Consider the following 132,789-nt stretch of genomic DNA (forward strand, 5'->3'; position numbering starts at 1 on the left):
TGAAAAATTGTTTATTTGGGAATAAAAAGATAATCAAATAAGGAATTGTATCAATGCTCAAAGTTGATGAGACAAGTACAATGAATGATAAGGAAAGGCAGAAGTAATTAAGTTATATTTTGGTTCTATTTTCTGTGACTAAAAGAATGATTTTTGGATTGAGAAATAAACAACTATGTTTTATAGGAAATTGACATCAGATAATAAGCATTAGCACTTATATGTGCAAATGAAAGGGAAGAAGCATTTATATAGCATTTATTAGGTGCCATTAATTGTGTTAAGCAAGCCCTTTATTAATATTATCTCATTTGATTTTCACTACAACCTTATAATATATGTGTATTAATTATCCCCATTTTTGGCAAGGCTAGCGGGGTTAAGTGATTACACACAACTAGTAAATTATTCCCATTTTAAAGTTGAGGGAACTGAGGCAAACAGAGCTGACATGACTTGCTCAGGATTACATCATAAAAATCCAAAGCTAGATTGGAACTCAGGACTTACTGGCTCTAGTACTCTGTTCACTGTACCAGAGGTGTCTCTTCAAAGTTTACAAAGTCTTTAAATATATTTGATTATTTGGTTTCTACAGCAAGTTTCTGATGTACAAGATAAATAAGAAAACTAATTTGATTTTATATTATGTAAAGAGACACAGTATCTATGCATACAGTGATGGACCACTATATTCTATATTTGGAGCAACTTATTCAGTTGTTACTTATGCTCTTTAAGAAAGAAATAGATTAGAGGTTTTTCAGAGGAGTTTAGCTACAGTGGAGAAGGCCTTTGAAATCTTGCCATATTGATATTGGTGGAAGGAACTGAGGGTATTTGGCATAGAGAAAATAAAAGATGGGAGTCACAACTAGTGTTGGGATTAAAGTTATCTTTAAATATCTGAAAAACTGTCAGAAGGAGGAAGGATTTGACTTGTTTTATTTGTATCCAAAGAGAAGAACTAGGGCTAAGTGCAGAAGTTAAAAACAAATTTCAGTTTTATACAAAGAACACATTTCCAAAACATTGTTATTCAGAAGTGGAAGGGCTGCCTTCACATGTATTGAATTTACTCTTTTTTAAAAGACTTGATAGAAGTGCTAATTGACCACTTGTTAAATATATATCATGTGTGTATGTATGTGCGATATATACATATGTATATATGTACATAAAAGTGTGTGTTTATTTGTTATTTTAATGGCTAACACTGTTTCTACTACCTGTAATCTTTCATGAATCCCTTAAGATCTTTTATTCCTAGGATACTATGGACCAGTATTTCATCATCAATAAAGAAAAGATATTTAAACTAGGTTACTTTTGAGATCCTTTGCAGTTCTAATTAAATGATGCAATGATATTTTTGACCTATGTTATTTTTAAAGATTTTCATTAGTCTTCATGATACCACAATAAAAGAACGTTTTTTTCTAATGTAGTTTAGTTGGGATTTTTAGGTAAGGACAAATGAGTAATTAAAACTTTATATCATGGATTATTAGAGAAGTAGAAATAAAATCTATTTTTGCAACTAGCAACAATGAAGATTTTTCCTTTACTATAATAGGAGCTATACAAAATAGAATACAAAAAACTAACTTAGACTCAATTTTTATAGTAATATTCATCTCATATATGGTAGTCTCAAGCCATTTTGTTATCAAATATGTATAGACACAGTCTCACTGATATAATCAAGGTTGGTTCCTTTTAAGTGCCCACATCTAGAGAAAACTTTTTTTTGATAATCAGGGCAGAGAAAACACATTTTTTTCTGCTTAGAAATGTCTAGGTATTGAAAAATAGTATTATTTTCGAAAGAGCACTTGATTGAGACAATGAAGATTTGGATTTTTATGTTGCTTGGATTTGAACTAATTTTCTCTGTCTTTTCACAAAAGCAATCAATCCTTTGGAGTCCCTTTCTCCTCATTTGAAAAAAATTGGGATTAATAGTTTTTGGGCACAGTGATTACACATAGTGAATGTAAAGAAAATGTTTGCCAAGAATCAAGTGCTATAGACACAAGAACCACAGGTTATTGGCCTTGTACATGATCAGGGATGAGTGGTATTTTGGGAAACAAAGATTTATAAAAAAGAGGAAAGACATACTAAAATAATGCAAGGTAGTAATGAGAGAATGTGGTGTAGTTGAGAGAGCTTTGATCTGAGTCAAAAAGATGTGGATTTAAGTCCCACCTCAGATCCTTATTTATTGCATATGCCTAGATAAATCACTTCAGTCACTTAACCTCAAGTTGCTTACCTGCAAATGGAGAAACATAATGATGGAATATATGTCACAGAATTCTTGGGAAATTCAAATGAGGAAATTGACATAAAATTCTTTTAAAGAAGGTTTAGCCTTTTAAAAATGTGAGCAATTATCATTAAGTGCAAGGAACAAATTTCATCTATATTTTGTTTTCAACACCTTTTCTCAAGAATATAATGCACTACTATACACACATTAATCAACATCACTTAATGAAGTGATCATTAGAACTTTAAAGTTGGCCATCCTCAAACTGCTCCTTCAGTTACTGAATCAAGATGAGCAAGAAATGGTCCAAGCAGAAATTAATAACTAGTATTTATAGAACACTTGGATGTTTGACCTCAAAATCCCTACACAATCTTATTTGAGGTCCAAGATAATTCTGTGAGAAAAGCACAACAGTGTAATCATGCACATTAGACAGAAAGGAAAGGGAAGAAATTAAATGACTTACTCATGGGTAAAGAGTGAGTTAGTGTCTGACCAAGTTTTTATTCAAATCTTCTTGTCTCCAGGTCTAGTTATGTTTCCTTTATACCATTTTGCAGTCTACATAGGCTCTGTAGTCTTGAACTAGATATTCTATAATTTATGTGGCTTGATATGGAGAAAGATGGTTAGGACTCAAAAGGGAGAATTAGCTAAGAACTTTATATTCAAGGTTGGACCTTGAAATCCCAAGCCCAGGAAGCAAGAGATCTTATTGAAGAAATTCTTCAGGAACCAGTAAGACAAAGAGTTCAAAGGTTCCAGTGGCAGAGATGTCACTTCTGGCCATGGCTTCTGTGTCATGGAAGGCAGTGGAATTTGCAACGGGCACCCTATGTTCCATTCACCTCAGCTCTAAGAAATAGAAAAGGAATTCTATTAATAATTGGATGAGTTATAGAATTTGACTCACAAACTGATTCCTTAGCACTGAGTCTTGTAGTACTGGAAGGTTTCAGTATCAATAGCTGGAGACAGAAAAGAGACTGGGACTTTATGCAGTCCTGGGACCACTACTGTTCTTAGGAGATAGTGCTCCCTTTGGAGCTTCTGCAACCAACTCATGAACAAAACAAGTCATTAAATTTGCTCTGATTATGGGGAAATAACTATTTTCTCATGGGTAATTTGTCAGCCTTAGATTGTTGCTAGTAAAGTGAATGAAGGAAGGGACCTGAACCTGGCCATGGATAAAAGCTGGATGCTAGTCCTTCTATGTGACTACGTGACATTGTCAAAGTCACTGAACATCTCTAAGACTCGGTTGTTTATCGTTGAAATGGGTAGATAATTTTCATATCTAAAAACAATCAAAATATTTTGGCGAAGATCAAATGTGACACCAAACATGAAAGAGAGTTGTAGTGAAAATATTTTCACAAAACAGAGCAGTGGGAAAATCTCTTAGAAGATCTGGAATTGAATTGGATGTCACTATGAAACTCTAGTCAAATAACATATTGGATGAACTTTGATTTATTCATTTATAAAATGTAAATAAGCATATTTTCATTCTGTAAATCTCAAGACCATGGTGAGAATAGTAATTTGTAAAAAAATTGACATCTATTATGATTATTAATGCTATTCTTTTTTTCTAAAGCTTTTTATTTTCAAAACATATGCACAGATAATTTGACAGCATTGACTCTTGCAAAGCCTTGTGTTTCAGATTTTCTCCTCCTTCCCCACACTCCCTCCCCTAAGATGGCAAGCAATTCAGTATGCAATAAACATGTTAAAATATACATTAAACATTATATATATATATATATATATATATAAACATATTTATACAATTCTCTTGCTGCACAAGAGAAATCAGATCAAAAAAAGAAAGTAAATAAGTAAAAACAAAATGCAAGTGAACAACAAAGAGTGAGAATATTATGTTGTGATCCACATTCAGTTCCTTCAACACAAGATGGTGTAGATGGTCTCTTCATCACAAGATCATTGGAACTGGCATCAATCATTTCATTGTGGAAAGAATCATATTCATCAGAATTGATCGTCATATAATATTGATGTTATTGTGTACAATGATCTCATTCTGCTCATATCAATTAGCATCATTTAAGTCTCTCCAGGTCTTTCTAAAATCATCCTCCTGATCATTTCTTATAGAACAATAATATTCCATAGCATCCATATACCATAACTTATTCAGCCATTCTCCAACTGATGGTCATCCACTCAATTTCCAGTTTCTTGCTACTACGAAAAGGGCTGCCACAAACATTTTTGTATATGGGTCCTTTTCCTTCCTTTAAGATTTCTTTGAGATATAAGCCCAATAAAAACACTGCTGGGTGAAAGGGTATGCACAGTTTGACAGCTTTTTGAACATAGTTCCAAATTGTTCTCCAAAATGGCTGAATTCATTCACAGTTCCACCAACAATGTATCAGTATCCCACATCACCTCCAACATTCATCCTTGTCTTTTTCCTGTCATATTAGCCAATCTGAAAGGTGTGTAGTAATATCTCATAGTTGTCTTAATTTGCATTTTTCTGATCAATAGTAATTTAGAATACCTTCTCATATGATTAGAAATAGTTTTAATTTCTTCATCTGAAAATTGTCTGTTCATATCCTTTGACCATTTATCAATTGAAGGATGTCTTGGATTCTTATAAATTTGCTTCAATTCTCTATATATTTTAGAAATGATGCCTTTATCAGAAACCTTAAATGTAAAAATTATTTCCCAATTTATCACTTCTCTTCTGATGTTGTCTGCATTAGTTTTGTTTGTATAATCAATATATAATCAAATATAATCAAAATTATCTATCTGGTGTTCAGTTATGAGTTCCAGTTCTTCTTTGGACACAAATTGCTTCCTTCTTCATAAACCTGAGAGGTAAACTATCTTATGTTCCTTTAATTTACTTATAATATCACTCTTTATGTCTAAATCATGAACCCATTTACATCTTATCTTGGTATGTGGTGTTAGGTGTGGGTCGAGTCCTAATTTCTTCCATAACAGTTTCCAATTTTCCTAGCAGTTTTTGTCAAATAGTTCTTATCCCAAAAGCTGGGGTCTTTGGGTTTGTCAAACACTAGATTGGTATAGTTATTGCCTATTTTGTCCTATGATCCCAACCTATTCCACTTATAGACTACTCTATTTCTTAGCCAGTACCAAATAGTTTTGATGACCACTGTTTTATAATATAGTTTTAAATCTGGCATAGCTAGGCTACTATCATTACCATTTTTAAAAATTAATTCCCTTGAAAGTCCTTATCTTTTGTCTTCCAGGTGGACCTACTCCTGGTGTTTTTTTTTTTTTTTCTTACTTCACCTGATGCATAATATATTTTGATCCAACCTTTTATCTTTATTCTGTATGTATCATTTGGCTTTAAATGTGTTTCTTGTAAGCAACATATTGTAGGATTCTGGATTTTAATCCAGTCTGCTATCCACTTCTGTTTTATGGGAGAGTTCATCCCATTCACATTCACAGTTAAAATAATTAATTTCTCTTTCCTCCTCCTTACCTCCTCCCCATTGTTTTGCTTTTGATGATCATCTCCCTCAAACAGTTCTTCCTCTTTAGAGCCCTTCCTTGTTTCTACACCTTTCCCCTAATTCTTGTTTTCCCTTCTATTAGTCTTTCTTTCCCTTTCTTTCTCCCCTTTCCCTCCTACTTCCCTATAAGGTGGGACAAGTTTCTCTGTGAAACTAAATATGTCTGATATTCTCTCCTTGAGCCAAATCTGATGAGAGTAAGATTCACACAATGCCCATCCCCCCCTCCTTTTCCTCAGTTATAATAGGTTTTCTTTGCCTCTTTCCCTTATTTTAACTCGTTCCTCCCCCTTTTCCAGTATAATCCTCTTTCCAACTCTAGTTTCTTTTTCATAGTATCAAAATAAAATCAAATTATACCCACATTCCTTTAAGTATAGCCATAACAGAAATATAGTTCTCAAGAGTTTTCCTTTTTATCTTTTTTATGCTTCTCTTGAGTTCTGTAGAGATCAATTTTTTGTTCAGTTCTGGTCTTTTCATTAGAAATACGTGAAATTCACTCATATCATTGAATGCTCATCTTTTTCCCTGAAAGATAATGCTCATTTTAGTTGGATTGCTTATTCTTTCTTGGCTGTAATCCAAGTTCCTTTGCCTTTTGGAATATTAGGTTCCAGGCTTTTTGGTCCTTTAAGGTGGAAGCTGCTAGGTCCTGGGTAATCCTGATTGTGGCTCCTCGGTATTTAAATTGTTTCTTTTTGGCTGCTTGCAATATCTTTTCCTTGGTGTGATAGTTTTGAAATTTAGCTATGTTGTTCCTTGGGGATTTAATTTTGGGGTCTCTTTCAGGAGGTTATCAGTGAATTCTTTCAATGGCTATGCTACCTTCTGATTCTAAAATATTAGGGCAATTTTCTTTTATTATTTCCTGTAAGATAGTGTCTAGGTTTTATTTTTTTTTCATCATGGCTTTCAGGAAGACCAATAATCCTTAAATTGTCTCTCTTAGATCTATTTTCCAGGTCAGTTATTTTTTCCTAGAAGATATTTCATATTTTCTTCTATATTTTTCATTTTTTGTTTTTGTTTGACTGATTCTTGAAATCTTACTAAGTCATTCACTTCCATTTGTTCAATTCTTATTTTAGTGTATTATTTTCTTTAGTTACCTTTTTAGCTCCTTTTGTAATTGACCAATTGAATTTTTTTGCTCCTTGCATTCTTTTCCCACTTCACAAATTTTGTTTTTCATTGAATTGGTGTCTTTTTCATAAATCTTTGTAGGACATTATATGCTTTTCTCATTCCTTCTTGCAATGATCTCATTTTATTTCCCCATTTTTCTTCTAATTCTCTTTTTAGATTTTTTGTACAGTTTTCCAAGAAAGCCTGGTGAAATGGGGACCAGTTAATATCTCCCTTTGTGGCTTCTTCTGGAGTTGCTTTGCCTTTAGGAACCTCAGGATTTGAGGTCTGCTCTTCTCTCTCTTTATAAAAGCTGAATATGGTCAGAGTTCTTTTTGGTTTGTTATTTATTTATTTCCTTATTCATTCATTCATTTATTCATTCATTTATTAGTTTATTTATTCATTTTTTCATCTATCTATCTATCTATCTATCTATCTATCTATCTATCTATCTATCTATCTATCTATCTATCTATCTATCTATCTATCTATCTATCTATCTATCTATCTATTAAGGCTTGAGGTCTGTTCAATGCAAAGGAGCCACAGCTGCTTTAATTTGCTCTGGGGCAGTTCTGCTGATTGATTTCAGGAGCTGGTTTATGGCAGCTAGGGAGGTATTCTGGGGCTCTGTGGTTTACAATTTGCCTTTTACAAATGGCAAATTAGCCAAACCATCTGCTTACACCCAGGGCAAAGTGGCCTAAGAGACTCACAGAAGATTCCCAGGTGAGTGGAAGTTACAACGCTTGGACTCCAGGCCCCAGCTCCTTGCCTGGGCTTCTGGTGCTAGTCTGGGCTCAGCAGACTGTGCCCCTGCCCATTTGAAACAGACCTGTTCTGAAGTTCTTCCAAGGTAACTTCCTCTAGAAATGTGTTGTATTCCAAATATTTGTGGATTCTTTGACTCCATAATCAGTTTAGAGGTTTAATCTGCTGATGGTTTGAGAGAAAGTTATAGGAGGTCACAGAGAGTCAGGTTTGCTCTCTGCCATCTTGGCTCCACCCCCAACTCTATTAATGCTATTCTTAAAAAATTTTTTTTAAAAACTTCAATATCTTGAATTATCATTATGAATTCCCAAAGAGTTTGTGAGCAAGTAAATGAGAGACATTACCCTAAATCATTCTACATCTTATCTTCGGAACTAAATCTAAACTAAACTTGGCTTCTAGTCCAGTCTCTCTCAATGTAAGTGTTTAGTAGATACTTGTTGGATTTCGAAATAAGTGCAATTTTGACACAAATATACCATATGTAGGGTAGGTGTAATGATGTCTACCAGATATATATTATTTAAAACCTTCAGATTCTTTCCTGATAATAATGACTATGTTTTTCTGTTAGGTAAAGCACATTTCATTTATGGAAAGGAACCCTACCAATACCCTGTTATCATGTACTGACAACCACAAAATAGTAACACAATACATGAATGATGAAAAAACATCAATTACTTATTAAAATAGTGTGTCAGGTGAAGGGGGTATATATTGAAAAACAAAACAGCCCCTGCTCTCAAGGCTCATAGTCTAATCCAGGAGATGACACATATAGGTCATTTCAGATGCAAGTATCATATGAAGAAACAGTCTACATTGATAGAACATTTTCCCATTTCGGAAGACATTTTCTCCATAGAGATTATGTTTCTGAATTATGATTATAGAACTTTTTTGTAATTATTATTTTTATTAATTATTTCTTAAGTTAAAAATAGCAGGCATGGAAATAATCTGGAGTAGAAACCTTATACAGACACATACTCAAAACTTCCAGCTGTATGTCAGGAGTGAGCTAACTTGCTCCATTGTGAACTCCCAGGGATAGGCATCCTCATCTATAACACTGCTATTTTCTGCCCTACTCCTCCATCTACTGCTGCTATTGCACCGACTACACACACACACACACACACACACACACACACACACACACACACACACGAAAGAGAGAGAGAGAGAGAGAGTCTTCTTTCAATCTTATCCGTTCTTCACTACTATTATCTCTGAAAAGGAAATGGATAGTCCATTTCTTCTACTCATTATATGTATGACTTCTAGAACAAATCGTTATTCCCTCTCAAAGTGCTATCTTTAACCTAAAATTAAACTTACACAACACTTTTAGACTTCTGAAATCCTTTTCATATGCCCTCATTAAATCTTAATAAAAGCCACCTAAGAGAGATGCTATTATCATTCTCATTTTACAAATGAGGAAACTGAGGCTGAGAGAGATAAAGTGACTCAGCTGGGGTCACATAGCTACTTAATGACCACTGAGGCATTCAAACTCAGGTTGCCTGAAGTTCAAATCCAGATGTCTATTTTCTACATGATTGAACTGCTTATTGAATCATAAACTCTCTGTAATTAGATACCGTCTTGCTTTTGTATTTGTTTTCCTGTTGCTAAGTATAGTGCTTGACATTTAAGAAATAATTAATGTGTCTTTTTTATTTATCTTCTCTGAAGTCTAGGAAATCAAAGGCCAAAATTCACACATTGAGATTATAAAGAGTAAGCATTAAAAAATAAATTGGGCTCATTAGATTAATGTAGAACAATATTAATATAGTTAGATATACCTAAATACTTATCATTTCATGTTACATTTCTTTTTTTTTTTTTTTTTTTCCCTGAGGCTGGGGTTAAGTGACTTGCCCAGGGTCATACAGCTAGGAAGTGTTAAGTGTCTGAGACCAGATTTGAACTCGGATCCTCCTGAATTCAGGGTTGTTGCTCTATCCACTGCGCCTCCTAGCTGCCACCTCATCTTACATTTCAAACTTGTTGAGGAAATGATGGAGTGCTTAATTTGTTCATATTTTGTGATGCCCATTCATGATGGCATGTGAAGATTTAGACAGACAAAGCAGAAGGTACATATTTGCTATGTCCCAATGGGGTCCCAGCTATCTAGATGCAATGATATTATATGAGCACCAGGTCAGACATCAAAGATCCAGGGGGAATTAGTGAATTTATAATAGAGCAGAATTAGAGAATCACAGAATCTTAGAGTAAGAGGGCTTTCAAAGAGTGATCAAAACTAATCGAAAAAAGGAACATTCTTTGTAATACACTTAATAATGTATATCACATTTGCAGACCTACGTAAGTGAAAATTCTTCAAGGTATATTGCCAATTTTGTTAGGGAAACTTTCTTCTATTGAGCCAAAATTTATCTCTGAATATTACATCTATTGACCCTTGTTCTATCTTATGGCTAAGCAGAGTATGTTGAATCATTCTTTCACAAGGTACGTCTTCGATACTCTTACCATGTTTAAATTTTTATTCTCCAAGATAAATATACTCAGTTCTTTAACTGTTCCTCATATGGAATAGTGTCCAATATAGCTGCTTTGTGCATGCTCCAGGTGTCAAGCCCTTCCTCAAATGTGACTTCCAGGACTGAATAAAATATTCGCATGTACTTTGAGAAGGGCAAAGGAAAGCAGCAACATCCCTCCATTACCTGAGACAAAAAAATTTCTCAAGGTGGTGAGATGCAGCATTAGCATTTTTGCTTCCAAGTCTTCCTATTGATTGGTATTAGACAAATGGACCACTAATACCCACTAAACTTTTTCAGATTAACCATGTCTTCTTTATATTGAACTAGTGATAATTGATTTGATTCCAAAATAATTCAAATCCCAAAGGGAGAAGGAGTGAAGTCAGAGTAGGGGAAGAAATGCCGTATATTTATCAAATAATACTTCTGGACCATGGACTGTGTTTATTCCTTGAAAATAACATTTTTTTACTCTCTTGTTAACTCATTTATTGTCACAAAATATCTGTGATAAAGAAATTGAGGCAGAAAGAATTGAGAATAATCAATTTATTAACAAGGCTAACAATTGTCAATTAAAGATACCCGAGGATTTTCATTAGCCAAGGATGCATCTGACCATCAAAGTAATTATTTTATATACTTGGTTACCAGAAGGTATCAAAAGCTGTCCAGTGATGCAAATTGGTGTGTGATTAGTTACACAAAAATAAAGGACAGACTTTGGTTGACTCAGAGTTGAAATTTCCATAACACATGGTGACAGAGAGAACATAGAGTTGACTAACATCTCCTAGCAAGTCTCATAGTAGCAAACATCTTGGGATCAGAGGAACTCATCTTCACACATAGTCAGCAAACACTCAGAGAAATGAATCTTTGTTGTTTGACTTTGGCCCATAGCAATAGGAATGTTAAACTCTTACACATTTTGCCAATGAAGTCTACACAATTACGCCTACACTTGACATATATATATATATATATATATGTGTGTGTGTGTGTGTGTGTGTGTGTATAAATATATGTATATGTATATATATATATATACATATATATGCATGCATGTATATATTTTCCCCCCAGGGATGAAATGTAATTCTCAATCAATAATTAATAAACATTACAAAATAAAATGATACATCAATTTTCAATATCACATCACCCTCTGAATAGAAGTATTCTTGGAAAATCAACTTAGATATGGATAGTATAACAGGTTCCTAAGTTTTACCCCCTAGATCTGGTCAATATGGGCCTCCAGCTCATATAAAATAATTCAAGCTACCAAATACTGGGCAGTTTTTATTTCATCCCACAGGAAAATCAAAATATATTTTTCAAAATTAGAACAACCTCTATTCAGACACAGAAACACATAAAACACCTTAAGATGCTATTAGATAGAACAGACTTGATATTGAGGTAGGTATCAGGATACCACAGTGACAATTCAGCCGAAGACATCTGTTCCACAGGATCATTCAAAGTTCTTTCTAGGTCCTTAGGCCAACTTGTGGTTTATATTCCTACCTTAAGGGAGCTATGCTGCAGGGATATGCTAAAGGCAGCTCCAAATGGGCCACAAAGAGATTGATGAATTTTGAATGTGAATATTTAGACCACAGAAATCAGTAAATGCTACTAATCAGGACTTTATTTCTTGTGTTGTTGGTGAGCAAGAATTAAAAAAAGTGATGGAGAAAATAAAAATGATATTAAAATTTAAAGTCTTTCATACATATTTCCCCCCCAAAAGCCGATTCTTGTGCCTTTAGCAGCTTACAGATTGCTGAAAAAGAAATTCCAATAATATTAAAGCTATATATTTCTAAGTAACTCAGGATCTTTGCTTTCCAAGAAAATGTACAGAAATGATCCAAATAAACTTTCACTTCCTAACAGGATAATAGTTTGATTTGCTATACAGCACTTGTATGTGTACATACACATCATTTCCCCACACAACAATCTCATAAGACATGAAATATAATTAAGCATCTTTCAATGTGAGGAAACTGTGATTTCAATGTGAGGCCATTGTGATTTTCCAAAGGTAACAAACCATGAAGATCTCTGATATAGAACTTAAATTCAGTTTTCTCATTTTGTCTTTTCTACTATATGTTATTTCTGAAAAAAGTTTGGATTCCAGTTCTGAGTGTATAAGAAAATAGCTTTAATTAGAGGATACAGCACAGAAAGAAGAAGAAACAGATTGGATTTTCTAAGAAAAATGATTCATATCAAGTTTTTGTCTCCTCACAGCTTTCTTAAAAGCATTCTTGACATCTTTATTCCTAAGACTATAGACTATAGGGTTCAACATGGGGATGACCATGGTGTAGAACACTGATGCAATTTTATCTGAGTCCATTGAGTGGTTTGAATTAGGCTGAAAGTACATGAACATGATTGTCCCATAAAATATAGACACTGCCATGAGATGGGAAGCACAAGTGGAGAAGGCTTTCTGGCGGCCTTCGGCAGAACGGATCTTCAAGATGGTGATAAAGATTATCGAATAAGAAGTAAAGATGACAAGAAATGGGAAAAAGATAGTGAATGACCCTAAGATATATAATAGTAACTCAATGATGTGAGTATCAGAGCAAGAGAGAGCTAGGAGAGGGGGAACATCACAGAAAAAGTGATGGACTATGTTGGAACTACAAAAGGTAAGGCTAAATACGTTTCCTGTGAGTATAGAAGAGGCCAAAAAGCTACAGATGTGGACACCACTGGCCAAAGATGCACATACTGTTGAAGTCATGGTAGTAGTGTAATGTAAGGGCTTACACACAGCTGCATGGCGATCATAGGACATGGCAGCCAAGAGGAAACTTTCAGCTGAAGCAAAGGTTCCAAAGAAGAACCATTGTGCAACACATCCATAATAGGAGATGACCTTGTCACCTGTGAGAAGCCCAGCCATCACCTTGGGAGTAACAGCTGAGGAATACCCAAAGTCCACCAGAGAGAGATTAGTGAGGAAAAAGTACATGGGAGTGTGGAGTTGGGAATCCCAAGTAATCAGAGCTACTATCCCCAGGTTTCCTACTAGTGTGATGAGATAAATAAGGGTGAACATGATGAAGAGAGGAAGCTGAAGGTCTGGATTATCTGTTAATCCTATGAGGATGAATTCATTCACTTCAGATATATTCTCCATGCATGTCATGTGAATATGCTGTCATTCACCTGCAACAAAAGAGTAATCATCAGAAAAACTAATTCTTCATGATGAATGACTTTTAAATAACTTCTAAGTAGTTTTCAAAGCAATTACACTCGTTTTTCAAAATTCTATGATCCGATTACTCAGAGCATCTCTCAAATATTAATTTTCACTTTTTTTCAGTCTACTAAAAATGTCTGGATCAACAAAGTGACATTTATTTCCCACTTCAAGAAAGGAAAGCACCTGATTCTCCAATAAAAATCAGCATAAGAAGGGGAATTACTATTGGTCTGGTTGGAGAACTAGATATTTTTATTTTCTATAAATAGGCTTCATTCTGATGAAGAATAGGGAAAAGGAGAAAAGAGAAAAACCAAATTAGCATGATTAAAGATGGAGAGAAGGAAAGGGAGGATCAAAGAAAGTTGGGTAAACTTTCACTGAGATTCAGCTTTGTTCTGCAATTGCTGAAGCAGTAAGGTCTATAGAATGGACTGAGGAACAGTTGCTAATGACTACCAGTTGCAGAGATGTGGGAGTTGTCTATCAAAGCAACTGTGCATCATATAAATGACTTCTAAATTAGTTTCCATCCCATATATTATACATTTTTCAATTGTCACTGTGGATGCAGAAGATAGCCACAACCAGGGACATTTTGTCCTTTCAATTCATTATATGGTTTTCTGGGTCCCAAAGATATCACTAATCATTGGCTTAGCTTCTTTGGTTTAGTTAAAATCCCATCTACACAAAACCTGTACTGATCTACATCAGTTCCAGTGCCTTCCCTCTTTTAATTACCTGCAGTTTATTCTGGATATTTCTTGTTTTTACAATTATTTGCACATTGTCTAAAGTCTGTGAATTTGTTGAGGACCAGGAATATATTTTGCCTTTCTTTGTATTCTCTATTTGTATATGTATGTATATTATATCTATTCAGCATAGTGCTGGCCACATAGTACACACTTAATAAATGTTTGCTGGCTCATTTTCTTAAGTGGTTATCTTTCCTTTGGGAACAAAACTAAGGTTGTCTTTAGGCAGCAGACAAGCCATAGTCTATTCCCTGAATTCACAATAAGTCTTTATAGCTTGAAAGGATGTGCCCATAGTTAATTTCAATAACTTAATTTCATCTCTATGATTAGGAGTCAGGAGAAGAAAATTTTCATAACAATTTCCATATTTTATCAAGATATATTTTGAAAAAAAATCACAACAAACAGAATCAAGGAATTTCAAGTCAGTATTGTTCCTTGGAGGTCACCTACCACAGCTCGCATCTGACCAGGAGGAACTCGCAACTGACCAGAAGATAAGTACAATTGGAAAAGTGAAGCTGGAAAAAATGTAGGGAAATGTAAGATAAGAGATATCCAGTTTTAATAGCTTATTGGGATCCCCAAAGGGTTAGAGATAGTAAGATGAACTAGAGTCTTTAACAACTGGAAACAAATTTCACCAACAAGATAATGTGAGAGAAGAACTCATAACTGGATTGTGGTTCTGGAAAAGTTTTTCCCTTATTTGAAGGAAATGAGATAACAATAATAATAATAAAATGATAAATAAAATACTTAAAATAAATATAATAATAAATACATAAGTTTCTTTTTTCCCTTTGGTAAACAGATTATATAAGCATATGAGGAAATCCAGGAATCAGAGTGGAGAAATGTGGTGGAAAACTTTTATACCAATATTCACATAAAAGTACAGTTACATTTACATAAAGTTACATTTATGTCGAAAGAGGAAATGGATCCAAAAATTGGCATGATGGAATAATCTATTAATTATGGGGGTCTTCAACTATCTGGGAATTTGATAGAATGCTTTTGAGATTTTGAAGAAAGAGGGAAAAATTGACAGACTGACTTTGATATGAAAAAGCATCTGAAGCAAGAAAAAAAAAAAACAACACCACAAAAAAAAACCCCAAAACCAAAACCAAAAACAGGTAACTAAGAATGAATGCAAAAGCAATCCTTTCTTGTAGGAACATTCAGAAGAGTGCTAAGACTTAGGATGACTGAAGTCCCAGAGATTAAATACTAGAAAAGGTGTTTTATTTGTTTAATTTGACCATTTAGGGAAACGAGGCATAATGAAATAAAGAATTGGGCTGATTCTTAATGTAGATGAGACAAGTACAATGAAGGTCAAGCAGCTCTGCTTTGTATTTTTTTCTCTGACAAAAAGAATGACCTTAATTGATATAATTTAATTGTTTTCATTAGCAATACACAGTTGCTCATATCTCAGACTGCTGCTTCAGTTACTAAAGGATGATGAGTTTGAAATCCTGCAAGTAAAATAATATTTGGTGTTAGAGATGTTTCCATGCATGATCTTATTTGAGTCCCAAGACAACCCTATGAGAGAAGAACCATAGGTATAATGATACACACTTTATGGATAAGATAAGAAAGTCAAGTTACTTACCCATGGAGAAACAATGAATTAATATCTGAGATAGAGAAGGTTTTATACAGGTTTTTCTCCCTCTAGGAAGTATGTACTATGTTACTACATGCATGAGCAGTACAGACATAAATTGGAAATGTTAGGACCTGGATACTTGGTTATGGAGAAAGGTAGGCAGGATTCTAGAGAGGATAATTAACCAAGAATTTTAACTTCAAGTTCTGACCTTGAAGTCCCAAGCCTAAGAGATATATAATCCTTTTGGAGAAACTCTTCACTAATCACTGGCATAAGGAGATCAGAGGTTCTTTGTGGCAGGGTGGTGACTCCTGGCCATTGTTCTGCCATAGATGGCAATGATTAGCAATGCCATCCCTTACTTTTCTGTTTCCTGAGACTGAGCTGAAGAGAGAGTAACTGGATGAATAAGCAAATGACTCAGGACATTTGGTACCCACAAACTAGTTCTATTAACTCTATAGTGGAATATTATAATGTAAATAACTAGAATCTGAAAAAAGACAGGGGCTTTATAAAGATCTGGAAGCCCCGTGACTCTTGGGAGATGGTGCTCTCTTGGAGATCCTGACAATTCTGCTGCCAACTTTTGAACAAAACAAGCCATTAAATTCGGCTCTGACCATGGGGAAAGAACCATTTTCTCATGAGTACTCTATTAATCTCAACTTCTTATTAGCAAAGTAAAAATAGAAAGGGACCTGGAAAAGACAACTGACAAAAGTTGGATGCTAGTCTTTCTTCTACCATTTCCTACAAAGTACTAGTATGGCATCAGATAACATTGGTCAAGTCACTGAACATCTCCAAGTCTCAATGTATTCATTTTTCAAATAGGCATAATAATCTGACCTAAATACAATCAGAAGATTTTTGTGGAGGTCAAATGTGATATTGTACCTGAGAGAGAGATGGAGTAGATCTACAAAATGGGGTAGTGAAAGATCCTCGAACTTGGTGTTAGAAAAATCCAAGATGGAATTAAAGGTGCATTTTTAGGCAAGTCCTTTATCCTAATTGAATACTGAGTTCCTTATTTATAGAGCACAAATAACTATATTTGTGTGTTCTAACAGCTATTGTCGAGATAGAAACTTGTACATTATAAATGGTCTTATCATGAATATTAAAACCCCCTTTTTAAAAAAAATTACTTAGAGATTTCAAATAACCAATTTTCTCAAACTACATCTGATCCTGTCCCACACTGCCTTGTTGTTTTTGTCCTTGGACTCACACCCTTAACATTGTAGTTCAATGATAACTGAGGCGAATATTATTGTAATTATTTTTCATTTAAGAGCATTTGGCAAGCTTCTTATTGCTATTCTTGAAGACAATAGAGAATAAAAATTAAAAGCACAGCATGGTTCTCTGCCTGCTCATATTCTACCCCACATCACAAAAGCAACATTTACTTATTTTTATATATTTGATCTTCACTTAAATGTATATATATATAATTTTATCTTCACTTAAATGTATATATTTATTTTCAGACCTTTGGTTCAGGCCTTTAAAGGGAGTTTACACCTTAGGAATTCTAAGGAGCAAGCTCATTGGTTGAAGTGGTTCCTCATTGGTATGCATTATATATATTATTTTTGTCTTGTCACTGTCCAGACAACCTGAGTTCTCACCTAGTAATCCTAACAGTTTAACCATAACCTACATGGGCCCTTACTCAAACTTGTAGACTAATAAATTAATTATTGTGAAATTAAGTTGATTTATTAGTTTCTTGGACAAACAAATATTGGCATCCCTGTCAAATTCCCAGGTGGAAAAAATCCAGAAGGAACAACTTTCACACTGAATCATCTTTTTAAGACTTAAAAATATCCCAGTAGGTCAAAAATTTTATTTAAATCTAACAAGATGAAATTTTGGAAGGAGAAATGCAAACTTTATACTTTTGTTCTCTGCAGCCCAATGAGTTCCCTCCCAGAAAATGCATCTCACCTTATAGATTCCTACAGACTACATTCAGGGTGTGTGTGTGTGTGTGTGTGTGTGTGTGTGTGTGTGTGTGTGTGTTTGTGTGTGTATGTGTGTGTACGTGCATGTGTCTGGGCATATAAGTGTGCTTTAAATAACTTAAATGATAATTTTGCCTCAAAGTAAATGCTATTAATGATTGAGCCTCTACTTGGACTCATGAAGATGATTCTTAGTTCAGAGCTACTATCCCCCGGTTTCCTGCTAAGGTCATGAAGTAGATGAGGATGAAGATGATGAAGAGAAGACCTGAAGCTCTGGAACTTCTGTTAAACCTAGGAGGATAAACTCACTCACTTCAGATCTGTTCTCCATTGATGTTATTTGGAAGTGATATCATTCACCTGCAACAAAAGAGCAAACATCTGAAAAAGCCACTTTATAGGATGAACAACTTAAGACAAAACAAGGTCAAAGACCTATCTGATGTGGGGACAGAAATAAGGAACGAAGTCACTGAAAGCATAAAGATAATTGTCAGTTGTCATTATAGTTACTTTAGGTTTCATGCCATTGATCCAGTTTCTCAAAGAAAGAGTCCCTCATGTGTTAATCCATGTTTTATTAACATTAAAAATGTTACTTAACATTTTTCAGACTGACATTTCCCACTTCAAGAAAAAATATAAAGAAAAACAAAACAGTTTTCTTACCTGATAAAAATCATATAAGATGGAGTGAAGGGTGGGGTGGGGCTATTGTTATTTGGGCTTGGAAACCTAGATCTTTTCCTAGGAATATCCTTCAGTGATAGAGGAAAAGAAGAAAAAAGAAGGATATATAGATTTCATATAAGGAAAAAGACCCAAAGTCTTTAGATTCTGAGATAGCTGTGAACTATTCAGAAGTGAGGATATATCTGAACAGACTGGGCTTAAGTTTCTAGAGAAGGGATAAATGCAATGCTAAGAATACTTTTGCAAGCGTGAGCTTATGGTGTTTTAAGGTACATGAAATACTTTTACAGATCTTATTTGATCCTTTCAATAATCTATTGAGGTAGATGATACCTATTTTACTTATGAGCAATCAAAAGTAAAAAAAAAAAAGTGACTTATTCAGCTTCACGCATCTACTAAGTACTTAAAATTGGAATTAAACTTAGGTCTTCCTGAACCCAAGCCTGTTGTTGAATCCACTGTGATGCCTCTGTTGTCTAGATCTAGGACCTCTGAGTATTATTATCAAATTCTGTAGAGGAAAAATCTGTCCAACCCAAAGAGAATAATAAGGTCTAATGTATTTGTTATCTCCATTAGAAGCAGCTTGTCCAATTGATAGAGCACAGGGGAAATATGGCAATAATCCTAATGTCCCTTGATCTTACAGTGCTATTGTTCTAAGAATATGTCAATAATTATAAATTAAAATTATATAACTTTTTCCTAGCATGATTAATATATAACCCATAGTCAAGAAAAAATAAATCATTAGACTTTTATTTAAAAAAATATTGGAGGAGGGGAAATCTCCATTTTTACATCTAATTCTGTATTTAATGCACTTTCCTTTATTATTAGAAAAAAAAAACTACTGCAAAGAGAACACAGGCGACTTGTAATCAAGATTTAAATTATATTGTCCATGATATTCTTGAAGCATCTTGATAACAAGGACAAATGAAACAATTGTATGTAGACAAAGCCTATGGCATTCTGCTTGAGTTCTCCAAACTGGATAGTCTCAGGTCCAAATATAAAGTATTTTTAGGTCAGCAAGGCAGACTAGGGAATTTTCTTTCTATTCAGAAATAAACAAGGGTTTGAGAGTATATTTGGAAAAGGATACTTGAGTAGGAATCAGAAGACTTGAGTTTTAATATTGATTGGATTGGCCACTAATTTGTGTCTGATGTCAGACAAGTACATTTATCATGCCAGGCCTCTGTCTTCTCATTTGGGAAATGGGAATAATACATCTTAAAGTATGGAAGTTACAGGGCAACTGAGGGCAAAGTGTTTTCCAAACACAAAGTGTGAGAGACATGATTGAGTTTGGTTAGCAAAAACTAATTCATGAAAGAAAACAAATGTTGGGAGAAGCACAACAAGGTGGAACACAGATGGCAGAGGTCACATTAGACCATCAATAACTTGAGGAAATGTGGTATAAGTAGAAAAGGCTGAAGTCAGAGAGATCTAGAGTTAAAATTTCTCTTTAGAAACTTAATAATGTGTATAATTGGACAAGTCACTTAACTCTCAGCTTCAACTTACATATTGGTATCATAATATTAAGAGTTCTTTTTTCTTTGTTAGTTTTTTTATTGAACTAAATATCAAAAAAGAAAAAAAACATAAAAAGAAAGAAAAAGAAAATAAATAAAACAAAACATTGTCATGTGCCCAACAGAACATCAAGGAAGATTCAAAATAGATAACAATGAATTATAAGAAAGCTTTTAGAATAATAGAAGATATTATATTCATGAATGTTCCTCTCTTTTGCTCTTTGCTGTGCATTTTTTATTTTATTCTTTTTTCCCCTTTTATGTCCCCAATTTCCCCAAACAGCACTGATATTATATATATATATGTATGTATATACATATATAGCTATATACTACATATGTGTATATGCAAACATGTGTGTATATATAGTCACACCACCCCCCACACATATCTATGAACACACAACGCACACACACACACAACACGCACACAGCACACATATATAAATCTATCTATGAACACACACACATACACACACACACACACACACACACACACACACACACACACATATATATATATTTATACATCTCCTTACATGGATATACATCTACATATACTCAGATACATCACATTATATATAGATATCTCTCGCTACATAGATATAGATATACACATATGCATTTACTCATAGGAAACTTTCATCTGAAACAATTATAATATACTGCAGATTTCTCTTTTTTGAATCTTTGTCTTTGTCTAAAATTAATGATTACTAGCCCTACTTTTTTCCTAATAAATTCTATTCCTGATCCTTCTTGTAATTTTTGTCTATATCTTTTATTACCCATCTCCATTAACTGTTAAACTTTAATTCTGCTCCTTAACTTGCCTTGTAATCTCCTCCCACCCACACATCCCTCCCATAACTTTTTCCCCCAATCATATCCTTTCATCTTTGTCTCATTCTCACTCATTTGCCCAACTTGATCCCGCTCCTGTTAAATCTAATCCCCCTTCTCTACACACATCATCCTTTTTCCCTTGCTCATTAATCTATACACTTTATCCCACTGCCATGAATCCACCCATCTTTCTGTAGCCCACCTTATCTTATTCCCTCCTCTTCCTAATTCTGTATAGATTTTGAAGGGTGCTATACCCTTTGGTGTATATATGTCTTTCCATTTTTTTCTAAAATAATTAAGCTCATTGTTTCTAATAGCCACAATAGTATTTCATCACAATCATGTACTACAACTTGTTCAGGCAAGTTTTTTTTTATGTAGACCTTTTTGACTCCAGATACATGATTTTTTCTCATATACCATGCCGCTCTCTACATGAGCACCTTAGTCTTACATTATATTTCCCAGATCCTAACTAGCATGTAGATGTAGATGGATGGGACTGCAAAGGGGAGAGCTGGCCAAGCACCCTCATATGAGTAATTTGGGTCTGATATCCCTATATTTCTGTATAATTGACACTTGTCAAGAAAGTCTTCCCTAATCCCTGTGCAAAAAGGTATTCCTTTAAATTAGGAGACGTCATTGCTGCTACAAAGATGGAGGCAGAGACTTAGCCGTCTTCCTTCCTGCTCAGTCTCAGAAGGAACAATGGAAAGCAGATGCATGAATGGCTCTAGGGACTGTTGTCTCCAGGTTGGTCCCATATCAGTGAGACCTAGTAGTCAAATAATGGGAAGTCCATAGTTGAAGTCCAATATAAAGCAGGATCTTGAGATCCTTGGAGCACAATAACTCTTAAGAGACTATCCCTTAAAGACAACTGGCTGCTTTTCAACTACCCTATACATAAGATGCCATTAAATTGTGCTCTGACCATAGGGATCAAACTTGAAACCTGTAAGAGACCATTTTCTTGTCTGTTTTTTTTTTTTTTGGTTAATCTACCTCATTGTTTAGGGAAACAGAAAGAACCCCTAACTTGGCAGTCAAGGCCTAATTTCTAGTCATTTTATTTTCTCCTTGAGAAGTCTGAAGAAGACAGTGACCTTTTCAAAGCTTTAATCTTTTCACTTGTAAAATAAAGATAAAAATCACTCTATCATTGTATATGAAACATGTGGTGTAGAGAACAGAGCATTGCACTTCAGATAGATATGGAATCCTTGTTTTGCCTCTTTTTAGTAAGTACCATATCCCTATGGAACAAATTGATTTGAATCAAACCACCAATGACATGGATAAATGTAGAGGTGTCAGGCTTCTTACAATTTCAGATGACTCGTATCTTTTAGATATTATTATTTTTTTCACGCGTTACAATTCCTATTCATAATGATATGTGAGGATTTAAACAGATAAAGCAGAAAGAACATGTTTGATATGTCCCTAAAGGGCCACCCCAAGCCAGATACCATAAATTCAAAGGAAAATCCTTTTAGGAAGGTGGAGGAGGGGGAAGCAAGCAGAATTAAGTGTCTTATCTATGGATATAAAACTAGTGAATGTCTAAGACTGGATTATAATTTCTGTCTTTATGAGTTCAGGACTGGTGGTATGTCCACTGGGCAACTTTTCCAGGAGCATTCTGAGATCAAAAGAGAAAGGGAATCACAGAATCTCAGAGGCAGAGGGTTTCCAGTAACCATCAAATCTGTCTTTGTGTATATGTCTGTGTGTGTGTGTGTGTGTGTGTGTGTGTGTGTGTGTGTGTGTGTGTGTGTGTTTGTCTGTCTTGTTGCCTCATTATGACTGAATAGAGTTGTTCCTAAACAAATCATCTTAAATGTTCTTAGTAGAACTTATTCCTTAGTTTCTCCCACTGTGATCAAAATGAACCTCCCACTCTTATAAAATAATTCAAATTGCTATATCTTGGCCAACCTTTATTCCACCTCAATCAAAAGAAATTAAATCAAAGGCTCAAAAGTTGTTAAAAAATAAAAACCAAAAAACCTCAAAGTACTCACAAGAACCACTGTTGTTTTTTAAAAGTTGCCATACAGTAGCAGTGATTTAATCTCCAATGCCAAATGGCATCAAAAAGATAATTATATTTTGAATGTCAGCACCTTCATTAGAATCATCAAAAATGCTTTAACTCATGACTTTATTTATTGTTTTGTTCATGGTATTCATTTGAGAAAGTGATAAAAAATAACAGATTAATAAATTATTTAAAACCTAACAGATTAAATTTTAAAGTGTGTCATGTGTATGTATAAATAGAGAGATATTAACGTCTATCTATCTATATATCTACTTACACACACACATATGCATTTTTGAAGCCCTGATTCTTAAAAGTTTTTTCATCTCCCTCTCCATGGGGTGCCACCTTTCATATTTCCTCACAGGGAAACAACTTAAGCTTGCACCACAAGTCACCCTGGTTCCATTTATTCTCTCTCTCTTTTTTTTTTGGTTTGGGGTTTTCTTGGTTATACTTCACACCGATCTCTCTGATTGTTGATAGAATTGTATTTTGGATTTTTTACATGAAAGAAGTTTCTATTTTTATTCCCCCATCTAAAAAAGTTACACACATACACATAGACACTGTATAAATAATAAATATACAAAGTACTATATATATATTCATACAAACACAGACACACATGTATACATATATACCTATTTATATGCATATATACATATACATACGTATCTATTCATAAATATGAAGATAGACAGATCTATAAACAGATTAGCTATTAAAAAATGAAAAAGAAAAAGGAAAAGGTTGCCTTCCACTTCTCAGAACATTCAGGTCTGGATCCCAGAGTGTGGAAGATACAGAATGGCTTTTCTCTCTATGAAAAAAGATGATCTAATTGAACTTGTTGTCCCAGGCTTTTCTGAAAGCGATTTTGACTTCTTTGTTTCTAACACTATAGACCAGAGGGTTCAACATAGGGATGACCATGGTGTAGAATACTGATAGAATTTTGTCTGAGTCTAGTGAATGGTTTGCACTAGGCTGGAAATACATGAAGATGATTGTTCCATAAAATATAGACACTGCTGTGAGATGGGAAGCACAGGTAGAGAAGGCTTTCTGGTGGCCTTCAGTGGAATGGATCTTTAGGATGGTGATGAAGATTAACAAGTAAGAAGTAAAGATGACAAGAAATGGGACAAAGACAGTGAACAACCCTAAGATATACAATTCTAATTCAGTGATGTGAGTATCAGAACAAGAGAGAACTAGGAGAGGGGAAACATCACAAAAAAAGTGATGGACAATGTTGGAGCCACAAAAGGAGAGGCTAAATATGACTCCTATGACTATGGAAGAGGCCAAAAAGCTACAGATATGGACACCACTGGCCAGAAATGCACATACTGCTGAAGTCATGGTAGTGGTATAATGTAAGGGCTTACACACAGCTGCGTGGCGATCATAGGCCATGCAGGCTAAGAAGAAACTTTCAGCACTTGCAAAAGCCCCAAAGAAGAACAGTTGTGCTACACATCCATTATAGGAGATGACCTTGTCCCCTGTGAGGAGCCCAGCCATCACCTTGGCGGTAACAGCAGAGGAGTAGCCAAAATCCACCAGAGAGAGGTTACTGAGGAAGAAGTACATGGGGGTGTGGAGGCGAGGATCCCAGGAGATCAGAGCTATCATTCCCAGGTTCCCTACCAGGGTGATGAGGTAGATGAAGGTGAACATGATGAAGAGAGGAACCTGAAGTTCCGGAACTTCTGTTAATCCTAAGAGGATGAACTCACTCACTTCAGATCTGTTCCCCATTGATGTCCTTTGGGAGTGATGTCATTCACCTGCAACAAAAGAGCAATCGTCAGAGAAAGCCACTCTACAGCATGAAAGACTCCAGACAAAACATGGTCAGAGACCTATCTTATGTATGAAGTAAGGAACTAAGGGACTGAACGTATAAAGGTAGTGGTCATTTGTCATTGCATTTACTTCAGGTTTTTGAAAGTCCTTAATCCAGTTTCTCAAAGAGTGAAAGAGTCCCTCATGTATTAATTCCTCCCATTTTCTAAATGTGAAATTCTTCAAAGCGACATTTCTCATTCCAAGAAAACACAAACAGAACAGCCTTCTTATTTGGCAGAAATTATTATGAGATAGAGTGGAAGTGTGGGGCTGTTGTTGCTTTAGCTTGGAAAGCTAGATCTTTTCACAGGAATACCCTTCAGTGGTTAAGAGAGGAAAGGAAGAAAGAAGAGGGAGATGTAGATTTCATCTAGGAAAAAAGATCCCAAATCTTTAGGTTCTGAGCTACCTGTGAACTCTTCAAATCTGGAGTATCTGGAGCTACTGGATTTTACCCACTTTGAGGTTTCTGCAGAAGGATTGGTTGGGCAATTACTGGCTATGCAGTACCAAAAATTCTTTTGCAAGTGTGGGTTTAATGATAATACCTCAATAGCATTTACATGGCGTCAAGGGATATGCAACACTTTTATATAGATCTTATTTGAGCCTTTCAATAATTCATTGAGTTACATTATCCCCATTTTACCTATGGGGAACATGAGGCAAAAGAAAAAAAAAGTTTAATTACTTATTCCGGGGTCGCATGGCTAATAAGTATCTAAAATTGGAATTAAACAGGTCTTCTTGAATGCAAGTCTCTTGTTCAATCCATTTTGCTGTCTTTGCTGTCTAGGTCTAGGACTTCTGGATGCTAGTATCAAATATTTATAGACAATTGATTGGAAAGTCTGCACAACCCAAAATGATAATAAAATGTAATACATTTGTTATTCCCATTAGAGGTATACAATATGCAGCCCGGAGGCAGCTGGTCTAATCAGATCACCATATAATTGGACAATATTTAATGAAATAAATATAAATATAGTATGTTATATTTTTATGTAGGTAATAAGGTAATATATCAAGGGTGTCAATTTTCAGTTGCTCTTGAGACAACTCATCTACCCTAATGGAAAGAGCAGCCAGACCAACAAGAGAATGAAAACAAAAATACTGGAATGTTTAAAAACAGTTCTTTCTCATTTCATGGGAATAGATGAATCTTGGCCATGCTCCTTTCTTGTATGTCTATGGAGAAGCCCCTTCTGTAATATTCTTCTCTAAAATGTAATGTTCTCTTGTTGGGGTTTTCTTGGGGTCTCTGGAAGCAGTCTTGTTTCAGTTCAGTAATCACCCTAAATGAAGCCAAGTGTTAAGGACCAAATCCTTTATTGTCTCTTTCCAAGTTTTGTCTCCTTTCCTGCAGCTCAGTTCGCTTTCTTGTAGAGCAGATCCTATATTATCTCTTTCCTGGAGATGAGCAGCTTTCTGGAGATTCTTTTAGTCTGGGCTTGGTTCCCAGAGCTCCCGCCTGCCTTCTCTGGCTTCTGAATCTCCCCGACTAAATCCTGGCTGAGGCTCCGAGAGCTTCTAGTGGGCTGTACACTGTATATGCTGTACACTGAGTATACACCAATCCTTATGTCACTAGGAAACCATTATTTGTTGTAGGATTAAATCAATGCTAAACTAGATTTAACCATTATATGAAGACAGATATACCTATAGATATACATAAATATTTTTGTTCATACACATATATTTGTATGTATATATATATATATGTTTATGTGTATAAATGTATGTGATATATTTATGTAAAGACATCACACATATACACTGTAAAATGTATATACATATATGTGCATATATATGGCAACTTTTTTGTAATGACAAATATACAGTACATAGGCAAGGATAAAATAATTCTTTAAAACTTTTATTTGAGAAAATATTGGAGGAGGGAAAAACTTCATTTTTACATCTAATTCTGCATTTAATCAAGTTTTTTCTTTTAATAGTAAAAATCTAGTGTAAAGCAAACCCACAAAACTTGTAATAAAGATTTAAATATTGGTCATGTACATGGTATTCTTGAGCCATCTTGATAACTGGTACTAATGAAACAATTACATGTACACAAATCCAATGGCATTGTGCTTGAGGTTCTCCAGACTGGAAGGCTTCAGGTCTCCATATCTAAAGTCTTTTTAGGTCAACAGAGCAGACAAAGTATTTTAATTTCTACTCATGAATTCACAAGGGTCTGAGAGTATATTTAGAAAAGAATACTTGAGTAGGAATCAGAAGAGTTTTAATATTGACTGGATTGGTCACTAATTTGTGTCTGATTTCTGAGAAGTACATTTATAATGCTGAGTCTGCATCTTCTCATTTGGAAAATGAGAATATCACATCTTAAGGTACAGAAGTTACAGGGCAACTGTGGGGAAAGTGTTTGCCAAACACAAAGGGTGACAGACATGACCAAGTTTGGTTAGCAAAAACTAATGCATTAATACATGATAATTTATGAAAGAAAACAAACAACATGGAATACAGAAGCTAGAGGTCACATTAGACCATTTGCACCTTGAGAGAATGTGGTATAGTACAAAAGATCTTAGAGTCAGGAATATCTAGATTTAAATTTTTCCTCAGACATATAATAATTGTGCATTACTGGACAACTCCCTTAACTCTCTCAGCCTCAATTTACTTATCAATATCATAAAATAGCATTTCTTTACTTTTTTTATTATTTTTATTGAACTAAATATAAACTAAGAAGAAAGAAAAAAAGAAAATAAAAAAATAAAAAACTAAACATTGTCATGTGCTCAATAGAACATTAGGGAGGATTCAAAATATATAATGATAAATTTCCATTACAAGAAAGCATACAGAATAATAGAAGAGATTATATTCATGAATGTTCCTCTCTTTTGTTTACTGTGCTCTTTTTACTTTATTCTCTTTTCCCCTTTTATTCCACACTATATCCCCAAAGAGGCTACAGTTAAGAACAGATATACATATATACCTATATACATACCTCTACATACATACATGTATATGCATATATGTCACCCCACATATACATATTCATACATGGATATAAATCCGCATATAATCAGAAATATATATATATATATATATATATATATATACATACGTATGTATGTACACACACATACATACATACGTATGTATATATATATTCAGATGTAAACACGCATCTGAAAAAATATTAATATGGGTGACATAATGTAGATTTCTCTTTCTTTGCATTTTTAAGTTTGACTTCCTCTAAAATTAATTATTACTAACCCTATTTTTCTAATACATTTGATTCCCAATCCTTATTATAGTATTTGTGTATATCTCTTATTACCTATATCTGATAATTTTTCTATTTTAATTTTGCTCCTTAACTTGTCTTGCCTTACTTACTACCACCATGAATACCTCCCTTAACTTCCCCACCCTGATTTCCAACCTTCTTTGTCCCATTTCCATTAATTAATCCAATTTTATCCCACTCCTGTTAAACTAAACACCCTTCTCTATCCTAGCTTATCTTTTATCCCTAGCCCATTAATCTATATATCTTGTTCAACTGCCATAGATTTGCACATCCTTCTTCACTTTATAGATTTTAAAGGGTGTTATAGCCATACCTATATATATATATATATATATATATATATATATATATATATATATATATATATATATATATATATATATAAAAGAAAAAATATGGAAAAATATATATATATTTTTTTCTTTTTTCCCCCTATGTTTTTCTAAGACTATTGGGCTCACTGTTTTTTATAGGCAAAATAGTATTCCACCATAATCATATAACATGACTTGTTCAGGCAAATTTTTTATCTAGATCTTTCTGACTCCAGATCAGTCACTTTTCCCAGTTTGCCACGCTGCTTTCTACATGAACATCTTAACCTAATATTTCTCAGAACCTACCTAGCATGAGGATGTAGGTGGATGGGACTCCAAAGGTTGAGAGTTGGCCAAGCACCTTCACATGAATATCATTGGTTTGAAGTCCCAACCTTCCCATATACTTGATGCTTTTAAAGAAACTCTTCACTAGTCCTTATTGTTATGGATTTCTTCAAAAAGGAGAGGTATTGCAAGGATGGAAGCAGAGTTAGTGACCTTGCTTCCTGCTCTGTCTCAGAAGGAACAAAGGAAAGCAGATGTATGAATGACTCTAGGGATTGCTGTCTCCAGGTTGGTTCCATGTCAGTGAGACCTAGTAGTCAAATAATGGGAAGTCAATGGCTGAAAGCCTAAACTGAGAGGATCCTTAGATCATTGGAACACAATAACTCTTAAGAGACTATTTTTCCTTAGAGACAACTGGCTGTTTTATAGTCACCATATACAGATGGTGCCATTAACGTTCCTCTGACCATAGGGATCAAACTTGAATCCTACAGGAGACCATTTTCTTGTCTGTGTTCCTTTATTAATCTATCTCATTGTTAGGGGAAAAACAAAGAACCCGAGTTGGAAGTCAAGTCTTAATTTCTAATCATTTTATTTTCTCCTTGGGAAGCCTGAGGAAAGACATTGAACTTTTCAAAGTTTTAGTCTATTCACCTGTAAAATAAGGATAAAAGTTGCAGTTCTGTATATCTTGAGGGAATGTTGTAAGGATCACTGTGTCATTGTATATGAAACACATATGTAGTGTGGTGTAGGGAATTTTTGGGAGAGTGAATCCAGCATTATTGCCTCTGCTTCTGGCACCATGGGTAGGCCATCTCCTTTTTTATCTCTAGGTCCCCCTTAAAGAAGTAATTTGGTATAGCCTGCCTCAAGAAATATGAGCTTAGTGAGCAGCTAGGAACTATAGACTCCAACTTGGACAACCTATAGACTATGCTAATCACTCATGGCTTCAATGGAAATAGAACAGTCCTATTAGACTTCTTTAGGTCCTTAATGTCTGTCACTGATATTAGCCTTTCTCACCTGGCCGGTATCCAGGACTTCCTCTCCTCCCAGGAGTCACCCAGGAGATGTTGCAGACTCTTGGAATCAACTGGTATAGTATAACCAAGTCCTTGATCCTGATAGATTCCAGGACATTGGCTACCATGGGGATTGACCTGCCCATCGTTTTCTGAAAAAGGGGCTTTGTTCTCATAGGGGAATGACTATAGTGATGACTCCACCATCACCCTGCAGTCTGGCTCTGAGCCCAGCAAGGTCAAGAATCCTGCCATTTTCCAAGGGCTTCTCCCTCTGAGAAGAGGAGAGGAATGATCCAATCATCAGGATATGCTTCTCTTCCTTGGCAACCTTCCTGAAAATGGAAGAGGGGCACTGTCCCTTTGTGTTTATGCTCAAAGAAGTTTCCAGAAATCTCATTTGGGAAATCCCTCTTGTGGAGGGAAAGTGGCAAAAGTTGAGATCCAGGATATAATGAGGTGGCCATTCATCTGAGCAAGGACAGGATATGCCCAAGGAAATTTTCCAGACAGAGCTTGGTATAATGCAAGAGCCCCAGGTGAGCAGAGGTCAACAGCAGAAAGGAACCCACTCTTAACACCAGGAATGCCATGGGATGGGAGCCTGCCTGCCACCATTCCCATTTTTCTAGATTTCCACAGGGCTGCATATTAAGCTTGCACCACCACCCATGCTAATTCCATATGTTTTCCTATTGGTTGGTTTTGATCCCTCTGATTATTCATAGAATTATATTTTGGAATTTTTACATGAAAGAAGTTTTTACTTCTCTTTCCCCATAAAGAGAAGGTACATGTATATACACACACACACACAGAGTACATAAATATATAGAATTATATATTTATATTATATTCACAGATACACAGACTAACCTGCACACATATATACATACAATTGTATATATATATATATATATATATATATATATATATATATATATATATGCCTACACACATACATACATTAAAATATATGAAAATAGATCTATAAAGAGATCAAATAAAAAAGAAAAAGTAAAAGTTTGGATTCTACTCTGTATATAAGAAAAATTACTCAGTTTTGTGTCTGGCAAAATAGGAAGGTATTGATTGTATTTTCTAAGAAAAAAGATGATCTAATTGAAGTTTCTGTCCTCTCATTATTTTTCTGAAAGCATTTTTAACATCCTTATTCCTAAGACTGTAGACCAGAGGGTTCAACATAGGGATGACCATGGTGTAGAATATTGACACTATTTTGTCTGAGTCCATTGAATGGTTTGAACTGGGCTGGAAATACATGAAAATGACTGTCCCATAAAATATGCTTACTGCTGTGAGATGGGAAGCACAGGTGGAGAAGGCTTTCTGGCGGCCTTCTGCAGAACGAATCTTCAAGATGGTGATGAAGATTAGTAAGTAAGAGGTAAAGATGACAAGAAATGGGAGGAAAGCATTGAATGACCCCAAAATAAAGATTATTAACTCAGTACTTTGAATATCAGAGCAAGACAGAACTAGAAGAGGGGGGACATCACAGAAAAAGTGATGCACTATATTTGACCTACAAAAGGAAAGGCTAAAAATGTTTCCTATGACTATGGAGGATGTCAGAAAGCCACAGATGTGAGCACCAGAGACCAGAGATGCACATACAGTTGAAGTCATGGTAGTGGTATAATGTAGGGGCTTACACACAGCTGCATGGCGATCATAGGCCATTGAGGCTAGGAGGAAACTTTCAACAGTAACAAAGTCCCCAAAGAAGAACAATTGTGCTGCACATTCATTATAAGAAATAATTTTGTTTCCCGTGAGGAGCCCAGCCATTACCTTAGGAGCAATAGTTGAAGAATAGACAAAATCTACCAGAGAGAGGTTACTGAGAAAAAAATACATGGGGGTGTGGAGGTGGGAATCCCAGGAGATCAGAGCTACCATCCCCAGGTTCCCCACCAGAGTGGTGAGGTAGATGAAGGTGAACATTATGAAGAGAGGAACCTGAAGCTCTGGGTCATCTGTTATTCCTTTAAGGATGAACTCATTCACTTCAGATCTGTTCTCCATAGATTCCATTTAAGAGTGATGTCATTCAACCTGCAAAAAAAATAACTTTTAGAAAAATCAACTCCTTGACATCAAAATGTTTAGAAACCCGTCTTATGTGAGGACTAGAAACAAGGATTTAAATGACCAATGACACCTGGATATTTGTTATAGCAGTTATTGTAGATCCCCAAAATTCACTCATTTGTTTTCTCAAAAACAGTTGCTCTGCATCTTGCTTTTAAAAATCTACCACAAATTTAACCGTCCCCACAATGGCTTTTCCCACTTCAGGAAATGGAAGTACCTTGTCTGTGGCAAAAATTAACATTAGAAGAGGGATTGCTGTAGGTCAGGGTTGAAGAGTTAGATCTCTTGATATGAATGTGTTTCACTTCCTTGAAGAAGGAAGAAAATAGAAATAAAGGAACAAAATAAAAGGAAACTCAACAACTGAGAGCAGGGAGGAGAGTGTAGAGGGCCTGAACTTTGGAGAAGTATACTTGAAAGAAGGATACTTACAACAAGTTAACTCAGTGGAATTGATGAGATAATTCTTCTTTAGTTCACATATATACTTAGTACTTAGAATGATGATGTAATGGCTCTCTAGTTCATACATATTCAGTATTCTGTAATGCTGTAATTGTACTAAGATATACAAGGGCTGAAAGGACTGGGAACTAGAGATTCCATCTTTGACCAACCTCTTGGTGGCTCTTCTGTCTTCTTCACTTCTCCACTAAAATCAAGGACTCGGGCTGATCCGGAGGACCTCCAGAAAGCTAGACCGTATATTACAGGAAAGGATCAAAGAATACTGGCCAAGAGTTTATAGGAATCCTGTTTGTCCTGGATTCATTATTGCTTTAAAGTTTATGCAATTGACTAAAGTCACCAGACCCTGAGTGGGAACAGTTGTTAATGGACATTAGGAGTATAGTTGTAGAAATCATCTTTCCAAAAGACCACTGGTGGATCACTTAACAATATATGAGTTCTAATTTTGTTTCCCCTACACAACCTGTCCCTATTTCAATTCAAAAGGCAGCCACAAGTTGTGAAAGAATCCAACCATTCTGGAGAGCAATCTGGAATTATGCCCAAAAAGTTATCAAAATGTGCATACCCTTTGACGCAGCCATACTATTACTGGGCTTATACCCCAAGGAACTACTAGAGAAGGGAAAGGGACCTGTATGTGCCAAAATGTTTGTGGCAGCCCTTTTCATAGTGGCTAGAAGCTGGAAGATGAATGGATGTCCATCAATTGGAGAATGGTTGGGTAAACTATGGTATATGAATGTTATGGAATATTATTGTTCTATAAGAAATGACCAACAGGAGAAATACAGAGAGGCTTGGAGAGACTTACATCAACTGATGCTGAGTGAAATGAGCAGAACCAGAAGATCATTATACACTTCAACAATGATACTGTGACGAGGATGTATGCTGATGGAAGTGGATTTCTTCAACATAGAGAAGAGCTAATCCAATTCCAATTGATTAATGATGGACAGAACCAGCTACATCCAGAAAAGGAACACTGGGAAATGAATGTAAACTGTTATTTTTACCTTCTGAATCCAATTCTTCCTGTGCAACAAAAAATTCGGTTCTACACACATATATTGTATCTAAATTATACTGTAATATATTTAACATATATAAGACTGCTTGCCATCTGGGAGAGGGGGTTGGGGGAGGAAGGGAAAAAATCTGAATAGAAGTAAGTGCAAGGGATAATGTTATAAAAAATTACCCATGCATCTGTACTGTCAAAAAATGTTATAATTATAAAATAAAATAAAAATTTAAAAAAAAAGAACCATTTCACAAAGAATGAAAAAAATAAATAAATAAAAAATAAAAACTCCAAAAAAAAAAAAAAAAAGGCAGCCACAAACAAAGATATTTTGTTCTTTCCTTCACCATATATTTTTGGGGGAGGTCCCAGAGTAATTTTGGAGTCTGCATCCTTCAAGTCTGAGATGAAATTTCACCTATTAATCCATTGATCTCAGGCTAAATGCCTGTTTGTAAGCTGACATAAGCATGATATTTGCATAGAGATTATGAGACTCCTTGATAGCAGGGACTGTATTTTACTTTTCTTTGTATTTTCAGTGATTAGCATGGTGCTTGGTCAGTGATGATGTGCAATGTCTAGACTAAAGTAAATTGGCCTTTAAGCTTTAGACAATGACATTTTACATTCCCAGGCATCGTTTTAATGTTCCACAGCTTGGAAGGACTTGCCACTCCTTTAGTCTTATTTAATTAGTTTCACCTTTACCATCATGAAATATTTCAAGTACTCATAGAACTTATAAATAAGCTGCCACATGCTATCTGTTCCAAGTTGTGTCTTTAAATATATACATACACATGTATACATGTGTGTATATTTATACACATACATGCATATATATATATGTAGTAAGACAAACAATTTCAAGTTAGCATAACTCCTCAGAAATCATCTACTTCAACTCACATTTGACTAGTCACCTCTATCAAAGCCCACTAAAAGTCATTAGATACATAGATAGATATAGATATCTATATATCTAGATACCTATATTTATCTATCTATCTAGTACTATATTGGAGTTTCCAAGGAATTACACTACATAGTCAAGATGAATTAAATTCTCTAATACATAAAAAACAAATCTGGCAGCCAAAGTACCATTGAGAAAAGACAGATAGGATTGGGAAGTGCCTCTGGCCAGGTTTTTCCTTTATTTGAATTAAATAGGATAAATTACAGCAGACTATTATTATATTTTTAAACTGAGAAAATATACTGATATAAAGAATCCAGGAAGAATGTAGGAAAACATGGTAGAATCCATTTATAGTGTTTTCACTATATTACTGATGAAAATCTTCAATTATCAGGCCCAGAATGTTTTCTATTATTCTGAATATTTATTCTGTCTCCTTGCCTCTCAATGCTGTTCTTTATCTCTGTTTCTCTGTCTCTATCTCTGAATATTTGTATCTGTGTCTCCCTCTCTCTAATTTTGCATTTTATTTTATTTGCTTGTTTCTTCCAATGTGTCTCTTTTTATTTGTATGTATATTTATCTTTTTATCTATCCATCTATGTACCTGACTACATATTTGAGTTCTAATATTCCTTGGATTTTCATTTATTTCTTCTATGATTCCATGGAAGGTAATCAATCCTTCTGCTCCTTTGATCCCTCATTTAAAAAAAAAACTGGAATAATATTTTCGGATATGGGGGGTGTCATACAATGGTTGGGAGAAGAGTGTTTTTCAAGAATCAAATGCTATAGATTTGAAAGTTCCCAAAATCAGGTTATTGAGCTCATGTGTGACAATGGATGAGTATGGGCTCTGAAAAATAGAAATACATAGAGAAAAGAACATAGAGATGCTCATATACTACAAAAAACTTGTTTGGCAATCTGTTATATCGAGAGAGTTTTGATCTTTGGTTCGAGAGCATGTAGATTTAAATAGAACTTCAGACTTTTAATTATATATATCTGGACAAATCAGTTAAGTCAATGATTCCTCAGATTGCTTATCTCCAAAAAAGAGGAAAGATATAGGAATGGAATTTATCTTAAATAGTTGTTGGGAGATTTAAATGAGAAAATTGGTTATTAGACGATGATTTTTGAAGTTCTTTCCATTTCTGAATCAATGATCCCATCATACTTTTAATCTATATTAGTTTAAAAAATATCTATTCTTCATAATACTATATTGAAAGAACTTTCTTTTTCTAATGTGGTTAATGTGAAATTGATAGGTAAGGACAAAGTAAATGAATAAAAGTTTATTTCTTAGACTGTTAGAGAAGGTTTTGCAAATATTAAGAAAGAAGTATTTTCTACTAATATAATTGAAACTTATTAAGTGGAAAACAAAGTAACCCAGAATCAAGGTTTTGAGTAATGTTTGTCTCATATGTGGCAGTGTGCCATTTTTGCAATTTACACTACTGAATGAAATTTAAATAGATACATACATAGTCTGTGATAATCCTTTTCACTGATATATTCAAGATTTTGTTCTTCTTGAGTTCCCATATTTAGAGAGAGCTCTTCTTTGTTGGCAAGATTGGCAAGGTAATTTGTTTTCTACTCAGAAATAACTCAGGCATTGATCAATAATACTCTCTTGGAAAGGTTTTTGATTAGGAAGTTGAAGACTTGGTTTTAATTTTATATAGATATTTACTTAGTTTTTCTATGATTCTATGAATGCTATTTGATCTTTCCACACCTCTGCCTGCTCATTGGAAATATGCACATAATATTTTTTTTTATGTGGGTCACACTGATTGGAAGGAATTATTTTTCAAGAATAAATGCTATAGATATAAGTTATCAAGATCAGATTCTTAGGTTTGTGTGTGACCATGGATGAGCAGAGGCTCTGAGAAACACAAATAGAGAAAAAAGGATAGCAGTGTTCCTGTATTATAAAAAAGTAACATGACAATATGGTGTAGTAGAGAGAGCTTTGATTTTTGAGTCAAGAAGATGTGGATTAAAATCCCATTTCAAACCCTTATACTTGTTTATGCCTGGACAAATCACTTAAACTAACTGCTTTCAGATTATTTACTTGTAAAAGGAAGAAGAATCTCAGAGTAATGGTATTTATCCTAAATAGTTGGGAGATTAAAATGAGATTATTGAAGAGATTTCTAATATCGTATAAATGTAAGCTATTATTATTCAGGTAAAAAACTCTTATCTCCTCTAATTTTTTAATTGTCTCCCCTAAATATTTTTATGCAGTGCCTTACACACAGTATACAGTAAATGATATTAAATTATGTACTCATTGGTCTACAGAGTCACCTATTCCTTAAATGGCTCCTTTTATTACTAAAGGATGAAGAGTCTGAAAAGACACAAATAAGTAGCAAATAAATGTTTGAGCCCAATTTTCATACATGATCCCATTTGAGCATTTAGACAAACCTATGAAATAAGTACTAAAAGTGTACTACATGTGTAACTATGCACTCTTCATGGATAAGGAAAAAGAATTCAATAGACTTACCCTTGGAAAAAAATGAGGCAGGACCTTGAGATAGAAAATTTTTTTGTACAGGTCTTCCTGCCTCCATGTCCAGCAGTGTTTCCACTATTCCATTTGTATCTAAATAAACATTGTACCCTTGAATTTGGATATCCTAGAATCTTGGTGGCTTAAAGTAGAGAAAATTGGCCAAAATTCCAAAAAGGAGGGAGAGGCAAGATTTTTATATTTATTTTGACCTTGAAGTTCCAAGTCTAACAAACCTATGATCATATTGGGGAAAAAAACTCTTCACTAGACACTGGGGAAGGGGTCAAAGGTATCTAGTGGTATAGTATCTGGTCACTTCTGGTCATTGCTATGGCATGGATGACAGAAGAATTAGTGATTTCCATTCCTATCCTACATTTAGTTCAGCGTCAGGAAACAAAAAATAAACTAGATGAATGAGTGAATGACTCAGAGAACTTAACTCATCAGCTGGAACCTCAGAACTAAGCCCTTTCACTGAACAGTTTAATGTCAGTGACTGAAACAGGGACTTTATTCAGCCCTGGCAGCCGTGAGGCTCTTGGGAGATGGTGCTCCCTTGGACGTTCTGGTATGTCTGCTGCCAACTCCTGAACAAAACAATCAATTAAATTCTGTTCTGACGAGGAGAAAAGAACAATTTTCTTATGGATATTTTGTACTTCTTTGCTTGTTTTTAGCAAAGTGAGATAGCATGGGACCTGGGAAAGGCTTCTAGTCCCACTTCTACTATCTTCTAACTGAGTGACATTGGTCAAGTCATTGAACAGCATAAAATCTCAATTTAGTCTTCTTTGAAATGGGTATAATTGTGCAGCTTGGGTGGTGCAGTGGATAGGATATTGGTCCTTGAATCCAAAACACCTGAGTTCAAATATTACCTCAGACATTTCACATTAACTTGTTGTGTGACTCTGGGCAAGTCACTTTACCTTTTTACCTCAAAACAACAACAATAAAATAAAAACTTGTATTAGTCACAGTCCTGAATTAAATTCATACACAGACACTAGCTCCAAGTCATTGAATCTATGTTTGCCTCACTTTTATCTTAACTATAGAATAAGGATAATAATAGTATCTGCTCCCATGTTGATTGTGTAGATCTAAAGTGATAGTACTTGTAAAGCATTCAGTTGTTTATTTGATATATGAGAATGCTATAGAACTACTAACTACCATTATGATCATTATCATCATCACCATCCTAGTACTCATACACTGGCTGAAACTCTATTGAATTCATATGAGAATTTGTCAAGTTGAAAAACAATATCATCTGGAGAGGATGAGTTTAAAATGGAAATTCCAGCCTTAATATTACAATGAAAGGCAAGATAAAAAAGGTTTTTACAGTATACTTCTAATAATCTAAGACGGTTTCCAGAACATTTTTAGTGAGAATGATCTGTGAACCCCCTTTCCAAATCTTCTGATGAGTTGTTTTCAACAACACAGTTACCTAATAGTCCAAGATGGTTCAAGTAGGTTTTAAATGAGAACAATCTGTGAACCCCTTTTCCAAATCTTCTAATGATTTGCTTTCAACAAAACAAAGTTGCATATCATCTTTCTAACACAACATCATCAGATTTCTCAGCTCATTATTTAGATGGTAACAGAAGGAAACAAGGGAATCACTCTGGGATGATAAAATGAAAGAGAAGAAATGTATTTGCATGTGGCCATCCATTGAGAATCAATCTGCATTCAAATGTAGAACCTTTGTGATATTATGGAAATGATTTAAAGTGCTGAAGAATTGAAAGAATCCCTCAAACTTATCAGAAGTAGTCCATGAGTTGGATGTAAAATTTGCACACATCCGCAAATGAGTGTGTTCTTGATATTGAAAGTTTCAAATTGCTGCAGAAACTAGGCTAAAATAGTTCAAATATGCGCATTCTTGCTTTCACAAAAGGGAAAAGACACATAAAACATAATAGATTATTTGTTTGTAGCATCAAGAAAATTTGGTTAGCCCTAACTCCAATAAGTATCATTACAAACCTCCAAAGAGTTTGTGTACCATTAAAAGGGAATTTGCATTAAACCATTGTACCACTAACTTGAAGAACAATTCTGGCTCCTAGTCCAACCTTTCATAAAGTAAGTTCTTGCAAGATATTTGTTAAAATTTCCTAACAAAAAAAGGGAAATGAAGCTCAACTCTGACCCAAATATCCCATGTAACATAGTAATGATGAACTCAGAATAAAAATTCTTCAAAATACTGATATTCTGCCCTGACAATAATGACTGTGATTTTCTTGATTGATGAAAATCTATTGTGTTAATGGAAGGGAGTTATGTGGTTTACCTTTTATGCTTTGTTGTCAACCATAAAATGTAGAAATAAATAAATGAATGAGGGAAAACATTTATTCAGTGTCTATTTATGTACAAAGTACTGTTCCCAGTGCTGAAGATATACATAAAAAGTAGAACAACCCTTGCTCTTAGAGATCATTAATTTAATCATGGATTATACATGTGGGAATGTAGGAGAAGCTTACCCAAAATGACTATGCAGAGATCATTCAGTAGAAAGCAGGAATGTTGTTTATTAAAACCTTCAGAGCATGAGCTGCCTCATCACAAGATAAGAGAGAGAAAGCTTTTGGTAAGAGGGCTAAAGAAGAAATACACTCAACTTTTATACAAGAGATTATATCACAAGTAAGAGAGCATTGAGAAGGGGAGGGGGAGGCATCTAATTGGTTGTTGCTATTTGGAGAGATTGGAATGGAAGGTTTCTGTTTCCCCAAAATCACCTGATTTCTAGGAAACAGAAAATCAGGCCTTCAGATTTAATCAAGCAAATAGTAGTCAAGCTAATAGACTAAATATCGATAAATGTCAAATACTGAGAAATGTCATCAGCTCAGGTTAAGTAAATATGTTTATAGCTGGCCAAGGCTCAAGTAAATATGGGCTTGTACATATTATAGAGGTCATAGGAGAAACACAGAAATAATGAAAATAAAATACAAAAAAAGAATTCATATATTCCTGTAAGTTCTTCACCTTATCTCTCTATTCCACACATAAGTCATTCTAGCTGCAAATGCTACATAAAGACTATGGTCTATTAACTTAAAAAATAGGAACACATACTATTTCTATTGATATGATTATCCATTTTTCATGTTATTGATAAAAGCAGCGATGTTCAATGGTTAACCATTTGACACTGCCAGTATCTTTGTTGTCAAAAGTGTTTTCCTCATAAGTGTTTTGTTAGCATTGTCTGAATGGAGAGCAGCAGAATGTAGAAATTGGAAAAATAGCAGATTTCATCTTTAAAAAAAGCTATCATATTATAAAATGTAAAACATGTTATCTCTTTTCAATTTGTTGATTCCAAATTTTCACTGCCTTATATACTCTAATACATTTATATAACTATAGCACACTGCACATATGATAACTATATATTGTGCTTGCAGTACCACATAAACAACTTGCTATTATGTGCAGATGTCTCCTTGCCATTTTAGTATAAGTCTGCTTTAATTATAGCACAGGTTGTCAAGCCCCCTGACTTCTCAGGAAGGCCAAGACTCCCCCTAAAGCAGATGGAGAGTCAAACCACCATGTCAGCAGGGTTCCTTTTACTAGACGAAAGGACTATACCTCATCCAGAGTTCACCATTATCTGTGACCTTCTGCATATCCTGCTTTCTTTTGTTTTAATTGAAGCAAGTATATATCAGTAGTTAAAGCATAAACAAGTTTTAGCATAGGAGGAATCACATAGGCAAGTAGTAATATAACAATCAATATGAATAAATATGATATCATAAAAAAACTTCCATGAGTTTAATTCACAACCACACACATCCTCCATCAGCCAATCTATTGTTCATCACTTCATGCATCAGGGAATCCAATGATTTCTGCAGGTTTTGAAGTCCTGCATTAGCAATTATTTTTGTGGTCATGGTAATGTTTGTTGGTCAATTGCCCTACATATAGTGTAACAGTCATGTTCTTTCAATGGCAGATGTAGTCAGAGATGGAACCCCTTGATATTTCTTGGGTCTTCTCCTTTGTTTCACGGGTTTTCTCTTTTTCCATCTGTCTGATGGACAAGGCAGATAAGGAATGTTGGCACCTATTGGATTCCTTCTCCATCTATAGAAATACAAGCAAACATTTTCCCCCAAGCAGTTAAATTATCTGGTCCCTTCCATTCACTTCTCTCTGGATCTCTCCACATCACTGCCTTTCCAGTGGGTTATGAAACCTGTCTTCCAGAACCTCATCAAAAAAACTAAAAAATTAATAGTATAAAGAAGCAAGTTTAGAAGTTCTCTAGGATTACCTATGGCTCCCACTTTCTTTAATTTTTGTTTCTCCTTTCTACTATCTATTGCCTGTCTTTGGGCACTGAAGAATATGCCAATGCTGTGTGAAATCTGATACTGTACAAAAAGTGTGAGAAATATTTGGAAGTATATGCAGGTCCATTACCTGTTTTTATTGCTTGTGAAATGCCCAAAGCTGCAAAGGCCTGTGTAAGGAATTCAGTGACCACCCAGGCTGTCTCTTTTGCTGATGGTACTGCAAGAGTCAATCCTGAAAAGGTGTCCATGGCAACATGGATAAAAAACAGATGACCAAAAGATTTAAATTGGGTCACATCTATTTGCTAAATTTCACTGGGCTTCAAATCATGAGGGTTCTTCCCTGGAGGAAGTGTAGGCTTTACAGGCTTTTACTATGCTCCTAACTTCCTCTTTTATTATTCCAAACTGCAGATGCAAAGCTCAAGCTGCCTGATGATCTTCAGAATGAGATTCTTTGGCTGCCTGAAATAGGAAAGTATTTGCTAACATTGTGAAGAGGTGATTTACCTTTGTTTCCATAAAAAATTGGTCCTGGAAGAACAGTATAAGAAGGTACATGCAAAAGGGAATACTTACTTGGGCGGTTTTGCACCTGCATCTTAAGTTCCTTAAAAAGCTGAAATATGTTAAAAGTTACAAATTTATTTGGGCTATGGCAATTTTTTGTAACACCTTTGTAACCTACTGAATAAGTCAATTCAGATATTATATTTACATCTCCTGGGAAATAAGTAAGAGCTAATATATTTGCATACATCTCATTCTGCTGAGTAGACTGACTATTCTTTTTATAAATAAAATAGGAGAATATACAGCACAAATATTATGTTTGGACACATATGTAAAGATGGTCAATCCTTTAAGAGAGATTTTAGAAACCTTTTCTTCAAAAAGCCATGGCCAATTATTTAATATCCAGACTATCTTTAAGGGAGACTTGTGTGTAAAATTTGTAGCTGTGGCCAATAATGTTTACCACTCTGGGATGGTTTCACAGCATACATTAATTTGTATATTGGTATAAAAGGTGTATATCTTGTTATGTCCTATCCTAGCTAATTGCATTACTTTTTTAATGGCTTTTAACAAGATTCTATCCACAAGCACTGGATGAGAACTAAGCCTTTGGTCTGGTTATGGTGTTTTTGCTATGAATTTCTAGTCATTAGGGGTTAGGATTTCATAAATCAAATTCTCTAATAATATCCTAAGATAAGATGATGTAGATCGATAAAGAATGCAAGCCTTTTTCACAACTTTGATAACTTCCAGATTAAAAGGATTGTGTCTTCTCCAGATTTGATCTGGAGGCCCATTAGGATCACGTTCTTCATTCACAGGGTATGTTTTTCTTCTCAACCCAAATATATCCCATCCCTACTCCCTTGCTTAAACTACTTCTGTTTATAATTGGGACAAAGGAGGAGGGCAAAACTGTGTTGGTGGTGCCTATGGTGTCAGTACTCCTCCAGCTTCTTCTTTTACTCCCCCAAAGGTGGAATTGAGAGAGAAGGATCAGGAAGCAGAGGATACCCCAGGGGTTCCTATGTGGGCATTGGTGAAGGGGAATTGAGAAACTGAAATGAAGCTCAACTCTGACCCAAATGTCCTCCATAACATAGTAATGATGGATACAGAATAAAAATACTTCAAACTACTGATATTCTGCCCTGACAATAATGACTGTGATTTTCTTGGTTGATGAAAATCTATTGTGTTAATGGAAGGGAGTTATGTGGTTTACCTTTTATGCTTTGTTGTCAACAATAAAATGTAGAAATGAACAAATGAATGAGGGAAAACATTTATTCAGTGTCTATTTATATACAAAGTACTGTTCCCAGTGCTGAAGATATATATCAAAAAGTAGAACAACCCTTGCTCTTAGAGATCATTAATCTCATCATGGATTATACATGTGAGGGATGTAGGAGAAGCTTACCCAAAATGACTACACAGAAATCAATCAGTAGAAAGCAGGAATGTTGTTTATTAAAACCTCCAAAACATGAGCCGTCTCATCAGGAGATAATAAAGGGAAAGCTCTTGGTAGGAGGGCTAAAGAAGTAGTAAAGACACACAGCTTTTATACAAGAGATTACATCACAAGTAAGAGAGCATTGAGAAGGGGAGGGGGAGGCATTGAATTCATTGTTGCTATTTGGAGAGATTGGAATGGAAGGTTTCTGTTTCCCCAAAATCACCTGATTTCTAGGAAATAGAAAATCAGGCCTTCAGACTTAATTAAGCAAATAGTGGTCAAGCTAATAGACTAAATATCAATAAATGCCAAATACTGAGAACTGCCATCAGCTCAGGTTAATAGAATATTCTTGTGGAGGAAAAGGGGCAAAAGTTATGACCCAATATATAAGGAAGTAGCCATCCACCTGAGCAAGGAGAGTATGTGTCCAAGGGAGTTTTCCGGACAGAGCTTGGTATAATGCAAGATCCCTAGGTGAGCAGAGGCCAACAGCAGAAAGGAACCCATTCTTAACATGAGGCATGCCATGGGATGGGAGTCTGCCTGCCATCATTCACATTTTTCTGGATTGTAACACTACCCACATTAGTTTTCCTCTTGGTTGGTTTTGATCCCTCTGATTATTGATAGAAATACATTTTGGATTTTTTACATGAAAGAAATTCTTCTCCTTCCCTATATATCTATATCTATATCTATATCTATATCTATATCTATATCTATATCTATATCTAGATAGATAGATATACACACATACATATAAACACTGCATAAGTATATGGTATTATGTATACATGTTATATTCACACATACAAAGGCACACCTATCTACACATATACACACATATATTCAGTCAGATAGATGAAAACAGATCTATAAAGAGATCAAAGAAAAAAGAAAAAGAAAAAGTTTGGATTCTACTTCTCTGTGCATAAAAAAATTATTCAGTTTACTGTCTGGATCCCAAAGTGTGGAAGATACTGATTAGCTTTTCTCCCTAAGAAGAAAGATGATCTAATGGAAGTTTCTGTCCTCTCACAGCTTTTCTGAAAGCATTTTTAACATCTTTATTCCTAAGACTGTAGACTAGAGGGTTCAACATAGGGATGACCATGGTATAGAATATTGACACTATTTTGTCTGTGTCCATTGAATGGTTTGAACTAGGCTGGAAATACATGAAAATGACTGTCCCATATAATATGCTTACTGTAGTGAGATGTGAAGCACAGGTGGAGAAGGCTTTTTGGCGGCCTTCTGCAGAACGAATCTTCAAGATGGTGATGAAGATTAGCAAGTAAGAAGTAAAGATGACAAAAAATGGGAAGAAAGCATTGAATGATGCAAAAATAAAGATTAGTAACTCAGTACTGTAAATATCAGAGCAAGACAGAACTAGGAGAGGGGGGATATCACAGAAAAAGTGATGCACTATATTTGACTTACAAAAGGAAAGGCTAAATATCTTTCCTGTGACTATGGAGCATGTCAGAAAGCCACAGATGTAAGCACCAGAGACCAGAGATGCACATAGAGTTGATGTCATGGTGGTGGTATAATGTAGGGGCTTACACACAGCTGCATGGCGATCATAGGCCATGGAGGCTAGGAGGAAACTTTCTATAACAACAAAGGCTGCAAAGAAGAACAATTGTGCTGCACATTCATTATAGGAAATAATTTTGTTTCCCGTGAGGAGCCCAGACATTACCTTAGGAGTAATAGTTGAAGAATAGCCAAAATCCACCAGAGAGAGGTTACTGAGAAAAAAATACATGGGGGTGTGGAGGTGGGAATCCCAGGAGATCAGAGCTACCATCCCCAGGTTACCCACTACAGTGATGAGGTAAATGAAGGTGAACATTATGAAGAGAGGAACCTGAAGCTCTGGGTCATCTGTTATTCCTTTAAGGATGAACTCATTCACTTCAGATCTGTTCTCCATAGGTTCCATTTAAGAGTGATGTCATTCAACCTGCAACAAAAAATAACTTTTAGAAAAATCCACTTCATGACATCAAAATGTTTAGAAACCTGTCTTATGTGAGGAATAGAAACAAGGATTTAAATGACCAATAACATCTGGATACTTGTTATAGCAGTTATTGTAGATCCCCAAAATTCACTCATTCATTTTCTCATAAACAGTTGCTCTGCATCTTGCTTTTTAAAATCTACCACAAATTTAACTGTCCCCAAAATGGCTTTTCCCAATTCAGGAAAGAGAAGTATCTTAGTCTGTGGCAAAAATTAACATTAGAAGAGGGATTGCTATAAGTCAGGGTTAAAGAGCTAGATCTCTTCATATGAACATGCTTCACTTCCTTGAAGAAGGGAGGAAATAGAAATAAAAGAGAAGAGCAAGAGAACCAAATAAAAGCAACATCAACAACTAAAAGCAGGGAGGGAGAGGATCAAAGAATTCTGGACAAAAGTTTATTGGAATCCTGTTTAGTCCTGGATTCATTGTAGCTTTAAGGTTTATGCAGTTGACTAAAGTCACCCGTCCTTGAGTAGGAATAGTTCTAGATGGACATGAGGGGTATAGTTGTAGAAATCATCTTTCCAAAAGATCACTGATGGGCCATTTAACAATATATGAGTTCTAATTTTGTTTCCCTGTTTCCAGGAAGAATGTAGGAAAACATGGGAGAAACCATTTATAGTATTTTCACTCTATTACTGATGAAAATCTTTAATTATCAGGCCCAGAATATTTTCTATTATTCTGGGTCTTTTCTTCTGTCTCTTTGCCCCCAATGCTGTCCTTATCTCTGTTTCTCTGTCTCTATCTCTGTATATCTGCATATTTGTTTGTCTGTCTCCCTCTCTGATTTTCCATTTTGTTTTGTCTGCCTGCTTCTCCCTATGTGTGTCTTTCTATTTGTATGTATGTCTATTTATCTATCTTCCTATGTACCTAACTACATATTTGAATTCTGATGTTGCTTAGATTTTCATTTATTTCTTCTGTGATTCTATGGAAGGTAATTGATCCTTCTGCATCTTTGATTCCTCATACAAAAAACTGGAATAATATTTCTTCGAATATAGAGGGTCAAACTGTCATTGGGAGGAAAGTGTTTTTCAAGAATAAAATGCTATAGACTTGAAAGTCCCCAAATCAGGTTATTGAGCTCATGTGTGACAATGGATGAATATGGGCTCTGAAAAACAGAAGTACATAGAGAAAAGAGCATGGTGATGTTCATATAATAAAAAGTACTTAGTTTGGCAATGTACTATAAAGAGATATTTTTGATCTTTAATTCAAGAATAAAGATTAATAGAACTTCAGACCCTTTAAATTATCTATGTCTGGATAAATCAGTTAAGTCAATGATTTCTCACATTGCTCATCTGCAAAAAGGGGGAAAATATCAGAATGACATTTATCTTAAATAGTTCTTGGGAGATTCAAAGGAGAAAAGTTGGTTATTAGAATGAATGATTTCTGAAGTTCTTTCCATTTCTGAATTGATAATCCCATCCCACTTTTAATCTATATTATTTTTTTAAAATATCCATTATTCTTCATAATACTAGATTGAAAGAACTTTTTTTCCTAATGTGGTTAATGAGAAACTGATAGGTGAGGACAAAGTAAATGAATAAAAGTTTATCTCATGGGACTGTTAGAGGAGTTTTTGCAAGTATCTACAAAGAAGTATTTTCTACTCCTATAGTAGAAACTGTATAAAATGGAAAACAAACTAACTCAGAATCAGAGTTGAATAATGTTTGTTTCCTATGTGGCGGTGTGTCATTTTTGTAATTTACACTATTGCATCAAATATAGATAGATAGAGTTATAGATACGTACATACATACATAAATATATACATATAGTCTGTGATAATCCTCTTCACTGATATACTCAAGTTATTCTTGGTTGTCAAAGCTGACAAAGTGATTTGTTTTCCACCCAGAAATAACTAGGTGTTGGTCAATAGCTCTCTCTTGGAAAGGTTTTTGATTAGGAAGTTGAAGACTTGGCTTTTAATTTTACTTGGATATTTACTTATTTTTTTTTCTGTGATTCCATGGAGATTAGTTGATCCTTCCACACCTCTGCCTGCTCATTGGAAATATTGGCGTAATATTTCTTTTCGTATATGCGTCACATAGTGATTGGAAGGAAATCATTTGTCAAGAATATAATGTGATAGATTTAAGTTTCCAAGATCAAATTATTGGGTTTGTATTTGACAATGGATGAGCAGATGCTCTGAGAAACAGAAATACATATAAAAAATACATAGTAGTGCTCCTCCACTACCAAAAACTAGTAATGCAATATGATGTAGTAGAGAAAGCTTTGATTTTTGAGTCAAGAAGACTTGGATTTAAATTCCATTGGAAAACCTTATCAATTGTTTATATGTAGACAAGTCACTTAAGTCAGCTAGCTTCAGGTTATTTACTTGTAAAAGGAGGAAGAATCTCACAATAATGGTATTTATCTCAAACAGGTGGGAGATTACAATGAAAATATTGAAGATCTTTTTAATATATAAATGTGAGCTGTTATTATTCAGGTAAGAAACTCTATCTCCCCTAATTTTTTAAATTAAATATTCCCCTAAGACTTTTAATGCAGTGCCTTACCTACAGTATACAGTAAATAGTATTAAATTATATACTTATTGGTCTACAGAGTCACATATTCTTAAAATGGCTCCTTTGATTACTAAACAATGATGTTTGAAAAGCTACAAATAAATAGCAAATAAATGTTTGAGCCCAATTTTCACACATGATCCTATTTGAGTCCTTAGACAAACCTATGAAATAAGTACTAAAAGTGTACTACAAGTGTAACTATGCACTCTTCATGGATAAGGAAAAAGAATTCAATAGACTTACCCCTGAAAAAAAATGAGCCAGGACCTTGATATAAAAGAAATTTTTTACAGGTCTTCCTGCCTTCATTTCCAGAAGTGTTTCCACTATTCCATCTACATAAGTATTGTAGCATTGAATTTGGATATCCTAGAATCTGACTAGCTTAATGAAGAGAAAATTGGCCAAAACTCCAAAAAGGAGGGAGAGGCAAGATTTTTATATTTATTTTGACCTTGAAGTTCCAAGTCTAGCAAATCTATGATCATATTGGAAAAAAACTCTTCACTAGACACTGTGGAACAGGTCAAAGGTATCTAGTGGTATAATACCTTGTCACTTCTGGTCATTGCTATGGCATGGATAGCAGAAGAATTAGTGATTTCCATTCCTATCCCACATTTAGTTCAGCCTCAGGAAACAAAAAAATAAACTAGATGAATGAGTGAATGACTCAGAGTACTTAACTCACCAGCTGGATCCTCAGAACTAAGCCCTTTCATGGAATGGCTTAATGTCAGTGTCCAGGGACTTTATGCAGCCGTGGCAGCCCTGAGACCCTTGGGAGGTGGTGCTCCCTTGGAGCTTCTGGTATGTGTGCTGCCAACTCCTGAACAAAACAAACAATTAAATTCTGTTCTGACCATGGGAAGAGAAACAATTTTCTCATGGTTATTTTGTGATTCTTTGCTTGTTTTTAGCAAAGTGAGATATAATGGGACCTGAGAGAGGCTTCTAGTCCTGCTTTTTCCATCTCCTAACTGGGTGACATTGGCCAAGTCATTGAACAGCATAAAATCTCAATTTAGTCATTTTTATATGACTACAAATAGTTTCAATTTTTTCACCTGAAAATTGCCTCTTCATTTTCTTAACCATTTATCAATTGGAGAATGGCTGGATCTATTATAAATTTGATTTAATTCTCTATATTTTAGAAATGAGGCCTTTATCAGAATCTTTGAATGTAAAAGTGTTTTCCCAGTTTATTGCTTCCCTTCTAATCTTGTCTGCATTAGTTTTGTTTGTACAAAACTTTTAAACTTAATATAATCAAAATTATACATTTTGTGATCAATAATGACCTCTAGTTTTTCTTTGGTTGCCAATTCCTTCCTCCTCCACAAACATGAGACTGTGCTTCTCCCTTGTACTTCCCTCACTGCCCTTGCCCATCTGCCTCAGAACATGGCTGCTTGGGGACACATTCCTATCCTACCAGACGGCTACACCCCAGATCAGAGTTTCCCAGGGACCTCTGCATGGCAGGATCCAACAATGTCCCTGTCTCACTGACCAAGCTATGGACCTATGTAATGATTTGAAGATATATCTACTAATTTACTGGACCCCACTTGGGAATAGTGTCTTTGTTTTTGACAAAGGCTCATTTATCAAGAAGGTATTGCAATAGCACATAAGACTCCAATGACCCTTAACATTTGAGACAATCAGCTTGGAGACTGTTCCCATAAGACCCACAAATTCCTGCATTGTTGATCTCTGAACCTTCCATGAGAACTGCTATTCAAGGGCGAAGAATGATTGTGTCATGGTCTAGTCTAGTGGATTTCAAGAATATCAACCTTGCCTTTGCCTAGCATTTTTAACTCTCTTTCTCCAGGGGACCCCTTCTACTTACAAGCATTTCCCTTGCTCTGAGATTAGTTATACTTCTTTTCTCTTCTTATTAGCCTGTATCTAATTTCCTTTGTTTGGCTCCAGCCATTCACACAGATTAAAGCCTAGTTCTGCTCTCCATAGCTGCTCAACATAATCTACATCCAAGTACATCTGCCCGTACTCCTTAGAGCACATCCATGGCTCCTCTCCCCACATGGCTTTTCTACTTTAATCTACAGTGGTTCCAACATATATTTCTCAGATTTGACAAGCAATAGTAAACCCATCCTTTCAGATGTCACAGAACTGTCCAATCTAGCCCCTAACACCCACCAAGTTTCAGTGTGGATGAGAGGATAATTACAATGATAGAAATCAAGAAGGATCAGCCTTCTCCCTTCTCCCATTTCAAACCAACATCTCCCTTGGTGGTGGAGACACCCATGTCCTCTTATAACTTTAGTGATTCCATTTTTGGGGAGAGTGAGCCCAGCATTATTGCCTCTGCTTCTGGGCACTAAAGGTGGACCATCTCCTTTTTACATCTAGGACCTCAGCAGACTGCTCAGAAGTGCTTTGGTGTAGCCTGCCTGGAGAAAAATGAACTTAGCACCTAGGAACTATAGATTCCAATGTGGACAGCCTATAAACTATGCTAATCACTCATGGCTTTAATTGAGATGCAGTAATCCTATTAGGCTTCTTTAGGTCCTCAGTTAGGTAATTGATTTAACCTTTTTCACATGGATAGCAACTTGGCCAGTATCTATTTCTTCCTCTCCTCTCAGGAGTCACCAAAGCCTCTGGATCTTGAGACAGATATTGCAGACTTTTAGAATCAATTCTTACACTCTAATAAAGTCCTTGATCCTGGTAGATTCTAGCAAATTGGCTACCATGGAGAGTGACCTGCCTATCTTTTATTTTTTTTTTTAATTAATTTTTTTTTTTTTGTAAAAGGGCCTCTCTTCTCAGAAGGGAATGACTACATTGATAACCCCACAATCACCCTGTAGTCTGGCTCTGAGCTCAACAAGGTCAAGAATGCTGCCATTTTCCAAGAACCTCTCCCTCTGGAAAAGGGGAGGAATGATCCAATCATCAGGATACTCTTATCTTCCTTGGCAGCCTTCCTGAAAATAGAAGAGGGGCACTGTCAAGAGGGGCGCTGTCCCTTTGTGTTTATGCTCAGTTTCCAGAATTCTCATTTGGTAAATCCGTCTTGTAGAGGATAAGGGACAAAAGTTGGGACCCAGGATATAATGAAACAGTCACCCACCTGAGCAAGGACAGTATGTGCCCAAAGGAAATCCTCTGGACAGAGATTGATATAATGCAAGAGCCCCAGGTGAGCAGAGGCCAACAGCAGAAAGGAACCCACTCTTAACACCAGGAATGCCATGGGATGGGAGCCTGCCTGCCACCATTCCCATTTTTCTGGATCTCCACAAGGCAGCAACTTCCGCTTGCACCACTGCCCGCACTAGTTTTCCTCCTAGTTGGTTTTGATCCCTCTGATTATTGATATAATTACATTTTGGATTTTTTACATGAAAGAAGTTTCTTCTCTTTCCACATGTATATATATATATACACACACACATAAACACTGTATAAACATATGGTATAACATATATGTTATATTCACACATACATAGACACACATACATATGTATATAGTCAGATATATGAAAATAGACAATCTATAGAGAGATAAAATTAAAAAAAGAAAAAGAAAAAAGTAAAAGTTTAGATTCTACTTCTCAGCACATAAAATATTTTATTATGTTTCATGTCTGGATCCCAAAGTATGGAAGATACTGATTGGATTTTCTCTCTAAGAAGAAAGATGATCTAAAGGAAGATGCTATCCTCTCACAGCTTTTCTGAAAGCATTTTTAACATCTTTATTCCTGAGACTGTAGACTAGAGGGTTCAACATAGGGATGACCATGGTGTAGAATATTGACACTATTTTGTCTGAGTCCATTGAATGGTTTGAACTGGGCTGGAAATACATGAAAATGACTGTCCCATAAAATATGCTTACTGCTGTGAGATGGGAAGTACAGGTGGAGAAAGTTTTCTGGCGGCCTTCTGCAGAACTAATCTTCAAGATGGTGATGAAGATTAGTAAGTAAGAGGTAAAGATGACAAGAAATGGGAAAAACATAGTGAATGAGCCCAAAATAAAGATTGTTACCTCAGTGATGTGAGTATCAGAGCAAGACAGAACTAGGAGAGGGGGGACATCACAGAAAAAGTGATGCACTATATTTGACCTACAAAAGGAAAAGCTAAATATGTTTCCTGTGACTATGGAGGATATCAAAAAGCCACAGATGTGAGCACCAGAGACCAGAGATGCACATACAGTTGAAGTCATGGTAGTGGTATAATGTAGGGGCTTACACACAGCTGCATGGCGATCATAGGCCATGGAGGCTAGGAGGAAACTTTCAACAGTAACAAAGGCCCCAAAGAAGAACAATTGTGCTGCACATTCATTATAGGAAATAATTTTGTTTCCTGTGAGGAGCCCAGACATTACCTTAGGAGTAATAGTTGAAGAATAGACAAAATCTACCAGAGAGAGGTTACTAAGAAAAAAATACATGGGGGTGTGGAGGTGGGAATCCCAGGAGATCAGAGCTACCATCCCCAGGTTCCCCACCAGAGTGGTGAGGTAGATGAAGGTGAACATTATGAAGAGAGGAACCTGAAGCTCTGGGTCATCTGTTATTCCTTTAAGGATAAACTCATTCACTTCAGATCTATTCTCCATAGATTCCATTTAAGAATGATGTCATCCAACCTGCAACAAAAGAATAACTTTTAGAAAAATCCACTCCTTGACATCAAAATGTTTAGAAACCTGCCTTATGTGAGGACTAGAAACAGGGATTTAAATGACCAGTAACATCTGGGTACTTGTTATAGCAGTTATTGCAGATCCCCAAAATTCACTCATTCATTTTATCATAAACTGTTGCTCTGCATCTTGCTTTTTAAAATCTATCACAAATTTAACTGTCCCAAAATGGCTTTTCCCACTTCAGGAAACAGAAGTATCTTAGTCTGTGGCAAAAGTCAACATTAGCAGAGGGATTGCTGTTCGTCAGGGTTGAAGAGCTAGATCTCTTCATATGAATATGCTTCACTTCCTTGAAGAAGAGAGAAAAGAGAAATAAAAAAAGAAGAGGAACAGAACCAAATAAGAGGAAAGTCAACAACTGAGAGCAGGGAGGAGAGGATCAAGGAATGCTGGTAAAGAGTTTACTGGAATCCTGTTTAGTCCTGCATTCATTGTAGCTTTAAGGTTTATGCATTTGACTAAAGTCACCAGTCCTTGAGTGGGAACAGTTCTCAATGGACACCAGGGGTATAGTGGTAGAAATCATCTTTCCAAAAGACCAATGATGGGCCGTTTAACAATATATGAATTTTGTTTCCCCTACACAACCTGTCCCTATTTCAGTTTAAAAGGCAGCCACAAACAATGATATTTTGTCATTTCCTTCACCATATATTTTTTGCGGGAGGTCTCAGAGTAATCTCTAATTTTGGTTTCTGCATCCTTCAATTTGAGATGAAATTTCACCTAGAGAATCCTTTCTTAATCCATGGATCTCAATATAAGTGCCTTCCTTCTTTTGATTACCTCTAATTTATCCTGGATATAGTTTGTTTGTAAGCTGACATATGCATGTTATTTGCATCCATGGGTTCTGAAACTACGGCCCCTGGGCCAGATATGGTCAGCTGACGACATGTATGCAGCCCACAGGGTTATGGCAAATGGGCTAAGGGGCACAGACAGAGTGTGAGCTTTTGTTTTTACTATAGTCCCGCCTCCCACAGTCTGAGGGACAGGGAACTAGCCCCTCATTTAAAAAGTTTGAGGACCACTGGATAGAGATTATGGGAGTCCTTGATAGCAGGGACTGTATCTTACTTTTCTTTGTATTCTCAGTAATTAGTATGGCTCTGGACATAGGCCTTTTATAAATGTTTACTGACTCACTTCTTCATCAGTGATAATTTTCAATGTCTGGACTAAAGTAAATTCCCCTTTAGGTTTCAGACAATGACATTTTACATTCCCAGGCATCACTGTAGTGTTTCACAACTTGGAAGGATCTACCACTCCTTTAGTCTTATTATAATTAGTTTCACCTTTACCATCATGAATTATTTCAAATACTCCTAGAACTTATAAATAAGCTGCCACATGCTATATGTTAAAGTTGTATCTTTAAATATATAACTATACATGTTAATAGGTGTGTGTATATTTATATACACATATATGCATACATACATTTGTGTGTTGTTAAACAGAAAATCTCAAGTCAGCAAAGTTCCTCAGAAGTCATCCTCTTCAACCCATATCACCTCTATCAAAGCCCACCAAAAGTCATAGATAGATAGATATGGAAATCTAAATAGATACCCATATTTATCTATCTATCTAGTAGTATATTGGAGATTCCAAGGAATTACAGCAGATAGTCAAGATGAATGAAATTCTCTAATACATAAAACCAAATCTGGTTGCCAAGGTACCATTGAGATGTGACAGATAGGATTGGGATGTGGTTCTGGCCTGGTTTTTCCTTTATTTGAATGAAATAGGACAAATTACAACAGGCTATTATAATATTTTTAAACTGAGAAAATATACTAATATAAAAAATCCAGGAAGAATTTAGGAAAACATGGGAGAAACCATTTATAGTATTTTCACTCTATTACTGATGAAAATCTTCAATTATCAGGCCCAGAATATTTTCTATTATTCTGGATCTTTTATTCTGTCTCTTTGCTCCCAATGCTGTCCTTATCTCTATTTCTCTGTCTCTATCTCTGTATGTCTGCATATTTGTCTGTCTCCCTCTCTGATTTTCCATTTTGTTTTGTCTGCCTGCTTCTCCCTATGTGTCTCTTTCTATTTGTATGTATGTCTATTTATCTATCTTCCTATGTACCTAACTACATATTTGAATTCTGATGTTGCTTAGATTTTCATTTATTTCTTCTGTGATTCCATGGAAGGTAACTGGTCCTTCTGCATCTTTGATTCCTCATACAAAAAAACTGGAATAATATTTCTTCCGATATGGAGGGTCAAACTGTCATTGGGAGGAAAGTGTTTTTCAAGACTAAAATGCTATAGACTTGAAAGTCCCAAAATCAGGTTATTGAGCTCATGTGTGACAATGGATGAGTATAGGTTCTGAAAAACAGAAGTACACATAGAGAAAAGAGCATGGTGATTTTCATATACTACAAAGAACTTAGTTTGGCAATGTACTGTATAGAGAGACCTTTGATCTTTGATTCAAGAATAAAGATTTAAATAGAACTTCAGACTCTTTTAATTATCTATGTCTGGACAAATCAGTTAAGTCAATGATTACTCACATTGCTCATCTGCAAAAAGGGGGAAAATATCAGAATGACATGTATCTTAAATAGGAGATTCAAAGGAGAAAAGTTGGTTATTAGAATGAATGATTTCTGAAGTTCTTTCCATTTCTGAATTGATAATCCCATCCCACTTTTAATCTATATTAATTTTTTAAAATGTCCATTATTCTTCATAATACTAGATTGAAAGAACTTTTTTTTCCTAATGTGGTTAATGAGAAACTGATAGGTGAGGACAAAGTAATTGAATAAAAGTTTATCTCATGGGACTGTTAGAGGAGTTTTTGCAACTATCTACAAAGAAGTATTTTCTACTCATATAGTAGAAACTATATAAAATGGAAAACAAACTAACTCAGAATCAGTGTTAAGTAATGTTTGTTTCCTATGTGGCAGTGTGTCATTTTTGTAATTTACACTATTGCATCAAATATAGATAGATAGAGTTATAGATACGTACATACATAAATTTATACATATAGTCTGATAATCCTCTTCCCTGATATACTCAAGGTTTTGTGTATAGTTCCCATCTTTAGAGAGAATCGTTCTTGGTTGTCAAAGCTGACAAAGTGATTTGTTATCCACCCAGAAATAAGTAGGTGTTGGTCAATAGCACTCTCTTGGAAAGGTTTTTGATTAGGAAGTTGAAGACTTGGCTTTTAATTTTACTTGGTTATTTACTTAATTTTTTTTTCTGTGATTCCATGGAGAGTAGGTGATCCTTCCACACCTCTGCCTGCTCTTTGGAAATCTTGGCATAATATTTCTTTTTGTATGTGGGTCACATAGTGATTGGAAGGAAATCATTTGTCAAGAATATAATGCTGTAGATTTAAGTTACCAAGATCAAATTATTGGGTTTGTATTTGACAGTGGATGAGCAGATGCTCTGAGAAACACAAATACATACAAAAAATACAAAGGGATAGAAGTGCTCCTCCACTAGCAAAAAACTAGTAATGCAATATGATGTAATAGAGAAAGCTTTGATTTTTGAGTCAAGAAGACTTGGATTTAAATTCCATTTGAAAACCTTATCAATTGTTTATGTCTAGACAAATCACAAGTCAGTTGGCTTCAGGTTATTTACGTGTAAAAGGAGGAAGAATCTCACAATAATGGTATTTATCTCAAATAGTTGGGAGATTACAATGAGAATATTGAAGAACTTTTTAATATCATATAAATGTAAGCTGTTATTATTCAGGTAAGAAACTCTATCTCCCCTAATTTTTAAAAATTAAATATTCCCATAAGACTTTTAATGCAGTGCCTTACCTACAGTATACAGTAAAATAGTGTTAAATTATATACTTATTGGTCTACAGAGTCCTCTAGTCTTATAATGGCTCCTTTGATTACCAAACAATGATGTTTGAAAAGCTACAAATAAGTAGCAAACAAATGTTTGAGCCCAATTTTCATACATGATCCCATTTGAATCCTTCGACAAACCTATGAAATATGTACTAAAAGTGTACTACCAGTGTAACTATGCACTCTTCATAGAGAAGGAAAAAGAATTCAATAGACTTACCCCTGACAAAAATGAGCCAGTACCTTGATATAAAGGAAATTTTTTACAAGTCTTCCTGCCTTCATGTCCAGCAGTGTTTCCACTATTCCATTTTTATCTACATAAGCATTGTGGCCTTGAATTTGGATATCCTAGAATCTGACTAGCTTAATGAAGAGAAAATTGGCCAAAACTACAAAATAGAGGAAGAGGCAAGATTTTTATATTTATTTTGACATGAAGTTCCAAGTCTAGCAAACCTATGATCATATTGGAAACATTCACTAGACACTGTGAAAGAGGTCAAAGGTATCTAGTGGAATAAGTACCTTGTCACTTCTGGTCATTGCTATGGCATGGATGACAGAAGAATTAGGGATTTCCATTCCTATCCTACATTCAGTTCAGCCTCAGGAAACAAAAAATAAACTAGATGAATGAGTGAATGACTCAGAGTACTTAACTCACCAGCTGGATCCTCAGAACTAAGCCCTTTCATGGAATGGCTTAATGTCAGTGTCCAGGGACTTTATGCAGCCGTGGCAGCCCTGAGACCCTTGGGAGGTGGTGCTCCCTTGGAGCTTCTGGTATGTGTGCTGCCAACTCCTGAACAAAACAAACAATTAAATTCTGTTCTGACCATGGGAAAAGAAATAATTTTCTCATGGATATTTTGTGATTCTTTGCTTGTTTTTAGCAAAATGAGATATAATGGGACCTGGAAGAGTCTTCTAGTCCTGTTTCTACTATCTTGTAACTGGGTGGCGTTGGCCAAGTCATTGAATAGTATAAAATCTCAATTTTGTCTTCTTTGAAATGAGTATAATTGTTTAGCTTGGGTGATGCAGTGGATAGGATATTGGTCCTTGAATCTGTGAACCCCATTTCCAAATCTTCTGATGAGTTGTTTTCAACAACACAAAGATACCTAATAGTCCAAGATGGTTCAAAAAGGTTTTTAATGTGAATGATCTGAGAACTCCCAACAAAACAAAGTTGCATATCATCTTTCTAACATAACATCATTAGATTTCTCAGCTCATTATTTAAATGGTAACAGAAGGAAACAAGGGAACTACTCTGGGATGATAAAGTGAAAGGGAAGAAATGTACTTGCATGTGGTTATCCATTAAGAATCAATCTGCATTCAAATATAAAACCCTTGTGATATTGTGGAAATGATTTGAAGTGTTGAAGAATTGAAAGTATCCCTAAAACTTATCAGCAATAGTCCAAGAGTTGAATGTAACATTTGCACACATCCCCAAATGATTGTATCCATGATCTTGAAAGATATTTGTTGAAATTCACTAACAAAAAAGGGAAACGAAGCTCAACTTTAACCCACATATCTTTTGTATCAGTAATGGCATGCACAGAATGAAAATTCTTCAAAATACTGATATTCTGCCCTAACCATAATGACTGTGATTTTCTTGATTGATAAAATCTATTGTGTAAATTGAAGGGATATGGCTTATCTTTTATGCTTTGCAGTCAACCATAAAATATAGTAATGAATAAATAAATGGGGAAAACATTTATTCACTGTCTATGTACAAAGTAATGTTCCCACTGCTGAAGATATTCACCAAGAAGTAAAACAACCCTTGTTCTCAGAGATCATTAATCTAATCATGGATTATAAGTCATTCAAGATGCAAACATTACATAAAGACCATAGTTCATTAACTTAGAAAATAGGAACACATACCATTTCTGTTGATATTATTATCCATTTTTAATGTTATTGATAAAAGCAGCAATGTTCAATGGTTAACCATTTGACACTGTTAGTATCTTTGGTGGCAAAAGTGTTTTCCTCATAAGTGTTTTGTTAGCATTGGTTGCAGGGAGAGCAGAAAAATGTAGAAAATGGAAACCAGCAGATTTTATCTTTAAAAAAACTATCATATTGTAAAATGTAAAACATGTGTCTCTTTTCAATTTATTGATTCCAAATGTTTTCTGCCTTATATACTCTTAATACATTTTCATAACTATAGAACACTGCACATGTGATAACTATTTATTGTGCTTGCAGTATCACAAAAAACAACTTGCTATTGTGTGCAGACATCTCCTTGCCACTTTAGTATAAGTCTACTTTAATTATAGCACAGGTTATCAAGCCCCCTGACTTCTCAGGAAGATCAAGACTCCCCCTAAAGCAGATGGGGAGTCAAACTACCATGTCAGCAGGGTTCCTTTTACTAGACTAAATGAATATACCTCACCCAGAGTTCCCTATTATCTGTGACCTTCTACATATCCTGGTTTCTTTTGTTTTAATTGAAGCAAATATACATCCGTGGTTAAAGCCATAAACAAATTTTAGCATAGGAGGAATTACACAGGCAAGTACTAATATAATAAGCAATATGAATAAACAAGATACCATAAAAACCTTCCATGAGTCCCAGAAGGAAGGTATAGAAAATAACCATTAATGCACAACCACACATATCCTCCATCAGCCAAGAGGTAGTTTAAAGCCAATCTATTGTCCATCACTTCATGTGTCAGGGAATCCAATGATTTCTGCAGGTTTTGAAGTCCTGCATCACTCATTAGCAAGTATCTTTGAGATCATGGTAATGTTTGTTGGTCAATTGCCATACATGTAGCCTAACAGTCATGCTCTTTCACTGGAAGAACTAGTCAGAGATGGAACCACTGATGTTTCTTGGGTCTTCTCCTTTGTTTCAAGGGTTTTCTCTTTTTTCATCTCTCTGATGGACAAGGTGGATAAAAAATGTTGGCACCCATCAGATTCCTTGTCCTTCTGTAAAGATACAAGCAAACACTTTCCCCCAAGCAGTTAAATTATCTGGTCCCTTCTCTTCACTTCTCTCTGGCTCTCTCCACATCACCTAGAGATTATCTAAAGATACTGGAGCTGCTCACACTGGACACTGCCTTTCCAGTGGGTTATGAAACCTATCTTCCAGAATCTCATCAAAAAAACAAAAAAAGTATAGTATAAAGAGGCAAGTTTAGAAGTTCTCTAGGGTTACCTGTGGCTGTCTCTTTCTTTTGTTTTTGTTTCTCCTTTCTACTATCTATTGCCTGTCTTTGAGGACTGAAGAATATGCCAGTAGCGTGTGAAATCTGATACTGTATAAAAATGTGTGAGAAATATTTGGAAGTATATGCTGGTCTATTACTTGTTTTTATTGCTTGTGATATGCCCATAGCTGCAAAGGCCTGTGTAAGAAATCCCAGGCCCTCTCTTGCTGCTGGTACTGAAAAATAAATCCTGAAAAGGTGTCCATGGCAACATGGATAAAAGACAGATGACCAAAAGGTTTAAATTGGGTCACATCTATTTGCTAAATTTCATTGGGCTTCATATCATGAGGGTTCTTCCCTGGAGATAGTGTAGGAGTGTAGAAAGGGAAGCAAGCTGTACAGGCTTTTACTATGCTCAAGCTATTCCCTTTTGTTTTTCCAAACTGCAGATGTAAAGCTCAAGCTGCCTGATGATCTTTAGAATGAGATTCTTTGACTGCCTGAAATAGGAAAGTATTTGCTAACATTGTGATGAGGTGATTTATTTTTGTTTCCATTAAAATAATTGTCCTGGAAGAACAGTATGAGAGGGGACATGCAAGAGCGAATACTTAATTGAGCGGTTTTACACCTGCATCTTAAGTTCCTTAAAAAGCTGAAATATGTTAAAAGCTATAAATTTATTAGGGCTGTGGCAATTCTTTGTAACACACCTATTGAATAAGTCAATTCAGATATTATATTTATATCTCCTGGGAAATAAGTAAGAGCAGAATGATTGCATACATCTCATTCTGCTGAGTAGGCTAACTACTCTTTTTATAAGTAAGTTAGGAGAATATACAGCACAAATGTTATTTTTGGACACATCTGTAAAGATGGTCAATCCTTTAAGAGAGATCTTAGAAACTTTTTCTTCAAAAAACCCATGGCCAATTATTTAATAACCAAGCTATCTTTAAAGGAGACTTGTGTGTACAATTTGGAGCTGTGGCCAATAAAATTTACCACTCTGGGATGGTTTCACAGCATACATTAATTTGTACATTGGTATAAAAGGTATATATCTTGTTATGTCCTATAGCAGCTAATTACATTACTTCTTTAATGGCTTTTAACAAGATTCTATCCACAAGCACTGGATAAGAACTAAGCCTTTGGTCTGGTTATGGTGTTTTTGCTATGAATTTCTAGTCATTGGGGAATAGGATTTCATAAGTCAAATTCTCTAATAATATCCTAACATAAGATGATGCAGATCCAAAAAGAGTGCAAGCCTTTTTCACAACTTTGATAACTTCCAGATTAAAAGGAGTGTGTCTTCTCCAGATTTGATCTGGAGGCCCATTAGGATCACGTTCTTCATTCACAGGGTATGCTTTTCTTCTCAACCCAAATATATCCCATCCCTCCTCCCTTGCTTAAACTACTTCTGTTAATGATTGGGACAAAGGAGGAGGGCAAAACTGTGTTGGTGGGGCCTATAGTGTCACTGCCCCTCCAACTTCTCCTTTTGCTCCCCAAAGGTGGAATTGAGAGAGAAGGATAAGGAAGCAGAGTATACCCCAGGGGTTCCTCTGTGGGCATTGGTGAAGCTGAATTGAGAAACTAAAAAACACCATGCCCTTCAAACTTTCCAGTTCATTGCCTATTTCATCCCTTTCCCATGCATACCCTCTGGGGCTGTGGGTACCATCCCCATATTTGTTCTCCTCATACTTCCTTGTTTGACATCCTATGCTAAAATCATTCTTTTTCTTATATGTGGGATTTCTTTATTATTATTATTAATCCTTTTTATTTACTAAACATATGCATGGGTAATTTTTCAACATTTACCCTTGCAAAATCTTTTGTTTCAAATTTTCCCCTTCTCCCCAAACTCTCTCCTAGCTGGCAGTTAGTCTAGTACATATTAAATATGTTAAAATATGTGTTAAATTATATATATGCATATTTATACAGTTATATTGCTGCACAAGAAAGATTGGATCAAAAAGGAAGAAAAAACTAAGAAAGAAAACAAAATTCAAATAAACAGTAACCTCTGAAAATGCTGTGTTGTGGTCCACACTCAGTCACAGTCCTCTCTTTGGGTGTAGATGGCTCTCTTCATCACTCAAAAAGCAGCACAGGTTTGAATCATCTCATTATTGAAGAGAGCCATGTCCATCAGAATTGATCATTGTATAGTCTTGTTGTCATGTATAATGACCTCCTAGTTCTACTCATTTCACACAGTATCATTTCATGCAAGTCTCTCCAGGCCTCTGAAATCTTCCTGGGGTCATTTTTATAGAATAATAATAGTCCACAACATTCATATACCATAACTTATTCAGCCATTCTGCAATAGGCATCCACTCACTTTCCAGTTTCATGCCACTACAAAAAGGGCTGCCAAAAAACCTTTTTGCACATTTGAATTCCTTTCCCTCCTTTAAGATCTTTTTGGGATATAATCCTAGTAGAAATATTGCTGGATCAAAGGTTATGAACAGTTTGATAATTTTTCGAGCATAGTTCAGAATTGCTCTACACAAAGGTTGGATCCATTCACAGTTCCACTAACAATGTATCACTGTCCGTTTTCTCACATCCCCTCCAACATTCATCATTCTTGTTTCCTTTCATCTTATCCAATCTGAGAGGTGTGTAGTGGTATCTCAGAGTTTTCTGAATTTGTATTTCTCTGATCAATAGTGATTTGGAGCATTTTTCATATGACTACAAATAGTTTCAATTTTTTCATATAAAAGTTTTCATTTCATTTTCTTTAGGCATTGGTGAACGGAAATTGTTTTCCTTTTCTTTGGTTATTTTCTTTGACCATGTATCAATTGGAGAATGGTTAGAACTATTATAAATATGATTCAATTCTCTATATATTTTAGAAATGAGGCCTTTATCAGAACCTTTGAATGTAAAAATGTTTTCCCAGTTTATTGCTTCCCTTCTAATCTTGTCTGCATTAGTTTTGTTTGTACAAAACTTTTAAACTAAATATAATCAAAATTGTACATTTTGTGATCAATAATGACCTCTAGTTCTTCTTTGGTTGCCAATTCCTTCCTCTTCCAAAAATCTGAGATTGTATTTCCCCCCTGTACCTCCCTCACTGCCCTTGCCCACCTGCCTCAGAACATGGCTGCTTGGGGACACATTCCTGTCCTACCATACTGCTACACCCCAGATCAGAGTTTCCCAGGGACCTCTGCATGGCAGGATCCAGCAATGTCCCTGTCTCACTGACCAAGCTATGGACCTATGTAATGATTTGAAGATAGATCTGCTAATCTACTGGACCCTACTTGGGAATAGCATCTTTGTTTTTGACAAATTTACCAAGAAGGTATTTCAATAGCACTTAGGAGTCTGATGACTGTTAACATTTGAGACAATCAACTTGGAGACCGTTTCCATAAGACCCACAAATTCCTGCATTGTTGATCTCTGAAACTTCCATGAGAACTGCTATTCAAGGGCTAAGGATAATTGTGTCATGGTCCAGTCTAGTGGATTTCAAGAATATCAACCTTGCCTTTGCCTAGCATTTTTAACTCTCTTTCTCCAGGGGACCCCTTCTACTTACAAGCATTTCCCTTGCTCTGAGATGAATCAAATTCTTTTCTCCTCTTACTAGCCTGTCTCTAACTTTCTTTGTTTGGCTCCAGCCATTCACAGATTAAAGCCTGATTCTGCTCTCCATAGCTGCTCAACAAAATCTACTTCCAAGTACATCTACCCATACTCCTTAGACCACATCCATGGCTCCTCTCCCTACATGGCTTTTCTACTTTAATCTATAGTTGTCCCAACATATATTTCTCAGATTTGACAAGCAATAGTAAATCCATCCTTTCAGATGTCACAGAACTGTCCAATCTAGCCCCTAACACCCACCAAGTTTCAGTGTGGATGAGAGGATAATTACAATGATAGAAATCAAGAAGGATCATTCTTCTGTCTTGTCCCATTTCAAGCCAACATGTCCTTGGTGGTGGAGACACCTATGTCCTCTTATACCTGTAGTGATTCCATTTATTGGGAAAGTGAGCTCAGCATTATTGCCTCTGCTTCTGGGCACTATGGTTGGACCATCTCCTTTTTATATCTAGGACCCCTGCAAAACCCTAAGAAGTGCTTTGGTATAGCCTGCCTCAAGAAAAATGAACTTAGTGAGCACCTAGGGACTATAGACTTCAATAAAGTGGACAGCCTATAAACTATGCTAATCACTCATGGGTTCAATTGAGATTCAATAATCCTATTAGACTTCTTTAGGTCCTCAGTTAGGTAATTGATATTAACCTTTTTCACGTGGACAGCATCCATCACTTCCTCTCTTCCCAGGAGTCACCAAAGCCTCTGGATCTTGAGACAGATGTTGCAGACTTTTAGAATCAACTCCTACACTCTAGTCAAGTCCTTGATCCTGGTAGATCCCAGCATTTTGGGTACCAAGGGGACTGACATGCCTATCTTTTTTTTTTTTTTTTTTGAAAAAGGGACTTTGTTCTCAGAGGGGAATGACTACAATGATGACCCCAACATCACCCTACAGTCTGGCACTGAGCTCAGCAAGGTCAAGAATTCTGCCATTTTCCAAGAACCTCTCCCTCTGGGAAGAGGGGAGGAATGATCCAATCATCAGGATACTCTTATCTTCCTTGGCAGGCTTCCTGAAAATGGAAGTGGGGCACTGTCAAGAGGGGCACTGTCCCTTTGTGTTTATGCTCAGCAGTTTCCAGAAATCTCATGTGGAATAGTCTTATGGAAGAAAAGGGGCAAAAGTTGGTACCCAGGATATAATGAAACAGCCACCCACCTGAGCAAGGACAGTATGTGCCCAAAGGAAATCTTCTGAACAGGGCTTGGCATAATGCAAGAGCCCCAGGTGAGCAGAGGCCAACAGCAGAAAGGAACCCACTCTTAACACCAGGCATGCCTTGGGATGGGAGCCTGCCTGCCATTATTCCCATTTTTCTGGATCTCCACAAGGCAGCAACTTCCGCTTGCACCACTGCCCACACTAGTTTTCCTCCTAGTTGGTTTTGATCCCTCTGATTATTGATATAATTACATTTTGGATTTTTTACATGAAAGAAGTTTCTTCTCTTTTCCCATGTATATATATACACACACATAAACACTGTATAAATATATGGTATGACATATATATTATATTCACACATACATAGACAGACAGACATATGTATATACAGTCAGATATATGAAAATAGACAGATCTATAAAGAGATAAAATAAAAAAAGAGAAAAGAAAAGAAAAAAGTAAAAGTTTAGATTCTACTTCCCTGTGCATAAAATTTTTATTCAGTTTCATGTCTGGATCCCAAAGTATGGAAGATACTGATTGGATTTTCTCTCTAAGAAGAAAGATGATCTAAAGGAAGATGCTATCCTCAAACAGCTTTTCTGAAAGCATTTTTAACATCTTTATTCCTAAGACTGTAGACCAGAGGGTTCAACATAGGGATGACCATGGTGTAGAATATTGACACTATTTTGTCTGAGTCCATTGAATGGTTTGAACTGGGCTGGAAATACATGAAAATGACTGTCCCATAAAATATGCTTACTGCTGTGAGATGGGAAGCACAGGTGGAGAAGGCTTTCTGGCGGCCTTCTGCAGAACGAATCTTCAAGATGGTGATGAAGATTAGTAAGTAAGAGGTAAAGATGACAAGAAATGGGAAAAAGATAGTGAATGAGCCCAAAATAAAGATTGTTACCTCAGTGATGTGAGTATCAGAGCAAGACAGAACTAGGAGAGGGGGGACATCACAGAAAAAGTGATGCACTATGTTTGACCTACAAAAGGAAAGGCTAAATATCTTTCCTGTGACTATGGAGCATGTCAGAAAGCCACAGATGTAAGCACCAGAGACCAGAGATGCACATACAGTTGATGTCATGGTGGTGGTGTAATGTAGGGGCTTACACACAGCTGCATGGCGATCATAGGCCATGGAGGCTAGGAGGAAACTTTCAACAGCAACAAAGGCCCCAAAGAAGAACAATTGTGCTGCACATTCATTATAGGAAATAATTTTGTCCCCCATGAGGAGCCCAGCCATTACCTTAGGAGTAATGGTTGAAGAATAGCCAAAATCTACCAGAGAGAGGTTACTGAGAAAAAAAATACATGGGGGTGTGGAGGTGGGAATCCCAGGAGATCAGAGCTACCATCCCCAGGTTCCCCACCAGAGTGGTGAGGTAGATGAAGGTGAACATTATGAAGAGAGGAACCTGAAGCTCTGGGTCATCTGTTATTCCTTTAAGGATGAACTCATTTATTTCAGATCTGTTCTCCATAGATTCCAGTTAAGAGTGATGTCATCCAGCCTGCAACAAAAAAAATAACTTTTAGAAAAATCCACTCCTTGACATCAACATGTTTAGAAACCCGTCTTATGTGAGGACTAGAAACAAGGATTTGAATGACTAGTAACATCTGGGTACTTGTTATAGCAGTTATTACAGATCCACAAAATTCACTCATTCATTTTCTCATAAACAGTTGCTCTGCATCTTGCTTTTTAAAATCTACCACAAATTTACCTGTCCCCAAAATGGCTTTTCCCACTTCAGGAAACAGAAGTATCTTAGTCTGTGGCAAAAATTAACATTAGCAGAGGGATTGCTGTTGGTCAGGGTTGAAGAGCTAGATCTCTTCATATGAATATGCTTCACTTCCTTGAAGAAGAGAGAAAAGAGAAATAAAAGAGAAGAGCAACAGAACCAAAAAAGAGGAAAGTCAACAACTGAGAGCAGGGAGGAGAGGATCAAGGAATGCTGGTAAAGAGTTTATTGGAATCCTGTTTAGTCCTGCATTCATCATAGCTTATGCAGTTGACTAAAGTCACCAGTCCTTGAATGGGAACAGTTGTTGATAGACACCAGGGGTATAGTTGTAGAAATCATCTTTCCAAAAAATCACTGATGGGCCGTTACAAATATGAATTCTAATTTTGTTTCCCCTACACAACCTGTTCCTATTTCAGTTCAAACGGCAGCCACAAACAACGATATTTAGTTCTTTCCTTCCCCATATATTTTTGGGGGAGGTCCCAGAGTAATCGCCAACTTTGGAGTCTACATCCTTCAAGTCTGAGATGAAATTTTACCTCTAGCATCCATTCTTAATCCATTGATTTCAGTATAACTGACTTTCTTCTTTTGATTATCTCTAATTTATCCTGAATATAGCCTGTATGTAATCTGATATATGCATGTTGTTTGCATAGAGATTATGGGACTCCTTGATAGTAGGAACTGTATTTTACTTTTCTTTTTATTCTAAGTGATTAGTATGGTGCTGGACAGACATATAGTAAGGCCTTAATAACTGTGTATTGGCTCACTGTTTGGTCAGTGATAATCTTCAATATTTGGACTAAAGTAAATTCCCCTTTTGGTTTCAAACAATGACATTTAACATTCCCAGGCATCATTTTAATGTTTCACAGCTTTAGTTTAGTGGCTTTTTTGCCACTCCTTTAGTCTTATTATAATTAGTTTTACCTTTACCATCATGAATTATTTCAAGTACTCATAGAACTTATAAATAAGCTGCCACATGCTATCTGTTCCAAGTTGTGTCTTTAAATATACATACATGTGTATACATGTGTATGTATATTTATATATGTGTATATATATATATATATGAATATATATATGTGTGTGTGTGTGTGTGTGTGTGTGTGTGTAGCAAAGCAGACAATTTCAAGTCAGCATAACTCCTCAGAAGTCATCTACTTCAACTCACATCTAACTAGAAGTCACTTCTATCAAAGCCCACTAAAAGTCATATATAGCTAGATATCTCTATTTTTCTATCTAGTAATATATTGGTTTTTCCAAGGAATTACACCACATATTCAAGATGAATTAGATTCCCTAATACAAAGAAACAAATCTGGCTGCCAAGGTACCAATGAGATATGATAGATAAAACTGGGATGTGGCTCTGGCCTGGTTTTTCCTTTATTTGAGTGAAATAGCATAAGTTACAGCAGGATATCATAATATTTTTAAACTAAGAAAATATACTGATATAAAGAATCCAGGAAGAATGTAGGAAAACATGGTGGAACCATTTATAGTATTTTTACCATAGTACTGATGGAAATCTTCAATTATCAGGCCCAGAATATTTTCTATTATTCTGAATCTTTTATTCTGTCTCTTTGCCCCCAATGCTATTCTTTATTCTTTCTCTTTATCTCTGTATGTCTGCACTTTTGTCTGTCTCCCTCTCTGATTTTCCATTTTATTTTGTCTGCCTGCTTCTCCCTATGTGTCTCTTTCTATTTGTATATCTATCTACCTGATTAATGACTTCCTTGAGTACTAATATTGCTTGGATTTTAATTTCTCTTTTCTGTGATTCCATGGAACTGATCCTTCTGCATCTTTGATTCCTCATTTAAAAAATTGGAATAATAGTTCTTTGGATATGGGGAGTCATATAGTGGTTGGGAGAAAAGTGTTTTTCAAGAATCAAATGCTATAGATGTGAGACTTCCTATAATCAGGTTATTGAGCCCATGTGTGACAGTAGATGAGCATAGTGTCTGAAACACAGAAATATATAGACAAAAGAGCATAGAGATATTCATATATTAGAAAGTACTTGTTTGGCAATGTACTAGATAGAGAGAACTTTGATCTTTGGTTCAAGAACATGTAGTTTTAAATAGAACTTCCGACTCTTTTAACTATATATATCTGGACAAATCAGTTAAGTCAATGATTCCTCAGATAGCTTATCTGCAAAAAGAATAAAAAATATAGGAATGATATTTATCTAAAATAGATGTTGGGAGATTCGAATGAGAAAAATTGGTTATTAGACTCAATGATTTCTGAAGTTCTTTCCATTTCTGAATCAATAATCCTATCACACTTTTAATCTATATTAGTTTTTAAAAATATCCATTCTTCTTCTTAATATTATATCTAAAGAACTTTTTTTCTAATGTGATTAATGTGAAGGTGTTAGATAAGAACCAAGTAAAGGAAGAAAAGTTTATCTCATAGACTGGAGTTTTTGCAAGTATCAACAAAGAAGAATTTTCTACTAATATAATAGTATCTATAAAAAGTGGAAAACAAACTCAGAATCAAGGTTATGAATAATGCTTGTCTCATATATGGCAGGGTGCCATTTTTGTAATCTATACTATTGAATCAAATATAGATAGAGAGATAAATGCATACATACATACAGTCCGTGATGATCCTTTTCACTGACATACTCAATGTTTTGTCTTGAGTTCCTAGCTTTACAGAGAGTCCTTCTTGGTTGGCAAGGCTGACAAGGTGATTTGTTATCCACCCAGAAACTAGGTGTTGGTCAATAGCACTAGCTTGGAAAGGTTTTTGATTAGGAACTTGAAGACTTGACTTTTAATTTTACTTGAATATTTACTTAGTTTTTCTGTGATTCCATGAATGTTAGTTGATCTTTCCATACCTCTGCTTGCTCATTGGAAATATTGGCATAATATTTCTTTGTGTATGTGGATCACACTGTGATTGAAAGGAAATTATTTGTCAAGTATAAAATGCTGTAGATTTAAGCTACAAGATCAAATTATTGGGTTTGTATTTGACAATGGATGAGCAGATGCTCTGAGAAACATAAATACATAGAAAAAAAAGGGATAAAAGTGCTCCGCCACTACCAAAAACTAGCATGACAATATGGTATAGTAGAGAGAGCTTTGATTTTTGAGTCAAGAAGTTGTGGATTTAAATCCCATCTCAAATATTTATTACTTGTGTATGTCTAGACAAATCACTTAAACCAACTAGCTTCAGGTTATTTACCATAGTAATAGTATTTATCTCAAATAGTTGGGACATTAAAATGAGATTTTTGAAGAGATTTCTAATATTGTATAAATGTGAGCTATTATTATTCAGGTAAGAAATTCTATCTCCCCTAATTTTGTATTAAATCTTCCCCTAAAACTTTTTATGCAGTGCCTTACACACAGTATACAATAAATAGTATTAAATTATATATTCATTGGTCTACAGTGTCACCTATTCTTAAATGGTTCCTTTGATTACTAAAGGATGAAGAATTTGAAAAGCTACAAATAAGTAGCAAATAAATGTTTGAGCCCAATTTTCATACATGATCCCATTTGAGCCTTTAGACAAACCTATGAAATAAGTATTAGAAGTGTACTACCAGTGTAACTATGCACTCTTCATAGATAAGGAATAATAATTCAATAGACTTACCCCTGGAAAAAATGAGCCAGTACCTTGAGATAAAAGAAATTTTTGTACAGGTCTTCCTGCCTCCATGTCCAGCAGTGTTTCCACTATTCCATTTGTATCTAGATAAACATTGTAGCCTTGAATTTGGATATCCTAGAATCTGACTGGCTTAATGTAGAAAAAATTGGTCAAAACTCCAAAAAGGAGGGAGAGGCAAGATTTTTATATTTATTTTGACCTTGAAGTTCCAAGTCTAGCAAACCTATGATCATATTGGAAAAACCTCTTCACTAGACACTGGGGAAGGGGTCAAAGGTATCTAGTGGTATAGTATCTGGTCACTTCTGATCATTGCTATGGCATGGATGACAGAAGAGTTAGAAATTCTCATTCCTACCTTAAATTCAGTTCAGCCTCAAGAAACAAAAAAATAAACTAGATGTATGAGTGAATGACTTAGAGAATTTAACTCACCAGTTGAAACCTCAGAACTAAGCCCTTTCATGGAATGGTTTAATGTCAGTTTCCAAGGACTTTATGCAGCCCTGGCAGCCTGAGGCTCTTGGGGATGATGCTCCCTTGGATGTTCTGGTAGCTCTGCTCCAACTCCTGAACAAAACAAACAATTAAATTCTATTCTGACCATGGGAAAAGAAGTTTTCTCATGGATATTCTGTGATTCTTTGCTTGTTTTTAGCAAAGTGAGATATAATGGGACTTGAGAGAGGCTTCTAGTCCTGCTTTTTCCATCTCCTAACTGGGTGACATTGGCCAAGTCATTGAACAACATCAAATCTCATTTTATTCTTCTTTGAAATATGTATAATTGTGCAGCCTAGTTGTGCAGTGGACAGGATACTGGTCCTTGAATCAGGAACACCTGAGTTCAAATATGACTTCAGACACTTGATATTAACTTGCTGTGTGACTCTGGTCAAGTCACTTTACCTTGTTTATCTCAAAAAAAAAAAAACAACAATAAAAATAACAACAACAAGAAAACAAAAACTTGTATTAGTCACAGTCGGAAATTCAAATCCATCCACAGACAGTAGCTCCAAGTCATTGAACCTCTATTTGCTTTAGTTTTACCTCAACTATACAATGAGGATAATAATAATACCTGTTTGCAGATTGATTGTGCAGATCAAAAGTGATGGTACTTATAAAGCATTTAGTTCCCTATTTGATATATGAGGATGCTGTATAACTACTAACTACCATTACTGTCATCATCATCATCATCACCATTCTAGTACTCATACACTGGCTACAGAACCCCACAGAAGATCTATTGAATGCCTGGCCAGTGTTACTAACCCAGTCATTTGAGAATTTGTCAAATTGAAAAACAATAAAATCTGTAGATGAAGAGTTTAAATTGGAATCTCCAGCCTTAATATTGCAATGAGAGGTAACATAAGATAAACATCTATAATATACTTCTAATAGTCCAAGTTGGTTTCAAGAAGGTTTTTAATGAGAATGATCTGTAAACCCCCTTTCTAACTCTTCTGATGATTTTCTTTCAACAACACAAAGTTGCAGTTGATCTTTATAACATAATATCATTACATTTCTTTTTAATTTTATTTTTAAATTTTTTTAAAAATTTTATAATTATAAAGTTTTTATGACAGTATATATGCATGAGTAATTTTTTATTACATTATCTCTTGTATTCATTTTTCCAAATTATCCCCTCCCTCCCTCTATTCTCTCCCCTAGATGACAGGCAATCCCATACATTTTACATGTGTTACAATATAACCTAGATACAATATATGTGTGTAAATACCATTTTCTTGTTGCACATTAATTATTAGCTTCCGAAGGTATAAGTAACCTGGGTAGATAGACAGTAGTGCTAACAATTTACATTCACTTCCCAGTGTTCCTTCTCTGGGTGTAGTTGTTTCTGTCCATCATTGATCAACTGGAAGTGAGTTGGATCTTCTTTATGTTGAAGATTTCCACTTCCATCAGAATACATCTTCATACGGTATTGTTGTTGAAGTGTACAGTGATCTTCTGGTTCTGCTCATTTCATTCAGTATCAGTTCATGTAAGTCTCTCCAAACCTTTCTGTATTCCTCCTGCTGGTCATTTCTTACAGAGCAATAATATTCCATAGCCTTCCTATACCATAATTTACCCAACCATTCTCCAATTGATGGACATCCATTCATCTTCCAGTTTCTAGCTACTACAAAAAGAGCTGCCACAAACATTCTGGCACATACAGGTCCCTTTCCCCTCCTCAGTATTTCTTTGGGAAATAAGCCCAATAGCAGCAATGCTGGATCAAAGGGTATGCACAGTTTGATAACTTTTTGGTCATAGTTCCAAATTGCTCTCCAGAGTGGCTGGATTCTTTCACAACTCCACCAACAATGTGTCAGTGTCCCAGTTTTCCCACATCCCCTCCAACATTCATTATTATTTGTTCCTGTCATCTTAGCCAATCTGACAGGACATCATTACATTTCTCAGCTGATTATTTATATGGTAACAGAAAGGAATACTCTTGGATGATAGTGAAAAGGAAGAAATATGTAAAGGGCTAGAACTGAGCAATGCACTTGGATAATGAAGCACGTGAGACTAATTGCCAATTGGAAAATTCCCTATTAACTTGTTTGAAGGTTGACCCTCCCTAGTTGTTCTGTGCTGATTTGATTGGTGGGACAAAGAGGGGGAAGTGACTTGTGTGGGAGGAGTAGGATGAGGAAGAGGAATTGAGATGCAGAAGCTGACTCAGTCTCTCCTGGCTTTTGAGGGAGGAAGGTGTGTGTGTGAGGTAGCTAGGCATAACCCCCTGACCTTGACTGTAAAAGATCAAGAATAAAGACGTTTAGTGATCCTGACTCCAGGTGATTTCTGGGAAGACAGAGTTCCAGCAGAAATATACTTGTGTGTGTGGCCAGACATTGAGAACCATTCTGCATTCAAATATTGTGATATTGTGGAAATGATTTGAAGTGTTGGAGAATTGAGAGAATCCCTCAAACTTATCAGAAATAGTTCAAGAGTTGAATGTAAAATTTGCACACATCCCCAAATGAGTATGTCCATGATCTTGAAAGTTTAAAATTGCTTCAGAAACCAGGCTAAAATAGTTCAGATATGTACATGCTTGCTTTCAAAGAAGGGAAAAAACACATGAAACATAATTGAGTAATTATTAGTTTGTGGCATCAAGAAAATTTGGTTAGCTCTAACTCCATGAACTATCATTACAAACCTCGAAAGAGTTTGTGTACCATTAAAAGGGAATTTGCATTAAACCATTGTACCTCTAGCCTGAGGAACTATTCTGGCTCCTAGTCCAACCTTTCATAAAGTAAGTTCTTGCAAGGTATTTGTTGAAATTTACTAATAAAAAAGGGAAACAAAGCTCAATTCTGACCCAAATATCCTGTATAACATAGTAATGATGTGCACGGGATAAATATTCTTCAATATATTGACGTTCTGCTCTGACAATAATGACTGTGATTTTCTTGGTTGATAAAAATTTATTTTGTTAATTGAAGAGAGTTACGTGGTTTACCTTTTATACTTTTTTGTCAATCATAAAATGTAGAAATGAATAAATGAATGGGCGAAAACATTTATCCAGTGTCTATTTATGTACAAAGTATTGTTCCCAGTGCTGAAGATATATACTGAGAAGTAAAACAACCCTTGCTCTCAGAGATCATTAATCTAATCATGGATTATAAGTCATTTCAAATGTAAATGTTACATAAAGACTAGGGTTCATTAATTTAGAAAATGGGAACACATACCATTTCTGTTGATATTATTATCCATTTGGAATGTTGTTGATAAAAACTATAGTAATGTTCAATGGTTGACCATTTGACACTGTCAGTATCTTTGATGGCAAAAGTGTTTTACTCATTAAGTGTTTTGTTAGCATCGGCTGCAGGGAGAGCTGCACAATGTAGACATTGAAAAAACAGCACATTTCATCTTTATAAAAGCTGTTGTATTGTAAAAGGTAAAACATGTATCTCCTCCATTCAATTAACACAATAGATTTTACCAACCAAGAAAATCATAGAATCATATCTTCTAGACTTCTTCACACAGTTCATTCTCTGTATTACCTACTTATCTTTCCTCTTGTGTTACTTCCTTTTTCATTTAAAAGATAAATTAAAATAAAATTCTTTATATAGTTCCAGAGTCTACTCATGATAAAGTCTGGAATTTTTCCCCAGACATCTTCATTTAAATAATTTGTTGCCCTCTATGAGGTCTTTCTTAGAAGAATGATTAACTGATGCAGAAGTTTTCCCAGAGATTCATCTGCAATGATACTCAACTAAAGAAGAAAAAGACCCTTTCTGAGTTAAGGACAACTAAGGAAAGTTCAAGGGACTTTTAAGGGAGTAATATCCTATCATGTATGTAAGTGGAACTCACAGCTGATGGATGGAGATCTAGAGAATGGAATCTCATTCTCTGTTCCCAGTCTTATCAGAGACTTAACCCGTGTTTTAGAAAATCTCAGCATTGGAGATTGATGGTGATACCAGTTTATACACAAGTTTCTTGATAGTCTTGGGTTATAATGGAAAGAAAACTGGGATGAATGTACAAGGCCTAGGGTTTAGTCAGAGCTGCGCCATGGATAAATTGGGTGACCTAGAGAAAGCTACTCAGTTCTTTTGGTGGAATTGGCTTAGTTCTGTGTAGGAACACATTAGACCAGTGGTCCTCAAACTTTTTAAATAGGGGGCCAGTTCACTGTCCCTCAGACTGTTGGAGGGCTAGACTATAGTAAAAAAAAAACTCACACTTTGTCTCCACCCCTCAACCCATTTGCCATAACCCAGCGGGTCACATCTGGAATCGTGGGCCGCAGTTTGAGAACACCTGCATTACACTTTCTTCAGTATGTTAAGGGGAACCAAATTATTCCATTCTGAACTCCTCATGACATGCATCCTTATCTACATCTTTACCATTTTAAGCTGGGCTGGAAAAACATGAAGAAGTTTGTCCAATAAAATATAATCGTTGCTGTGAGATGGGAAACCCAAGTAGAGAAAACTTTCTGGTGATTTTCAGGATAGTGATGAAGATTAACAAGTAAGAAGTAAAGATGACAAGAAATGTCAAGAAAAAAATGATGAGTGACCCTAAAAAAATGACTATTGTGAATATTAGAATGAGAGCTCGAAGAGAAAGGGACCATTACAAAAAAAGTGGTGGATCACATTAGCCTTACAAAATGAAAGGTTAAATGTATTTTATTGTGGAGGTTATCAGAAAGACACAGATATGAGCACAACTAGCTAGAAATATTTACACTGTCATGGTTTGGTTGTAACATACAACCTTACACATAGCCACACTATGATCACAGGACATGGAGAAACCTTCTTCCATAGAAGAAACTTTCAGTAATAGCAGAGACCTCCTAAAAGAACAGCATTTTAGTCATTTTAGGAAATTACCTTGTCCCTGGGAGGAGCAAAGCCATCACTCTGAGAATAACAGTTGAGGAATAAGCAAAATCTACCAAAAAAAAGTGGTTATTGAGGGGAAAGTGTGGGTTGTGGAAGCAGAAATCCCACGAGATCAGAGCTACTATCCCAGGTTCCCTACCAGAGTGATGAGGTAGACATCAATGACCATTATGAAAAGAGGAATCTGATACTCTGGACCTTCTATTTAGTCCTATGAGGATGAACTCACTCCAGATCTGTTGTCCATATATTATAATAATGCCAGAGAAACTGAGACAATACAGAGATTAGGTTTTTAAAAAAATTTATTATTAAAGCTTTTTATTTACAGAACATATGTGTAGGTAATTTTTCAACATTGATCCTTGCAAAACCTTCTGTTCCAACTTTCTCCTGCCTTCCCCCCACCCTCTCCCCTAGATGGCATGTAGCCTAATACATGTTACATATGTTAAAGTATATGTTAAATCCAATATATGTATACATATTTATACAGCTGTCTTGCTGCACAAGAAAAATTAGGTCTAGAAAGAAAAAAAAACAGAACGAAAACAAAAATGAAAGCAAACAATAACAGAGAGAGTGGAAATGCTATGTTGTGGTCCACACTCATTTCCCAGTGTTCTTTCTCTGGGTGCAGCCAACTTTCTTCATTACTGACCAATTGGAACTGGTTTGAATCATCTCATTGTTGAAGAGAGCCACATCCATCAGAATTGATTATAATATTATCTTTTTATTACCATGTATAATGATCTCCTGGTTCTGCTCATTCTACTTAGCATCAGTTCATGTAGGTCTCTCCAAAACTCTCTGAAATCATCTTTCTGGTCATTTGTTACAGAACAGTAATATTCTATAACATTCATATACCACAATTTATTCACCTATTCTCCAATTGATGGGCATGTATTCAATTTCCAATTTCTAGGCATTACAAAAATGGTTACCACAAACATTTTTTGCACATGTGGGTCCTTTTCTCTTCTTTAAGATCTCTTTGGGATAGAAGCCTAATAGTAACATGTCTGGGTCAAAGGGTATACCTAGTTTCATAACTTTTTGAGTATAGTTCCAAATTGTTCTCCAGAATGGTTCAATTCATTCACAATTTTTCACTGTCCTGGTTTTCCCATATCCCCTCCAATATTTGTCATTATCTTTTCTTATCATCTTAGCCAATCTGAGAGGTGTGTAGTGGTATTTCAGAGTTGTCTTAATTTGCATTTCTCTGATCAATAATAGTTTGGAGCACCTTTTCATATGACTAGAAATAGTTTCAATTTCTTCATCTGAAAATTGTCTGTTCATATCCTTTGACCACTTATCAATTGGAGAATGGGCTTGATTTCTTATAAATTTGAGTCAATTCTCTATATATTTGGAGATGAAGCCTTTATCAGAACCTTTGACTATAAAATTTTCCCCAGTTTATTGCTTCCCTTTTAATCTTGTCTGTATTAGTTTTGTTTGTACAAAAAACTTTTTTAACTTAATATAATCAAAATTATAATCATATCAATAATGATCTCTAGTTCTTTAGTCACAAATTCCTCCCTCTTCCACAAGTCTGAGAGGAAAACTATCCTATGTTCTTCTAATTTATTTAGAAAGATTAGGTTTTTAATATATTAATAGTGGACAATTTGGGCTAGTAAAAACTAGCTGGCTGAATGAGACTTGTTTCAAAGCATCCAAGAGTGAGCAATTAATTCCAGAGACTTTTATAGGGCTCCAGCTATCAAGGAAACAAAGATAGGAGGGGACAGAACACTGGGTAAGTCATAATTTAAGAAAGGACCATAACTTTAATCCTAACAGGATGGGGGTCAGGATAAGAAAATTGAGTGTAGGAGTGAATGAGTCTTAGGCAAGAGATATTTAGGCATTTGAGATAAACCATCTGGAGTTTGTGACTCACTGGAATGTGAGAGTGACCAGAGCTTAAGGAAAGGAGGGTAGATATAATATTTTATTCAGGGTACTGCATAATAATTCAGGGAAACTGAGGCATTGCAAGATATCATTCAAGAGTAATGTCATTCACCTACAACAAAAGAGTAACCATCAGAAAAAGCCACTCTGCATGATAAACGATTCCAAGACAAACATGGTCAGAGACCTGTCTTATGTGAGGTACAGAAATAAGAAACTAAGGAACCAAAAACATAAAAATAGTTTTCAGTTGTTGTTGTAGTCACTCTAGGTCACAGAAATTCCTAGTTTCAATTTCTCATAGAGAGAAAGAATCCCTGAAGTATTCATTTATATATATATATATATATATATATATATATATATATATATATATACACGTATATACGCACATACATAATTATATGATAGGAGATGCAAAAAAGATCCTTTAAACATAAGGAAACTGAGACTAAAATTTACCTAGGGCGATATGATATATAAGTATCTAAGATAATATAAAATAAAGTCTCTCCCAATTCTAAATCTATGACAATTTCTACGATGTAATTTTGACTTTGAAAAAGTTTGGATTCTACTTAGAACCATCTCATTGAAAAATGGTAGCTGCTATGCTGGAACTCAGAGTTCTGTCTTTACGGTGGGCAGCAGGAATTGATTACAGTAGTGCCTGAAACTGAGGCATCCTTTATTCCTTTAATTCAAGTAACTACAAGCACTTAGGCTCAACTTTTCCTTCCCTCTTAATCTGGTCTATTCTAAGCAGCCCTTTACTTCCCTGCCCACCTACCTTGGGGTCTGTCTCCCTCAAGTCACATCATTGCTTTGCTTACTCTGCCAGCTTCCTAAATGGAGTTTCCCAGAGGCCCTAATATAGCAGGACCTACCAATGATCCTGACCACTCTGTGGGCCTACGTGAATGATCTGGGCCAAGTTGTAAACCCTAGTGACTGACCTGAAGACAGATTTGATGATTTGCTGGGCCCTGATTGGGAATTACATCCATGTTTTAACAAAGACCAGTTTGCAAGAAGGTACTGCCAAAGAGCTTCAAACACAACAACATGGCAAGATTCATCTAACAGATCAATATGTCTGGTTTTTGGAAGTTTGTCCACATTGAACAAGGTTGGATAAAGTTTTGGATTTTTACATGAAAATATTTTCTCTCTAAGAAAAAAGATGATCTGATTGAAGTTGCTGTCCCATCAAAGTTTTCCTGTAAGCATTTTTGACATCTTTGTTCCTGAGGCTGTAGACCAGAGGGTTCAACATAGGAATGACCATGGTGTAGAACACTGACACCACTTTATCTGAGTCCATTGAATGGTTTGAACTAGGCTGGAAATACATGAAAATGACTGTCCCATAAAATATGCTTACTGCTGTGAGATGGGAAGCACAGGTGGAGAAGGCTTTCTGGCGGCCCTCAGCTGAACGGATCTTTAAGATGGTGATGAAGATTAGCAAGTAAGAAGTAAAAATGACAAGAAATGGGAAAAAGATAGTGAATGAGCCTAAGATAAAGACTATTAACTCAGTGATATGAATATCAGAGCAAGACAGAACTAGGAGAGGAGGGATATCACAGAAAAAGTGATGCACTATGTTTGACCTACAAAAGGAAAATCTAAATATGTTTCCTGTGACTATGGAGGCGGTCAGAAAGCCACAAATGTGAGCACCAGAGACAAGAGATGCACATAGAGTTGATGTCATGGTAGTGGTATAATGTAGGGGCTTACACACAGCTGTGTGCCTATCATAAGCCATAGTAGCTAAAAGAAAACTTTCAGTAGTAGCAAAAGCTGCAAAAAAGAACAGCTGTGTAGCACATCCATTAAAGGAAATGGTCTTGTCCCCTCTTAGAAGCCCAGCCATCACCTTGGGAGTAACGGTTGAAGAGAAACCAAAATCTACCAGAGAGAGGTTACTGAGGAAAAAGTACATGGGAGTATGGAGATGGGAATCCCGGACGATCAAAGCTACTATCCCCAGGTTCCCTACCAGAGTGATGAGGTAAATGAGAGTGAACATGACGAAGAGAGGGACCTGAAGCTCTGGATCATCTGTTATTCCTTTAAGGATGAACTCATCCATTACAGATCTGTTTTCCATAGATGCCCTTTGGCAGTGATGTCATTCACCTGCAACAAAAGAGTAACCTTCAGAAAAATCCGTGGCAAGACATACAATATAGTTAGAAACTTATGTTATGTGAGGACCAATAACATCTAGATAGCTGTCATAGCACTTACTCTAGATCCCTAAAATTCACTCATCCATTTTCTCATAAAGAGAAAAAGTCCCTCTTCACATTACCTCATGCTTTTTTTTAAATTAAATTTATTTTTAAAATATTTAATATTTTATTTTCCCCAGTTAGATGCAAAATAATTTTTACATTTGTTTTTAAAAAACTTGAGTTCCAAATTTTCTCCCTTCCTTCCTACTACCACCCCAAGTAAGAAGGCACATGTGAAATTATGCAAAACATTTCCATAAAAGTCATGAAAGAAAATATAGATATCCTCTCCCCATCAAAAAAAAATCGAGAAAAATAAAGTAAAAAATAGTTTACTTAAATCTGTATTTAGTCACAATCAGTTCTTTCTTTGAGTTTGCATGCCATTTTTCATTTTCAGAGTAGTTATGGATCATTATATTGTGGAGAATAGTAAAGATATTGATAGCTGATCATTCCATAACATTGCTATTACTTTGTACACAGGACAGTTCACTTTGTTTTACATAGAGGACTGTCTAGGTTTTTCTGAGAGCATCCTGCTTATCATTCTCCATAAAGCAATACTATTTCATCATAATCACATACCACAATTTATTTAGCCACTGCACAAGTGATGGTCATCCCTTCAGGTTTTGATTCTTTGCCCTGAAAAGAGAGCTTCTATACATATTTTTGAACATATCATTTTTTTTTCCTTTTTTAAAAATCTCTTTTGGGATTAAGGCCTAGTAGTTGTATTATTGGGTCAAAGGACATATATATGTATATGTATATATATATATATATATATGTGTGTGTATGTATATACATATATATATACATACATATATATGTATATATATATGTGTATATATATAGATATAGATATAGATATAGATATAGATATAGATATAGATATATATATATATACATGTATTGTTATTAGCCTGTGACAAAACAAGCATTTGAAGAGGGATTACTATAGATCAAGATTGGAGAAGTGGATCTTTTCTGATGCATCTGTTTCCCTGTGATGAAGGAGGAAGAAAATAAATAAAGAAAATGAGCAAAAAACAGAGTAAGAGCAAAGTTTAAAACAGAGAAGGTAGATCTTGAAAGAAAGCTGGTCAAGAGTTTACTGGGATCCTGTTTAGGATTAATTGTGACCTTGAGGTTAATGCAATGGACTGAAGTCAGCAGTTCCTGAATAGGAACAGTAGTCCGTGGACACCAGTGGTGTAGTTATGTGAGTCATTCATCCAAAAGATCACTGGTGGATCACTTAACAATATTTGTATGATTTTAAAATATGTTTCCTTTGCCCAATCTGTCCCTTTTTAAATTCTCCAGCACTTCTACTGTGGAAATAGAAAGGAGCCACACACTTTGTCCTTTCATTGGTTATATAGTTTTTAGGGGTTCCAAAGAAATTTTCGATTTTGTAGTCTGCCTTGAAGTCTGAGCTAAAGAAGTGTTACCTAGAGGATGTCCTGTGATCTCAATTTAAGTGCCTTTCCTCTTTTGATTATGTCTAATTTATCCTGGATATAGTTTGTTTGTAAATTGATATTTGCATAGAGATTATGGGACTCCTTGATAGCAGGGCCTGTATTTTACCTTCCTTTGTTTTTTCAGTGCTTAGCTTGGTGCTGGACCCAAAAGAGGGTCCTTAAAAAATGCTTATTGACTCACCCAATGGCCACTGGTAACCTTCAATGTGTGAACTAAACTAAGTTGACCTTTAGGCATCAGACAACTATGTCCATTCCCAGGCACATTTTTAAGTTTTACAGCTTGAAAGAACCTTCCATAATTGTGTATCACTCTTTTAATCTTACAGTAATTAGTTTCATCCTGACAATCATGAGTCATTTCACGTTTTCTTAGAAGTTATAAGTAGATTGTCACATGCTATCTGTTACAGGCTGTATTGTTATATTTGTGTGTGTGTGTGTGTGTGTGTGTGTGGCTGGCAAGGAACCATTGAAACTCCATGAATATGACTCCTAACTGATCTTTTGGGCAGATTTTTCCTTTATTTGAAAAAAAAAAAAGAATGTATAATGTTCTGGAGGTTTTGGGACCAGCCTTTGTTTTAGCAGAGTAATCACCACTTGAATTGTCAGGAATAAAGTCCAAAATCTTTATTATCTCTCTCAAAGTCTATCTCCTTCACCTGGGGCCCAGGTTAGCTTTCTGGAGGCCCTTCAGAATGGGTCTTGGTTTCAGTGCAGGAGCCAGGAGAGCCACAAGGATTGTCTCTATCTTGAAATCTGTCTCTGGCTGAGTTTGTCCCAATTTATTACTTTATTACAATTATATCATTACAGTATACTGAATATAAACCAATCATTATATCAGTAGGGAACTATTATTTGTTTTTTTTTTTTTTAATTTTTTATTTTATTTTATAATTATAACATTTTTTGACAGTACATATGCATGGGTAATTTTTTACAACATTATCCCTTGCACTTACTTCTATTCAGATTTTTTCCCTTCCTCCCCCAACCCCCTCCCCCTGATGGCAAGCAGTCTTATATATGTTAAATATATTACAGTATAATTTAGATACAATATATGTGTGTAGAACCGAATTTTTTGTTGCACAGGAAGAATTGGATTCAGAAGGTAAAAATAACAGTTTACATTCATTTCCCATTCCTTTTCTGGATGTAGCTGGTTCTGTCCATCATTAATCAATTGGAATTGGTTTAGCTCTTCTCTATGTTGAAGAAATCCACTTCCATCAGCATACATCCTCGTACAGTATCATTGTTGAAGTGTATAATGATCTTCTGGTTCTGCTCGTTTCACTCAGCATCAGTTGATGTAAGTCTCTCCAGGCCTCTCTGTATTTCTCCTGTTGGTCATTTCTTATAGAACAGTAATATTCCATAACATTCATATACCATAGTTTACCCAACCATTCTCCAATTGATGGACATCCATTCTGCTGCCACAAACATTTTGGCACATACAGTACCCTTTCCCTTCTCTAGTAGTTCCTTGGGGTATAAGCCCAGTAGTAGTATGGCTGGGTCAAAGGGTATGCACATTTTGATAACTTTTTGGGCATAATTCCAGATTGCTCTCCAGAATGGTTGGATTCTTTCACAACTCCACCAACAATGCATCAGTGTCCCAGTTTTCCCACAGCCCCTCCAACATTCATCGTTATTTGTTCCTGTCATTTTAGCCAATCTGACAGGTGTGTAATGATACCTCAGAGTTGTCTTAATTTGCATTTCTCTGATCAATAGTGATTTGGAACACTCTTTCATATGAGTGGAAATAGTTTTAATTTCATCATCTGAAAATTGTCTGTTCATATCCTTTGACCATTTATCAATTGGAGAATGGCTTGATTTCTTATAAATTAAAGTCAATTCTCTGTATATTTTGGAGATGAGGCCTTTATCAGAACTTTTAACTGTAAAAATTTTTTCCCAATTTGTTACTTCCCTTCTAATCTTGTTTGCATTAGTTTTGTTTGTGCAGAAACTTTTTAATTTGGTGTAATCAAAATGTTCTATTTTGTGATCAATAATGGTCTCTAGTTCTCCCTTGGACACAAACTCCTTCCTCCTCCACAAGTCTGAGAGGTAAACCATCCCATGTTCCTCCAATTTATTTATGATTTCGTTCTTTATGCCTAAATCTTGGACCCATTTTGATGTAATCTTAGTATGTGGTGTTAAATGTGGGTCCATGCCTAGTTTCTGCCATACTAATTTCCAGTTTTCCCAGCAGTTTTTGTTAAATAATGAATTCTTATCCCAAAATTTGGGATCTTTGGGTTTGTCAAAGATTAGATTGCTATTTTTATTCACTATCTTGTCCTGTGAACCTAACCTATGCCACTGATCAACTAGTCTATTTCTTAGCCAATACCAAATGGTTTTGGTGACTGTTGCTTTATAATATAGCTTTAAATCAGGTACACTTAGACCACCTTCCTCTGACCTTTTTTTCATTAGTTCCCTTGCAATTCTCGACCTTTTATTCTTCCATATGAATTTTGTTGTTATTTTTTCTAGGTCATTAAAATAGTTTCTTGGGAGTCTGATTGGTATAGCACTAAATAAATAGATTAGTTTGGGGAGTATTGTCATCTTTATTATATTCGCTCGGCCTATCCAAGAACATTGAATGTCTTTCCAATTATTTAAATCTGACTTTATTTTTGTGGCAAGTGTTTTGTAATTTTGCTCATATAATTCCTGACTCTCCTTTGGTAGATATATTCCCAAATATTTGATACTATCGACTGTTATTTTGAATGGAATTTCTCTTTGTATCTCTTGCTGTTGGATTGTGTTGGTAATGTATAAAAATCCTGAGGATTTATGTGGATTTATTTTGTATCCTGCGACTTTGCTAAAATTCTGAATTATTTCTAATAGCTTTTTAGCAGAGTCTTTGGGGTTCTCTAAGTATACCATCATGTCATCTGCGAAAAGTGACAATTTGATTTCTTCATTTCCTACTCTAATTCCTTGGATCTCTTTCTCGGCTCTTATTGCCAAGGCTAGAGTTTCTAGTACTATATTGAATAGTAATGGTGATAGTGGGCAACCTTGTTTCACTCCTGATCTTACAGGGAAAGGTTCTAGTTTATCACCATTACATATGATGTTTACTGAAGGTTTTAAATATATGCTCCTTATTATTTTAAGGAATAGTCCATTTATTCCTATACTCTCAAGCGTTTTTAGTAGGAATGGATGTTGGATTTTATCAAATGCCTTTTCTGCATCTATTGAGATGATCATATGGTTTTTATTAATTTGATTATTAATATGGTCAATTATACTAATAGTTTTCCTAATATTAAACCATCCCTGCATTCCTGGTATAAATCCCACTTGGTCATAGTGTATTATCCTGGGGATGATTTTCTGAAGTCTATTTGCTAATATCTTATTTAAGATTTTAGCATCAATATTCATTAAGGAAATTGGTCTATAGTTTTCTTTCTCAGTTTTCGATCTACCTGGTTTAGGTATCAGTACCATGTCTGTGTCATAGAAGGAATTTGGTAGGACTCCTTCAATCCCTATTTTTTCAAATAGTTTACATAGCATTGGAGTTAGTTGTTCTTTAAATGTTTGGTAGAATTCACCTGTAAATCCATCTGGTCCTGGGGACTTTTTCTTAGGAAGTTGGTTAATAGCTTGGTCTATTTCTTTTTCTGAGATGGGACTATTTAAACTACTTAGTTCTTCCTCTGTTAATCTGGGCAAGCTATATTTTTGAAGGTATTCTTCCATTTCATTTAAGTTATCGAATTTATCGGCATAAAGTTGAGCAAAGTAGCTCCTAACTATTGTTCTAATTTCCTCTTCATTAGTGGTGAGTTCACCCTTTTCATTTTCAAGACTATCAATTTGCTTTTTCTCTTTCCTTTTTTTAATCAGGTTTACTAAGGGTTTGTCTATTTTGTTGGTTTTTTCATAAAACCAACTCTTGGAACTATTATTTGTTGTAAGATTAAATGAATCATACTAAATTAGAGAACTCACATGCTAAACTACATAACCATTGTCTTATCAATTCCACTGAGTTAACTCCTTGTTGTAGGATTAAATCAATCATACTGAGTTCCTGCCCTTTACAGAATAAAATAACATAGTTAACAGGTGGATGTTATATTTTAAAACTGAGAAAATATACTAATATAAAGGATCCTGCAGCTACATTGGCAAAGCGTAGTGGAAATCATTGATATTCTTAGTTGTATATTACTGATGGGAGTTTCCAAGTATCTGGACATCTGCCAAAATCTTTTCTCTTATTCTATATCTTTTATTCTGTCTCTTTGTTTCTCAATGCCCAATGTACTTTGTCCCTGTTTCTTTCTGATTCTATCTCTGTTCCTTTGCATATGTGTTTCTATCTTTGTCTCTCTGTCTTTGATTTTTTTTCCTTTTTCGTTGGCTACCTGTATCTTCTATTTCTCCTCTCTCTCTCTCTCTCTCTCTCTCTCTCTCTCTCTCTCTCTCTCTCTCTCTCTCTCTCTCTCTCTCTCTCTCTTCTCTCTCTCTCTCTCTCTCTCTTTCTCTTTCTCTCTCTTTCTCTCTCTCTCTCTTTTTTTTTCTCTCTCTCTCTTTTTTTTTCCTCTCTCTCTCTTTCTCTCTCTCTCTCTTTCTCTCTCTCTCTCTCTCTCTCTCTCTCTCTCTCTCTCTCTCTCTCTCTCTCTCTCTCTCTTTCTCTGTGTGTCTCTCTGTCTCTCTGTCTGTGTGTGTGTGTCTCTCTCTGTCTCTGTCTCTCTCTCATCTATCTCTGTCTCTTTCTTCAAATAACAGTTATTGATTAAAATGATATTTTTACCCACTAAAAGTGCAAAATGAAAGAACAGATATAAGAAAATCTTGTTCTAAATTTGATTCTCATAAAGGATGTGGAATCATAAAGTAGGATCAAAATGAATGGAGATGTCACAAGAACAAAGGAAAGTAAATCATCCTAAAATTTGAAAGGAGGAAAAGAAAATTATAAATTGTCAAAAATGCACATTATTTTGAACAATCAATTGCAAGCATTTTAGAGGAAGGATTAAGGAGGATTCTATGTTTAAACTTGAAAGGATAAGAAAGCTCAAGAATGAAAATTTTAAAATATAGGGAAAATGGCAAATAGACAAATATGAAAAAAATTATAGGAAAAAATAAAATAAAGGTAACCAAGGTTGAATGAAAGCTGATCCTATAAGTATAATAATAGAGCCAGAGTATCCCAGGGCTCTGTTTGAACTAAGAGAAGCCCAGAAAGCTAAATAATACAAATAGTTAAGTGTCTTTTAATTGAAAATTTGGCTATTTTGGGGAACAAAGATTAATCAAAGAATTGAATTGATGGGAATTGATGCTCAAGGCTGATAAGACAAGTACAATTAATGATAAGGAAAGGCTGACCTGCTCAATTTGTATTTTGTTTCTATTTTCTGTAGTAAAAAGAATGATTTTTGGACTTAGAAGAACAGAACAAATACCAGTTTATACCAAAGACAATAAAAACTAGCATCTATACTAGTGGAAAGAAGGGGGGAACCATTTCTATAAATTCCATTATGTGCAAAGCATTGTGTTGCACTTCATCAATATTATCTTATTTGATTCTTATAACAACTCTGTAATGTAGGTACTTTTATTATCTCCATTTTAAAGTTGGGAAAACTGAAGTAAACCTACCTACGGTTATATTTTAAATGTCTGCAACTGAAATTTGAGCTCTAAGACAATCCTATGAAATAAGTATTGCAAGTGTAATTCTGTATAGTTTGTGAATAAGGAAATTGAATTTAATGGACTTACCTATAGAGAAAATGAGACAACGTCTGAGATAGAAATGAGACAACGTCTGAGATAGAAGAGAGTTTTATACTGGTCTTCCTGACTCCACGTCCAGCAGTGTTTCTCCTATACCATTTTGGTATCTATGTAAGCCCTGCAGTCTTGAATTGGATATCCTCAAACATAGCCAGCTTACTATAGAGAAATATGACTAAGACCCCAAAAAGGAGAAAGAGACAAAAACTTTCTATTCAAGTTTTGGCCTTGAAGTTCCAAAATAGGAAACATATAATCATATTGGAAAAAAGCTTCACTAGTATCTGGGGGGGTGGGGTGAGTGCTGAATCCAGAGCACTAAACCCTATAGTGGAAGGTTTCCATGTCAGTGGCTGACCCAGGGACTTTATGCAGACCTGGGAGCCCTGAGGCTCTTGGGAGATTGTGCTTCCTTGGAGGTTTTGGCAGATCTGTTGCCAATTTCTGAACAAAACAAACGATTAAATTCAGCTTTGGTTATGGGAAAAGAACAATTTTCTCATGGATACTTTGCCATCCTAACTTGTTTTTAGAAAATTTAAATAGAATGGGACCTGTGAAGGCTTCTAGTCCTGCTTCTACCTACCATTTTCTAATTGGGTGACATTGGCTAAGTCACTAAACAGCTTTAATTCTCAATTTATTTTGCTTCTTTGAAATAGGTGTAAAGGTGTAGCTAGGTAGTACAGTGGAAGGACAGTGGTTTTGGAATCAGGAACAGCTGAATTCAATTGATGTCAGACACTTGACACTTACTTGCTGTGTAATCCTGGGCAAGTCATTTTACCCTGTTTGTCTCACCAAAAACACTAATCTAAGTTATTTCAAAGGCAAATGTTATGTAAAGACCTTGGTTCATTGATATAGAAAAAAGGAACATACATCATTTCTGTTAACATTATTATCCATTTATAATTTCATTGATTAAAAACTATAGCAGGCCTTAATAGTTAACCATTTGATAGTACCAGTGTCTTTGGTGGCAACAGTGTTTTCTTCATCAAATGTTTAATAGCATTGGCTATAGGGAGGGTAGCAAAATGTAGAATTTGGAGAAACAGTTGGCAGATTTAATCTTTACAAAAGCTAACATTGTAAAGTATAAATCAGGCGTCTCCCTTCAATTAACACAATAGATTTTTACCAACCAAGAAAATCACAGAATCATTTCTTTGAGACTTTTGGCCCAACAGTCCATTCTTTATACCACCTAGTTGTCTTCCCTCTTGTGTTAATTCTCCCTTGATTTTTTTTATGATTGGTTCCTTGTATTGGCTATCTTTATTTTTAATATAATTATAGCTTTTTTATTTTTCAAAATACATTCAAGTATAGTTTTCAGCATTCACTTTTGCAAAAGCTTGTGTTCCAAATTTTTCTCTCACTCCCTACCTCTACCTTCTCCTAGATAGCAATTAATCCAATATAGGTTAAACTTGTGCGATTCTTTTAAACACATTTCTACATTTATCATAGTACGCAAGAAAAATTAGATCAAAAGGGGAAAATGAGAAACAAACAAACAAAAACAACAACAAAGATAAAAATATTTTATTGTGATCTACATTTGGTCCTCACAATTCTCTCTCTGGATGCAGGTGGATTTCTTCATCACAAGTCCATTGGAACAGGCCTGAATCACTTCACTGTTCAAAAGAACCAAGTTCATCATAGTTGATCATTACATAATCTTGTTGTTGATGTGTACAATGTTCCCTTAGGTCTCCTCACTTCACTTAGCATCAGTTCATATAAATCTTTCCAGGCTTTTCTGAAATCATCCTGTTGATCCTTTAGAGAACAATAATATTCCATTATATTCATATACCATAACTTATCCAGCCATTCTTCAACTGATGGGCATCCACTCAATTTCCCGTTCCTTGCCACTACAAAAAGGGCTGCTAGAAATATTTTGAACATATGGATCCTTTTTCCTCTTCTATCATCTTTTTGTGATGAAGGTCTTTGGGCATAGTTCCAAACTGCTTCCTGGAGACAATAGGAAGGCACTGGAGTCCCTGGAGGACCAGGGGACATGACTATATGTACAATCCAGGAAAATCATTTTAGTGTGGAGATTTTGTCTATTACAAGTTTAACCATCTTCTATGTGGCATTTCCCACTTCAAGGGGGAAAAAAGACCTTACCTGACAAAAATCAGCATAAATGGGAGGGGGGGAAGGGTGATTATTGTTTCTTACGGTGTTGTAGAACTAGTTTTTTTTTTTTTTTTTTTTTTTTCTTATGAGAATCTAATTAAAGAGAGAAAAGAGAAATAAAGAAGAAAGAAGAGTAGATTTCATTTGAGGAAAAAGACCCCAAGTCTTGAGATCTTAAATTATCTATGATATCTCAGGATATTTCAGGATATCTCAGGAGGTACTGGGCTGCAGCCATATTGAGGTTTCTAGAGAAACCTTCTAAAGAAGGGCTGGTTGAGGTGTCATTGGATATAAAAATTAGTGGCCAATCCAGTCAGGATTAGAACTCAAGTATACCCATGTTTGCAAAGCACTTTATAAATAAATATTGTCTCAGGCGGTCCTGGAAAAATCTATAGGTATTATCAGGCATAGGTGTTATTTTCTGGAGGAGAACTCTGGGCCTCAGAGGAATGAGGCAACTTATCCTGGAGGAATCATCTAGTAAGCTTCTGAGGTAAAGAAGTTAGTCAACAAGCATTTCCTTATCACACTCTGTATCACAGGTATACTGCTAAGTGTTGGGGAAAGCAAAAAGACAAAAACAAGTCCCTGCCCTGCCGAAATCACATTTTAAATGGGAGATAAGCAAATAACTATGTACACACAAACTGAATAGGATATCCATAGCAAGTAATCTCAGAGGCAATGGTTTGTGTTTATTTATTTTTTTAATTTATGGAATAAAATAAGCCTTTTTGATAACATAGTTTAATAAAAAAGATGATTGAACATAAAAGTGCAAATTCCCTATGTAATACCTACTAGTCCTTTTAAATATACCACAGTTATCATGTAAATTTTTGTTTTTTTCTCTTGTTCTGTCCTCTGGAGATGGCCACCACTAAACACAAATACATATTTATATCTGTGCATACAAGAACATACACACACATATATAAATATATATGGAATTATTCTATACATAATTTTATTTATCAGCTCTATCTTGGGATACAGATAATACCAATCTTCTTATGTTCTTTATAGTTAATTTAGGTATTTATAATAGTCAAAGTAATTTATTCACTCAAAGTCATTCTTAAAACAATGTTGCTGTTGCTATATACAATGTTCTCCTGTTTCTGCTCTTGTTATTTTGTATGTGTTACAATATTTCTCAAGATTATTGAATTCATCATTTCTCATAACACAGTAATACACCATCAGAGTCATATACTACATCTTGTTCAGGCAAGATTTTTAGTCCAGAGCCTTCCAATTTCCAAAAAGATCTGCTACAAACATTTTTGGCCATATGGGTTCTTTTCCCTTTTTTATGATCTCTTTTTTGAGATACAAACTCAACAGAGATATTGCTGGATCAAAAGGGTTTGCACCGTTTGATAACCTTTTGGGTATAGTTCTAAAATGCTCTCCAGCATGATTGGAGCAATTCACAATTCCACCAACAATGCCTTAGTGTCCCAGTTTTCTAATCTCTTCTTCAACATTTGTCATTATCTTTCCCTATTATTTTTATCAAGCTGAGATGTGTGAGATAGTATCTTAGAGTTGTCTTAATTTTCTAAGTCTGATTCTTCAATATTTAGGGGCTGAATAAGCAATTCCATTAGCATTAATGCTGTATCTTCTGAACAACTCTGTGGCTTTGCTTTTGAAATAATAAACTCTTGGGGCAGCCAGGTAGTGCAGTGGATAGAGCACCAGCCCTGAAGTCCAGGAGGACCTGAGTTTAAATCTGGTCTCAGACACTTAACACTTCCTAGCTGTGTAACCCTGGATAAGTTACTTAACTTAACACTCTTAAGTTTATGATCATTTCCACTAGATAATTTAAACTTTGAAAAAAAATATATTTCATTTGGGGCAAGCCCTTTGCAAGACGGAGCTGGGCCACAGATTTCTGTCTTCACAGTGAATAGCAATACTAGAGCTGGCTTTATCCTGAGCCTGAGACAGCTGTTTTCTTTTAGCCTCAGCATTAAGCTATAACTTTCCTTCTGTCCTTTCTTGGTCTACTCTCAGCAGTCCAACCTTCTACTTTTCTCACTTTCTCTGCCCATTGTCCTCAGGGTTCCCCTCCCTCACAGTCACACTGCTGCCCTTCCCAGTCTGGGAACTCTTATTTCCCAGGAACTTGGGAGTCCTCCTTCACAACTCTTGACATGGTCACGTTCCTTATTTCATAATTTCTAAGTGAACCAAAACAGATACTTCCCACCTGTTCCTGCTACAGTCATTCTAATCCTGAACCCCCTGCTGATCAGTTTAATGATCTACAAGCCTTGAAACAATCAACTGAAAAACTTTTCCCCCAGTGTCCATAAATAACTTTATTGTTCACCCTGAGCCTGCCATGAGAAGTGCTACTCAAGCTCTAAGAATTATTGTGCTGTGGCCTAGTTGACTTGTAGTTTTGCATGAGTATAAGCTCTGCCTTTGCCCAACATGTTAAGCTCTCCTTCTCAGAATGGAGGATTCTGTTTACAAGCATTTCCCTTGCTTTGAAATTTTAAAATTCTGCATGATCCTTCACTTTCCTGCCTGTAGCCTGCTTTGTTTAGCTCCACACAATTACTGGGCTCCTCTAGTGTGAATGAGAGAATTAGCACGATGATATGCATCAAGAAAGAATGTACCCTTTAGCTTACTATGAACCCCCCAGATCAAGGAGACTGTTCCAGGCCAACATCCCCCTTGGTGGTGGAAATTCTTAAAACTTCATTGGCTCCTTTTTTCTGGAAAGTGAGTTCAGATAAGGAATAAGGAATGTTGGCACCCATTGAATTCCTTCTCCATCTATAGAGACACAAGCAAACCCTCTCTCTCAAGCAGTTAACCTCTCTGGTCCCTTCCATTCACCACTCTCTGGGTCTCTCCACATGACCTGATGATTGTCTAAAGACAGTGGAGCTGCTCACACTGGACTCTGACTTTCTTGTGGGTTATGAAACCTGTCTGCCAGAGCCAGTGTGTCTTCATCAAAAAAACCCCAAAATTAATAGTATAAAGAGGTAACTTTAGAAGTTCTCTAGGGTTACCTGTGGCTCCCCCTTTCTTTGCTTTTTGTTTCTCTTTTCCACTATCTATCACCTGCCCTTGAGGACTGAAGAATATGCCAATGATGTGTGAAAATATATACTGTGCAAAAAAGTGTGTGAAATGTTTGGAAGTATATGCAGGTCCATTATCTGTTTTTATTGTTTGTGACATGCCCATAACTGTAAAGGCCTGTGTAAGACATTCAGTGACATCTCTTTTGCTACTGGTACTGCAAAAGTAAATCCTGAGAAGGTGTCCATGGCAACATGGATAAAAGACAGATGACCAAAAGATTTCAATTGGGTCACATCTATTTGCTAAATTTCATTGGGCTTCAAATCATGAGGGTTCTTCCCTGTAGGAAGTGTAGGAGTGTGGAAAGGGAAGCAAGCTGTACAGGCTTTTACTATGCTCCTAGCTTCTCTTTTTTTATTCCAAACTACAGATATAAAGCTCAAGCTGCCTGATGATTTTAGAATTAAATTCTTGGGCTGCCTGAAATAGGGGAGTATTGTCTAACATTGTGAGGAGGTGATTTACCTTTGTTTCCATAAAAAATTGGATCTGGAAGAACAGTATGAGAGGGGACATGCAAGAGGCAATACTTACTTGGGCAGTTTTGAACCTGCATCTGAAATTCCTTAAAAAGCTGAAATATGTTAGAGGCTCCAAAATTATTTGGGCTGTGGCAATTTTTTAAAATCCAAATTTAATATCTGACATAATATAATAAATACTAATTAAAACACTGATGATATACATTTGAAGTAAATATAGACTATCAAAGACATAAACATAGACTGCAATTGATATCTTTGCTTAAAGTCTTTTTTATTATATAGCTTTTAATTTACAAGATATATGCATGGGTAATTTTTCAGCATTGACAGTTGCAAAACCTTTTGTTCCAACTTTTCCCCTCCTCCCCCCACCCCTCCCCCAGATGGCAGATAGATCAATACATGTTAAATGTGTTAAAGTATATTTTAAATGCAATATATGTAATATGTCCATACAGTTATTTTGTGGCAATTCTTTGTAACACACCTACTGAATAAGTCGATTCAGATATTATATTTACATCTCCTGGGAAATAAGTAAGGCTATATATGTTTCCCTATGACTTTGGTGGATATCAGGAATGCCAGAAATGTGAGCACCACTGACAGAATTGCACATAGAGTTGATGTCATGGTGGAGGTGTAATGTAGGGCCTTACTCACAGCTATATGGTGATCATAGGCCATGGAGGCTAAAAGAAAACTTTCAGTAGTAGCAAAAACTGTAAAAGCTTTTATGAACTTTTGTATTAGATAATTTATGCCATTATATGTCTTTTTTCTCCTTTTCTCAGCCCTTCCCTATTCCTTATCTCATAAATTTATTTAAAAAAAAAATCCCACCATACTCAACTCATACCTGTACCCTCTGTATGTTTCTCTAAAAATGAGAAAGATCTTAAGAGCTAAATGTATCATTTTGCCATAAACAAATAGAAACAGTTTTTCTTTGTCAAATCTCTTATAATTTCACTTTATTGTTCTATAGTTCCAAATTTTTCTTATTGTTTTGTTGATCATTTAATTTTCAGAATGTGAGGGAGAAAATGCTGATTAAATTTTAGTGGATTAGGTGGCTGTATTTTTACAATGAATGTCGAATTCTTAAGTATTTCCCAGTACACCTCTGGTTTAGGATCAAGTGAATAAGCAGTGGTATTACCATCAAAGCTGTGCTTTCTAAACCACTTAAGATTTTTGACTTATGCAATGTGAAAGTATCTGGGATGGAATTTAAATTCATGTCTCTTCTAACTCTGTCTATGACACTCTCTAATACATGATGTTGCTTCTAAAAAGATTGGCAAATCTTTTTGCCAATATACACAAATCTATGTGTATAAGAAAAAGAGCCTAATGTTGGTAATTGATCCCAGAAAAGAAGGTTTAGGTTACGTTTTCTCTCTAACAAAAAAGATGATCTAATTGAAGTTATTTTTTCAGTTTTCTAAAAGCATTCTTGATGTCTGATCCTAAGACTTATACTTACACCACAACTCACCCTGATTCTATATGTTCTCCTATTAGTTGGTTTGGGATTTTCCTAATTACACATTGTACTGATCCCTCTGATTGTTGATATAATAGTATTTTGGATTTTTACATGAGAGAATTTTCTACTTCTCCCCCTCTTATAAATGGATATAGATGTATACCTACTAACATACATACACATAGACAAATATACATTCATCCATATATGGGAAGTTAGAAAGATCTATAAACAGATGAGCTATAAAAAAATCTAAGATTTGCTATGTACTTCTCTGTGCATAAGAAAAAGAACCCAATTTCTTGATTGGATGCCAGAATGGGGATGGTATAGATTGGATTTTCTCTTTAAGAAAAATGTTGATTTAATTGATGTTGTTGTCCCCTCACAGCTTTCCTGAAAGTGTTCTTGACATCTTTGTTCCTAAGACTGTACACCAGAGGGTTCAACATAGGGATAACCATCGTATAGAATACTGACACTATTTTGTCTGAGCCCATTGAATGGTTTGAACTAGGTTGTGAGTACATGAACATGATTGTCCCATAAAATATAGACACTGCAGTGAGATGGGAAGCACAGGTGGAGAAAGCTTTCTCACGGCCTTCAACAGAGTGGATCTTCAGGATGGTGATGAAGATTAGTAAGTAAGAAGTAAAGATGATAAGAAGTGGAGAAAAGACAGTGAATATCCCTATTATAAAGACTAGTACTTCTGTGATGTGAATATCAGAGCAAGAGAGAAGTAGCAGAGGGGTAACATCACAGAAAAAGTGTTCAACTATGTTTGATCTACAAAAAGAAAGGCTAAATATATTTCCTGTGACTATGGAGATGGCTAGAAAGCTGAAGAAGTAAGCACCACTGACTAGATATACACATACAGTTGATGTCATGGTAGTGGTATAATGTAGGGGCTTGCACACAGCTGCATGGCGATCATAGGCCATTGATGCTAAGAGGAAACTTTCAATAGTACCAAAAGCTGCAAAAAAGAATAGCTGTATAGCACATCCGTAAAAGGAAATAACCTTGTCCCCTTGAAGGAGCCCAGCCATCACCTTGGGAGTTATAGTTGAAGAAAAGCCAAAATCCACCAAAGAGAGATTACTGAGAAAAAAGTACATGGGAGTATGGAGATGGGAATCCCAGGAGATCAAAGATACTATTCCTAGGTTCCCTACAAGGGTGATGAGGTAGATGAGGGTGAAAATGATGAAGAGAGGAACCTGAAGCTCTGGATCATCGGTTATTCCTTTGAGGATGAACTCATTCACTTCAGATCTGTTCTTCATAGATGTCATTTGGTAGTGATGTCATTCACCTGCAACAAAAGAGTAATCTTCAGAAAAATCCACTTCTAAACATAAAAATAGTCAGATATCTATTTTATATGAGGGCTAGAATTAAGCAATCAAGAGGCCAATAATATCTAGGTAGATGATGTTGATCTAAATCTTCAAAATTTACTCATCGATTTTCTCATAAGGTCTCATATATTACTTCTTACTTTTAAAAATCTCTCCCAAATTTAACCATCTTCAAAGCGATATTTTCCACTTCCAGAAAAGGAAATGCCTTAGCCTGTGAGGAAAAATTCGCATTTGAAGAGGGATTACTTTAGGTAAAGGTTAGAGAACTAGATCTTTTAATATAAATATGCTTCCCTCTGATGAATAAAGGGAGAAAAGGGAAATAAAGGAAAAGTAGAAGGAGCTAAGAGAAAAGTTTTTAAAAAATTGCAAGAAGGTTGAAGAGGATTAAAGTGTTGACCAACAGTTTTCTGGGAATTCTGATTAGGACTCACTATGGCTTTGAACGTTATTCAATGGACTGAAGTCAGCAGTTCCTGAGTAGAAAGAGTTGTCAATTGACATCAGTGATATAGTTGTGGGAATCCTTTGTCCAAAAGATCACTGTTAGATCACGTTATGTTGATATGTAGGATTTTTTCCCTTTTTTTTTCCTTCACCCAACCTGTCCCTTTTTCAATTCACCACGGCTACTATGGAAACAGAAGGCAGTCATAAACAGAGAGATTTTAAAATTCCTTTTACTATATTTTTGAAGTGCCAGAGAAATCTCCAATTTTGGGGTCTGCCTCCTTCAAGTCTGAACTAAAATTTCACTTAAAGAAAGAAGACTTTCTTAAACCATTGACCTCAATTCAGTACCTTCCCTATTTTGATTATCTCTAATTTATCCTGGTTATTGATTGTTTTTAAGCTAATTATTTGCGGAGAGATTATGAGACTCATTGTCAACAGGGGCTATATTTTACCTTTCTTTGTTCTCAGTGCTTAGCATGGTGCTGGACATATTGACTCACATATTAGTTGGTGGTAGCTATCAATGTCTGAAGTAAGCCAAGTTGACCTATAAGCTTCAGATAATATTATTTTCCATTGCCAAGCATCACAGCTTGAAAAGGAACTTCCCCAATTGTGCATCGCTCTGTTATTCAAAGAGGAATTACTTTCATCTTTATCATCATGAGTTATTTAAATTTTCATAGAAATTATAAATAGGCTGCCACATGGTTTTACAGGTTGTATCTTTAAATATTTATGTATAGTAAACAGAATCAGAGAATCTGAAGTCAGCATGGTTCCTCAGAGGTCAGCTATTTCAACCATATCTGACAAGGAATCACCTTTATCAAAATATTTCAAAATTAACAAAAGACTAGAAAAACAAGAGCTGGCTAAAGAAAAAGATGGAAAGAATTGAGTTATAGAGCTCTATAATAACTTCAGCATCCTCAAGGAATTACGCCTCCTATGCAAGAAGAATTAGAATCTATCAAACATGAAAACAAATCTGACTGCCAAGGTATCATTGAGACTTGTCATATGGGACTTGAAACTAGGATGTGGATCAATACAGGTTTTTACTTTATTTAAATGAAATAGGATAGTTTACTTCTAGCTACTATAATATTTTTAAACTGAGAAAATACAGTGATATAAAGAATTCAGGAATCACTTAAATCAATCAGCTTCATGTTATTTACCTGTTAAAGGAGGATGGACTTCATAGTAATAATATTTATTTCAAATAGTTGGGAGAGGAAATTAAAAAAAATGAAGAGCCTTGTAACAGCATACAAATATAAGGTATTATCATTCAAGACAAAGACTCTATCTCTCCTGAGTTTTCTTATTAAATCCCTTCCTAAAGCTTTTAATGTTGTGTTTTGTACATAATGTATAGGCAATTAACATGATTAAATTTTGTAATCATTTGGTTTACACAGTCACCTATTCCTCAAAAGAATTATTTGATTATTAAAGAATGAAGAGCTTGAAAAAAGTAATGGGTGTATGTTTGAACACAGTTTCCATACAAGATCTCATTTGAGCTCTAACACAATCTAGTGAAATTAGAATTGCATCAAGTGTAATTATACATAGTTTATGGATAAGAAAATTGAATTTAATAGACTTACCCATGGGGAAAATGAGTCAATGTCTGAGATAGAGGAGTGTTTTATATCGGTCTTCCTGCCTCCAAGTCCAGCAATGTTTCTACTATCCCATTTTGGTATCTATGTAAGCCCTACAATTTTGAATCGGATATCCTCATCCACAGCCAGATTAATATAAAGAAAAATAACCAAGAAGCCCAAAAGGAGAGAGAGACAGAAACTTGATATTCAAGTTTTGACCCTGAAGTTGCAAACTAGTCTCTGGGAAAAAGAGTTCCAAAGTACACTTCTGCCCATTGCTATGGCATTGATAGTAGAGTTAGCAATACCCACTTCTACCATTAGGAAACACAACAGGAACTAGATGAATGAGTGAATGACTCAGATAATTTGACCTACCAGCTGGATCCTCAGCACTTAGCCCTATAGTGAAATATTTCAGTGTCAGTGAGTAAACCCAGGACTTTATGCAGACCTGAGAACCCTGAGGCTCTTGGGAGATCATGCTCCCTTGGAGGTTCTGGAAGTATGCTGCCAATTCCTGAACAAAACAAACAATTAAATTATGCTTTGTGGGAAAAGAACAATTTTCTCATGGATACTTTGCCATACTAACTTATTTTTAGGAAAAAAATGAGGTGGAATGGTACATATTTCTACCATCTCCTAGCTGGATGATATTGGCCAAGTCACTGAATAGCTCTAGTTCTTCAGTTATTTTATTTCTTTGAAATAGGAGTAAAGGTTTAGCTAGATAGTGCAGTGGAAGATAAGTGGCCCTGGAATCAAGAATAGCTGAATTCAAATTTGATCTCAGACACTTAACACTTACTTGACATGTAATGCTAGGCAAGTCACTTTGCCCTATTTGTCTCACCAAAAAAAAAAAAAAAAAAAAAAAAAAAAGTCCTTGTAATAGTCACACTCCTGAGTTCAAATCCCAGCTGATTATTTATATGGAAATAGAAAGGAATTCTTTTGGATGATAAAATGAAAAAGAGGAAATGTACTTGCATGTGGCCATCCATTAAGAATCAATGTGAATTCAGATATAGAACCTTTGTGATATTTTGGAAATGATTTGAGGAATTGATGAATTGAAAGAATCCCTAACATTTATCAGAAACAATCCAAGAGTTGGATGTAAAATTTGCAGACATTCCCAAGTTATTGTATCCATGATCTTGAAAGTTTCAAATTATTGCAGAAACCAGCCTAAAATTATTCAGATATAGACATTCTTATTGTCACAGAGGGAAAAGGCACCTTTAACATAATTGTCATTATTCACTCTTTATGACATCAATAAAATGCCCTGAAGTATCATTGCAAACCCCCAAACAGTTTGTGAACCACTAACTGGGAAACCTTGCATTAAACCATTGTATCTCTAGCTTCTGGAACTATTCTGGCTTCTAGTCTAGCCTTTTACAATGTAAGTTCTTACCAAATATTTGTTAAAATTCACTGAAAAAGAGAAATGAAGCTGAACCCTGACCCAAATATCCTATGTATAATACAGTAAGTATATGCACAGAATAAAATTTCTTCAATTTCTAACAATAATGAGTGTGACTTTCTTGGTTGATAAAATCTGTCATTTAAATTGAAAGGAATCATGTGGTTTATCTTTTATGCTGTATTGGTAATAAAAAATATAGTAATGAATAAATGAATGGGTGGAAAACATTTATTCAGTACCTACTATGTACAAAGTAGCATTCCTAGTGCTGAGGGTGTACACTGAAAAGTAAAACAACCCTTGCTCTCAGAGATCACTAATCTATCAGGGATTATAAATTATTTCAAATCCAAGTGTTATGTAAAGACCATGGTTTATTGATGTAAAAAGTAGAGACACATTATTTGTGTTGATATTATTATCAAACTATGGCAATATTTAATGGTTAAGCTTTTTATATTGCCAGTATCTTTGGTGGCACTAGTATTTTCCCTATCAAGTATTTACTAGCATTGGCTTCAGGGAGAGTAGCTGAAGGTAGAACTTGCAGATACAGTTGGACTATTTTATCTTTATAAAAGTTAACAGTGTAAAATGTAAACCATGTTTTTCTCTTCAATTAACAACAGATTTTACCAACTATGAAAATCACAGAATCAGGTCTTCTTGACTTTTTGAGGAGTTGACTAATAACTTGTTCTATTTCTTTTTCTAAAATTGTAATGATTAAGTAATTTATTTCCTCTTCTGTTAACCTGGGCATTCTATATATCTGTAGGAATATCTACACTTAGATTATCAAATTTATTGACATATAGTTGGGTAAAACAACTCCTAGTTATTACTTTTCTTTCCTCTTCATTGGTGGAAAGTTCTCCCTTTTCATTTTTAGACTATTTTATTTTCTTCTTTCCTTTTTCTAATCAATTCAACTGAAAGTTTATCTTTTTGTTGTTTTTTTCATAAAACCAATTCTTAGTTTTATTTATTAATTCAATAATTTACTTACTTTTAATTTTATTAATCTCCCCTTTTATTTTCATAATCTCAAATTTGTTATTTAATTGGAGGTTTTTAATTTTTTCTTTTTCTAGCTTTTTCAATTGCAAACCCAATTGATTGTATCTTTCTCTATTTTATGCAAGTAAGCATTTAGGGACATAAAACTTCACCTAATACCTGCTTTGGCTGCATCCCACAAATTTTGGTATGTTGTCTCATTATTTTCATTCTCTTGGATGAAATTATTGATTTGTGTCTATGATTTTTGTTTCATCCATTCATTCTTTATGATTAGATTATTCAGGTTCCAATTAATTTTTGGTATATTTCCCCCTGACTTTTAATTGCATGTAATTTTTATTGCATCATAATAATGAACTTACTATTTCTGCCTTTCTTCATTTGATTTTGTGGTTTTTATGCCTTAATACATAGTCAGTTTTTGTATAGATCCCATGTATTGCCAAAAAATTTATATTCTATCTCCATTCAATTTTTTCCAAAGATATATCATCCCTAACTTTTCTAGGATTCTATTTACCTCCTTAACTTATTTTTTATTTATTTTGTGGTTTGATTTATATAGTTCTGAGAAAAAATGGTCAAGATCCCTCACTAGTGTAATTTTGCTTTCTAATTCTTCTTGCAGATCTCTTGACTTCTTTAGGAATCTACACACATATGTTTTATATTGATATTTCTTAATTATCTATGGTACCCTTTAGCAAGATATAATTTTCTTTCCTTCCTTGTCTCTTTTAATTAGATCTATTTTTGGTTTTTACTTTTACTTTAAAATAAATGCTTTAAATGAGTTTCTTGTAAACAATAAATTGTAGGATTCTGGCTTATAAGCCAGTCTGCTATCCATTTCCATTTTATGGGAGAGTTCATCCCATTCACATTAACAGACAAAATTACTAGCTCTGTATTTCCTGCCATCTTATTTATGCCAGTTATATTTTTCTCATCTCTTTCCCCCTTTCCCTTTTCCCCAATATTTTGACATTGATTAACCCTTCCTTTAAACAGCCCTCCGCTTTTGCAGTCCCTCCCCTTTCTTATACTTTTCCCTCTGCTTCTGTTCTCCATTCTATTAGCCTCACCCCTTCCTTTCTCCCTTCCCCTCCTACTTCCCTATATAGCTTCTCTATGAAGTTAAATGTTATATTCTCTTTCTGCCACATATGGTGAGAGTAAGATTTGCACAGTGCTCATCCCCCTCCCCTCTTTCCCTCAATTGTAATTGGTCTTTTTTGCCTCCTTATGAGATGTAATTTTTCACATTTTAACTCCATTTTCCTCTTCTTCCAGTAGAATTCTCCTCCTTTAATTTATTTTTTAAATCATCACAATAAAATCAAAATATACCTCCATTATCTAAATATACCTATAATAGAGATACAGATCTTAAAAGTTAAACACATCACTTCCCTCCATAAGGATATAAGCTATTTAGCTTTTTAAAGAGTTATTTTTTTCTTTTCTTTTTACCTTTTTATAGTTCTCTTGAGTTCTATATTTGAAGAACAAATTTTCTATTCATCTTTTGTTTTTTCATCAGAAATAGATGAAATTCACTTATTTTGTTGAATGTACATTTTTTCCTCTGAAAGATGATGCTCAATTTTGCTAGAGAGTTGATTTGTGGCTAAAATCCAAGTTCCTTTGCCTTTTGGAATATCAGATTTCATGTCCTTTGATCTTTTAAAGTGGAAGCTGCTAGATCCTAGTTAATCCAGATTGTGGCTCCTTGATATCTGAAATGTTTCTTTTTGGCTATTTGAAATATTTTCTCCTTGATTTGGTAATTTTGAAATTTAGCTATGATATTCCTTGAAGTTTTCATTTTGGGATTTCTTTCAGCAGGTGATTGGTATTCTTCCAATGGCTATTTTTGCCCTCTAATTCTATGATATCCAGGCAGTTTTCCTTGATTTCCTGAAAGATGTTGTCTAGGCTTTTGTTTTCATCATGGTTTTCCAGAAGTCCGATAATTCTTAGATTGTGTCTCTTAGATCTGTTTTCCAGATCATTTGTAGACAACTCCAAGGAAGCTAGAATCTTTAGTAACTGACATTCCTTCCCTTCTCCTAAGATTAATCAATAATTAATTTATGCTTGAAATCATGGGAAAACATAAGGTCCTGGCACAGTAATTACTGGGACATTGTGAATTTAAATAAGATTGAGTCCCTAGAAACTAACTACATGCTTCTGAGAGTTATATCATAGTAAACAGAAACCAGAGTTGATTGCCGAACAATGCTTTTCATAATAACATATGATTTTAAGCTATATAAGCAATATGATTTGTCTCATTAAACAGCTGTTGAATTATCAGCAACCCCATCTCCTTATTTTCAACCATCACTAGCCCACAACAGTTAGTTGTTTTTCCAATGAGGTATTTTACATGTTTTAGGTTTTGTTTGATTCTTGAAGTCTCATTAAGTCATTCACTTCCATTTGTTCAATTCTATTTTTTTTTTTTTTTTTTTTTTTTGTAAAGAGCAAAACTTTGGAGAAGTATACTTGAAACAAGGTGTCAACTCAGAGGAATTGATGAGATGATTGTTCTCTAGATCACATATATACTTAGTACTTAAGCATGGTGATGTAATGGTTCTCTAAGTTCACACATTATCAGTATGCTGTAAATTGTAATTACAATAAGGTTTATAAGAGCCAACAAGGACTGGAAGAGAGACATTCTATTTTTGGCCATCTTCATGGTGGCTGTCATGACTCCTAAATTAAGATTAAGACTAGGCCAGAATAATGAATTTAGATTCTATCTTTGACCATTTTCATGATGTCTATCCTGCTGAGAACAAGACCCTTCCAGAGGACCTCCAGAATGCTAGCCTGAACATTACAATTTTTAGTAAATTATTTGCTTCAGATAGCTTTTTATCTCCTTTCACATTCAGCCAATTGAGCTTTGTTCAATTCAACTTTGTTTGAGTTCAACTGTTTGAAGTTCAACGTTCAATTGAACTTTGTTCAGTTCAAAACCGAATGTTTTGTTCATTGCATTTTTCCATTTCCCAAATTCTGTTTTTCACCAAATTGGTTTCTTTTGCATATGTTGTAAGAAATTATATGGTTTTTTCATGACATCAAATCTATTTTGTAGGGAGTTATATGCTTTTCTCATTTTATCAAATTTATTTTTAAGGAGTTTTCTTCTATTTTTCCTTTTCCATACCCTCTTGAAAAGATCTCATTTCCTTTTTGAAATTCTTCCAAGAGATCTTTAAGAAATGGGGACCAACTCATATCACACTGTTATGCGATTTTAGAGAAAAGTTCGAATCCGCTCCTATAAATGACACTCTCGGACTCAATTAAAGTGAATGTAAAATTTAATTATACAATGCACGGAATAGAATGCTTACAATAACAACTAATACAGCAAATAATACATAAAAAACAAAGAATAATGAGAATTATGATTAAATAACAGAGAAGGGAAGAGAATACATCACCAATTCAGAAGAGCACCAACACTAGATTTCACTGGCTGGGGAGTCCCAACATCAACAGCCTCTAAGTTCCAATTGGGAAAAGATGGTCCCAGACAGATAATAATAATGTGGGAGAAGGCAGGGCTCCAATTGCTGAAACATCACCCTATATACTAACATCTTCATGGGTGAAACTCTGAATAGAGAATGCATTACCCACTTTTTAAAGGGGTCGGAACAAAGAAGGCATTGAGCCAAGTAAAGACATCATATAAGGCAAGGGCTCCAGATTGTTATAGTCAAGTGTTGTTTTGACAAGGGGGCCAGTCCTTATCAATGACAACTATTCCAAGGAGTGGCAAGTTCCCAGAATCACATATTTGGAGCCAAAACACAGGTGGTATGTTCCCATCTTATAGGCTAAAAAATGGTATGTTGTTATGGGTTAAGGAACGGTCAGGTGCTCATAGGAGAAGGAGCTAAAACATGCTGTTATGGGTTAAGGGACAGTCAGGTTCTCATAGGAAAGTCAAGTCTTACCTGATTAGGTTCACATGGCTTACAGGGAAATTAGGTTATTAGGCTCACATGGGGAAAGTCACGTTCTTGCAATGATTTGAAATGAACTTACTAATAATATAGGAATTTCTTATTCACACCCTTTGTGGCTTCATTTGGAGCTGATTTGTCTTTAGGCTCCTCAAGGTTTGAGATCTATCCTTCTCTTTCTCTATAAAAGCTGTCTGTAGTCCGAGTTATTTTTGGATTTTTGCTCATTTTATTTAAGGGTTGAGGTCTTCTTTTAAGGCAAAGGGGCAATAGCACTTTAGTTTGCTCTGGGCCCAATGTTGCTGACTGACTTCTGGTGCTTGATAGGCATGGCCAGGTCCCATGTTTCTGGGATTCAGTGGCTCACAATTTGCCATTTGTATTTGCTTTGTGTGTCTCACAGCAAATCTGCTGATACATTGGTTTGTAATCTGGACAAAGTAGCCTAAAAGCCTAGCCATAGATTCCCTGCTGCACAGACACTACAACACCTTGGCTTCCTGCCCCATTTTCTTGCCCCAAGCTCCCTGGGCTGTGATCTGGACTTGAAGCATCTCCTTCTGCCTGATTCAAACAGCTCTTTTCTGAAGTTCTTCCAAAGTATTTTCTTGAAATTTATTGTATTCCAAATATTTGTGGGTTCTGCACTCCAAAACTAGTTCTAGGGCTTAATCTGCTGTTGATCTGAGGGAAGCTCAGAGGAGCTCAGATAGAAATGTGTCAACTCTCTGCCATCTTGGTTCTGCCCCTTTATTTTTTTTAAATACATGCAAGGATAGTTGTCAGCATTCACTTTTGCAATTTTTTCTGATTAACTCCCTACCTCTTCCTTCTCCTAGATAGCAATTAATCCAACAAAAGTTAAACATTTGCAATACTTCTATACATTTCTATACAATTCTATTCTATTTATCATAGTGCACAAGAAAAATTAGATCAAAAGGAGAAAATGAGAAAGAAAAAACAAGCAAACAAGAAAACAACAAGAAAGTTAAAAATATTTTATTGTGATCTACATTTAGTCCTCACAGTTCCCTCTCTGGATAGAGATGATTTTCTTCATGACAAGTCTATTGGTATTGGCCTGAATCATCTCACTGCTGAAAAGAACCAAGTTTATCATAGTTGATCATCACATTATCTTGTTGATATGTACAATGTTCTCTTGGTTATATTTACTTAGTAGCAATTCATGTAAGATTCTACAGGCCTTTCTGAAATCAGCCTGCTGATCATTACTTATTAAACAATAATATTCCATTACACTCATATAACATAATTTATTCAGCCACTCCCCAATTAATGGGCATCCAGTCAGTTTCCAGTCCTTGCCACTACAAAGGACTGCCACAAACATTTTTGCATATGTGGGTTGTTTTTTTCCATTTTTAATGATCTCTTTGAAGTACAGAGCCAGTAGAGACACTGCTGCATCAAAAGGTATGCACATTTGATAGCCTTTTGGGCATAGTTCCAAATAGTTCTCCATGATGGTTAGATCAATTCATAACTCCATAAACAATACATCAGTGTCCCAGTTTTACCACATTCCCTCCAAGATTTATCATTATCTTTTCTATCATATTAGGCAATCTGAGAGTTGTGAAGTGGGACTTCAGAGAAATCTTAATTTGCATTTCTCTAAAAAATAATGATTTAGAGCATTTTTTCTATGACCAAAAATGGCTTTAATTTATCCAACTGAAAAGTGTCTGTTTATATCCTTTAACCACTTATCAATTGAGGAATGGCTCCTAGTCTTATAAAATTGAGCCAATTTGATATTTCAGAAATGAGGCCTTAGCAGAAATGCTGGATGTAAAAAAATCCAGCTTTTTCTTCCCTTCTAATTTTGTTTGATTGGTTTTGTTTGTATAAAACTTTTAAAATTTAATCAAAATTATCCATTTTTCATTTTATAATGTTCTCTAGTCCTTCACTGGCCACAAATTCCTTCCTTCTGCATAAATCTGAGAGGTAGACTATCCCTGGTGTTCCTAGTGTGCTTATGGTGTCACCCCTCATGTCTAAATCATGAACTCGTTTTGACTTTATCTTGGTATAGGATTTTAGATGTTGCTCAATTCCTAGTTTATGCCATACAATTTTCCAATTTTCCAGCAATTTTTGTCATTGGTTTATTTCTTCTGAAAAGTGAGTTCAGTATTACTATCTCTGTGTCTGTTATTAGGAATAGATCCATCTCATCTCCATCTCCAGTTCCCCTCAAGGCCTCTGAAAAGTATTTCAGAGTATCCTACCTCAACAAAAGTGAGCTTAGTGAGCATTAGACTCTATAGACTCCTCCCATGACCAATGAAAGCTTTTGGAGTCTGGAGCAGGTGATGCTGACCCTGGGAATCAATTGGAATATTCCAAGCTATCCCTTGTTTCTGGAACACTCAAACACTTTGCATACTATAGGGAATAACATGCCTATCTTTTCTGAACTAAGGTAGAAGCCTTTCTTCTTAGAGGAAAATAACTATGCTGATGACCCCACCATCACCTTGCAGTCTGTCTTTGAACCCACCAAGATCAAGAACCTTGCCATTTCCCAAGGTTTCTCTTTCTCTGGGAACAAGGGTAGAATGATCCAGACATCAGGATCTCCTTCTATTCCTTTCCACTCTTCCTGAGAGTGGTAGAGAGACAATGTCCCTTGTGTTTCTACTCAGAGAAGTTGCAGAAATCTTATTTGGGACCAGAAAACCCATTGGAGGGAAACTGACAACTAGAACCCAGGTCATAATTAAGAGCCTACCCTAATGAAGGGAAAAGTGTGTGCACAAGGAGTTACTCTGTACAGATATTGGTATAATGCAAGAGTATCAGGTAAAGAGAGGTCAATTAGAGAAAGGTACTCATTTCCAACAGTATGAATGTCCTGGGGTAGACCTGGTTGCCATCTTTTACAGTTTTCTGTGACTGCATCGGGCACCAACTTATGCTTGTACCACAACTCGCCCTGGTTCAATATGTACTCCTATTGTTTGGTTTGGGATTTTCCTTTTTACACTTTGTACTGATCCCTCTGGTTGTTGATAGAATTGTATTTTGGATTTACAAGAGAGAAGTTTCTACTTCTCTTCCTATTAAAAAAGTATGTACATATATACCTCTCTACCTAGAAATATTTATGCAAATATAAATTCAGTCACATATATAAAGACAGACAGACCTATAAACAGGTCAGCTACAAAAATGAAAAATAAATATTTGGATTACATTTCTCTATGCAGAAAAAGGAACCCAATTTCTGGACTGCATCTCAGATTGAGGATGATACAGATTGAATTTTCTCTCTTAGAAAAAAAATTGGTTTAATTAATATTGTCTCCTCCTCATAGCTTTCCTGAAAGTGTTCTTGACATCTTTGTTCCTAAGACTGTAGACCAGAGGGTTCAACATAGGGATAACCATCGTATAGAATATTGACACTATTTTGTCTGAGCCCATTGAATGGTTTGAACTAGGTTGTGAGTACATGAACATGATTGTCCCATAAAATATAGACACTGCAGTGAGATGGGAAGCACAGGTGGAGATAGCTTTCTCACGGCCTTCAACAGAGTGGATCTTCAGGATGGTGATGAAGATTAGTAAGTAAGAAGTAAAGATGATAAGAAGTGGAGAAAGGACACTGAATATCACTACTATAAAAACTAGTACCTCTGTGATGTGAATATCAGAGCAAGAGAGAAGTAGCAGAGGGCTAACATCACAGAAAAAGTGTTCAACTATGTTTGATCTACAAAAAGAAAGGCTAAATATATTTTCTGTGACTATGAAGATGGCTAGAAAGCTGAAGAAGTAAGCACTACTGACTAGAAATACACATACAGTTGATGTCATGGTAGTGGTATAATGTAGGGGCTTGCACACAGCTGCATGACGATCATAGGCCATGGTGGCTAGGAGGAGACTTTCAATAGTAGCAAAGGCCCCAACAAAGAACATTTGTGTAGCACATCCATTATAAGAGATGATTTTATCCCCTATGAGGAGCCCAGCCATGACTTTGGGAGTTATAGTTGAAGAAAAGCCAAAATCCACCAAAGAGAGATTACTGAGAAAAAAGTACATGGGAGTATGGAGATGGGAATCCCAGGAGATCAAAGACACTATTCCTAGGTTCCCTACCAGGGTGAGGAGGTAGATGAGGGTGAAAATGATGAAGAGAGGAACCTGAAGCTCTGGATCATCGGTTATTCCTTTGAGGATGAACTCATTCACTGTAGATCTGTTCTTCATAGATGTCATTTGGTAGTGATGTCATTCACCTGCAACAAAAGAGTAATCTTCAGAAAAATCCACTTCAAAACATAAAAATAGTCAGATATCTATTTTATGTGAGGGCTAGAATTAAGCAATGAAGAGGCCAATAACATCTAGGTAGATGATGTTGCAATTTCTCTAAGTCCTCAAAATTTACTCATCCATTTTCTCATAAGGTCCCATATATTACTTCTTACTTTTAAAAATCTCCCCCAAATTTAACCATCTTCAAAATGATATTTTCCACTTCCAGAAAAGGAAATGCCTTAGCCTGTGAGGAAAAATTCGCATTTGAAGAGGGATTACTTTAGGTAAAGGTTAGAGAACTAGATCTTTTAATATAAATATGCTTCCCTCTGATGAAGAAAGGGACAAAAGTGAAATAAAGGAAAAGTGGAAGGAACTAAGAGAAAAGTATAAAAAAAACTGCAAGAAGGTTGGAGAGGATTAAAGTGTTGACCAACAGTTTTCTGGGAATCCTGCTTAGGACTCACTATGGCTTTGAATTTTATTCAATGGAATGAAATCAGCAGTTCCTGAGTAGGAAGGGTTGTCAATTGACATCAGTAATACAGTTGTGGGAATTCTTTGTCCAAAAGATCACTGTTAGATCACGTTAACAATATATGTAGGGGTTTTTTCCCTTTTTTTTTTTCTTCACCCAACCTGTCCCTTTTTCAATTCACCACTGCTACTATGGAAACAGAAGGCAGTCACAAACAGAGAGATTTTATATTTCCTTTTATTATATTTTTGAAGTGCCAAAGAAATCTCCAATCTTGGGGTCTGCTCCTTCAAGTCTGAACTAAAATTTCACCTAAAGAAAGAAGTCTTTCTTAAACCATTGACCTCAATTCAGTACCTTCCCTCTTTTGATTATCTCTAATTTATCCTGGCTATTGATTGTAAGCTAATATTTACATGTTATTTGAAGAGAGACTATGACACTCATTGTGAACAGGGGCTGTATTTTACCTTTCTTTGTTCTCAGTGCTTAGCATGGTGCTGGACATATTGACTCACAGATTAGTTGGTGGTAGCTATCAATGTCTGAAATAAGCAAAATTGACCTATAAGCTTCAGATAATGTTATTTTCCATTCCCCAGCATCACAGCTTGGAAAGGAACTTCCCCAATTGTGCATTGCTCCGTTATTCAAAGAGGAATTACTTTCATCTTTATCATCATGAGTTATTTAAATTTTCATAGAAATTATAAGTAGTCTACCACATGGTTTTACAGGTTGTATCTTTAAATATTTATGTATAGTAAACAGAATCAGAGAATCTGAAGTCAGCATGGTTCCTCAGAGGCAGCTATTTCAACCATATCTGACAAGGAATCACCTTTATCAAAATATTTCAAAATTAACAAAAGACTAGAAAAACAAGAGCTGGCTAAAGAAAAAGATGGAAAGAATTGAGTTATAGAGCTCTATAATAACTTCAGCATCCTCAAGGAATTACGCCTCATATGCAAGAAGAATTAGAATCTGTCAAACATGAAAACAAATCTGGCTGCCAAGGTATCATTGAGACTTGTCATATGGGACTTGTAACTAGGATGTGGATCAATACAGGTTTTTACTTTATTTAAATGAAATAGGATAGTTTACTTCTAGCTACTATAATATTTTTAAACTGAGAAAATCCAGTGATATAATGAATTCAGGAACCTCAGTGAGAAGACATGATGGAAAGCATTTATACATTTATCAGAATATTAGTGATGGGAGATTTAAATTATCTGAGAATTGCTAGAATGCTTTTACTTATTCTGTATTTTTTTATTCTTTCTCTCAATGCTGTCTTCTGCCTCTTTCTCTATCTCTCTATATATCTTTGCATACTTGTTTCTACATGTGCTTCACTGTCTCTAATTTTTCATTTTTTCTTTTATAATCTTGCTTCTCCTTTTGTGTCTCTGTCTGTGTATCTATTTATTTATCTACCTATCATCTTTTACTCTATCTCTATCTATCTCTGTCTCTTTTTTCAAAGAACAGGTATTGAAAATTTGATGTAATTTTTATTTTTATCAATTAAAAGCTCAAAATGAAGGAACAACCATGAGAAAATTTATTCTTTATCTAATTCTCATAAAACATGGGGAATTATTAGCTGGATCAAAGTAAATGGGGTTGGTATGGGAACAGGGAAAAGTAATTAAATCATCCTAAACTTTGAGATAAAGAAATGAAAGATAGAAATTGTTACCAATGCACATTTTGCTTGGGCAACCAATTCCAGGCTTTTTAGAAGAAGAATAAAAATGGATTTAACGGATTAATTCTATAGATTTGTTCAAACTTGAAGGGATAGAAAGATCTCAAGAAAGAAATTTTGAAAATCTAAAATATAATGAAAAAAAAATATATATAATAAATTTACAATTAGGTAGAGTTTAATATGAAAAAAGAAGAAATAACCAAAGATGAATTCAAAAGCAGACCCTATCTTATACTTATAACCTGAGGAGTGCTAGGACTCAGTATAAACTGAAGAAAGCCCAGGAAGTTTAAAGAATACAAAGAGATGTATGTTTTTTAAAATTGAAAATTGGGTTATTTTGGAAAACAAAAATTAGTCAAATAAGGAACTAATTCTGGAGGCTGAGAATACAAGTACAATGAATGACAAGCAAAGGCAGATCTGTTCAGTTTGAATTTTGTACTTTCTCTGACAAAAATAATGAGTTTTTCATTTAGCAGAACAGAAAAGGTAAGAGTTGTTGCCAAAGAAATTGTTTTTCCAATGAGGTATTTTACATTTTCTTCTATTTTTCATGTTTTAGGTTTTGTTTGATTCTTGAAGTCTCATTAAGTCATTCACTTCCATTTGTTCAATTCTAATTTTTTTGTAAAGAGCTGAACTTTGGAGAAGTATACTTGAAACAAGGTGTTAACTCAGTGGAATTGATGAGATGATTGTTCTCTAGATCTCATATATACTTAGTACTTAGCATGGTGATGTAATGGTTCTCTAAGTTCACACATTATCAGTATGCTGTAAGTTGTAATTACAATAAGGTTTATGAGAGCCAACAAGGACTAGAAGAGAGACATTCTATTTTTGGCCATCTTCATGGTAGCTGTCATGACTCCTAAACTAAGATTAAGACTAGGCCAGAATAATGCATTTAGATTCTATTCTTGATCATTCTCATGGTATCTATCCTGCTGAGACCAAGGCCCTTCCAGAGGACCTCCAAAAAGCTAGCCTGAACATTACAATTTTTAGTGAATTATTCGCTTCAGGTAGCTTTTTTATCTCCTTTAACATTCAGCCAATTGAAATTTGTTCAATTCAACTTTGTTTGAGTTCAACTGTTTGAAGTTCAAAGTTCAATTGAACTTTGTTCAGTTCAAAACTGAATGTTTTGTTCATTGCATTTTTCCTTTTCCCAAATTCTGTTTTTCACCAAGTTCCACAAGGACTGACATAGAGAGGAAAGATTTGGTATAAAAGAAGAACTAGAAAGAAAGGATGGACATTTGATTTAACCTAAACCTAAAGCTAAATTTCAAATTCAGAGATAGAAGGTGCTATCTTAACATGTATTGGATTTCTCCCAACTTGAAAGTTAGTTGACCTTTTATTTGTTATATCACAGACATATATAGATTATATACATATATATGATATATGTACACAAATATATGCATATAACACATATACATATAATAATGTATGGAGAAAAAGTGAAAAAAAAAGTTAATTTTAATTTTATAGGAAAATTTCATTCCTACCTCTACTTAATAGCCCCGTTACCATGGATAAGCCACATCTCCTCAGAGTCTCCATTCAGTCATAATTTAAAAAAAAAAAGGAATGGCACCTTCATTATAGGACTATTCTGAGTATAGGAGATGGTTTTGTAAAATGCTTTGAAAACTTTAAAGCTCTATAAAAAGCATTATCTACTCTTATTTAATTAATACTACTGCTACTCTCCATCTTACCATTCACAAATGCCTTTGGGCATTGTAGAGCTAAGATATCATGATCCTAAACTTGATCATTGATAAAGAAAATTTTTGGACTCTATTGTTTCTGAAGTTCTTTCTATTTCTGAATTGATGATCCTGTCAAACTTTTAATGTGTCTTAGTTTTAAAAAATATATACATTATTCTTCATGACACTACATTGAAAGAACTTTTTTTCCTAATGTGGTTCATATGAGATTGATAGCTAAGGACAAAGTAAATGAATAAAAGCTTATCACACAAACTTAGAGAAATATAAAATAATCTATTTTTGTAAATATCAAGAAATAAATATTTTGTATTAACATAATAGGAACTATATTAATCAGAGAACAATCAAATCACAATCAGAATTTATGTTTATTGCATACATCCCAGAGTACCATTTTGTAATTGATAACATATCAGATATAGATATAGATATAGTCTGTGATAAACTTTTTTCATTGATATATTCAAGGTTTGGTGCTATTGAGTTCCCATGTTTAGAGAGAATCCTTTTAGGTTGGCAGGCTTGAAAATGTGATTTGTTTTCTATTCAGAAAATTCCCAGATATTAGTAAATACCATTCTCTTAGAAAAGATTTTGATTAGGGATGTGAACATTTGACTTCTGCTATTATTTGTATATTCATTTTTCTGTTATTCAATGGAAATCAGTTGATCCTATTGCACCTCTGGTCATTTGAACAATGGGAATAATATTTTTTCATGCATGTGGGTCACAGTATTTCAGATGAAATTATTTGTCAAGAGTTAAATGCTATAGATTCCAGAGTTACCACGATCAGGTTATTGGGATTGTACATGACAATGGTTGAGGAGATGCTCTGAGAAGCACTAATATGTTCATATAAAAGGATAGAGGAACTGCCACAAAACAAAGTATTAAAGTGACTATATGGCAGAATGGAGAGATTTGAATCAAGAAGACATGCATTTAAATTCCATCTCAGACCCTTATTAGTTATTTCTTTCTAGACAAATCATTTAAATCAATCAGCTTCATGTTATTTACCTGTTAAAGAAGGATTGACTTCATACTAATAATTTTTATTTCAAATAGTTGGGAGAGGAAATAAAAAAAAAAGAAGAGCCTTATAACAGCATACAAATATAAGGTATTATCATCAGGACAAAGACTCTATCTCTCCTGAGTTTTCTTATTAAATCCCTTCCTAAAGCTTTTAATATTGTGTTTTGTACACAATGTATAGGCAATTAACATGATTAAATTTTGTAATTATTTGGTTTACACAGTCACCTATTCCTCAAAAGAATTATTTGATTGTTAAAGAATGAGGAGCTTGAAAAGAAGTAATGGATGCATGTTTGAACACAGTTTCCATACAAGATCTCATTTGAGCTCTAACACAATCTAGTGAAATTAGTATTGCATTAAGTATTATTATACATTGTTTATGGATAAGAAAATTGAATTTAATAGACTTACCCATGGGGAAAATGAGTCAATGTCTGAGATAGAGGAGTGTTTTATATCGGTCTTCCTGCCTCCAAGTCCAGCAATGTTTCTACTATCCCATTTTGGTATCTATGTAAGCCCTACAATTTTGAATCGGATATCCTCATCCACAGCCAGATTAATATAAAGAAAAATAACCAAGAAGTCCAAAAGGAGAGAGAGACAGAAACTTGATATTCAAGTTTTGACCCTGAAGTTGCAAACTAGTCTCTGGGAAAAAGAGTTCCAAAGTACACTTCTGCCCATTGCTATGGCATTGAGAGCAGTAGAGTTAGCAATACCCACTTCTACCATTAGGAAACACAACAGGAACTAGATGAATGAGTGAATGACTCAGATAATTTGACCTACCAGCTGGATCCTCAGCACTTAGCCCTGTGTTGAAATATTTCAGTGTCAGTGAGTAAACCCAGGACTTTATGCAGACCTGAGAACCCTGAGGCTCTTGGGAGATCATGCTCCCTTGGAGGTTCTGGAAGTATGCTGCCAATTCCTGAACAAAACAAACAATTAAATTATGCTTTGTGGGAAAAGAACAATTTTTCATGCATACTTTGCCATCCTAACTTATTTTTAGAAAAAAATGAAGTGGAATGGGACCTATTTCTACCATCTCCTAGCTGGGTGATATTGGCCAAGTCACTGAATAGCTTTAATTCTCAAGTTATGTTATTTCTTTGAAATAGGAGTAAAGGTTTAGCTAGATAGTGCAGTGGAAGATAAGTGGCCCTGGAATCAGGAATAGCTGAATTCAAATTTGATCTCAGAAACTTGACACTTACTTGACATGTAATGCTAGGCAAGTCACTTTGCCCTATTTGTCTCACCAAAAAAAATTCCTTGTAGTAGTTACAATCCTGAGTTCAAATCCTGTAACGTGCTCTCCTGGCAGTTACAATTACTAGTCTGTCCTAGACCCACCAGAGTACCTTTGACCACTGTCCTTTGCAGTGTGAACTCTACCTGGCTCGCCTCCTCTGAGGCCTTCTAAGGTCTCTGGCCACAATCTCTTGAATCTATAGCTTAATAACCGGTAGCGCACTCAAGAACAGCCACGTGTAATCTTAAAAGCCTTTATTATACCTACTCACATAATGCCCTAACTGATGCCCTGACTTGTTGGTTCCCGAGTGAACACCTGGTCAGAAGACCCATGTGTTCACTACCAAAACCCTTACTTTTGGCTATCCATCTTGGCTTGGCCACCCAGGCTAGGGAGCCAGGGTGAAGGACGCCAGGTTAAAGAGGGCGATTGCTGCCTGCAGTGGGCTTACATAGGGCCTGTGAGGTCACACACACAGCCAATCAGCGAGAGAGTCACCCATTACGAAGCTATCTCATTATGGACAGGATCCCACCCAAGGGCAGTCCTAATATCCACAGAAATTACTTCCGGGCCTCAATCTCCTGATGCACTGTGTCCGCCCATTTAAAGGGCCCTTATAAAATCCCTTGGTGGACACTAGCTGCAAGTCATTGAATCTGTGTTTGCTTCACTTTTCTCTCAATGATATGGTGAGGATATTAATAACATCTGCTTTCAGGGGGATTGTGGATCAAATGGGATTGTATTTGTAAAGGATTTCATTTTGTGCCTGCCATTTGAAGGTGATAAGGTGATGTATAACCTTTAGGAGCCATCACCATAATTATCATCACCATCCTAGTGCTCATGTATTGGCTACATCTGATTTTTGCTTTCAAAAGCACAAAGTTGACATATCATCCCTATAACATAACATCATTAGATTTCTCAACTGATTATTTATATGGAAACAGAAAGGAATTCTTTTGGATGATAAAATGAAAAAGAGGAAATGTACTTGCATGTGGCCATCCAATAAGAATCAATGTGCATTCAGATATACCCGTGTTTCCCCGATAATAAGACACTGTCTTATTATTTTTTTGGGACTAAAAAACACCAGAGGGCTTATTTTCAGGGGAGGGCTTATTTTATCCTCCATCATGCCCCTTTTATCCTCCATCATGCCCATTTTAGCCTCCATCATGCCCCTTTTATCCTCCATCATGCCCATTTTAGCCTCCATCATGCCCCTTTTAGCCTCCATCATGCCCCCTGAGTGCTTATTTTATTCTCCATCGCTTACTGAACTTACCGAGTTTTTAGATGGTCCTGTCTCAGCTCTACTCCGCGGCGCTGCTCTCAGTAGCGCCAGCAAGCAAATCACCAGGGAAGAAGAGGATGACGCGCTCACTGCTGCAGCTCTGATTGGATGCAGCTCGGAGCGCGACGTGCGTTTCACCCGGGAGGGGAGGGCGGCGCTGCTTACTGAAGGTACCGCTACGCAGCATATAGCGCAGGGGATCACCATGATGACCGTTTTCATAGTAAGTTCGATAGGGCTTATTTTCGGGGGAGGGCTTATTTTAGTGGAATATTAAAGAGTATTTGGGTGTCTTATTTTCAGGATAGGTCTTATTATCGGGGAAACACGGTAGTACTTTTGTGCTATGTTGGGAATGATTTGAGGAGTTGATGAATTGAAAGAATCCCTAACATTTATCAGAAACAATCTAAGAGTTGGATGTAAAATTTGCAGACATTCCCAAAGTATTGCATCCATTATTTTGAAAGTTTCAAATTGCTACAGAAACCAGCCAAAAATTATTCAGATATAGGCATGCTTATTGTCATAGAGGGGAAAAGGCACCTTTAACATAATTAAGTCATTATTCACTCTTTATGGCATCAATAAAATGCCTTGAAATATCATTGCAAACCCCCAAAGAGTTTGTGAACCACTAACTGGGAAACCTTGCATTAAACCATTGTATCTCTAGCCTCTGGAACTATTCTGGCTTCTAGTCTAGCCTTTTACAAAGTAAGTTCTTACCAAATATTTGTTAAAATTCACTGAAAAAGAGAAATGAAGCTGAACCCTGACCCAAATATCCTATGTATAATACAGTAAGTATGTGCACAGAATAAAATGTCTTCAATTTCTGACAATAATGAGTGTGACTTTCTTGGTTGATAAAATCTGTCATTTAAATTGAAAGGAATCATGTGGTTTACCTTTTATGCTGTATTGGTAATGAAAAATATAGTATTGAATAAATGAATGGGTGGAAAACATTTATTCAGTACCTACTATGTACAAAGTAGCATTCCTAGTGCTGAGGGTGTACACTGAAAAGTAAAACAACCCCTGCTCTCAGAGATCACTAATCTAATAAGGGATTATAAATTATTTCAAATCCAAGTGTTAGGTAAAGACCATGGTTTATTGATGTAAAAAGTAGAGATACATTATTTGTGTTGATATTATTATCAAACTGTAGCAATATTTAATGGCTAAGCATTTCATATTGCCAGTATCTTTGGTGGCACTAGTATTTTCCCAGTCAAGTGTTTACTAAAATTGGCTTCAAGGAGAGTAGCTGAATATAGAACTTGGAGGTACAATTGGCATATTTTATCTTTATAAAAGTTGACATTATAAAATATAAATCATGTGTTTCTCTTCAATTAACAATAAATTTTATCAGCTATGAAAATCACAGAATCATGTCTTCTTGACTTCTTGAGGAGTTGACTAATAACTTGTTCTATTTCTTTTTCTAAAATAGTAATGATTAAGTAATTTATTTCCTCTTCTGTTAACCTGGGCATTCTATATACCTGTAGATATTCCTACATTTCACTTAGATTATCAAATTTGTTGACATATAGTTGGGCAAAACAACTAGTTATTACTTTTCTTTCCTATTCATTGGTGGAAAGTTCTCCCTTTTCATCTTTAGAATATTTCATTTTCTTCTTTCCTTTTTCTAATAAATTCAACAGGTTTATCTTTTTGTTGTTTTTTTCATAAAACCAATTCTTAGTTTTATTTATTAATTCAATAATTACTTTTAATTTTGTTAATCTTCCCTTTTATTTTCATAATCTAAAATTTGTTATTTAATTGGAGATTTTTAATTTGTTCTTTTTCTAGCTTTTTCAGTTGCAAATCCAATTGATTTTCTCTTTCTCTATCTTATGCAAGTAAGCATTTAGGGATATAAAACTTCACCTAATACCTGCTTTGGCTGCATCCCACAAATTTTGGTATGTTGTCTTATTATTGTCATTCTCTTTGATGAAATTATTGATTGTGTCTATGATTTTTGTTTCATCCATTCATTCTTTATGATTAGGTTATTCAGGTTCCAATTAATTTTTGATATATTTCCCCCTGACTTTTTATTGCATGTAATTTTTATTGCATCAAAAGCTGAAAATAATGAACTTACTATTTCTGCCTTTCTTCATTTAATTTTGTGGTTTTTATGCCTTAATACATAGTCAGTTTTTTTTATAAATTCCATGTCTTGCCAAAAAAATTTATATTCTATCTCCATTCAATTTTTTTCCAAAGATATATCATCCCAAACTTTTCGACATCCTTAACTTCTTTCTTACTTATTTTTTACTTTGATTTATATACTTCTGAGAAAGAAAGGTCAAGATTCCTCACTAGTATAATTTTGCTTTCTAATTCTTCTTGCCGATGTCTTGATTTCTTTAGGAATCTGGAAGCTATGCCTTTTTATGCACGTATGTTATGTATTGATATTGCTTAATTATCTATGGTATCCTTTAGCAAAATATAAATTCCGTTCCTTCCTTGTCTCTTTTAATTAGATATATTTTTGCTTTTTACCTTTAAGATAAATGCTTTAAGTGAGTTTCTTGTAAACAATAAATTGTAGGATTCTGGCTTATAAACCAGTATGCTATCCACTTCCATTTTATGGGAGAGTTCATCCCATTCACATTCACAGATAAAATTGCTAGCTCTGTATTTCCTGCCATCTTATTTAACCGAGTTATAATTTTCTCATCTCTTTTCCCCCTTTCCCTATTCCCCAATATTTTGACACTGATTAACCCTTCCTTTAAACAACCCTCCACTTTTGCAGTCCCTGCCCTTTCTTATAACTTTTCCTTCTACTTCTGTTCTCCATTCTATTAGCCTCACCCCTTTTTTCTCCCTTCCCCTCTTACTTCCCTATAGGGTAAAACAAGTTTCTCGGTGAAGTTAAATGTTTCTTATATTCTCTTTCTGCCAAATATGATGAGGGTAAGATTTGCACAGTGCTCATCCCCCTCCCCTCTTTCCCTCAATTGTAATAAGTCTTTTTTGCATCCTTATGAGATGCAATTTTTCACATTTTAACTCCATTTTCCCCTTCTTCCAGTAGAATTCAACTCCTTTAATTTCTTTTTTAAATCATCACAATAAAATCAAAATATACTTCCATCCTCTAAGTATACCTATAATAGAGATACAGATCTTAAAAGTTAAACATATCACTTCCCTCCATAATGATATAAGCTATTTAACTTATTAAAGAGTTATTTTTTCTTTCCTTTTTACCTTTTTATGGTTCTCTTGAGTTCTGTATTTGAAGATCAAATTTTCTATTCATCTCTTGTTTTTTCATCAGAAATAGATGAAATTCACTTATTTCATTGAATGTCCATCTTTTCCTCTGAAAGATGATGCTCAATTTTGCTAGAGAGTTGATTTGTGGCTAAAATCCAAGTTTCTTAGCCTTTTGGAATATCAGATTTCATGTCCTTTGATCTTTTAAAATGGAAGCTGCTAGGTCCTGGGTAATCCTGATTGTGGCTTCTTGATATCTGAAATGTTTCTTTCTGGCTATTTGAAATATTTTCTCCTTGATTTGGTAATTTTGAAATTTAGTTATGATATTCCTTGAAGTTTTCATTTTGGGATTTCTTTCAGGAGATGATTGGTATTCTTCCAATGGCTATTTTTGCCCTATAATTCTATGACATCCAGGCAGTTTTCCTTGATGATTTCCTGAAAGATGTTGTCTAGGCTTTTATTTTCATCATGATTTTCCAGAAGTCCAATAATTCTTAGATTGTGTCTCTTAGATCTGTTTTCCAGGTCATTTGTAGAGAACTCCAAGGAAGCTAGAATCTTTAGTAACTGATACTCCTTCCCTTCTCCTAAGATTAAGCAATAATTAATTTATGCTTGAAATCATGGGAAAACATAAGGTCCTGGCACAATAATTACTGAGACATTGCAAATTTAAATAAGATTGAGTCCCTAAAAACTAACTACATGCCTCTGAGAGTTATATCATAAAAAACAGAAACATTGCAGAACAATGTTTTTCATAATTTTAAGATATATAAGCAATATGATTTGTCTCATTAAACAGCTCTGTTGAATTATCAGCAACCCCATCTCCTTATTTTCATCCATCACTAGCCCACAACAGTTAGTTGTTTTTCTAATGAGGTATTTTACATTTTCTGCTATTTTTCACGTTTTAGGTTTTGTTTGATTTTTGAAGTCTCATTAAGTCATTCACTTCCATTTGTTCAATTCTAATTTTTTTGTAAAGAGCTGAACTTTGGAGAAGTATACTTGAAACAAGGTGTTAACTCAGTGGAATTGATGAGATGATTGTTCTCTAGATCTCATATATAGTTAGTACTTAGCATGGTGATATAATGGTTCTCTAAGTTCACACATTATCAGTATGCTGTAAACTGTAATTACAATAAGGTTTATAAGAGCCAACAAGGACTGGAAGAGAGACATTCTATTTTTGACCATCTTCATGGTGGCTGTCATGACTCCTAAACTAAGATTAAGACTACCCCAGAATAATGAATTTAGATTCTATTTTTGATCATTCTCATGGTATCTATCCTGGTGAGACCAAGCCCCTTCCAGAGGACCTCCAAAAAGCTAGCCTGAACATTACAATTTTTAATGAATTATTCTCTTCAGGTAGCTTTTTTATCTCCTTTCACATTCAGCCAATTGCACTTTGTTCAATTCAACTTTGTTTGAGTTCAACTCTTTGAAGTTCAAAGTTCAATTGAACTTTGTTCAGTTCAAAACTGAATGTTTTGTTCATTGCATTTTTCCATTTCCCAAATTCTGTTTTTCACCAAATTGGTTTCTTTTGCATATGTTGTAAGGAATTATATGGTTTTTCCATGACATCAAATCTATTTATAGGGAGTTATATGCTTTTCTCATTTTACCAAATTTATTTTTTAAGGAATTTTCTTCTATTATTCCTTTTCCATACCCTCTTGAAAAGATCTCATTTCCTCTTTGAAATTCTTCCAAGAGATCTTTGAGAAATGGGGACCAACTCATATCACCCTTTGTGGCTTCATTTGGAGCTAATTTGTCTTTAGGCTCCTCAAGGTTTGAGATCTATCCTTCTCTTTCTCTATAAAAGCTGTCTATAGTCCGAGTTATTTTTGGCTTTTTGCTCATTTTATTTAAGGGTTGAGGTCTTCTTTTAAGGCAAAGGGGCAATAGCACTTTAGTTTGCCCTGGGCCCAGTGTTGCTGACTGACTTCTGGTGCTTGATAGACATGGCCAGGTCCCATTTTTCTGGGGTTCAGTGGCTCACAATTTGCCATTTGCATTTGCTTTGTTTGTCTCACAGCAAATCTGCTGATACATTGGTTTGTAATCTGGACAAAGTAGCCTAAAAGCCTAGCCATAGATTCCCTACTGTACAGACACCACAACACCCTGGCTTCCTGCCCCACTTCTTGCCCCTAATTTTCTGCGCTGTGATCTGGACTTGCAGCATCTCCTCCTGCCTGATTCAAACAGATCTTTTCTGAAGTTCTTCCAAAGTATCTTCTTGAAATTTAATGAACTCCAAATATTTATGGGTTCTATCACTCTAAAACTAGTTCTAGGGCTTAATCTGCTATTGATCTGAGGGAAGCTTGGAGGAGCTCAGATAGAAATGTGTCTACTCTCTGCCATCTTGGTTCTGCTCCCTTATTTTTTGAAATACATGCAAGGATAGTTTTCACCATTCACCTTTGCAATTTTTTCTCTCTCACTCCCTACCTCTTTCTTCTTCTAGATAGCAATTAATCCAACATAGGTTTAACATTTGCAATACTTCTATACATATTCCATTTACATGATGCACAAGAAAAATTAAATCAAAAGGAGAAAATGAGAAAGGAAAAACAAGCAAACAACAAGAAAGTTAAAAATATTTTATTATGATATACATTCAGTTCCCTCTCTGGATGCAGATGACTTTCTTCATCACAAATCTATTGGAATTGGCCTAAATCATCTCACTGTTGAAAAGAACCAAGTTTATCACAGTTGATCATTACATTATCATGTTGTTGATATGTACAATGTTCTCTTGGTTATATTTATTTTACCTAGTAGCAGTTCATGTAAGATTCTCTAGGCCTTTCTGAAATTAGCCTGCTGATCATTGCACTCATATAACCATAACCATAACCATAATTTATTCAGCTATTCCCCAATTGATGGGCATCCATTCAGTTTCCAGATCCTTGACATGACAAAAGGACTGCCACAAACATTTTTGCATATGTGGGGGTTTTTTCCATTTTGAATGATTTCTTTGAGGTACAGATCCAGTAGAGACACTGCTGCATCAAAAAGTATGCACAGTTTGATAGCCCTTTGGATATAATTTCAAATAGTTCTACATGATGATTAGATCAATTCATGACACCACCAACAACACTCCCTCTGAGATTTATCATTATCTTTTCCTATCATATTAGGCAATCTGAGAGTTGTGAAGTGGTACTTCGGAGATGTCTTAGTTTGCATTTCTCTAAAAAATAATGATTTAGAGCATTTTTTCTATGACCACAAATAGCTTTAATTTCTCCAATGGAAAAGTGTTCATATCTTTTAACCACTTATCAATTGGGGAATGGCTCATAGTCTTATAAATTTGAATCAATTTGATATTTTAGAACTGATGCCTTAGCAGAAATGCTGGATGTAAAAAAATCCAGTTTTTTTTCCCTTCTAATTTTGCTTGATTGGTTTTGTTTGTATAAAACTTTTTAAATTTAATCAAAATTATACATTTTGTATTTTATCTCTAGTCCTTCCTTGGCCACAAATTCCTTCCTTCTCCACAAATCTGAGAGGTAGACTATCCCTGGTGTTCCTAATTTGCTTATGGTATCACCCCTCATGTCTAAATCATGAACCCATTTTGATTTTATCTTGGTATAGGATTTTAGGTGCTGCTCTATTCCTAGTTTATGCCATACAATTTTCCAATTTTTCCAGCAATTTTTGTCATTGGTTTATTTCTTCTGAAAAGTGATTCAGCATTACTGCCTCTGTTTCTGCTATCAGGGATAGGTCCATCTCGTCTCCATCTCCAGTTCCCCTCAAGGCCTCTGAAAATTGCTTCAGAATATCCTACCTCAACAAAAATGAGCTTAGTGAGCATTAGACACTATGGACTCCTCCCATGAGCAATGAAAGCCTTTGGAGCCTGAGAGAGGTGATGCTGACCCTGGGAATCAATTGGGATATTCCAAGCTATCCCTCGTTTCTGGAACACTCAAGTACTTTGCATACTCTTGTGAATGAACTAAGGCCTTTGTTCTCAGAGGAAAATGACTATGCTGACAACCCCACCATCACCTTGCAGTCTGGCTTTGAACCCATCAAGATCAAGAATTTTTCCATTTCTCAAGGCCTCTCTTTCTTTGGGAGCAAGGGGTAGAATGATCCAGGCATCAGGATCCCCATCTATTCCTTTCCAACCTTCATGAGAGTAGTAGAGAGACAATGTCCCTTGTGTTTACACTTAGAGAAGTTGCAGAAAATCTTATTTGGGACCAGAAAACCCATTGGAGGGAAACTGACAACAGATGGAACCCAGGTCATAATTAAGAGCCTACCCTGATGAGGAAGGGAAGAGTATATGCACAAGGGGTTATTCTGTATAGATATTGATATAATGGAAGAGTATTAGGTGAACAAAGGTCAATAAGAGAAAGGAACTCATTTCCAACAGTATGAATGTCCTGGGGTAGACCTGGTTGCCACCTTTTACAGTTTTCTGTGACTACACTGGGCACCAACTTATGCTTGTACCACAACTCACCCTGGTTCAATATGTACTCCTATTATTTGGTTTGGAGTGTTCCTTTTTACACTTTGTACTGATTCCTCTGATTGTTGATAGAATTGTATTGTGGATTTTTACATGAGAGAAGTTTCTATTTCTCCTATTAAAATGCATATACATATATACCTATCTACTTACATACACATATGCAAATATAAATTCACCTACATATATAAAGACAGACAGACCTATAAACAGATCAGCTACAAAAATAAAAAATAAAATATTTGGATTGCATTTCTCTATGCATAAGAAAAGGAACTCAATTTCTGGACTCCATCTCAGAGTGAAGATGGTACAGATTGGATTTTCTCTCTAAGAAAAAAAAATTGGTTTAATTAATGTTGTCTCCTCATAGCTTTCCTGAATGTGTTCTTGACATCTTTGTTCCTCAGACTATAGACCAGCGGGTTCAGCATAGGGATGATCATGGTGTAGAATACTGACACCACTTTGTTCGAGTCCATGGAATGACTTGAACTAGGTTGGAAGTAAATGAAGACAGCTGTCCCATAAAATATAGATACTGCTGTGAGATGGGAAGCACAAGTGGAAAAAGCTTTCTGGCGGCCCTCAGTAGAACGTATCTTCAGAATGGTGATGAAGATTAACAAATAAGAAGAAAAGATGACAATAAATGGGAAAAATGCATTGAATGATGTTAAGATAAAGATTATTAACTCAGTGATGTGAATATCAGAGCAAGAGAGAACTAGGAGAGGGGGGATATCACAGAAAACGTGATTCACTATGTTTGACTTACAAAAGGAAAGGCTAAATATATTTCCTGTGACTATGGAGGATGTTAGAAATCCACAGATGTGAGCACCAGTGACCAGAGATGCACATACAGTTGAAGTCATGGTGGTGGTATAATGTAGGGGCTTACACACAGCTGCATGACGATCATAGGCCATAGAGGCTAGGAGGAAACTTTCAATAATAACAAAGGCCGCAAAGAAGAACAACTGTGTGGCACATCCATTATAAGAGATGATCTTGTCCCCTCTTAGGAGCCCAGCCATCACCTTAGGAGTCACAGATGAAGACAAGCTAAAATCTACCAAAGAGAGGTTACTGAGGAAATAGTACATGGGGGTGTGGAGGTGGGAATCCCAGGAAATCAAAGATACTATTCCTAGGTTTCCTATTAGGGTGATGAGGTAGATGAGGGTGAACATGATGAAGAGAGGAACCTTAAGTTCTGGATCATCTGTTATTCCTTTGAGGATGAACTCATTCACTTCAGATCTGTTCTCCATAGAAGTAATTTTGTAGTTATGTCATTCACCTGCAACAAAAGAGTAACCTTCAGAAAAATCCACTTCAAAACCTAAAAATGGTCAGATATCTATTTTATATGAGGGCTAGAATTAAGCAATGAAGAGGCCAATAACATGTAGATAGTTGTTGTTGCAATTTCTCTAAATCCTCAAAATTCACTCATCCATTTTCTCATAAAGTCCTTATATATTACTTCTTATTTTTAAAATTCTAACCCAAATTTAACCATCTCCAAAACAATATTTCCCTCTTCCTAAAAGGGAAGTGCCTTAGTCTGTGACACAAGTTAGCATTAGAAGAGGTATTATTTTAGGTAAGGGTTAGAGAACTAGATCTTTTAATATGAATATGTTCACTCTGATGAAGAAAAGGAGAAAAGAGAAATAAAGGAAAAGTGGAAGGAAAAGTTAAAAAAACTGAGAGAAGGTTGGAGAGGGTTAAAATGTTGGCCAACAGTTTTTTGGGAATCCTGCTTAGGACTCACTGTGGCTTTGAACTTTATTCAATGGAATGAAATCAGCAGTTCCTGAGTAGGAAAGGTTGTCAATTGAAAATCATGATATAGTTGTGGGAATCTTTTGTCAAAAAGATCATTCCAGGAGCAGCTAGGTGGCGCAGTGGATAGAGCACCAGCCTTGAATTCAGGAGGACTCGAGTTCAAATCTGGTCTCAGACACTTAACACTTCCTAGCTGTGTGACCCTGGGCAAGTCACTTAACCCCAGCCTCAGAAAAAAAAAAAAAAGAAAGAAAAAAAGAAAGATCATTCCTGGATCACATAATAATGTATGAGAGTTTTTTCTTTTTCCTTTTTTTTTCCTTCTTTCAACCTGTCCCTTTTTCAATTCATCACTGCTATTGTGGAAACGGAAGGCAGCCACAAATGAAGATACGTTGTCATTCCTTTTACTATATTTTGGGGTGCCTTAGAAATCTCCAATTTTGGGGTCTGCCTCCTTCAAATATGAACTAAAATTTCACCTAAAGAAATCTTAATCCATTTTCTTTCTTAATCCACTGACCTCCATTTCAGTGCCTTCCCTATTTTGATTATCCGTAATTTATCCTGGCTATTGCTTGTTTGTAAATTAATATTTGGTTGTTGTTTGTTGAGATTATGGGACTCCTTGTCAACAGGGACTGTATTTTACCTTTCCTTATATTCTCAGTGCCTATTATGGTGCTGAACCTATAGTAGAACATATTGACTCAGAGATTGATTGGGGATAACTATCAATGCCTGAACTAAGCAAAGGTGGCCTTTAGGCTTCAGACAATGCTATTTGACATTCCCAAACATCACAGCTTGGAAGGATCTTCCCCAATTATGCACTACTCCCTTACTAAATGAGTAATTACTTTCATCTTTACCATCATGAGTTATTTCAAGTTTTCATAGATGTTATAAGTAGGCTGCCACATGGTATGACAGGTTGTATCTTTAAACATTTATGTATAATAAACAGAAACAGACAATCTGCAGTCAGCATGGTTCCTCAGAGGTCAGCTACTTCAATCACACCTGACCAGGAGTCATCTTTATCAAAATCCGCTAAAAAGTAATGAAAGATTGGAAAAGGAAAAGAGCTGATTAAGGAGAAAGAATGAAAAAGATGAATTATAAAGCTCTCTATATGTTAGGGTCCTCAAGGAATTATGCCTCTTATGCAAAATGAATTAAAATCTCTAATACATGAAAACAAATCTGGCAGCCAAGGTACCATTGAGACTTGGCATATGGGACCTGAAACTAAGGATGTGGTTCAGTGCAAGTTTTTGGTTTATTTAAATGAAATAGAATAGTTTACTGTAATATTTTTTAAACTGAGAAAACACTGATATAAATCATTTAGAAACCTTAGTAGGAATACATGATGGAAAGCATTTATACTATTGTCTGCATATTACTGGTGGGAGATTTAAATTATCTGGGCATTTGCCAAAATGTTTTCTCTTTTTCTGTATTTTTAATTTGTTCTCTCAATGCTGTTTTCTGAATCTGTCTCTCTGTCTCTATATATCTCTACATATTTCTTTCTTTCTGTCTTTTCCTGTCTCTAATTTTCCCTTTTTTTGTAATCTGGCTTTTCTTTTGTGTCTCTTTATGTATGCATATCTGTCTGTCTACCTACCACTTTCAATATATCTCTTTATCTATCTCTGTCTATTTTTTTCCAAAGAACATTGATTATTTGATGAAAATGTTACTTTTAATCTATTAAGAGTTCAAAATGAAATAATAAATCTGAAAAAAATTATCCTACATGTAATTCTCACAAAGCAAGTGGAATTATTAGTCAGAAATAAAATTAGGATGTTACAAGAACAAGGGGAAAGTAATTAAATCTTCCTAAACTTTGAGATAAAGAAATGAAAACTAAAAATTGTTAGCAATGTACATTTTCCTTGGGCATTTCAATTCTAGGCATTTTAGAAGAAGTATAAATTAGGATCCAATGGATTAATTCTATAGACTTGTTCAAACTTGAAGGAATAGAGAAATCTCAATAAAGTAATTTTGAAAATATAATGAAAATTTGACAATTAGGTTGAGTTAAATATGAAAAAAAATTACAGAAAAGATATAGAGTTAACCAAAGATGAATTCAAAAGCAGATCCTACCTTCTAGTTATAGCCAGAGTAGTGCTAGGACTCAGACTGCACTGAGGATAGCCCAGAAAGCTAAATAATTCAGAGGTTGGTGTTTTTATTAAAAACTCTGCTACTTTGGAAAACAAAGATTAGTCATATAAGGAACTGGATTAATTCTGAAGGCTGAGGAGACAAGTACCATAAATGACAAGCAAATGTAGATTGATTCAGTTTGGATTTTCTATTTTCTCGGACAAAGAGAATGATTTTTGGACTTAGCAGAACAGAAAAAGTAAGAGTTTACACTAAAGAAAATGAGAACAAGAAACTATATCTGTGAAGAGAAGGGAAAACCATTTATATAGTTTCTATTATGTGCCAAGCAATATGCTTATTTGAAGAATAATTAGAATAATATATATATAATATGTAATATATATAATATATTATAATAATATATAATAATAATATATATAATATATAATAATAAGAATTATTTTTCAAATAAGCATATATATATATGAATTTATTTCTTATCATAATAACCATGTAATATGATTTCTTTTATTATTTGTATTTTCAAATTGAGGAAACTGAGATAACCAGAGGTTGAATAACTTGCTGAGGATCATACCGTAAGAGTCCACAACTGGATTTAAATTTAGATCTTCCTGAGTCCACTCCCAAAGCACTATCCATTTTATTATAGCTGCTTCTTTAAAATTTGCAAAGTTCTTTAAAGATATTGGATGATTTGATTCCCACAACAACTTCATGATATACAAACAAGAACACCAATTTTACCTTGCACAGCAGGTAGACACAGATTCTCCAGGCATGCAGAGGTGGTCCAATTTTACATTTGAAGTACTATGTTCAATTGTGGATTCCCCACCTTAGAATGGACATTGATAAGCTCAAGATTTTTTTAGAGGAGTTCAAGCCAAGATGGAGGAAGGCATTGAAATGTTGCCATATTGGGGATGATGGAAGGAACTGAAGATATTTGTTGTAGAGAAGGTGAAAGATAGGATTCAGGACAGGGATTGGGAATGAACTTATTTTCAAATGCCTTAAAAAGACTGACATAAAGAGGAAAATTTTGGTATCAGAAGGAAGAACCAGAAGGAAAGGGTGGAGGTTAAGGAGAAAGTTTGACTTAAGAAAAATATTCCCCAAATGTTGATATTCAGAAGTAGAAGGTGCTGCCTTAACATGTACTGGACTTCTTCAAATTTAAAATCTTGAGGGAAGAGTTAATTGACCTTTTGTTCAATTTTCACACACACACACACACACACACACACACACACACACACACACAAAATAGAGTAGTATAGAAAGTGAAAAGTTTATTTCTCATTTCATAGAAAAAAATTTATTCCCATCGCTACTTAATATCCCTGTTACCATGAATAAGCCACCTTTACTCAGAACTCCATTCAGTCATAAGTCAAAAAATGATAAAAGTAATTGTACCTTCTTCATAGGACTGTTCTATGTATAGAAGGATGCAATTCTGTTAAATGCTTTGAAAACTTTAAAGTTTTATTAAAGCATTATCTACTGTTATTTAATTAACAAGACTACTGCTCTCTATCTTACCATTCACAAATGCTTTCAGGTATTGTAGTCCTAACACATCGTGCACTTGAACTTGGTCATTGATAAAGAAAAGTTTTTGGATTCTATGTTGTCTGAAGTTCTTTCCATTTCTGAATTGATGATCCTGTCAAACTTTTAACATATATTAGTTTTTTTGAAATATCCATTATTTTTCATAGCACTACATTGAAAGAACTTTTTTTTTCTAATGTAGTTAGTGTGAGCTTGATAGCTAAGGACAAAGTAAATTAATAAAAGCTTATTATTTAGACTCTTAGAGAAATAACCTATTTTGTAAATATTAAGAAAGAAGTATTTTATATTAACATAATAAAAACTATATTAAGCAGAGAACAATCAAATCACAATCAGGATTTTAGTAATGTTTGTTGCATACATCGCAGGGTACCATTTTTGTAATTGATAACTATTATATGAAATATATATGTAGATATAGTCTGGAATCATTCTTTTCACTGATATACTCAAGGGTTTGGTCCCATTGAGTTCCCATGCTTAGCGAGAACCCTTTTTGGTTGTAGGTTTCAAAATGTGATTTATTTTCTATTCAAAAAATTCCTAGTTGCTAGTAAATAGCACTCTCTTCGAAAGATTTTTGATTAGGAATCTGAACACTTGGCTTCTAATATTATTTGGTTATTCATTTTTTTCCTGTTATTCCATGGAAGTTGGTTGATCCTGCAGCACCTCTGGTCATTTGAAAAATGGAAATAATATTTCTTTATGTATATGGGTCACAATCTTTGAGAGGAAATTATTTGTCAAGACTCATATGCTAAAGATTTGAGAGTTTCCAGGATCAGTTTATGAATGAGCAGATACTCTGAGAAACACAAATATATAGATAAAAAAGGATAGAGGTGCTTCCACATAGCAAAGTGCTAACATGATAATGTGGCGTAAAGCAGAGAATTGAGCTTTGAAACAAGATGTGCATTTAAATTCCACCTCAGACTCTTATTAGTTGTTTATTTCTATACAAATCACTTAAGTCAATCAGCTTTAGGTTATTTACCTGTAAAAGGAGGGAAAACTTCACAGTAATCACATATATATATATATATATATATATATATATATATATTCAAATAGTTGGAGAAAATAAAAAATTGAAGAGATATTTAATATCATATAAACATAAGCCATAATCATTCAGGACAAACACTCTATCTCTCCTAAATGTTCTTATTAATCCCCTCCCTCTAGCTTTTAATACAATGTCTTATTCACAGTGTACAATCAACTTTATTAAATTATGTACTCATTTGGTTTCTACAGTCACCTATTCCTTAAATGTATTTTTTGATTACGGAAGAATGAGGAGCTTGAAAAGCTGTAAGCAGCGGATGACTGTCTGAGCACAGTTTGCATTCGAGATCTCATTTGAGTTCTAAAACAATCCAGTGAAATAAGTATTGCAAGTATAATTATGAAGAGTTTATGAATAAGAAAATTGAATTTAATGGACTTACCCATGAGGAAAATGAGGCAATGTCTGAGATAGAGGAGAGTTTTATACTGGTCTTCCTGCCTCCATGTCCAGCAGTGTTTCTACTATACTATTTTGGTATTTATGTAAGCCCTACAGTTTTGAATTGGATATCCTCAAACATAGCTGTTTTAATAGAAAAATGACCAAGACCTCCAAAAGGAGAAAGAGACAAAAACTTTCTATTCAAGTTTCGACTTTGAAGTTGTAAACTAAGAAATGTATAATTGTATTGGGAAAACCCTTCACTGATCTCTGGGTAAAAGAATTCAAAAGTATCTAATGATAAGAGTGGTCACACCTGGCCACTGCTATGGCATTGATGGCAATAGAATTAGAAATACCTACTTTCAATACCTCAGGAAACACAACAGAAACTAGATGAGTTATTGAATGACTCAGAGAATTCGACCTACAAACGGGATCCTCAGCACTTAGCCCTATAGTGAAATGTTTCAGTGTCAGTGGCTAAATCCAGGACTTTATGCAAACCTGGCATCCCTGAGGCTCTTAGAAGATTGTGTTCCCTTGGAGGTTCTGGTAGTTCTGCTGCCAACTCCTGAACAAAACAATTAAATTCTGCTTTGACTATGGGAAAAGAACTTTTTTTTTTCATGGAACTTTGCCATACTAACTTGTTATTGGAAAAGTGAGGTAGAATGGGACCTGTGAATGGCTTCTATTCCTGCTTTTAGCTGGATGACATGAGACAAGTCATTAAACAATTCTAATTCTTGATTTATTTTACTTCTTTGAAATAGGTGTAATGGTGCAGATAGCAAGTGCAGTGGAAGAACAGTGGCCCTAGAATAAGGAATAGCTAAATTCAAATTTGATTTCAGTCACTTGATACTTACTTGCTATGTGTTCCCAGGTAACACATTATACTGTTTGCCTCACCAAAAAAAAACCCAAAATCTTTGTAGTAGTCACACTGCTGAATTCAAATCCCTTGGTGGACACTAGCTGCAAATCACTGAACCTCTGTTTGCTTCAGTTTTTCCTCAATGATACAATGAGGATAATAATAACATCTGCTCTCAGGGTGGCTATGTAGATCAAATGTGATAGTATTTGTTTTTCTTTTAATTTTAATAGTTTTTATTTACCAGATATATGCATGGGTAATTTTACAACATTGACAATTGCCAAACCTTTTGTTCTAATTTTTCCTTTCTTCTCCCTTCCCCCCCCCCCGCAAGATGGCAGATTGACTAAAACATGTTAATTATGTGAAAGTATAAATTAAATACAATATATGTATACATGTCCAAACAGTTCTTTTGCTGTACAAAAAGAATTGGACTTTGAAATAGTGTACATTTAGCCTGTGAAGGAAATAAAAAATGCAGGTGGACAAAATTAGAGGGATCGAGAATTCTATGGAGTGGTTCATAGTCATCTCCCAGAGTTCTTTCGCTGAGTATAGCTGGTTCAGTTCATTACTGCTCTATTGGAACTGATTTGGTTCATCTCATTGTTGAAGAGGGCCACGTCCATCAGAATTGATCATCATACAGTATTGTCATTGAAGTATATAATGATCTCCTGGTCCTGCTCATTTCCCTCAGCATCAGTTCATGTAAGTCTCTTCAGGCCTTTCTGAAATCATGTGATAGTATTTATAAAGGATTTAGTTTTCTACCTGCCATTTGAGGGTGCTGTATAATTGGTAGGTACCATTACCATCATTATCATCACCATCCTAGTATTCATACACTGTCTACATCCTCACAAAAGCTCTATTCAGGGCCTGACTGGTGCTATGAACCCAGTCATCTAGAAATTGTCAAATTGAAGAACAATAGCATTGTAGAGGGCCACAGAGTGGGGAAACTCTTGGTGAGATATAAGACCCTTCAGGCCAGAGGGAATCTGATGACAATGTTCAATTTAGCTCTCATCTCACCTCAGCCTTACTGAGAATTCACATGTTAATAGTAGCATGCTTATAGTTAGCATATGCTCAGGGTGATGTACTTTTACTGTAGT

The 132,789-nt window shown here is 35.2% G+C and overlaps 9 protein-coding genes and 1 pseudogene across 9 annotated transcripts; all 10 read right to left on the reverse strand.

Annotated features, from left to right (window-relative positions):
* Positions 1–12,486: 12,486 nt before the first annotated feature.
* On the reverse strand, positions 12,487–13,440 carry LOC141547559 (olfactory receptor 5B2-like). The gene has a single exon (XM_074275946.1). The coding sequence runs from the start codon at positions 13,438–13,440 to the stop codon at positions 12,487–12,489; it is 954 nt and encodes a 317-aa protein (XP_074132047.1).
* A 10,418-nt stretch (positions 13,441–23,858) lies between these two features.
* LOC141546852 (olfactory receptor 5B2-like) lies at positions 23,859–24,785 on the reverse strand. The gene has a single exon (XM_074274984.1). The coding sequence runs from the start codon at positions 24,783–24,785 to the stop codon at positions 23,859–23,861; it is 927 nt and encodes a 308-aa protein (XP_074131085.1).
* Positions 24,786–30,928: 6,143 nt separating this feature from the next.
* Positions 30,929–31,885, reverse strand: LOC141546615 (olfactory receptor 5B2-like). Its single transcript, XM_074274569.1, has one exon. It carries the CDS (start codon positions 31,883–31,885, stop codon positions 30,929–30,931), a length of 957 nt encoding a protein of 318 aa, XP_074130670.1.
* A 12,370-nt stretch (positions 31,886–44,255) lies between these two features.
* On the reverse strand, positions 44,256–45,212 carry LOC141546588 (olfactory receptor 5B2-like). The gene has a single exon (XM_074274523.1). The coding sequence runs from the start codon at positions 45,210–45,212 to the stop codon at positions 44,256–44,258; it is 957 nt and encodes a 318-aa protein (XP_074130624.1).
* Positions 45,213–51,590: 6,378 nt separating this feature from the next.
* On the reverse strand, positions 51,591–52,517 carry LOC141546609 (olfactory receptor 5B12-like). The gene has a single exon (XM_074274559.1). The coding sequence runs from the start codon at positions 52,515–52,517 to the stop codon at positions 51,591–51,593; it is 927 nt and encodes a 308-aa protein (XP_074130660.1).
* Positions 52,518–65,108: 12,591 nt separating this feature from the next.
* Positions 65,109–66,024, reverse strand: LOC141546577 (olfactory receptor 5B12-like; annotated as a pseudogene).
* A 12,510-nt stretch (positions 66,025–78,534) lies between these two features.
* On the reverse strand, positions 78,535–79,482 carry LOC141546591 (olfactory receptor 5B12-like). Its single transcript, XM_074274527.1, has one exon. It carries the CDS (start codon positions 79,480–79,482, stop codon positions 78,535–78,537), a length of 948 nt encoding a protein of 315 aa, XP_074130628.1.
* A 15,050-nt stretch (positions 79,483–94,532) lies between these two features.
* LOC141547006 (olfactory receptor 5B2-like) lies at positions 94,533–95,489 on the reverse strand. The gene has a single exon (XM_074275276.1). It carries the CDS (start codon positions 95,487–95,489, stop codon positions 94,533–94,535), a length of 957 nt encoding a protein of 318 aa, XP_074131377.1.
* An 11,933-nt stretch (positions 95,490–107,422) lies between these two features.
* On the reverse strand, positions 107,423–108,358 carry LOC141548075 (olfactory receptor 5B12-like). Its single transcript, XM_074276866.1, has one exon. The coding sequence runs from the start codon at positions 108,356–108,358 to the stop codon at positions 107,423–107,425; it is 936 nt and encodes a 311-aa protein (XP_074132967.1).
* Positions 108,359–124,144: 15,786 nt separating this feature from the next.
* Positions 124,145–125,071, reverse strand: LOC141547561 (olfactory receptor 5B12-like). The gene has a single exon (XM_074275948.1). It carries the CDS (start codon positions 125,066–125,068, stop codon positions 124,145–124,147), a length of 924 nt encoding a protein of 307 aa, XP_074132049.1. The 5' UTR covers positions 125,069–125,071.
* Positions 125,072–132,789: the final 7,718 nt, after the last annotated feature.

This window comes from Sminthopsis crassicaudata, chromosome 6 (genome assembly GCF_048593235.1).
Source record: "Sminthopsis crassicaudata isolate SCR6 chromosome 6, ASM4859323v1, whole genome shotgun sequence".
Classification (NCBI taxonomy): domain Eukaryota; kingdom Metazoa; phylum Chordata; class Mammalia; order Dasyuromorphia; family Dasyuridae; genus Sminthopsis; species Sminthopsis crassicaudata.

Bases quoted from the DNA above. Each gene is read 5' to 3' on its own strand.
- LOC141546852 (XM_074274984.1), bottom strand. From the start codon at position 24,785: ATGGGGAACAGATCTGAAGTGAGTGAGTTCATCCTCTTAGGATTAACA.
- LOC141548075 (XM_074276866.1), bottom strand. From the start codon at position 108,358: ATGACATCTATGAAGAACAGATCTACAGTGAATGAGTTCATCCTCAAA.
- LOC141547006 (XM_074275276.1), bottom strand. From the start codon at position 95,489: ATGACATCTATGAAGAACAGATCTGAAGTGAATGAGTTCATCCTCAAA.
- LOC141546609 (XM_074274559.1), bottom strand. From the start codon at position 52,517: ATGGAATCTATGGAGAATAGATCTGAAGTGAATGAGTTTATCCTTAAA.
- LOC141546615 (XM_074274569.1), bottom strand. From the start codon at position 31,885: ATGGAATCTATGGAGAACAGATCTGAAGTGAATGAGTTCATCCTTAAA.
- LOC141546591 (XM_074274527.1), bottom strand. From the start codon at position 79,482: ATGGAAAACAGATCTGTAATGGATGAGTTCATCCTTAAAGGAATAACA.
- LOC141547561 (XM_074275948.1), bottom strand. From the start codon at position 125,068: ATGGAGAACAGATCTGAAGTGAATGAGTTCATCCTCAAAGGAATAACA.
- LOC141546588 (XM_074274523.1), bottom strand. From the start codon at position 45,212: ATGGAACCTATGGAGAACAGATCTGAAGTGAATGAGTTCATCCTTAAA.
- LOC141547559 (XM_074275946.1), bottom strand. From the start codon at position 13,440: ATGACATGCATGGAGAATATATCTGAAGTGAATGAATTCATCCTCATA.